The sequence below is a fragment of the Bubalus bubalis genome, chromosome 14, assembly GCF_019923935.1.
Source record: "Bubalus bubalis isolate 160015118507 breed Murrah chromosome 14, NDDB_SH_1, whole genome shotgun sequence".
Lineage (NCBI taxonomy): Eukaryota > Metazoa > Chordata > Mammalia > Artiodactyla > Bovidae > Bubalus > Bubalus bubalis.
In genome coordinates this window covers 52,827,127-52,939,546 of record NC_059170.1, presented here as the reverse complement: position 1 = coordinate 52,939,546, position 112,420 = coordinate 52,827,127, and the positions used below count along the sequence as shown (strand labels likewise).

The window sequence follows — 112,420 nt, the reverse complement described above, 5'->3', positions numbered from 1 at the left end:
TTATTTCCATTTGGCCATTAGCTCAACTTTATACTTCCCCTGGAGAAAAAGGAAGAATACATTATTTATTAGTGCTCACAGAGAATTAGAAATTATTTTGCTCAATTATCTCACTTTTTATATGAGGTACCTGAACTCTAGGTAGATGAAGGGACTCATGCAAGATTACAGAACACTTGGGAGTTTGGGCATCTAACCTCGACCTCCATTTCATATCTCCTCAAAAGAAAAAAGGACTTACCCTCTGCCATTCTCTTTTACCTTCTCTTTTCTTCAGGAATAATTCATCAAGATACTAAAAGCGAGACTGCATCTAAGTGACCACAAATTCTGATTTTCAGAAAAAAATACAATGATTTTTCTACACTTTGCTAATCCTTACCGTATGGAAATTGGTAGGACACAAAGCCCACTTGATACTATAGGAGCCCAAATATCAAATATTCACTTTCACCACTTCCCTTGCAGCCAAGCCTTGGTACACAGGCATCTTTAATCTGTCGATACCTAAACTCTTAACTTTGAATTGGGAGAAAATGTCTTACATCTTTGATTGTTGGTGGCAACAACATCTAATTTTCAGAAGTGGTAAGGGCTGATTTTTGTTGTTGTTGAGAATTTGCTGTTTTGTCTGACTCTTTGCAACCCCATGGACTGTAGCCTGCCAGGCTCCACTGTCCATGGGATTTCCCAGGCAAGAATACTGGAGTGGGTTGCCATTTCCTTCTCCGGGGATCTTCCCCACCCAGGAATCGAACCCACATCTCCTACACTGGCAGGCAGGTTCTTTACTACTGAGCCACCTGGGAAGCCCAATGGCAGATTAGCCCTACATACACACAAATAAAAGAGAAACATGAGTTAATATGGCAAAAATTTCCATGTTAGCTGTCAGCTGTCATGTACAACTATCTCAAGTTCCACATGAATTCATGAGTATCTTTAGGGCCACAAATGAGAACATGAAGCGCAGCAAGGAAAAGGACATTCAGCATTACTAAGAAATGTTATTTCCTGATGTAATGCTATATTTCCCTGATAGTATCTGAGAACTCTTGGACATGTTAATTTCACTATTCTTACACCTAAGTTCTTTGGCTTTTTTTTCAGAGCCCAATTGTCCCTGGGCTCTGAAGTAATGTCTCTCATGTTGGCAGGGACTCAACACACAAACTTTAACAGCCTTGGGAACAGGCACCTTTCGTTTCAAAGTAGAGAGCAAGAGATGTGAACAGGTACTTTCCCAGGGCCTAAAGAGTGTCAGATTCAAGAATGGATGTTTATGACTCCTACCCTGCCAGCCCTGAGCACCAGATCCCATATATCAGGGATGCCTGGACATTCTTTAACGTGTGTGTGTGTGTGTGGTTTGGGGTCGGGGGGAAGAAGTGGAGCCCTCTAAAGGGCAGGACCCAGGGCAGGGGTTGCTCTGTTGCTCCGGCTTGGATGTGAAGGCAGCCCTATTCACAACACTGTTGAGAGTATGGCAGCAGTTATATGAAAGGCCACTTGCCTGGGGCTTCCCTGGTGGCCCAGTGGTAAAGAACCCTCCTGCCAATGCAGGGGACAAGGGTTCAATTCCTGGTGCAGGAAGATCCCACACGCCATAGAGTCACTAAGCCTGTACACCACAACTATTAAGCCTGTGCTCTAGAGCCCGTGCTTCTCAACAAGAGAAGCCGCTGCAGTGAGAGGCCCGCGCACTAGAGAAGAGCCATCCTGCCCTGCAACTATGGCCTAAGAAGCAGCCGTGACTGTGATGCCCTTCCCAGACTGGCTCTGTGGTCCTGCTCACTGCTTAGTCCCCCTTTACCCTTTATTTATGGTCTTACACCCACCTTCCTTGTGGTTGGATATCCATTTCATAAACATGGAAACTTTCCTATGGGGTTAGCCAAAAGTTCATTCAGGTTTTTCGGCACAGCTTATAGAAAACCCACACGAACTTTCTGGCCAACCCAATACTGAAATCCACCAGGGTTTTGCACAGGTTTGATAAAATCCCAATATTTTTCAGATGCTAGATGTACTTTTGAATTTCTAGATCACAAGGTCCAAGCAACAGGATTACTTGTATTGCAAGTTAGATTAGCTAGAAAGTTTCTTTTTCCTCCTGGTAAATAGGGGAGAAAGAAGATTTCCCTGGAATTTTTCTTTGTTTCCACAGTCTTTCAAGGCTCTTCAGGGGATTTTGAAACATGGCCATTTGTCTAGTTAATTTCCCTCATCTGAAAGAGTACTAACTTCTCTTACCATCCCAGGTGGAACAAATAGTTACAACTCTAGTAGGTCCCCAGGCTAAGCCCAAGGTGTCTTGAAGACAGGTCCCTAGATTTTTGCATTTCAAAGAGAAATGGCCCTCAGAAGGCATTTGGAAAGATCCTCAACATCGCCAATTATTAGAAGAATCGAAAACAAAACTATAATGAGATACCACCTCATACCAGTTAGAATGGTCATCATTAAAAAGTCTACAAATAACAAATGCTGGAGAGGGTGTGGAGAAAAGGGAACCCTCCTATCCTATTGGTGGGAATGTAAGCTGGTGCAGCCACTATGGAGAACAGTATGAAGGTTCCTCAGAAAACTAAAAATAGAGCTACCATATGATCCAGCAATACCACTCCTAGATATATATATATATATACAGTTTCATATATCTGAATGAAACTATAACTCAAAAAATATGCAGGCACCTCTACATTCGGAGCAGCACTATTCACAATAGCCAAGACATGGAAGCAACCTAAATGTCCATCAACAGAAAACGAAAGTGAAAGTCACTCAGTCTTGTCCAACTCTTTGTGAACCCATGTTGTAGCCTGCCAGGCTCCTCTGTCCATGGAATCCTCCAGGCAAGAATACTGGAGTGAGTAGTTGTTCCCTTCTTGAGCAGATCTTCTCAACCCAGGGATCAAACCCAGCTCTCCTGCATTGCAGGCAGATTCTTTACCATCTGAACAGATGAATGGATATATAGATGTGGTACATATATATCACAAAAAGAACTGCCATAAAAAAGAATAAAATTATGCCATTTTCAGCAATATGGATGCAACCGGAGATTATCATACTAAGTGAAATAAGTCAGAAAGAGAATGACAATGATATCCCTTATATGTGGAATTTCAAATATGACACAAATGAACCTATCTATGAAACAGAAACAGAATCACAGACAAAGAGAACAGACTTGTGGTTACCAAGGGAGAGGGGGCCGGGTGAGGGCTGGAGTGGGAGGCTGGGCCTAGCCTATGAAAGCTTTTATAATATAGAACAGATAAACAAGGTCCTACTGTACAACAGAGAACTATGTTCAATATTTTGTGATAGGCCATAATGAAAAAGAATACACAAAAAAGAATGTATATATACTGAGTTACTTTGTTGTATAGCAGTAGTTAACACATCACTGTAAATCAACTATACTTCAATTAAAGAAAAAAGAGGAATGGCCTCCAGAACATAGAGAATTCTCAAGGTCACAAAAGCCAGGACACCTAGTCTCTCAGGTTTCTGGAGGAATTTAATAACATACAAAAGGATGGAGTAGGTAGAGGGGGGATGGAGGTGGAGTGGGACCAGGGATCTCTCATCACTCATCACATCCCCTCACAGATGAGACTGCAACAAGAAGGATGGATGAAGTTACTATTTACTATGAGGTATTTAATATGAAATTTCTCTCTGATTCAGAACACCCAATATGTTTATGCAGGATAAATTAGATAAGGATGAATATTAACAACCGAACTACGAGATCCAGGCAGGGTCTGTCACATGCCTTTTCAGACCCCCTACATCAAAATCACAAGGAGTAGGGGTGGTGGTGAAGGATAAGAGGAGTAGGAGTCATGATATTTAATTAGGAGCATTTTGAACCTTATCCCAAATCAATCAGAATTTCCTGGTAGGGGACCCTGAAATATGCATTTCAACTAATACTCACCTGCTTTCCCAGCAATTCCTTTGCCCCCCCCCTTCCCCCACAAAATGCTAAAGGGACAAGACTTTTAAGAAAAAGTTTATATGAAGACAGTGGTTCTCAGCCTGTGATCTAGGACACGTGGTGTTCTCTGGGTCTCTCTCTGCAAGTTCATGAAGTCAAAACTCTTCTGATAAAAATATTTCAATGCTATCTGCCTTTTCCTCTCTTATTCTCTTACAAGACAAAGTGGAGCTTTTCAGGGACCACCTGCTGTGTGATGACGTCGCTGCTCTGACATCTCACAGGAAATGTGTCAGGCATTCCTGTGTCCTAAAAAATCCCCAGTTTCAATTCTTAAGAATGAGACAAATAGCAACATTAATAAAGGCACGTTGGAGCCCTCAGTAAGGTTTAAGAATGTAAACGAGTCCAAGACAAATAAACGTTTAAGAACCACACTTCTAAGCTGTGTTGGACCTAGAGGTTCATCCTAGCCCGAAGGCGTTTGCACTCAGATTAGCTGAACACAGTGGGTTTTTAATTCGTAAATATACTGGGAAACACTTTGCAAATTAGAACTGTTTAATGCCAGTGGGGAACAGGCAGACCTCATTTTATTTCACTGCATACATATTACATTTTTTATAAATTCATGGGTTTTGAGAACCTTGCAAGTCTATCACTGTCATTTTTCCAACAGTATTACATTTTAATTAAGGTAAGAACATTTTTTTTTGGACATAATGCTATTGTATACTTAATAGACCACAGTACAGTGTAAACATCATAACTTCTTTATATACTAGGAAACCAGGAAATTCCTGTGACTTACTTGATTGCAATATTGACTTTATTATGACATTTTGGAATCAAACCCAAAATATTTTCAAGATCTGCCTATACTCTGTCACCTCTTCACTTTCTATTGTCAAACAAAAGGATTAAAAATTTCTACACTCCTTTTCTGAAAGGTCACTATTTGCCTGGATCTGAGTGAATGTTCACTAAAAATCACTGTGGTCAGTTTCAACGTGGTTGGTAATTTTTAACAATAAACCACTGATAACTTCTATGTGTGTAACTCCAGGTTAAGCAGGAAACCTTTATATTTCAATCCTTATTATTGGCCATCTTTCCAAAATGTAGCAGCTTCTTTTCTTAGAAGGTAAACAAAATATCCTTTAGTTCTTATTAATCCAAGTTCTGCCTGTGTTTCAGGACAAGTGTTTAGAACTCAGATCCCTCTCTTTTTTCTTTTTGGCTGTAGCATGTGGCTTGTGGGATCTTAGTTCCCTGATCAGGGATTGAAGCTATGCCCTGACAGTGAAAGCGAGGAGTCCTAACCATTACACCACAGGGAAGTCCCAGAACTCCAATTCTTAAGCTGGAACATGACTGTAGAAGACAAAGATGGGTTGGTGGTATGCTGGCATGGAGCTGTGGTTTTATTCTGCTAAGTTTTTCTAAATAGAATAGCTTTCTCTCTTATAATTTTCCCCTAAAAACAATTTGAATTAGACTAATAGTAGTGGTCATGTATGGATGTGAGAGTTGGACTGTGAAGAAAGCTGAGCACGGGAGAATTGATGCTTTTGAACTGTGGTGTTGGAGAAGACTCTTGAGAGTCCCTTGGACTGCAAGGAGATCCAACCAGTCCATTCTAAAGGAGATCAGTCCTGGGTGTTCTTTGGAAGGACTGATGCTAAAGCTGAAACTCCAATACTTTGGCCACCTCATGCGAAGAGCTGACTCATTGGAAAAGACAGAGGATGAGATGGCTGGATGGTATCACTGACTCGATGGACGTGAGTCTGAGTGAACTCTGGGAGTTGGTGATGGACAGGGAGGCCTGGCGTGCTGCGATTCATGGGGTCTCAAAGAGTCGGACACGACTGAGTGACTGAACTGAACTTGACCCACCTTGTATATTTCATATTCAAAATAATTTCACATTTCCTTCCCTAGTGGCTCAGACGGTAAAGCGTCTGCCTACAATGCAGGAGACCTGGGTTCAGTCCCTGAGTCAGGAAGATCTCCTGGAGAAGGAAATGGCAATCCACTCCAGTATTCTTGCTTGGAAAATCCCATGGCCAGAGGAGCCTGGTAGGCTACAGTCCATGGGGTCGCAAAGAGTCGGACACGACTGAGACTTCACTTTCACTTCTTTCTTTTTTCATATTCTTATAACCCATAAAACTTACTATATGCCTAGAATATATTCCCATCTGCACGCATGCTCAGTTGTGTCCGATTCTTTACAACCCCATGGACTGTAGCCCACAAGGCTCCTCTATCCATGGGATTCTCCAGGCAAGAATACTGGAGTGGGTTGCCATTTCCTCCTTCAGAGGACCTTCCTGAGCCAGGGATTGAACCCTCATCTCCTGCATTGGCAGATTTTTTGCCACTGAGTCACTTGGGAGGGTAAAGTGAGATTCAGTGGAGTTCATTAAAACTTTTAACTGGGTTCTATACATATTAAAATTTAATTTTAATTTATAAAAACTATGTTTTGAAAGTTAAGCTATTTCTCCAATCTACTTTTATTAGTAATATTTGAAATTTCTGAACAATATGTTTTTTTAAATCATGTTAAAGGCTGCTGCTGCTGCTAAGTCGCTTCAGTCGTGTCCGACTATGTGCGACCCGATAGATGACAGCCCACCAGGCTCCCCCGTCCCTGGGATTCTCCAGGCAAGAACACTGGAGTGGGTTGCCATTTCCTTCTCCAATGCATGAAAGTGAAAAGTGAAAGTCAAATTGCTCAGTCGTGTCCGACTCTTCACGATCCCATGGACTGCAGCCTACCAGGCTCCTCCGTCCATGGGATTTTCCAGGCGAGAGTACTGGAGTGGGGTGCCATTGCTAAAGGCTAAGGAAATACAAATAAATATACTTTTTCCATTGATTTAGGACAGCTACTAAGATTCTAACGTGTATCTCTTTCTCTAATTCTTGTTTGTTTTTCACTTGTTTTGGTTCTGGTTTGCTTTTGGAGGACAATATCTTCCCCCCCAAATTCTCAAGCAATGTTCAAAACAAGTACTGTTGGATGGTGAATGCCTTTCTTCAGTAAATTATTATAGGGTTATTCCATTTATAAGACAATGTATACTCACTTTTCAGTAGAAATGATACAGCCTATAGTAACTTAAAGCATTTGTGCTTCTGTTAATGTTTCTCTGTCCAACTTCTTTCCAACTTAACTTACAGAAGAATAAAATGACTGACACGACCTCAAGCAAGGTTCAGATTCACCAGGTGACACCAATCCCTTAGGTAAAGAGTTCCAGTGCATTCCAGACAGAGGGGGAATAAAAATGGGTCCTAGGTGACAAGTGGCTCTGTCCCTAATCTTCCAAAAAGCATGGAAGAGAGATGTGATTTCCTGTGCACAGCCTCCATCCTAACCCTAGATAATTAAAGAAACTGCTCCAACCAAAAGTAAGCCATTTCATACCCACACAGACTTGGACAGTTTAACTTTGAAATGCAACTCGATTTCTTGAGAAGCTATCACCCCACCACTTACACAGCTTCTCCAACAGACCCAATGCATTGCAAGGAAAATATATTACATACCTCAGTTTTCCATTTACAGCAATGATGGCTGGTTCTACAGAGTTTGATTGGGTGGGAGTTTTATGCTCAAAGCAAGGATTCTTGCTATCACAGATTCCTTTAACCAAATGAACAGAAACGGTCAGTGTTCAGCAGGGGGAGACTAGATGAAGCCTGTCTTTCTGGCTACACACTTGATCCATTCCATGTCTTGGATGAGCTGCTGCAGAGGGTTTTGAAGATCTGTGATGATATAAAGGACATGTGAATGATTCATTTGAATAGACTTAAACCAGAATTGGCCAGTTATTAAACTCAACTGGATAAGAAAACCAACTACTACCTATGTGTGGAGAAGACAGAAATTCACAGTGTGAGTTTAGAAATATCGAAAGATTCTAATTCCAAAACATTCATACAAGGTGCTGCTGTGGTATCTGAAATTTACACCATCAAATGAATCACTACTTTGGTTTAAGGAAGTGTATCTCTAAATGGGCTTCCCTGGTGGCTCAGACGGCAAAGAATCTGCCTGCAATGCAGGAGACCCAGGTTTGATCCCTGAGTCTAAGTGTGTTTTCCATGGAGCATTAAGAGGTGTTATAGTGAGGGAAAAAATGCACATAGACTTATATGTTCATTAATGTTCATAAGTGTAGGAAAAAAACCTCAGGTTTAAATACATAGCTCTTTACTATAGAACTTACCCATGCTGGGAGAAACAACAAACTTCTGAATCTCCAATGCTGCTAAGTCACTTCAGTCGTGTCCAACTCTGTGCGACCCCATAGACGGCCTCCTACCAGGTTCCTCTGTCCCTGGGATTCTCCAGGCAAGAACACTGGAGTGGGTTGCCATTTCCTTCTCCAATGCATGAAAGTGAAAAGTGAAAGGGAAGTCGCTCAGTCGTGTCCGACTCTTAGCGGCCTCATGGACTGCAGCCTACCAGGCTCCTCTGTCCATGGGATTTTCCAGGCAAGAATACTGGAGTGGGGTGCCATTGCCTTCTCCTGAATCTCCAATAATGGGACATAAATAATTAGTATTTTCCAACTCTACTGACCATGGGACACTTTTTTTTTTTTTTTACAATATATCTTTATTAGATTGCTTTTTTTCCCCCTTAGATTAGAAAATGCATCTTCCCTAGCTGACTGCTAATAGCATGCGAATGCCCTAACTAGATGGACAACGTATGAACCCATACTATTCATGAATATCTGAGCCTGGATTTTTTTCCCATTAAATTAATTAGTTGATCTGCTAATCCAGGCTCAAATATTCATGAATGTTATGAATTCATAAGTTGTCCATCTAGTTAGAACATTTGTTAATAGATATATGTAAAATCTAAAAAAATGGGACAGATGAATCTATTTGCAGGGCAGGAATAGAGATGCAGACATAGAGAATGGACTTGACACAGAGAGGCAGGGAAGAAGATGGTGGGATGAATTCAGATATTGGGACTGACATATATACACTACCATGTATAAAACAGCTACTGGGAACCTGTTGTATAGCACAGGGAGATCAGCTTGGGTCTCTGTGATGACCTAGAGAGGTGGGGGGAAGGCTCAAGAGGAAGGGGATGTATGTATACATATAGCTGATTCACACTGTTGTACAGCAGAAACTAACACAACATTGTAAAGCAACTATATCCCAATAAAATTAAAAAAAAAATAAGTGAGGATAATGTAAAACAATATTAATAATTGGATACAGAGAACAGTAACTTGCAGTAACAAGGAATTTACATTTTGAAGTGATTGAAAAAGCACAGGAAGCACCTAGAGGTGCTGGCGGCAGGGGAGGGGTCTTGCCGGGCAGGTAATCTCAGGTACAGTAAGAATTATTCCAAATCCCAGAGTGAGCAACAAAAGCATAATGAGTCCAGAGAGCATGAGCAAGAATCACCAAACGGACTAAAACAGAAGTGAACAGGGGAAACAGTGGGTGACATTAAAAGTGATTTTTGTTCAGGGAAATCTTTTGCCTAACTACCCTTATTAGGAAACAAACATGTCACTATTTCTGATTTCCAGAGGCAGCCAGCTATGTGAGGTCCCCCTGCCTATAAGCCCTCTGAATGTAATTCTTCCTGCCGTCATCGATCAATAATTATAATTACAGTGAGCAGAGGAGTGGAGGCCTTCAGGAATACAAAGTTAATGCCTATCAGTCAATATGCTGAGACTCTCCAAGGCTCTGAAGTTTAACATCACCTACATCTGAACGCCCCACTTCTACAGAAAATGGGTTAACTTACTATTTTAAAATCATTCCTCAAAACCACATAATTTTAAATTCTGTATTTAGAATTTTCTACTATCATGAGAGTTGAAGATTCACCTCATACCAGAAACATCTATCGTGGCTCCCAGTGAGATGTTAATTTCTACTGTAAAGTTCTGTTCAAGACTCTGAATTAACACGTGAACACCATTCTAATTTTAAAATTAAATTTCTCAAATATTTGAAATGATGAAGACTTTGCTTGTGCCTAAAAACTCTTCTATGTTGCCCCTCCTTACAACTGAAAATAGTTCAAAGGCCAGTCGTGATGGAGGTTTTATTTGGGGAAATGAGTATATCATGTTAGCCCCACATTCAATGAAGACATGATATCTGTTGGGACTGTTACTTTGAACTGCAGACTTTTCCTACTGAAGGAAAACTGTGTCTTGCCATAGCAAGTATTTTTCTTCCACCCACCTAATGTCATGTTTTCCATCTTAATACATTCAATGAAATATTTTTATGTGAGGTTTCTACTGCCTGTCAAAAGGTACAATCTGCCTGTTACATGATGGGCTAAGATATTTGTGTCTTATCAACTGTTAATTAGTGTGACAGCCTGCAACTTTTTTTTTTTAATTCAGTGCAGTTCTGGGGTGTCTAAGCTTAGGTTAAAAGAGCAGGCTGACATAACTGCTCTCCCTTTACACTTACTCTGTGTTCTCTGGAAACTGACAGAAATATTTTTTATACTGATAAGTCAGGCTGTCCTGTTATCTGAAAGAGGAAAGAAGGCAAGCAAAAATTTAGGGAAATGAACACTTCCATGATTTCACTCAGGCGAGAAGGAAAGTAATAATCTCATCTCTGAGAGGTCTAAGTGAAATCTCATTCCCATATGATTTATTTTATTTTATTTACTTTAAAATATTAAATTTGCCTGATGTTCTTTAAACAGTATGTTGTTTTCTTTTTTAATTTATTTTTAATTGGAGGATAATTGCTTTACATTGTTGTGTTGGTTTCTGCCACACAACAACATGCGTCAGTCATAAGTATACATATATCACCTTCCTCATGAGCCTCCCTCCCTCCCCACCCCCCACCCCACCCCTGTAGGGCATCACAGAGCACCAAGCTGAGCTCCCTGTGTTTTCTATTACTACAATAAATGATGTGATGAAGAGCAGCTCGCCTGGGTTTCCCTGATGGTCTAGTGGTTAAGCATCTGCCTGCCAATGCAGGAGATACAGGTTCGATCCCTAACCCAGGAAGATCCTACATGCCGCAGGGCAACTAAGCCCGAGCGCCACAACTACTGAGCCTATGCGCTAGAGTCCAGGAGCCACACTACTGAAGCTCACGCACCCTAGAGCCCTTGCTCCACAACAAAAGAAGCCACCCCAGAGAGAAACCAGCACACTGCAAAGCGGAGTAGCCCCTGCTAACACAGCTAGAGAAAGCCCATGCAGCAACAAAGACCTAGCACAGCCAAAAATAAAAGAGAGAGACAGAGAGTAGCTTGTCCTTTAAAGTAAGTCTCCAATTCCATCTTTTCCACTTTTTCCCTCTTTGCCTGTCTCTCTATCCGTCACTGATTAGAATAATCAAATAAGGCTGGTTTAGGATCATAAATCTCAGCAGAACCACAGGGCCGGTGCATCTGCTAGGTCACGTGTGATCAGTGAAGAGCCAGACTAGGTTCTCAAGCAATCTGCAGGCAAGAAACAACTGCAGAACAAAGCAAAGGAGTTCTATGCAACCTGCTGACCAGGCAGAGGAACAGCACATTCTCAGTAGCGCTAGGCTACTTTTATGCAAAGCATGACTTTAGGGCCAGTGCCTAGAAACCCTTGCATCTCCACTCTGAAAGCTTTGCCAGGTCATCACTGGAATATGATTTCCAGAGCACATGACTGAAATCACATAGAAATGTACAAATGTGTGCTACAAAATAAGATACAACCAACATTACCTTTTTACGCTTCCCTGGTGGCTCAATAGTAAAGAACCTGCTTGCCAATGCAGGAGACTCAGGTTAGATCCCTAGGTTGGGAAGATCCCCTGGAGAACGAAATGGCAGCCCACTCTAGTATTCTTGCCTGGCAAATCCTATGGACAGAGGAGCCTGGTGGGCTACAGTCCATGGGGTTGCAAAGAGTCAGACACAGTGCCTAAACAACAACATTACCTGTTAGAGCACTGATACCAAAATACTGCTCCAATCAAAATAATGAAACAAGCTCATCAACATTTTTGCCTTTTGTGTATGCGTGGTGACTTTATTTTAGAAAGTTCCTAGATACTGCCTTGTTTCCCAATCCTTTTTGTCCCTCTCATCACCTTTTTTTTGAACAAAATTCAAAGCCAGGAGCACTGTCTTACATGTCTTCTCACCTCTATTCCCACTCCATTCCTGACAAAGTCACAGCCTTCTCATCTCATATCATCATTGAGTCCAAATCTCTGGTTACAAATTCCTTTCTGTTGGATGACATAGTTTAGGACATTTAATCCAGACAGTCCAGGCAGCACGGAGATGGAGCACCTACCATCCGTGTTATTCCTCAGGTACCACAGAATTAACTGGAGTCCAACGTGACCTGTGGTGGATCTGAAGTCCTTCCTGGTTGCCCCTCCAGCCTCTCCAGAGCTGTCCCTGTCCTAATATCGGCAGAACTGCTCTTATCAACTTCTCATCCTCTCTGTCCAAATTCCCTGCCCCACACTGCACCTACAAAAAGGGAGTCTGTGAAAACAACCATGTACACATTCGCCAGGAAAAGCTTGGGACCTCTGATTTAAAAAGCAGAAAAGTAAGCCAGTATGTCTTCACCCTCACCCAAAATCTGCCAAATACAAAACAGTCCTTCTTGCAAATACCTATTTTGTGACTCTGTTAAGCCTCTGTACACACTTGCTCTGAACATTAGAGAATTTTGAGTGTTAAGGAGAAGAGGGAAACAGAGGATAAGATAGTTGGATGGCATCTCTGACTCAATGGATGTGAGTTCAGGCTTCCCTGGTGGCTCAGACAGTAAAGAATCTGCCTGCAATGCAGGAGACCCAGGTTCGATCTCTGGGTTGGGAGATCCCCTGTCAAAGGAAATGGCAACCCACTTCAGTATTCTTGCCTGGGAAATCCCAAGGATAGAGGAGCCTGGCAGGCTACAGTCCACGGGGTCGCAAAGAGTCAGACATAACTTTTTGACTGAACGACAACTATGTTAAAACAGTCTTCTCAATATGTAACTATTGTGGACATTATTTCTTGGGGAATTCTAATCCCCCTAAGACTGAGACCAAGTCAAGCTCATTAATGGGTAACAGAATTTGACTTGCAGACTGTGTGTTTAATTCTGCTGTTGGAGAGGATTTTTAAAGTCATTTCTGCCTGATTTTTTATGTCTGTGAGAAGCTAGTACCATTATTAACTAATTTTAGAAACAAGCTAAATTTGGGCAAAACTGTTAAGAAATGTGGCATTTGTTGTCACTTCACAACTCTGATTTTTAACAGTAATACTTTTCCTACTCTTTGGAATCCTATATCCAGGAAATAGTGATGGTGGAGGTGCCAGAAATGCTGGGCATCTCTGAGAATAGCAAGGGAGTAATTAACCTTAAATTCTGGAAAGTGGTTGTCCCTGGTTGGGGGTGGTGGGTAATAATACCAAAGAAAAGATTGCAAGGGACATCTATGGTATCAGTAATGCTGGATGGTAGGTCACAGATGTATATTTTATTACTATACTTTTTACTTTTTGTAATTTTTATTAAATATGTGAAGTGAAAGTTGCTTAGTCGTGTCTCTTTGTGAACCCTTACAGTCCACGGGATTCTCCAGCCAGAATACTGGAGCAGGTTGCCCTTTCTTCTTCAGGGGTCTTCCCATAGCAGGGATCAAACCCAGGTCTCCCGCATTGCAGGCAGATACTTTACCAGCTGAGCTACCAGGGAAGTCCTTATTATATTGTGTCAATTAAAAATGCTGTGTGCCTAATATTCAAATAAGACTAGTACGTTAAAGCTTCCACGCAACAATGTTGTTGTTCAGTCGCCCAGTTGTGTCCGACTTTTTGGGATCCCATGGACTGCAGCACGCCAAGCCTCCGTGTCCCTTACCATCTCCCGGAGTTTGCCCAAGTTCATGTTCATCACATTGGTGATGCCGTCCAGCCATCTCATCCTCTGATGTTCTCTTCTCCTTCTGCCCTCAATCTTTCCCAGTATCAGGGACTTTTCCAATGAGTCATCTGTTTGCATCAGATGACCAAAATATTGGAGCTTCAGCATCAGTCCTTCCAGTGAATATTCAGGGTTGATCTCCTGAATACTCCATGTAACTTTTGTTTAAAAACAGTTTTTTAATTTAAAATGACCACACCATCCTCATACCCTATTACCACCTAAACATCAGAATAATGAAATGCTTTCCTGATGACTCAGCAGGTAAAGAACTCACCTGCAATACAGGAGACAAGAGGAGATGCGGGTTCAATCCTTGGGTTAGGAGGATGCCCTGCTGCTGCTGCTGCTAAGTCGCTTCAGTTGTATCTGACTCTGTGCGACCCCATAGAAGGCGGCCCACCAGGCTCCCCCGTCCCTGGGATTCTCCAGGCAAGAACACTGGAGTGGGTTGCCATTTCCTTCTCCAATGCATGAAAGAGAAAAGTGAAAGTGAAGTCGCTCAGTTGTGTCCGACTCTTCGAGACCCCATGGTCTTCAGCCTACCAGGCTCCTCCGTCCATGGGATTTTCCAGGCAAGAATACTGGAGTGGGGTGCCATTGCCTTCTCCAGGAGGATGCCCTAGAGAAGGAAATGGCAACCCACTCCAGTATTCTTGCCTGAAAAATCCCTTGGAGAGAGGAGACTGGAGGACTCTAGTCCAAAGGGTCACAAAGAGTTGGACACGACTGAGCAATTAAGCCCAGCACAGCAAGAATAAAAATGCCAGCACCAAAAATAGAAGTTTTCTGATGACATCTGTTACTATTAACCCATATTCTAACATTAATCTCACACATATGCTGTGATTACAGAGTGCTTTCTGAATTGCTCTGCTTCTCTCAAGTTAAAACCTTCCTCTGGGACTTCAGATTCTTAGAGTTAAAGGCTCTTTTGAGTTTGCATCTTTCTCAGCAGTGGGTGATTAAAAAAAAAAATCCCACTGAATGTCCCTTGCCTCCTTCCAAAAGAGAGGGGTAGATACTAGGCTTTTAAAATTTTTTTTAATTTATTTTTTATTGAAGGATAATTGCTTTAGAGAATTTTGCTGTTTTCTGTCAAACCTCAACATGGATCAGCCATCTGTATATATATATCTCCTCCCTTTTTTCTCTGGCTCTAAACATCTCTGATTCTGGGACAACCAGGGGAAGCATTAGCTTTTCGTTTCCAGCTTCTCTGTTCTCGAAGAATCAGGTTTCTTTTCCCATATGACTGAAGAAAAACAAGAGTGCTTGGAATTGGGAAGTACTTTGCTCCCTGACTTCTCACTTCGTTACCTTCCATGTGATTTACCTACAGGATACCCTATAGGTTCTCCCACCTCCTCAGTGCTCTCTCCTACACACACGTGCACACACACACACACACACACACACACATGCAAACACACTGTATACAGGGCACCTAGGCTCACAGTCTCTCCAGCTCACATCTAATCCTGCTTCTACTGATCTGTGCCAGTCTATACTCATTTCCTTGTCTGAATGATAACAACTAACATTTATTGATCCCTTTGCTAAGCCCTGTGCTAAGGATCTGACTTGGATGACCAGGTAGTTAATTCTTAGCCTTTGGATTTTGGAGCCAGTGAGTCCTAGATTTGAATCTCAGCATAGCCCTTCAATAGTTATGAGACCTTGAGCAAAAAGACATCACATTTGTGAGCCTCAGTTTCCACATTTGTAAAATGGGGATTATGCAAATATAAAATCTTACAAGTGGTTACCAAGGGCTACCAGAATAGAGACTGGTACACCAACTGTCAATAAAAGATGGCTATTTTTGTAACTATTATTAGCTTTATTGCCAGGGCCACTGTTTCTATGTTCTTGCTCCTCAGCTTCTCACCCAAGGATCTGATGCTTGATTTTCCTGCCTTTAGCCTGGGTTCCAAATTCCCTCTCCTGACTCTGGTTCCTGAGCCTCTGTCTGATGCTCCTCACATGGTTGTTTCATAGAGGACTGTACCCTGAGGCCCCACCTACCCTCTTACCTGAAAACATACTATTAACTTCATTCTATTTACTGCTTTCCCCCCCCCTGCTTTTTCCACTTTTATTGAGGTATAACTGACATATAGCACGGAATACGTCTAAGGTGTACAGCATAATGATTTGACTTACATATATCATGATGATCACAAGAAGTTTAGTGAACATCTATCATCTCATACAGATACAAAATTAAAGAAACAGGAAAACATATTTTTCCTTGTGAAGAGAACTCAAGATTTACTTTTTTAACAACATTCATATATAACGTGGAGAAGGAAATGGCAAGCCATGGAGAATTCCATGGACAGAGGAGCCTGGCGGGCCACAGTCTATGGGGTCGAAAAGAGTTGGACACAACTGAGCGACTATCATTCACTCATTCATATATAACATACAACGATGTCCATTATGTTAATCATGTCATATATTCTACCCCTAGTACTTATTTATTTTATAACTGAAAGTTTGTACCTTTGACTGCCTTCATCTGATTCCTCCTCTCCCCAACCTCTTGCCCCTGGTAACTACAATTCTGACCTCTCTTTCTATGACTTTGCTTGTTCTTGAAGTATCATTGACCTACAACACTACTTCTCTATTCTTAAACCATAATTACCTCTCCTGTCTAGCAAACTTCCCAGTCTTGCTGTGAAGCCTCCAGAAAAGACAACTTCATACAGCGCAGCACTTAATTCACACAGCAACCTATGAAGACACGAGGTCTCTGCCATCCTCAACACAGAAAGTCTATCTCTAGTCTCAAGACAGCTTCTTCAATTTCCATTTTTTCCCAGTGGGAGGGGTCACAAATCAAATCTGCTAAGTCACATGGCCAAGCTTAACTGCAAAAGAGGCAGTTAACATCTTTAAAGATTTTAACTTTCATAAGTTACTTAAAAAGGTGTCCACGAACCCTGCTAAAATATTAGTGTGAAAGCAAAGGAGAAAGGATCTAAGGACAACCACCAGGCTGCCAGGGGGAGGTGATCATGTTTCCATTTCATATGAGGACAGCGTGGCTCAGGGATATGAAGAGGTCCCAGGAACTGAAGTCAGGTTTATCAGACTCCAGAGCTGCTTCTGAAGATACTAGTTGGTTCTACCTGGTTTTCTGTGTTCACGGAGGATAGAGCTGCCTCCAGCACACTCTGTCTAGAGATTCGTTCTAACAGAAGGCCTGACATCCCCCCGCCCCTCTGATTTTATCTAGAAATGAAAGCAAACTCCTCTCTTCAGTTATTTTTAGCTACAATATGATTTTTACATACCCCAGTATACCGTTACTTCTCTCAACAATATTTACTAAGTCAGACACAATTTTGCCAACTAATCATAGGAAAGAGTTCTTTAGCGTAAGGTTGCACAGGCTGTGTTCCTTACATAGCACAAAATATTTAAAACCAGTACTTAAACAAGGTTTCAGAAAAGCAATTTAAACTAAATCCATGGTAAAACACACACACACACACACACACACATTTTCAAGCTCCTGAAATGAAAACAAGAAATTATCCATATTACTTAAAAGGAAAAAAAAGTCAAGTTATTTGATTTATACATTCAAGTCATCCTTTTAATGTTTGCTTCGAATCCACATTGTTTTGTTTTTTAACACTGAGAAAACTACCATTTGGCATTCTTAACAGACACACATGCTAGTACTTACAGTTAACAAATAACTTCCTTGCAGAGTTGTTTGTTTTTTTTTTGGGGGGGGGGCGGTTCTTTAACATCATTCTGTTTCTCATTCTGTATATTTCAACACTGTATTTAATATTAGAGACCAATAATTATGTTATCATGTACTAACAGATGCCTCTAACACTTAAGTAATTTTCTCAAGAATTCAGAAGCCATCACAAAAGGCATTTTGTATTAGTTATTAACAACTGGCTAAAGAGGGTCATCTTCAATTTGCAAATGGAACTACCTCATTCTTCGACCAGGACAAATACTGTATTAATCAGGGTAGGCTCTCTGTGGTAACATATAATCCCATCTCAGTGGTTTAAGATATTAAAAATACATTTTCCACTCATTTTCTGGTAGTTAAGGTTGGTAGGAGGGCTTTCCTTCACATGGCCATTCAGACACAGCCTACTTCTCTCCTGTGGCTCCATGACCCACGTTTGAGGAATTGTCTCCCTCCTGTCAAAGAGTGGAGAAGAAGTGGAGGATGTTTGGGGGGTGGGGAGGCTTTTTGATAGGTCAGTTCACAAAGGCACTTCTTCCACATCCTATTGTCTGGCACTCAGGGGCAGGACCATATCTAACTGCAAAGGAGCTTGGGAAATGCAGTGTCTTTATGTGCCCAGAAGGAGGAAGAGAAGAACATAGGTTTAGTGAGCACCTAGGCTTCCCATGCGGCTAAGTGGTAAAGAATTCACTTGCCAATGCAAGAGACAAGAGACACGGGTTTGATGCTTAGGTCAGGTTGGGAAGATTCCATAGAGAAGGAAATGGCAACCCACTTAGTATTCTTGCCCGGGAAATCCATGGACAGAGGAGCCTGGCAGACTACAGTCCATGGAATCTTGAAAGTGTTGGACATGACTTAGTAATTAAATAAAAACAACAACAAACCACAAATACCATTGAGTCTCTGTTGCAAATACCAAAAGAAATTGCTAGGCCAGAAAAAAACAGAAACAAACAAACAAAACCCAACCACTCAAACAAAAAACAAAAAAAACCAGACAATTCACTTTAAAAGTTGTTTCAAGTTAATGATGATGTAATTAAAAATTATGACCTTTTACTTATACTAGCAAATCTAGTGTAATAGGTGTTCGAAATTCAAGTTAACCTTCATAAGTTATTTACAGTTACCTAAAGTCAAATAGGAGAAGGCAATGGCACCCCACTCCAGTACTTTTGCCTAGAGAATCCCATGGATGGAGGAGCCTGGTAGGCTGCAGTCCATGGGGTCACAAAGAGTCAGACACGACTGAGTGACTTCACTTTCACTTTTCACTTTCATGCGTTGGAGAAGGAAATGGCAACCCACTCCAGTGTTCTTGCCTGGAGAATCCCAGGGACAGGAAGCCTGGTGGGCTGCCGTCTATGGGGTCGCACAGAGTCGGAAACGACTAAAGCGATGCAACAGCAGCAGCAGCAAAGTCAAATAATTTTTATTGTGTTGAAATATTCAAAACATACAATTTATCATTTTAACTATTTTTAAGTGTCTAGTTCAGTGGCATAAAGTATGCTCACTATCCACCTTTATAATTTTTTCATCTTCTCCAAGTTGAAAGCCAGCACTCATTAAACACTAACTCTCCATCCTCCTAAACCCAGTCTCTATTCTACTTCCTGTCTTTATGAATTAGACTATTCCCAGGCATCTTATGTAAGTGAAATTATACAATATTTGTCATTTTGTGTGTCTGGCTTATTTCACTTAGCATAATGCCTTCACGGTTCATCCAAGCTGTAGCATTATCAGAATTTCGTTCCTTTTTAATGCTAAATAATATTCCATTGTATATACAGACTATATTTTGTTTATCCATCCATCCATCAATGAACATGTGGGTTGTTTCCACCTTTTGGCTATTGTGAATAACACTGCTATCAACATGGGCTACAAATATCTGTTTGGTTCTTTGCTTTCACTTCTTGGATTTACACCCAGTAGTGGAGTTGTTGGATCATTTGTTAACACTAGTTTTTGAGGAAATGCTCTACATCTCCAAAGTAGTTGTAAATCACAATAGTTTTTGAAGACAAATCTGTGACTGGCTTCTACAAATGGTTGTAATTGCTCCTTTGTAAAAGTATAGTCCCTATTAAAAAGTTTTCTGATGTAAGTTGGTGTAGCCCCTATGGAAAACAGTGTGGAGGTTCATCAGAAAACTAAAAATAGAATTACCATATGATCCAGCAATCCCAATACCACTCTTGGGCATATCTGAGATAATGTCACACCATGCTAAGTCGCTTTAGTTGTGTCTGACTCTGTGTGATCCCCAGGGACTGTAGCACACCAGGCTCCTCTGTCCAAGGGATTCTTCAGGCAAGAATACTGGAGAGGGTTGTCATTTCTCTAGGGGATCTTCCTGACCCAGGGATCAAATCTGCATCTTTTAAGTCTCCTGCATTGGCAGGTGGGTTCTTTACCAGTAGCACCACCTGGAAAGCTTCACTGAGATAATACTATGATTCAAATAGACACATGTACCCCTATGTTCAGAGTAGCACTATTCACAATAGCCAAGACATGGAAACAACCCAAATGTTCATCTATAGATGAATAGATAAAGAAGATGTGGTACATATACACAATGGAATACTACTCAGCCATAAAAAAGAACAAAACAATGTCATTGGCAGCAATATGGATTCAACTAGAGATTATCATACTACATGAAGTCAGAAAGACAAAAACCATACCATACCATTTTTATATGTAATCTAAAATATGACACAAATGAACCTAACTACAAAACAGAAACAGACTCACAGACATCAAGAACAAACTTGTAGTTGCCAACAGGGAGGGAAGGACTGGAGCTTTGGGATTAGCACACGTAAAGTATCATATATAGGATGGATAGACCCAAGGTCCTACTGTTTAGCACAGGGAACTATATTCAATGTCGTGTGGTAAACCATAATGGAAAAGAATATTTTTAAAAAATGTAAAAATAATTCCCTGGATGGGGATGAGGGTGGGGTTATGTTACTCTAGTTCTTTAGGAACTAGAATAGTTCTACTTTCACTTTTTCTTTGCCTCTAAATAATAAAATACATTGAATAGTTAGTTGTATTCTCTGAGAGGTAAAAAGAATAGGAGTTTGATGGAAAAATTGTGTGGAAAGCTCTGTCCTCTCTCTCTTGTGACACTGGCATCTAACAGATTTCCGAGAAATGATGGGACTAGTTTATCACCATGACCAAAAATTAAACTGAGAAAATTTTCTGTAGCAGTGTAAGTTTTAACTTCTAATTACCAATTAAAACCTGACAGCAACAGTCTTCAAGAATTGGTATCATTAACTGTGCTTTTTCCCTGCCACTCATATAATAATTATATGGATTACTTTATATTTTGTCTTCTCCAGATTTTTTTCCTATAGTCTATTTCTGCATAAATATTTAATATAGTTAACTAGGGTGATGAAAACCTGAGTGTCTTCTGGAAGTTGAACCCAAACAGCAAGGGGTACTGGATGTTTGGGTTGGATTTTATTCTCTTTGCCAATTTAGTGTTTCTGAGTATACGTACTGTCAAAATTCAAAGATACTACGAAAATAAAAAGCAGGTACTGTGGAAATGAGAGTGTATTTGAACTAAACCCTTAACAGAGATATTGATTTGGGAAGCTTTGGTTCCTTAAAAATATGATTTTTAACTCAACTATTTCATCACAGAGAGATGATAGTACAGTGATATTCTAGGTTTCAAAAAATATCTCCAAGTTAAGCTTTTCCAGGAAGAAAGGCTGGAAAAAATGACACTGGGTACAAGGCTTGATGGCAGATTACGATTTGTCACGGCAGGACATCAGAAAAAACCTCTTTCATCCATTCTTGCCTACCAGTCATCAGGGCTGGTAGATCTGGGCTCCAGTTCTGGAGCACGTTTATTTTCATTATTTTTAAATAGGACCACATTTGGTGTTTCACTAACAATAGTGCTTACATCACATGTGACATGAAATGGAATTAGAGTCTATAAACTCAAATGCTACACACTATCAAGGGTTTTCACTGCTGTACATTGAATTTGCATGATTTCGCTCCCCGTGTTCAAACACACGTGTTCACAATAGTTTGAGAAATTTCCTGAAATAAAACTCCTATCTATTAATTTGAAGTTTCTTTGAAGCTATTTCTTTCAAAACAAAGAGAAATAAAATCTAGAGCAATTTCTCTTTAACACTATCTTTTTAAGGTGTTAAGTCCTAGAAGGAAGAGCCTGCATGTGAAATCCATCACAAATCTTCCACCATGGGTGTAATGTGGGCAGTGGAGAATTTAGTAACTTCCATAAAGGAAAACTGGAGTCATTTTTTTAAACATGAATCTTGTGTATAATTTCATGTCTGGCAGTGTGGACTAGTGAAATACATAGCATTATAAATAATGGACTTTTAGGCCTCTCCTTAACAACCACAGTCAGGTACACATTTATAGGGCGTCATGGCTATGGTACAATCAGAGTGGTTGGCAGTACTGAAATCACTCCAGAAGCTTCCGCTGATCCATCTATTCATCATATAATCTTCATATTATATGATCCCCAGTCATTCCTGGTGACAGTCACCTCTCCAAGACTCACACCCCTGGAGTTCTTAACCTCAACATTTTCATTCTTTCTTCTGCCACCCCTGGGTGCTATTTTTACCCCCTTCTTGGTTCCTAGGATTTAAAAAGCCTGCTCTCCCAGTATTTTCTCTCTGCCTGTCCCTCACCAACCAACTTCTTATACTTTCTACCCTCTTGATAAAACAAAAACACCCCTTGCCAAAACCCTTATTTTTTTTCTCCTCTTTTTCTCATTATATATATTTTCAAAAAAATTTTTGGTTATTTATTTAGGATGCACCAGGTCTTAGTTGAAGAAGGCAGGACCTTCATTGATCATGCAGGCAGCATGTGTCAGATCCAGTTCCCTGACCAGGGATTGAACTTGGGCCCCCTGCATTGGGAGCATGGAGTCTTAGCCACTGAACCACCAGAGAAGTTCTTTCTCACTTAAATATATTAATGTATTTCCTAATGGTAACCCACTCCAGTACTCTTGCCGGGAAGGTCCCATGGATGGAGGAGCCTGGTAGGCTGCAGTCCACGGGATCGCTAGGAGTCGGACATGACTGAGAGACTTCACTTTCACTTTTCAGTTTCATGCTTTGGAGAAGGAAATGGCAACCCACTCCAGTGTTCTTGCCTGGAGAATCCCAGGGACGGGAGAGCCGGGTGGGCTGCCGTCTATGGGGTTGCACAGAGTCGAACATGACTGTAGCGACTTAGCAGCAGCAGCAGCATATTGAAGTTCTCGGTCCTCTACTACGAGGGCAGGTGCTAAGACATCACCAAACTGGGTTCTAGCCCTGATCTTGCACAAGGCACTTTTCTGTCTGCTTTCTTATCTATAATCGGAGGAGAAATTGATCCTATCATGTAGACTGTTCTAAAAGTTAAGATAACAGACGGTCCTTAGAGTAGCAGAAGTGGCCTCAGGAAACATCTATTACTATGAATATTATTATCATTATTAATGTTTGCCTTCATTTCAAATGACACCTGGAGGTTCTTCCCATCTGAGTACTCATCCTTTTTTTTTTTTTTCTCAGAATTCAGGATAAAGTTAAAGCAGTGCAAAGAGCAGTTACCACAGAATAATACTGAAACTCTATCCAGTGGTAACTACTCTCCGCACTGTTTCCTAGACTGACTCACAAGTATTCAGGAAGCCTGTTTGTCACATCAAGTGCCTGGCCAGAGCTCATGTGAGTCGTTCAGTTGTGTCCCGTTCTTTGCCACTCCATGGACAGTAGCCTGCCAGGCAATACTGTTCTCCAGGCGAGAATACTGGAGTGGGTTCTCTTTTCCTTTTCCAGGGAATCTTCCCCACCCAGGGATCGAACCCTGGTCTCCGGCACTGCAGGAAGATTCTTTTCCATCTGGGCCACCAGGGAAGCCTATCTGGTCACATCAAGTGCCTGGGCCAGTGCTCACAGCATCACTCTCATTTTAAAGATGAGGAGCCTCAGGCCCAAGAACATGAAACAATGAAGGAGTAAACTAATGTCAAACATCATGAATTTACTAAATGCCACCTAATTGTATGCTTTAAAGTAGTAAATGTTATGTATATTTTACCACAATTTAAAAAATCATTTGGGAGGGAAAAAGAAAAAAAGAAACTCAACGTTGTCCGTATTCAGGATGCTGATTCAAATTCTGTTCTTGCCATTAAACTGCCAGTGCACTCCCCCTGGCTTGCTGTCCTTGCAGGAAACTCAAAATAGCTTCTAGGGCCTCCACGTTCCAGACTTTGCCACGGAGAACTGGGATCTGGGGTAAATGCAACTGCTTCCTTTCTCCCTGAGGGCTCTAGTTCCTAATCCTTCAGACTCAGCCAAACTAGAAAGAGAAACCTCTCCTTCCAGAATATCTGGCGGGTACAACAGACTCGCGCAGAGGAAGTGGGTTCTTAGCTCAGCAGTTGAGCTGATTCTCAGGCTGTAAGTCTGCCTGCTCAGGGGAAGGCCCAGCGTCCAGAACTTGAGCTCAAATAGCCTGGAGGCGGGAGGGGCGGGGGCGGGGCCGAAGGCGGGAACCTTCGGGAGGCGGGGCAGGAACCTGCTGGGCGTGGCCGAGTCTGGAGCGCGGCCCAACAGGAGCCCATTGCGAGTAGTCTAAGGTAGAGGGCGGGGCCGACGGGCGCCCAGTGGGCGTGGCTGAGGGCAGGTGGGCGCGGTCAGGGCCGGAGGGCGGGGAGAAGACTAGACCGGAGGGTGAAGTGGGCGGGGATTGGGGACAAGTCAAAGACCCGGAAAGTTGGCCCTGCAGAGGGTCCCCAGGGAGAAGGCGGCGCGCAGCGAGTGGAGGGGAGGCGCCCAGGAACCTGAGCGGGCGCGGGAGCTGTGGGCCCGGTAGGAAGGGTATGGTCGCTGCACAGCTGGGCGCGTGAACTCCTGCAGGGACCTCGGCGAAGGTCCCGCCTGGGGAAGGAGTCCCTAAGGCTTTGACTTCTTGCTGCCTTTCTCCTATCGCTCTCGGGGAAGTTGCAAAGACAGGGATCTTGAGGCTGCGGGAGGCCTGGGAGACTGGTCTAGGCTTGCCGGTGGCTTGTTGCCCCGAAGTCTGGTGGTGGTGGTTTAGTCGCTAAGTCGTGTCCGACTCTTAATCCCATGGACTGTATATAGCCTGCCAGGCTTCTCTGTCCATCGGACTCTCCAGGCAAGAATACTGGAGTTTCCATTTCCTTCTTCAGTCCCGAAGTTTCAAGTCCTGCAGAGTCAAGCTTGAAACCCGAGATTCAGAGTCCTGCGCAGAACGAGGCCGAGGGCCCCTCGTGGCTCCAGCTCAGGGTTGGTGGGCAGAAGTGCTCTGGGGTCGTAGTTGGGCAGCTGTGCTGGCATCAGGGTCATCTATTCCACGCTTGTTCTCCTTTATAAGCTTTGAAATCATACCTCTAAGCCTTGGGCCTCAGCTTGCTGGTTTATTTTACTGTCGTGGTCCTTCCATTGTAAAGATACTCCAGATACACTTAGGTGCGGATATGATCATGGTATTTACAGCCGCGATGTGATATTTTGCACTCCTCAGGTGCAGGCACACCTGGGGTGGGGAGACGTATAGAGAACTTCCTCCATGTGTAGACACACGAGTCTATTCATCCTTAAATCACTTCTCCAGTGGAGAAAACTGACAAGCATTGACTCCTATCCTAAAGGATCTGTCACGTTCACTGTCATATAGAATGAATATCAGTAAGAAAAAAGCCCTAAGAAGTAGAACTCCTCCTTGGCCAGTTACATTTTATTTTACATTGGCAGAAGGAGTGTACAGCTCTTATCCTGAAGGCCTGATGTAATTCCAGAAATAACCAAGCCCCTTCGAAAAGAAATCTCAGTGCAAGAGGCAAAGAAAAAGAGATCAGACAGCTGACTGACTGCTGATAGCAACTTAATTTTGTAAAGGATAAGAGTTCTACTTTATGAAATGCTGTATTCATTTGTGGAGGCTAGATGCTGCTTTATTATTATAAAAGTGACTAAACTATATGTAATGTAGATTTTTTAAAGTAAATATTCTGTTGTTGTTCAGTCGCTAAGTTGTGTCCAACTCTGCGACCCCGTGGATTGCAGCATGCCAGGCTTCCCTGTCCTCCATTATCTCCTGGAGTTTGCTCAAATTCATGTCCATTGAGCTGGTGATGCTATCCAACCATCTCATCATCTGCTACCCTCTTCTTTTGCCTTCAGTCTTTCCCACCATCAGGGTCTTTTCCAGTGAGTTGGCTCTTTGCCTCAGATGGCCAAAGTACTAGAGCGTCCGCTTCAGCATCAGTCCTTCCAATGAATATTCAGGGTTGATTTCCTTTAGGATTGACTGGTTTGATCTCCTTATACACTTTGCAGTGCGCATAGTTAAATTTTGACCCAGATAGGAGCAAAGAACAACAGATCATTTACAGTCTTGAAAAGTCTATCCCTGTGTATTTAATGCCTTCTTAGTCTTGCGCTTGGCCCTAAGATCCCTGGTATTGTAGTAGGTAGTGGACCCCTATGTAAGGCTTGTAGAAGTTGTTCTCAGAAATAAGCCTGAAGACAAAATAATGAACTACAGAGAATGGGAGGAGCTTTCTGACCTTGGAAAATATCCATTCTTGTTACCATATGCTTTAAAGTGTTACTATATGAGGAATCTTTCTTCTACATATCTTAAATACCTGAGTGAACCAAACAGTAACACTGCTGAGAAGTCCTTAAGCTGTGTACTGCTATGAACATCACTGTTAATAGGAAAACCTGAGATGGTTGTTGAATACGTTTTTCATATACTGAACACAGCATCGTTCTGTTTCTCAGTGGTTCGTGTTTTTCTAAAAATGTTTCATTTAAAAAAAGCCTTCTCATTCATAGACTTTCCTCCCTCACTTAAAAAAAAAGGAAGATGAAAAATAAAATATCTGCTCCCACTTAGTCATCTGGCATAAACTGGCTCTGTGGTTCTGACGACCTGTTTCATGAAACCATTATCTCTCTGAGTACAACTGTCTCTGCCTCCTCAGCAGGGGAGTCCTAAGTGTTATCCATTTCTCTGTCCCCTTCCAATGAGGCATGGGCATGGAGTTGCTTTGGTTAATTAAATATAAGTGGAGTGACCTGTGTCGCTCCCAGGCGGAAGCTTTAAAAGCCAGTGAGAGGCATACCTCACTCTCTTTCCCTCTGCCAGAGTGACCACCGGTTTTCTAGACAGTGGCTGTTCTGTCAGCCTGGAACACAGAACGAAGACAACCAGCAGAGTCCCCATCACTCTGTGTTAGACACAGTGTGAGCCAGAAATCAGCTTCTGGTGGGTTTAGGCCCCAGGGTTTGGGGATTTGTTTGTTAAATCAGCATAACCTAGCCTATCCTGACTAATACACTCAGGTAAGGTCTGAGCCACATGCCTCCAGGGATTACTGGTTTCCAGCTTATCAGATATCTTGGGAGGCTAAAAGAGGGAAGGTTCTGTAAGAAGTGTGCTACTGTGACCAGTGTTCCTTTAACTATCAGATGAGATAGCAGGTAGACTTGTTTCCAGAACACTCAAGTCAACTTTGTGATTTTAATCAAAGATGACAAAGATGGCATTTAGATGTTTAATCACATTCTCTAAGGGCAGCAGGTGTTAAAGTGTAAAGTACATAAAGGTTCAATGTCCATAAAGGATAGGAATTAAGGCTGTCATTTTCATTTTGAAAAATGCAATTTATATATAAATATATTTATATCTATAGATACAGATATATTTATAAATACATAAAATATAAATATATTTTATATACTTAAAATATGTAATATAAAATATATATTTATAATATATAAATATATCTTACATACTTATAAAATATAAATGTATTTTTCTATATAAATACATTATTTAAAAATTCAGCATTCTTCCCAAGTTTTCTGATATAGAGGAAGGTTCACAGATTCATTGTTGAGAGACAACTCTTTCCAAATATAGTTGTATCAATAGATGCATTGCAGAAACTATTTTGTCACCAAGGGACACTTGAAATGAATCATCCATACTTACCATTGACTACTTTCTAATTTTTTTTAAAGCAGCCTCAAGCAATACTTTAACTATCATTTCCTTGCTTCCTTATTTCGGATCCAAGAGGATCAGACCTAGACTTTGCTCTCCCCATGCAGGAAGCAATGTGTTCCCTCTTTTCCTCTGGCTTAAACAGAAGTGAAGCAGGGAGCATTTTGCTTAGGGCAGAGCCATGCTGCCTTCTTAGGGATGTTGGCTATAAATCCAGTCTCCCTAGAGGTTAACAATCAAAGTTCTCCCCCTCTCTTACTCAGACGAATGATATGATGATGATAAATTGCTTGGACATGACTGCCCTGAGCACTGGTGTGATGAATTATGTTGTTCAGGGCATGACCAAAGATCCTCCACTGTCATTCGGCCACACTGAATATTGGCAGTTTTCATAAGTAGCTTTCTGCCAATTTTGTTCTCTGTTTTGCATATTAAATTCTCTGTTCTCACTGGTCATGGTTTTAAGTTCTTAATCATCTCTGTCTTCCTCTGAATTCACTTAGCTAATCAACCTTTTGCTTTTTCTGTTCCCTGTTCACTAAAAGGCTGGTCTGTGTCTCACAGTTGTGTTCAGTAAACACTGAGTCTTTCTTCACAGAAACTGTTAAAATAAAAATTATTAGTCCTTTCCACTAAATCCAGAGTAATGACAGCTTATCTCTCAATGGCTTAATTGGGTAATTATTTAGTGTTTGAAAAACACTTTGAAGACTCTATTGGTAAATATTATTATGAATTTAATGTTCTGTGTGCAATAGAAAGTCCACTGCAACCACAAAATCCTTAGTATTTTTGTGTACCAAAAAAGGTGTCTTTCTTAATATTGCTTACTATTTTCAAACTTGTATATTATTGATTTTTGAAATATTTAAAATATTTTCTTTCATACAATCTCAAAGTTATCATGTTTATTCTGTCACATTTCTAGGTCTCATCTACTACATTCCTTATGTCTCTGAAAAGTTAGATGTCATATTGTTGGTCTGTGAAAGTTTGTAGGAAATATGAAGTGGATTCCCTGGTTCAGGGGTATTTCACATTATACAGCTGCCACATCTGTTGTGTGTGGTATCTGCTTAACTTTTCAGCAAGCTTTTCTATTAAGCCCTGACAAATAACTGCAATAATGATTTATTTCCTCTCAGTCTATACACTGAGCTGTCACCTCATTGGCATCAACATTTGTCAAAAAGGATTAGATTATATTGCATATGCCTGGCCAGACTCTTGACAAATTTTCTACTCACTTGATAGACCCAGAGCCCCCTGGTGTAATTAAAGGCCACTTCCATGGCTTGGACTTCACGACCTCTATTACTGACTGTATTGGTTTGCTAGGGCTGCATAACAAAATATCACAGGCTGGGTGACTTAAACAAAAGAAATTGATTTTTTCATTTTTCTGGAGGCTAGAAGTCCGAGATCAAGGTTGTAGGTAGATTTGGTTTCTTTTGAAGTTTCTCTTTTTGGCTTTTTCATTACCCTCTCCTCCCTGTATCGTCACATGGTCTTCACTCTGTGTCTTAATCTTTTCTTCCAACTACACGAAATAGTCTGTTAGATTAGGACCTACTGTAACAAGCTCTTTTTAATATAGTTACCTTTTTTAAAGACCCTGTGTCCAAATACTGTCACATCCTGAGATAGTGGGGGTTAGGACTTGAACCTAAGAATGTTTAGAGGGGGTACAATTCAGCCCATCAGACTAGCCTACAGTAATAATGGTCTCTGTGTATGCATGTGTGAGTAGTCGCTCAGTTGTGTCCAACTCTTTGTGACCCCATGGACTGTAGCCTGTGAAGCTCCTCTGTCCATGGAATTTTCCAGGCAAGAATACTGGGGTGGGTAGCCATTCCCTTCTCCAAGGGGTCTTCTTGACCCAGGGATCAGACTTGGGTCTCCTGCATTGCAGGTGGATTCTTTACTGTCTGAGCCTCCAGGGAAACCCAGTGGTCTCCAGAAACTACCATTTTTGGAGGGCTTAAAAAAAATGATCAAATTTGAACAATCATGTGATAACTACAAATTTTTGGAGAGTCTACTCAGTTTAGGAACCTCTTAACATTACTTTGAGGAGAGCTTTATGTTTGTGACTTAAAAGATTGAACTGATGAAAATCAAAGCAGCATGATTAGATGAATTCTACATAGTGTATTAAGCTGTTAACCATAAAATGCATGTAAGCAAGTATGTCTTGCTGTCTGAACTATCACCATCCAGATATTTGTGATGAAAACTAGCACATATTTTTAACCTAAAATATCCTCTCTGAATCAAAAACATGCCTTGACTAGTCTGGCATCAAAAAGGGTAACAGGATATAAAATACACTTTGGTCCTATCGCACATCTTTTCCCTAGAGGGTGACATCTTGTGCTCCTGCTGTAAGATGTGTTCTGAATCTCTGCCTCCTTATTATCAGCTGAAAATGTCCATGAAAGCAGAAGAGTCTCTGAAGAAAGATGATGAACCAAGAGGAAGTTAGATAAGCTCTTATATTTGAAGAAATATTGGGAACGTGAAAACCTCAAAGACGTTGATGTGCCCTGTCTGCATCAACCATGCATACTAGAGTTGATACTGGAGAACTTCACCATGTTCAGCTTCAGAACAGAATTATAGATTTTTTTTTTAAAGCTCTTTTTAAACATGCCTTTTGCAGTAAACGGATAGCCAGAAATCCTTAGAGGATTGTTATGTGGGTTTATAAGAGTATGTTAGTAATATTTGGGATAATTGGTTGAATGGTTTTACATGAGCTGTGAAACATTATTTTTCCCTTCAAAAACTGTAGTTAGAATTACTGTTGAAGCTGCTACTGATGATACATAGGGGTTCATTACACTGCTCTTTCTACATTTGTAAACTTTTAAAATGTCCATATTAATAAGTTCAAATAAGAGAATTATATAATTATGTAATCACATAATATAATCATATGAATATATAATTCATTTCTTCTTTATAGATAATTATATATACATAGATATATATATCTCTCTCCTGTAATGCAAAATTTGATACCATCACATTTAGAGGGACAGATTAAATTTGAACGGTAAGGTATGCACGTTTACATAAGAGAATACACACATGGGTAGAATGTGGTTTTCACTACCCGTCGTTCCATAGAAAAGTATTGTTGAAACCTTTACCCAGGAAAGGCTACAAGGACGTCTTCACTAGTTTTAGCCTAGATTATTTGACACATGTTCTTATTTATCACTCCCTGGTCTATGGCACGTCTATCATTTCATGAGTCAGTGCTTTTCTACAAGTTATAGAGTTTCGCAGGCTGCAGTTTCTCCAAGTTCAGTTTTTAACTTCTGCGCCTTCATTTGCCTCTGCACAAATTCACATAACACAGGAATTTCAGAAGGGGCCACTGGCCTCCAGTGCAGATCTAAGGCCTAAAACTGATTCTGTTTGGCTTCTGTGTTCTTTTGAACTTGCCCCAGTATCAACCAGGAAAGAAGAGTTTCCAAGTATTCTTCTTTCTCCTGTGGAACTAAATATCTGGGAGCAGCTGAGTGCATAAGTAGTGAAGATTCTGCTGTTTTAAGTACAGACAAGACGGAGACTTTGACCTTACAGCTGCATCTGCCCTGCTACGTGTCCAGGGAGATAGAAGATTCCAGCAGATCCAGTCGCGGTGTTTCTTTCTGACCTTCTTCATTCCTCCCAGGTATTGCCTTTTTAACTTTTTGTCTATCAGAGTATTTCAGTGGAAAAATTAAAATATGTCAAGTGAAGAGATTCAAGTTTAAACAATCTCCATGCAGATTCTACATAGTGCTATATATTCTTGCCTACTGAATGTCATTGAATTGTTAGATTTAAAATATATACAAGAACATATACAGTTTCTAGCATTAGGGATATTTCATGGGTCTTTGCTAGTATGTATCTTGCCACAGTGAGGTCAAAATGATTAGTTTCTAAATTATTTTGCTTTTAAAATCAGAATTGCAATTTTTTTTTAATGTGGAGTTTTCATAAAGCATTATGTAAGGATACTGTGTTCTCTGATGAAGCTGTTTCCACTTACTTATTTTTATTTTTGTTTTTAGTAATACTTTGGCTAAAATAAGTTTTCGTTAAGAAAAGTGAAAGTGTTAGTCACTCAGTCATGTCTGACTCTTTGCTACCCCATGGACTGCAGCTTGTCAGGCTCCTCTGTTCATGGGATTCTCCAGGCAAGAACAGTGGAGTGGATATCCATTCCCTTCTCCAAGGGATATTCCCAACCCAGGGATCGAACCCAGGTCTCCCACACTGCAGGCAGATTCTTTACTGTCTGAGCCACCAGGGAAGCCCAAGTTTTCATGAATTATTCCCACATAATGTGATGATTTTACAACACTGTCACTAAAGGAGAGTTTATTTATATCTTGTCTCTCTAAAAACAGTGATGTATTAAAACTTTAGAGTCTTACTCTGTAAAAATTGGAAAACTTACTAAGTAGTTGTACTATGTCTGACCACAACATCTCGATCTATAGTTTTTTACACCGTATAATATCACATTTATATTTTTATATCCACAGCATTTAAAATAATGTCAATTACAGGATCAATGAAAAGGTCTGAGAATTAAAACTGGATAATAACTCTCTCTGACTAATTAGAAGTCAAGATTATATTTCTGATGTGTTGTGGGGAACTAACAGGAGTTAGTTCCTTAGTAGGCCAGAAAAATTAAATGTGTTACAAGACATTGCAGAGATGTTAAATGTCATTTTAAAAATTGATTCATTTTCAGTTGGAGGATAATTGCTTTACGGTATTGTGCTGGTCTCTACCATACATCAACAGGAATCAGCCATAGGTATACATATGTTCCCTCCCTCTAGAACCTCTCTTCCACCCCATCGCACATGTCTAGGTTATCACAGAGTACCTGATTTGAACTCTCTGTGTATAATGTTCGTCAGAGTGAATGAGTAAATTCATCATTCACTGGTATTCGTCAAATTTGATTCACTCTCATATCATCTTTAAGAGTGTTTGCCCAACAAGGACCTAATGTACAGCACAGGGAACTCTGCTTAATGTTATGTGGCAGCCTGGATGGGAGGGGGTTTGGGGGCGATGGATCCATGTATCTGTATGGCCAAAACCCTTCACTGTTCACCTGAAACTATCACAACACTGTATAAAATAAAAGGTTTAATTTAAAAAAGTTAAAAAAATAAGAATGTTTGCTATGCCTATATACTAGCTTCACTACTAATGACAATATTTTTCTTTAAACCAACCCATTGTTTTTCTTTGGCCTCATCCTAAGCAAAAATGTCTGAAATCACAGGCCTGCAGTGTTTATTACTTTCTCCCCTAACATATATTACATAAGTAAATACTTTTTTTAAACATTTTAAAATGTCCATATATCACCTAAAATCAATTTGAACACCAGTGACATATGTATCACTTTCTGAAAACAGTGACAAAAAACAAGCAAATTGACTGTTTATACTTACCTCACTGCCCACTAAAAAGTAAAATAATTCTTAGTTGAAAAGTTGGCACACAGTCATTTTCAGAATAGTTTCTGCACCTGTACTGTGATGATTAGAAACTCTGAAAACAATAGAAAATGTAATTACCTATGTATGCATATGTATCTGTGTACACATATACTTAGATAATGGATCATTTTAACTGGTACTTGGGAAAAAGCCAAAAGTTTTCAGTTGCTTAGACCAGTAGTCCCCAACCTTTTTGGCACCGGGGACTGGTTTCATGGAAGACAATTTATCCAAGACAATAGACCCAGGGTGGAGGTGGGGTGGGGTGAGGTGGGGGATGGTTTCAGGATGATTCACATACAGTAGGGCGCATGCTCCTATGAGAGTCTAACACTGTCCCTGATCTAACAGGAGGCAGAGCTCAGGAGGTAATGTGAGTGATGGGAAATGGCTATAAATACAGATGAAGCTTTGCTTGCTCACCTGCCTCTCACCTCCTGCTCTGCAGCCCAGTTCTTACCTGGGGGTCCCAGTTGAGATAGTCAGCATCATTTATCTGAGGGCTAATCACCACCATTATTTTATACTAGTGCCTCTATTTACTCTTAGTCATAAGCAGTATAAAGGGTGACCATAGAAAAGGAATCATCCAGGTAGCAAAATATTTTTCTTTCATTTGCTAGTAATAATCTGAAGTTAACAGTAAATACTGTAGTATAGTTTGTTATAGGATGGTTTGCCTTGGTGGGAAATCAGAAAAAGAACTAGAAAGATCAGTATTTTTTTACGTTCCTCGCATAGCAATGTTTTGCCTGATTTTCTACTACATGTATATCCCCATTTGTTTAACATCTTCGCAGTGAACTCTTGGAGGGGTGGCTACAAAACCAGTTTACAGGTCTTTGAATGTTACTTCACATAGAATCAGAGAAGTTGTATCTAAAAGGAATGTTAGAAATCACCTTGCTTATTCCTTTGTCTTATTAATGAGAAAACAGGCCCATGGACTAAGTGATTTACCCAAAGACACACTCTGAGCAGGTCAACTTTTTTTTTTTTTTTTTTTTTTTGGTAATATGGATGTAGTTGGTAAATTTCTAGCTTGTCTTTCTCTTTGGGAAATAGTGATATTTTCATAAAGTAGTATGCTGTCCCATCTGTGTGTATTCTTCCACTTTTGGAATACAGCACGTTAGCATTAACTTTTGAGGGCACTTAATATATTGTATAGCTTCTAGCTTTTTAAAAAATCAAAGTATAGTTGACTTACAATGTTGTGTTACTTTCTGCTGTACAGCCAAGTGAATCAGTCATACATGTATATAAATTCTTTCTCAAATTCTCTCCTATTATGGTTTATCCTAGGACATTGAATATAGTTTTCTGTGCTATACAGCAGGATCTTATTATCTGCCCATTCTATATGTAATAGTTTGCATGTTAATCCGAAAGTCCTAGTCCATCCACCTGCAACACCCCTCCCCCTTGGCTACCACAAGTCTGTTCTCTACGTCTGTGAGTCTGTTTCTGCTTCACAGGTATGTTCATATTTTAGATTCTACATGTAAGTGATATCATGGAGCTTCTAACTTTTGTTTGTATCAAAACATTAACCTATTGCACATTATCATGAATGATGTCTGTTGCCTTCAATACATTTGAACAAGAGAGGGAAACTGGTATTTTTTAAGCAGCATCAAGATTTCAATATATTTCCCGTGATAAATAAAATTTCTGTTCTTATGGTTAGTGCTCTTGGATTCAAATCTCCCTGAGTTCCTGATTTTTTAATCTCAGTATGTCTGATAATGAAATAATAGAAAACTGATAACCAAAGGTAATCAAAGTAATTTTCGATATGAATTCATAAGGAAAAGCATATGACATGAGTTACTCTGAGGAATAGCCTGAGAAGTGAGTTGAATGTCACGTGATGCCCATGCAAGAACTCAAGGAAGACTAGGTATCGAGGGCCATAGACTTTACCTATGAAATTAAAAATCACTTCTAAAGGAAGGATAACTAATTTCGTTTATGTAATAATATTGCTCCACAGCCTGTCAGTAAAAGCAGCTTTGAGCACTTAGAAAGCACATCTGTATCTCATTGCACTCTAATTTTAAAAGTGTCATTAGTTTTTTTGGGAAACTGAGCCATGGCGTAGTTCTGAGATTTCCCAGGCACATATAACTTTAGAAAGGCAAAATTAGCAACCATGAGCCCTCTGAATGCTGATATTTGCCATCACTAAGAAAATGGGAAATCTTTAATAAAGTAAGAGACACGGCCAGTTGGTAATTCCTCTGCCATTAATGTGACCGGAGAGTCTGTATTCCACATCTACCCCCTGCGTTTTCAGACTCACAGCAGCTCTGAAGCCTGCGTGTTCTCTCCAGCCACGATAATGAACTCCTCCATCCATCAGCATCTCTAGAACGCCTGCCACAGGCCTGTCACCATGCTCAATGCTGGCTGTGACCTGACTCTGACTGAACATTGAGCAGAGGGAAGGATTCCTTGAGAGTGAGGATAATCCGTTTGCAATTCCCCCACAGTGTCTCCAGAGAAGATCAGAGGCTCCTCCAGTGAACACAGTGCCCTGCCAGGCTCTGCATCACATGTCATTTGTCACTGACACACATGGGCAGTTTACTCTGTGGCTTCAAACCAAGGAGAGTGTCAGGGCCTGGGCGGTGCTTTTCTGAGCCTTGATGTGGTGCTTAGGGAGACCATCTCTGCTCATCCCTCTATTAGTGAGAAAGATCAAGGTCCAGCTTCCATGCTCTGCTCAGACCCCAGCAGAGGAGCGGTTTCATGCCCACAGCCTCTTTTTGCTTCATCCTTGGGTGGGGCTGTGGCTGTGAAACCCACTAGTGTCTCTGGTGGCCTTCCTTCTTCCTGAGGTTAACGGCTACAGAGATGCCAGCTGGACAGTAAGGAAGCTGATAACCTGGACTCCATTCCTGCCATACAGTTTTTGTCTGACCCTTTATTAATTGGCAAACCTTTTCCTTCCAGGAGCACCTTGTGTGATTGTTCTCATAGGTATGTAACACCAGTTACTTCAAAATTTAGCATACGGGGCCTTCCCTGACGGTTAAGACTTCACCTTCCAACGTAGGGGGTGTGTGTTAAGATCCCACACGCCTCATGGCCAAAAAAACCCAAAACATAAAACAGAAGCAATACTGTAACATTGGGTTTCCCTGGTGGCTCAGCTGGTAAAGAATATTGTAACAAATTCAATAAAGACTTTAAAATGGGCCACATTAAAAAAAATTCTTTTAAAAATTAGCATTAGAGTATTAATGCTGCATGTAATTGGTCATAAACCTGACTAAATTACCAAGTCCTTAAAGACAGGGACAACGTCTGCTTTTCCTTTCTGTACCACAGAGGGAACTGACCTCCTTTCTTACTGTTGTATGAATCCTGAACAAACACAAAGAAACAATGAAAACAAAAACCTCACCTCCTGTGAAAGGAAATTTCTTCAATTAAAGGTCTCAAGGCCAACCTTACTGTAAAATGCACTGACCTTTTGAGAAGTGAAATGCTTTACTGCTAAGCATCACTTTTTTAAAAAACGTTTTTTAAGCCTTCATATCACAACGACAGGGCTCCATCACAATTAATCTTATATGGCAATGTAGTGACAATGAGATGATTTCTCTGGAGAATCTATGCTAATACTATTAAAATGCTCTTACAATGTCAAAATGATTGCAGTGGAAGCATGTGGGGACTGTGCTTATGTGATTATGATATTCTAGTGATGGGTGATTACCATAGGAAACTAGTAATTCAACTCTGCAGGGACTTGCATTATGAAGCCATTATAACATGAGATTATAATGACACAATAACTTGGATGCACATTCGTGTTGTGAAAACGAAAAGCTAATTTGAATGCAAGTAGTGTTTCCATTAAGTTGTAATTAAACACTGAAAGCAATGCTTGTTTAAATTTAAGACGGAGACATACAAGCCAGAAATGAAAATGGTGGGAAGGAATGCATGCCAAGTAGAGGTTTAGGAATGGTTGGAACCATTTACAGTTCTGCCCTTTAGTACTTACTCAGGGAGAAAGCTCACCTTGACGTGGCCTCCCAAGACTTCCTCCCCCTCTGCTGGCACCCTAAAGTAACCAAGAACCACATCAGGACCCAAGAACCCTGGAGGCAACTCCCATTTCTGTCACCTGCCATCATTTAACACGTGAAGCCTTCTGGTTTTATTTTGAAGTGGGCATGAGAGTATCTTACCTCCCTCAACACAAGAAACTAAAGCAAATTTTTTTGCCATTAAAAGTAATCTTTTTAAAAATATGATACACTTAATCCACGTTCAAAATCCAACAAAACAGATAAGCACAAAAGAGAAAAAGAAAACAACAAAAAATTCTACCCTTATAAGCCGCTATATGCCAATACAAATTAAAAAAAAACAAAAAACAAAAAAAACACCTACTGTATAGCTCAGGGACCTCTATTCAATATTCTGTAATGACCTGTATGGGGATAGAATCTAAAAACAAGTGGATATATGTATGTGTATAACTGATTCACCTGGCTGTACACCTGGAACTAATACAACATTGTAAATCAACTATACTCCAATAGAGAGTTAACTAAAAAAATTCCACCTGTAGAGATAACCTCTATTAGTACCTCTGGGTATTTTCTTTCTTTCAGACTATTTCCTATGCATAGTATATGCAATTTATCCCTCAAAATATATTTGTTTTTTTTTTTTTTTCACAATACTGTAAAAACCTACTTATTCATTCTTCCCATCCCTCGAAGTTGCAAGATTTATTTCTTATCCAAGAGAATCTAGTTGATAAGTTTTTAAAGGTCAGCTCAAACTGGACGATTTTACATGTCACCCAGAAAATTATATTTTGCTATTAGAGAATAGTATTTGGCAGGGTTTATGCTCTGCATATATCAGTTACAGGAGAGTTCTCTAGTAAAATTTTCAGATTCTTGGCAACACTACAAATGCTTCATTAACATTTATCTCTGTTTAGTAATGAGTAGTGCATTTGATAAGTCACAGAGTTCTAATTTGTTCTTAATTGATAATTTCTATATGGCTTAGGTCAACATAAGGACAGATTATGAAAAACTAGGAAAATTCAGGAGCTGCTGAACTTGTTAGATAAAGCCCTGCATTAGCTTGTTCAGATGGCATAAGGACTTGCAACAGCTAATATATACTCCCTTCCTAGTGATGACTCAAAGAGGTTATTACTCCTTGGTTTAAATATAGTTGAGATTTTTGTTATTAAGTATTTTGTTTGCACCTAGAGATGCTGGATGCTTTATCATCATTTTTTATTACCACTACTTGCAACAACCAATTTAGGTAGATAGATGCAAATTACTCCAGTCCTTATTTTTATAACTTGCACTTAATGGCTTGCTTCATGCCATCTAGGCCACAGCTGAGTTGGGATTAGATTTTCTTCTTCCTGAGGCCAGTGAGTGATGTTCCCTCTGAATGGTATTTCCACATTAATGGACACCAGGATAACTTAATGTGGTGTTTACAGTAAATATCTACATGGTTGAATAAAGGCTGCTGCTGCTGCTGCTGCTGCTAAGTCGCTTCAGTCGTGTCCGACTCTGCAACCCCATAGACGGCAGCCCACCAGGCTCTGCCGTCCCTGGGGTTCTGAATAAAGGCAGCACCGGACTAATGAGTTAGGAGACTGGATTCTGGTCAAAGTTACCAGGAAAAAAAAAGATTCAGTTTTTACATCTGAAAATGAAGCCTTTGCTGGGACTTCCCTGGTGGTCCAGGGGCTAAGACCCAATGCTCCCAGTGCAGAGGGGCCTGGGTTCAATCCCTGGTCAGGGAACTAGATCCCACATGCCTCAACTAAGAGTTTACATATCACAACTAAAGAGCCTACATGCCACAATTTAGGCCCAGCACAGCCAAATAAATTAATAAATATTTAAAATACAATAAAAATAAAAATGAAGTCTTTGAATTAAGTAATCTCCGTAGTGCTTTAGAGCTCAAAAATTTCAAGACCAAATAGTATGTAACATTAATTGAAGCTTTCACATTTTAATTATAAATATTATGCATTTTAATATTTAATCTTAATGTTTATTTTACCTGCTTCAAAGCCATTCATCTAAATGCAAAGCCCTACCTTATTTAGATACAGCTAATAATTTGTCATGTTTTAGCAGACTTGTAATTTGAGTTCAAAAGTCTTTTCTATTTAGGAAATTGATGGAAATGATTAAAGTTGCAGATGTAAATCTAATGCAAAGAAGAGATTAAAATTATAGTGCTTTGGCATACACACACACTTGTTAAAGTACAGTTAGAACTCAATGAAAGGAAATAGTGTGTTGAATAATACTTAAAATATATTATTTTCTGTGAATTCTTAGAAAGCAAGTAACGGCAACGATTTGAGGTATGAAATTAAATTATAATACTAGAGAAACTTTCTAAATCTTTTAGGGTATCTTTTAGGAGGAAAATAAATAAATAATACATTTCCTTTATATTTAAATGCATATACATGACTAGGGATCAGTTAAGTTTGTTTTGGTTGTAGGTAATTTTCCTAATTTTGTGAGACATTATCTAGAGAATTTAGAATTCCATTAGAGCACTTTTTCTGCCATCTCAAAGATTGAGAAAGAGTGATTGTTGCTCTAAGACACATGTAATTATTACAGACTTGCCCTGGCTCCCATTGTAGTAAATCAGTTTTCAGGAGTAGAAATAAGCTGTTTGTTCCTTTATTTTTAGTACATCAAATACCAGTCTTTCCCCAAAAGAGGTTTCTGTGTCAGATGCCACCCTCTCTTAGGACCAAGCAAAATTCGTTATCTTGCCTTCTTTCCTAGACCCATCAGTGAAGCTTATCTCTAACACTATTTTTCTCAAACTTGAGGATCTACAGATTCTCAACAAAATTTTTTATGTTTTTCTTTCCATTTTTATGATAATCTAAATAACTGTAAGCATAGTCTGGATCATTATGGCATCTTACAACTGATCATTGCTGTAAGATTTCATTATTTGTATCCCCATTTGTTTTTTAGACTTCAGTGATAAATTATAACCTAAAACCACAGGCAGCATCTATCTTTTTTTCTGATTCCCTCTCCCACCCGCAAACTGTCTTTGTTTCCTTGGGAGCCATGACTGTGGTTTGTAGGATGTTCAGTTCAGTTCAGTTCAGTCTCTCAGACATGTCTGACTCTTTGCAACCCCATGGACTGCAGCATGCCAGGCATCCCTGTCCATCACCAACTCCTGGAGTTTACCCAAACCCATGTCCATTGAGTTGGTGATGCCATCCAACCATCTCACCCTCTGTCGTCCCCTTCTCCTCCTGCCCTCAATCTTTCCCAGCATCAGGGTCTTTTCAAATCAATCAGTTCTTCACATCAGGTGGCCAAAATATTGGAGTTTCAGCTTCAACATCAGTCCTTCCAATGAACACCCAGGACTGATCTCCTTTAGGATGGACTGGTTGGATCTCCTTGCAGTCCAAGGGACTTTCAAAAAGTCTTCTCCAACACCACAGTTCAAAAGCATCAATTCTTCGGTGCTCAGCTTTCTTTATAATCCAACTCTCACATCCACACATGACTACTGGAAAAACCAGTAGTTTGTTAGGAGGTGGTAAGATCGAAACAGTGTTGATATAGTCTGGTGAAGTGGTTTTGGCCCTTTAATTTCCTTCAAAAGAAGTGGATTTAGTTTATAAACTAGATAATATATGATAACTGCATGTCTATTTTTTAGAGTCTGACTTTAGAATCCATATCACTATCCTATGAGCAGAACCAAGAATCAAGACTTACTCAGTTTTCTAGTCTTCATTTTTCCTAGCTTTTGCTATTTGTAACTGTGTCTTTAACATAACCAACCTCCTTAAGACTGGTACCCAATCTCTGTGTTGCTAAGGGAAGGATGAGGATATGGGGAAGACAGCCAAGCTTCTGACAAGCCCACCAATCAAAGCTAAGAGATTGGATATCATGATACATTTGGATTCTTGTCCTGAGTTCTTTTGCAAGAAAAGGATGATGTCTGTTTTTTTGGTGCCCATTTTAAGTGTTCGTTAATAAGTGCAGGTTGATTATGTGAGAATCAAATCTAAGAGTAGCTGTATGTATATTGATAACTGACTCTGCTGTACAGCAGAAACTAATACAACATTGTAAATAAACTATACTACAATTTAAAAATAAATAAATAAAAAAAGAAAAAAAAGTACTGGTTGAATTGCAAAGAAGAAACCTGAGAGATTTCTCTTATACTATTTTTAAAGGCCTCCTAGGGGATGCTTCCAGGGACTAGAGCAGTACATTCTGCCTTCAGTGAAAATGGAAGATAGCCCATCATTCTTATCTGAATAAACCCCATTTCCTCCTTGGTGAGATGGGAATAATAATAATAAAAGTGGATTTCAGCTAAAAGTATGTCCAGTGGTCCAGTCTTCTTATCTTCTCGGTGGCTCACCTTCTGGTGATCCCTTGTTAATGTCACAAGGACATTTGGAGATTTAATTAAAGTGCAGAGAGAGTCCTGAGCTTTTCAGAGAAATGCATGACATTATTATTATAGATCATACTTTTGATATTTCATAATCTCTTGAAGGTAATGAAACCAGCAATATGGAAAGTTGGGACTGACGATAGTCACAGTTTTAGGGAAACACATTCATACCACGTGATATTCGTAGTGGTCATGGTCGTTTGAGAGTTCAGAGTTCAGTTACTGGGAATGTTCTAATTGCTCAAAGTATTTTGATTTCATTTTTCCCATCAGTAAGTTTGAGAGGTCAGTGAGTATTCAAGTCATGCTGTGTTCATTCAGTGTTTAAGACTCTCCAATCTGTTTTCAAACTATGACTGGGAAAGGTATTTTACGCGGCTAGCGTTGTAACACTTTTGCAAGTTAGTGGAGAAAAAAGGCCCATGTTCATCCAGAATTCCTTTCCTCTGAAATGTACTCCTGCTCTTAAAGTCTCTGAGGAAGGATGAAAATTCACTTTTGTTTCCTAACTCATCCTAGCCTTCAGGCTCCAGCATTCAGCCTATCCTTGCGCTGCCCATTTAATTACCATCCTAATACAAGTCTCATCCTCTGGGGCTAGCCCATGCTGTAGTGTCTTCTGCTACAGACCTGCTGTTCAATCCTTGTTTGAGCCTCTAAAGATTGCTTACAAACCCCTAAACATGCCTTTCATTGCTCATGCTACCCGAATGCCTTTTTGCTAAAATCTTTTTTGCAGGCTTGCCTAAATGCCACCTCCTCCAGGAAGCCCTCCCAGTCCCTCTAGCACTGGTGAACGTTGTCCAGACAGTACTCTCCAGGGCACTTGCTCTGTACCTCTTTTCTAACATTTACTGCACTCTGCTTTATACCATAGCTGTGCCACTAATACACAGAAAATAGCAATCTTGCACTGGAAGCTCGCCCTGTATCACACACTTATGTTGGAATGCCTCAGCTTCCTAAAGCACAAGTGCTCCTTTTTCATCTTTGTGTGCCATAGTATCCTCCTCCTTTGGACATGGTAGATCCTCAGCAAACACCTTCAGCAGACATCAAATTGAAATGTACGCAGGTGAAACTTGTGGATGCCTGGAAAGCAGGCTCCTTTATGCCACCTTTCAATGCTCTGAGAACTGAAGGCTCAAATTATCCCCTCAAACCTACACATCAAAGTTGCTTCTCTTACTATTTCAAGACAAATAACAATAGCTGATCACAAGCTGATAAAGAGGCCACAGTGCTGATGAGAGCATCAGATTATTTTTGGCTGAAATTATGGTCCATCAGTGTGGAACTGAAGGGTGGGTAGAGCTCAAACTGTTCACTGGTTGAACAGACACTTTATATATATATATATATTTTGGCCACACTATGGGGCCTATGGAATCTTAGTTTCCTGATCAGGGATTGAACCCATGCCCTCTGCATTGGAAGCATAGATTCCTAACCACTGGGCTGCCAGAGAAGTCCCTGTATAGACACTTTTTGGGCATCTGCTTCTTGCCTATAACTAATAGTGCTCAGAGGTGGTACCTACTTCTCCATGTGTGGGAATGGAATTAAAGTGGTTATCAAAGCCAAGGTAGTTATGTGTACAACACATCCCAGTATTCTTGCCTGGAAAATTCCATGGACAGAGGAACCTGGCAGCCTACAGTCCATGGGGTTGCAAAGAGTCAGCCATGACTGAGCACATCAGCACCTCTTCCTCAAGCATGGGTGACATGTCTCATACAGGTATCCAGGTAGACAACAGATAGTGTTTTTGAAGTTTCTAGAATAAGACAAGGGCTAGATTCAGGTGAAGAGTCCTCTGGCTCTCCTTGACCTTTTTCTGCAAGACTACTTTTTTTACACCAAACAGGCTAAGCCTGATGATCTAAAAGCACATACCTGGTACTGAGTCTTTAAGTCTGAACTAGCTAAGCAGGATAGTGAAACTCAAGACTCTTCTGTGTCTAAGACACAGAAACTAAGACAGTCTACTGTGTGGTCTTCAAAGTACATGGCCTGAGATGATTTTGTGGGCCATACCTTTTAGATAGATAGGTATTTGTGCAACAGAAAGACTTTCTGGGATTCCAGGAAAATTATTTTGAAGTTCAGCTGTCCTAAAGAGAAATTAGTGTGGATGGCCTATGTATTAAAAAAAAAATTAGTTGTAAGAGATGTTATCCAGTTTTACTCCTTATAAAGGAGTGGTTACTACTATGAATCACTCGTAGCAATTTTACTAAGTATTTTTAGTTGCCTGATTTATATTTGGTGTCTACAAATTCAGGCAGGAACATCCTTGAAGAAAAGCCACTTCATTTTTTTTTTTTTTGTATGTTCAAGACTCTTGCTTTTATTTCATAAGGGAAAGGTTTTTTTAAAAGTATATGTATTCCTATGTAGTATTGCATGGGGTGCAGAAGGATTAAGCTACAATGGCATATTTGCTATGTTCTGAGAACTTGGAAGGCACATATATAGGAAAGTTAGAAAAACAAGCAAGACATCAAAATTCATAGCTCCCAAACTTTGGGGAAAACATTTCCCATACTTTTAAATAAATTTCAGTGGTTTTAATTTAGGAAAATAATGTGATATGTCATAAAAGGGGCATGCTATGATCTCAGAATTACCTATATCACATATATATTTATAAATATTCCAGGAAGAAAATTTTTAGCCATTTTCTAACAACCACAAACCTGTTGTTCTCTTCTGGTCCTAATTCTACTTCTGCTTATTATTTCCTTGCCTTGGCTTTAGTATTTGTTTTATGTTATATGTCTTTTGTGTAAGTTACTTCAAATCCTTAATGGAAAAAGGCTGTATTAAAACCAGCAAGCATATAGTTATTAATTAAGTACCTCTGTGTGCCAGACACTGCCAGGGGCTGAAAACTGAGAGATAAGACATGGACTGTGTCCTCAAGAAGCTCAAAGTCTGGTGGAGAGACATTGAGACAAGAAGTGAGTTTCAAGGGTAACCTCAGACATGAGAGCACCTCAAGTGGGCATCTTACCCAGATTGCTTGAGCAACAAGGAGGAACATCAGGAAAAGCTTCCAGTTAGAAATGAGGTGAAAACTGCCCCCTGAAGGTCTTGTACAAGTTAGTCAGGAGAGGACACGGATTGAGGAGGTGGAGGTGGAGCAGGCTGGGTTTGTTACCTCAGAAAAAAAGAGGTGGACACACAATCAAAGGCTTTGAGATAGGGGCAAGCATGTTGAGGATTTCTCATAGGCTCTACCTGCCAAGCACCAGGTCTTACAGTTAAGGGATACACAATAAATATTAAAGGAATCTTTAATAAAGGCTTTTTTAAAGAATGGAGAAACTGGGTGTGAAAGGGTTAATTTGTGGAGGTTTCTGGAGAGAGGTGGACGATGGGAGAAGGTACCTGAAGTGCACTGTGGCGAGGAAGGGGTGAGGGGAATACACTCAGGGCCATTCTCAGGTGCCCTCAGGACCGCACAAACTTGAAAATAGAGAAGGCATCTAAGAAAATGACACTGGGTTGAGAATTATGTCACAAAACCAGGGAGGGAGAAAACGACACAAATCTTAGAGTCTGTAGGAAGATCTTGAGTTGAAGAGTTTGGCCTTTTTGAGTAACTGAAAGGCCACGGAGGAAACTCGTTATGGTGAATGGGTGGAGTAGAGTGAAATGATTGGAGAGGTAGACAGGAACTCGATCATACCATGTTTTACAGGTCATGCCAAGTATTTTGGATTTTATCCTAAGGGCAATGGGAAACTTTTAGGGGGTTTTTAAAGGAGGAAGAGACATGATCAAATCTGTTTTCCATTTGCAGTGACATGGATGGACCTAGAGATTGTCATACTGAGTGAAGTAAGTCGGAGAGGGACAAATATCATATGATATTGCTTATACGTGAAATCTAAAAAAAAAGGGAGGGTAAGATGAACTTAACAAGACAGATAAGCTTTTTATTTTCATAGCTTGAAAAAAGCATTAACTTGCAGCAAAGAAAAAATTTATCTTCACTATCTACTGCCCAAAGATACACAATACATTTTAGTATTTCTAGTTAAACTCTGCATATATGTGGCTATATACACTTGCCATAAATTTACAGTTTTGCATTTTTTTCACATGTTAAAAGAGCATTTTATTCTATCATTAAATATTGCTAGATTATAGGGAAACATTCCTATATTATTAGATATTTTGGGCACTCTTTAAAATAATGCCATAAAGGAACCTTTGGGCATAAATATTTTTTACAGGTATCTAAATATTTCCTGAAGACAGATCTCCAGGAACAGTGTAACATTTAAAAACCCTAGCTGCATATTGCTAAACTGCTTTTCAGAAAACTTGGGCAAATTTGCACTCTGCCAGGGTTACAGAAAGGAGGGCCATGTATCACCATGTTGACTATATTAGTCATTTTTCACAAACCATTTGGTTTGTTTTAACCATCTTTTTTTAAGCATCTTTGTTCTAACCATCTCCCAACTGATGCTTTCTGCTGGGTCCCCCAAAATGTGGCCACTTCTGCTAACTTTTAGGACTCAGTTGTCATTTATAGTGGAAAGCTTTTTCTTTTTTAATGTGATGCTAGATTTCTACGAAAATTTTCAAATGGTTATCTGTGTCTCCTGTGTTGCAGATGGAAGTTATGTTCCTTAAATGTGGTATATATTTTAAATACTTTTTAAAAACTATTTTTATTTAGCTATTTGTTGCATCGGGTCTTAGTTGTATCATGTGAGATCTTTCATTGCAGTGTGAGGACTCTCTAGTTGGGGCATGTGGGCTTGGTTGACCCGTGGCATTTGAGATCTTAGGTCACTGACTAGGGATCAAACCTGCGTCCCATGCATTGCAAGGTGAAACTAACCACTGAACCACTGAACCACCAGAAAAGTCCCTAACTACTTGTATTATTAAGCACTGTTTGCAAAAAATTGAAATCAAGCTCCCCTCTCTGCCACCACATTTTGGGGATTATCTGGCAGCAGTAATTTCAAATAAATATCGTAGCTATTTGATATTTGGACAGCTATTTCAAATTTGGACAGTTTTCTATTATGCTATATTTGCTGGAAACTATTTTTTTTAAATATATCATGCTTGAGGTTTAGTTTGCAGGCTTGAGAATTTTATGTATGTAGCCACTGCTCTCTTCATTTCTCACTAAGAAGGCGTAATTGAAACTAGACTGTCACATTTGTTTGTATATAAAAGAAAAGTAATTATTTGTGGGATAATCCATCGGGATTTGGGGTATAGTTCTACATATTATGTGCCCTTTCCTCTTGCAAACTAAAATGAAAAAAGTGGAGGAGGGGGGAATCTTATTGGAATCATAGAGTTAGACTAAATTTTCCTTTATTCATGAAACTTTTTCCTCTTTCACTCATTGTTTAATGCACAAATGACTTTCTCTCTATTCAGTTCAGACCACTTTCACAGGTGCCAATTACATCCTAGATACTATATAAGCCTAGGAGATAAAAGAGAGATTCCCTGTGCTATACAGCAGCTTCCCACTAACCATCCATTTTACACACGCTAGTGTGTATGTATGTCAACTGTACACTCTCAGTTCGTCCCACCCTCTCCTTCCCCCTGTGTCCACAAGTCTGATCTCTATGTCTGTGTCTCTATTCCTGCCCTGCAAATAGGTTCATGTGTACCATTTGTCTAGATTCCATGTGTGTGTGTGTGTGTGTGTGTTAATATGCGGTATTTGTTTTTCTGACTCATTTGTGTAGCACAGGGAGCTCAGCTCCATGCTCTGTGATGACCTAGAGGGGTGGGAAAGAGGCTAACAGGGAGGGGATATATGTATACATACATCTGATTCAGTTTGTTGTACAACAGAAACTAACACCACACTGTCAGGCAATTATACTCCAAAAAAAGGAAGACAGAAACAGATTTTTAGGGACGTTTACACTATGATGAAGCACAGGCTGAAATCAAGATTGCTGGGAGAAATATCAATAATCTCAGATATGCAGATGACACCACCCTTATGGCAGAAAGTGAAGCAGAACTAAAGAGCCTCTTGATGAAAGTGAAAAAGGAGAGTGAAAAAGTTGGCTTAAAGCTCAACATTCAGAAAACAAAGATCATGGCATGCGGTCCCTTCACTTCATGGTAAATAGATGGGGAAACAGTGGAAACAGTGACAGACTTTATTTTGGGGGGCTCCAAAATCACTGCAGATGGTGACTGCAGCCATGAAATTAAAAGACGCTTACTCCTTGGAAGGAAAGTTATGACCAACCTAGACAGCATATTCAAAAGCAGAGACATTACTTTGCCAACAAAGGTCCATCTAGTCAAGGCTATGGTTTTTCCAGTAGTCATGTGTGGATGTGAGATTTGGACTGTGAAGAAAGCTGAGCGCTGAAGAACTGATGCTTTTGACCTGTGGTGTTGGAGAAGACTCTTGAGAGTCCCTTGGACCGCAAGGAGATCCAACGAGTTCATCCTAAAGGAGATCAGTCCTGGGTGTTCATTGGAAGGACTGATGTTAAAGCTGAAACTCCAATACTTTGGCCACCTGATGCGAAGAGCTGACTCACTGGAAAAGACCCTGAAGGTGGGAGGAGAAGGGGATGACAGAGGATGAGACGGTTGGATGGCATCACCGATTCAATGGACATGAATTTGAGTAAACTCCGGGAGTTGGTGATGGACAGGAAGGCCTGGCGAGCTGCAGTCCATGGGGGTTGCAAAGAGTCAGACACCACTGAGCAACTGAACTGAACCGACACTATTAAGGAAAAGAGATTTCCTCCTTTCCCCTACTACTACTGCAGCTACTACACACACACACACACAAACACACACACACACACACACACACAGAGCACATACTCAAATAGAGACACATGTCTTCATAGGTCAATCCAGTGTAATGTGACATTTGCTGGGTTCTACTTTTGAATTTCATCCTGTGGTATATTCACTATGAGTACCCCTCCCCCTCCAACATTATCAGGTTTAGATAAACCAAATCTATACACTAATGAACTGACCATTCAAAACCTAGTTCCCATTTAAGCATGCCTATTTCCATCATCCCAATTTCTGTTCCTGCCTTGCATCTGATTATCTTTTTCTTCATCTCTGTGGATTGGCACAAATAGTCAAAAATATCAAGGGATAAGATGCAAATAGATTGCAAACTGAAATTGAAAGTTAAAAAAAGAGAGATGCCATTGTATCATGAAGTTGAGGAAAGTGATACTGCAGAAATCCTACGATATATACCCACACAAATCCTATGATATATACAAACCCACACAAATGAGGATGTGACAGAATTAGACCTTTAACAGTGTCAGGATCACTGCTTCAAAAGAGAATATGAAGCATAAAACTGGTTAATGGAGGACTGTGGTAAAAAAAGAAAGTGAAAACATCTTCAGAAATATTTTTTCAAAAATAACCTTTTTCACCACTGGGGTGCAAAAGTAAAGAATATCATCATATCCCCTTATGATTATACAGTGGAAGTGACAAATAGATTCCAGGGATTAGATCTGATGGACAGAGTGCCTAAAGAACTATGGACAGAGGTTCGTGACATTGCAGAGGAGGCAGTGATCAGGACCATCCCCAAGAAAAAGAAATGCAAAAAGGCAAAATGGTTGTCTGAGGAGGCCTTACAAATAGCTGTGAAAAGAAGAGAAGCAAAAGGCAAAGGAGAATAGGAAAGATACACCCATTTGAATGCAAAATTCCAAAGAATAGCAAGGAGAGAAAAGAAAGCCTTCCGAAAACAACAGAATGGGAAAGTCTAGAGATCTCTTCAAGAAAATTACAGATATACCAAGGGAACATTTAATGCAAAGATGGGCAAAATAAAGGACAGAAATGGTATGGAGAATGGCATAACAGAATGGTATAACAGAAGTAGAAGATATTAAGAAGAGGTGGCAAGAATAAACAGAAGAAGTATATGAAAAAGATCTTCATGACTCAGAAAACCATGATGGTGTGATCACTCACCTAGAGCCAGACATCCTGGAATGCAAAGTCAAGTGGGCCTTAGGAAGCATCACTATGAACAAAACTAGTGGAAGTGATGGAATGCCAGTTGAGCTATTTCAAATCCTAAAAGATGATGCTGTGAAAGTGCTGCATTCAATAATGCCAGCAAATTTGGAAAACTCAGCAGTGGCCACAGGACTGGAAAAGGTCAGCTTTCATTCCAATGCCAAAGAAATGTGATGCCAAAGAATGTTCAAACTCCCACACATTTGCACTCACCTCACAAGCTAGGAAAGTAATGATCAAAATTCTCCAAGCCAGGCTTCAACTGTACATGAACCATGAACTTCCAGATGTTCAAGCTGGATTTAGAAAAGGCAGAGGAACCAGAGATCAAATTGCCAACACCCTTTGGATCACTGAAAAAGCAAGAGAGTTCCAGAAAAATATCTACTTCTGCTTTATTGACTACGTCAAAGCCTTTGACTGTGTGGACCACAACAAACTGTGGGAAATTCTTAAAGAGATGAGAATACCAGACTACCTGTCCTGCCTCTTGAGAAATCTGTATGCAGGTCAAGAAGCAACAGTCAGAACTGGACATGGAACAACAGACTGGTTCCAAATCGGGAAAGTAGTACATCAAGCCTGTATATCGTCACCCTGCTTATTTAACTTACATGCAGAGTACATCATGAGAAATGCTGGGCTGGATGAAACACAGGCTGGAATCAAGATTGCCAGGAGAAACCTCAGTAACCTCAGATATGCAGATGATACCACACTTATGGCAGAAAGCAGAGAAGAACTAAAGAGTCTCTTGATGAAAGTGAAAAAGGAGAGTGAAAAAGTTGAGTTAAAGCTCAACATTCAGAAAACTAAGATCACAGCACCTGGTCCCATCACTTCATGGCAAATGGGTGGGGAAACAAGGGAAACCTTCACAGACTTTATTTTGGGGGGCTCCAAAATCACTGCAGATGGTGACTGTACCCAAGAAATTAAAAGACGCTTGCTCCTTGGAAGAAAAGGTATGACCAACCTAGACAGCATATTAAAAAGCAGAGACATTACTTTGCCAACAAAAGTCCGTCTAATGAAAGCTATGGTTTTTCCACTAGTCATGTATGGATGTGAGATTTGGACTATAAAGAAAGCTGAGCACCAAAGAATTGATGCTTTTGAACTGTGGTGTTGGAGAAGACTCTTGAGAGTCCCTTGGACCGCAAGGAGGTCCAACCAGTCCATCCTAAAGGAAATCAGTCCTGAATATTCATTGGAAATACTGATGCTGAAGCTGAAACTGCAATACTTTGGCCACCTGATGCGAAGAACTGATTGATTTGAAAAGACCCTGATGCTGGGAAAGATTGAAGGCAGGAGGAGAAGGGGACGACAGAGGATGAGATGGTTGGATGGCATCATTGACTCAAGGAACATGAGTTTGAGTTTCTCCAGGGGTTGTTGATGGACAGGAAGCCTGGCGTGCTACAGTTCATGGGGTCGCAGAGAGTCAGACACAACTGAGCGACTGAACTGAATTTCATCAAAAAAAAATTACATGCCTTCTTTCCCCAAATCCAACATTCGATTAATTTTTTCATCCTAAGAATTAGGACCTATCTATATTGACTTCTTTTTATAGTATTTTGTGTTTCTAATTTGAAATTTTAATCAAGTCCTTTAAATATGACCTATTATTCAATGTTGGTCTCTGTGTATTTTGATTACCTACTGCTGTGTAACAAACCATCCCCCCAAAACACAGGTTTTAAATAACAGCCTTTTGATTATCTCCCATAATCATAACTGTGTGGGTTAGCCAGACTGTTCTGGGTTGGCTGTAGCTGGGCCAGCAATCAGGTGGGATCTTAGCTGGGTTAGAAGTTCAAGACAACTCATTCATGTGGTACCTTCCAGAGACAGCCACAAGGCTGAGCTCAGTGGGATGATGGGGTGGGGATAAGCCTCTTGCACTATACATGTAGTCTTAGGGTCTCTCCTTCTCCACATGAGAGGGTAGCCAGACTTTTACATTGTAGCTCAAGATTTCCCAAATCATAAAAACAAGCTATTTCCGAAAATGTGAGTCCCTAACTGACACAGCATCATTACCACCGCATTCTGTTGGTTAAAGCTAGCTCAGGTTGAGCCTAGAAACAGGCTGCACAAGTGTATGAATATGAGAAAACACAGTTCACTGAAAGCCAGCTATGGAGACCAGCTAACACACAGTGTGAAGTGCCTTCATTTAAAGAGGCATTTCTAGGACCAGTTATCCGTGGATAATGAGGACCTCCTGTAGCTGTAATCACTTCAGTCAGTCATTTCCAAAAGCCCAGTGAGTTGTGATGTCAATTCCAACAGTCAATCTGCTTTTAACAATCATGGGCCTCAAGTGAAGGAATTCCTTTCTAAGCAAATTAGTCTCAGTTTGATTCATCAACTCCAATCTCTTATTGTTAGGGTTTTTTTTTTTAGAGAGCAAGTTTAGGTTCATTTGTCTAAGGATACTCAGCAACTATTTGGAAAAGATACAGTTGGGCAAATAATAATAATAATTCAGGACATTTGTCTGGTGCTTTATAATTTACATAATGCTTTTGGGTACCATCTTATTTGCTTTTCATTTCAAATATTAAGCAGTAGATCAGGCAAATCCACCACAGTTTTCAAGTGAGGAGACCAACATATTAGCTCATTGTAAGCTTTAAAATTTTTCACAATTACACAGGTAGGAAACACTGGAGCCAGAACTTCAAGTTTGGGGTCCTTTCAAATCATCCATCCCTCTCTTTTAAGCTGAACAGTAGCTGAAACGGAAATTAATTAATTAACTCTCTGTCTCTGACTCTCTCATGTATGTAAGTATTCACACGTATATAAAATGTACATTTTTTGGTTTTGGCAACAAGGTTTGTGGGATCTTACTTCCCCAACCAGGGACTGAACCCAGGCCCATGTCAGTGACAAGTCCTAACCTCTGGACTTCCAGGGAACTCCCTAAAATGTACATCTTAAAAATCATTCTTAAAGTACAGCCTTTATTCATAGTGAATGAATAGCACTGATATTTAATGAAGTTCATTCTTTCACTTTCTTATTATATGTATGCATGTATGCATATCTATCCATTCCAGTATTCTTGTCTGGAGAGTCCCATGGACAGGGGAGCCTGGCGGGCTACAGTCCATTGGGTAGTAAAGAGCTGGACATGGCTGAGTGGCTTAGCACATGCATATATATATAAAACATACATTTTTTAAAATGTTACAAAATGTTTAAAAAAGTACTATCTTCATGGATAATGATCTCTAGAAAGTCAGTAATATCCATTTCAAGTTCAAGGCTATCACCAAAACATGGATGTCATCTAGAAGTCATCTGGTCAACCCCTTCATTTCACAGACGGGAAAACAGACTCAAGAGTGTGAAGTTATCTAACCAAAGTCACACAGCTGTTTAGTGGCAGAGCCAAGAGCTTTGACACTAACCAAACTGTTCTTCCAATTAAACAAAGCCACCTCAAAAACAGCCTCCCAGATGAAATTGTGTGAGGAATAGAGATGTTTTGTGGTTAAGATATTAATTTAATTTGCCAGGAATTAACAGTAACACAAATTTTAAGACTCTTAATGACTAAATACAGTTAAGGACCAGCTGTGCAATTTGCTCAAAATATTGCTGTTTCCAAGAGACAACCTAGTGCTGGGAATCCACAGAAGAAAAAAAAATCCTCTATAATAAGCTGAGCACTAACTTCACCTCAGAGAGTTCGTTACAAAGAAAAAGAAGTTCTAACTATTACATCCAGTAGCTTGTCCTGTGTTTCATTTCTAAGAGTGTATGTTAGCAAAATCAAAAAGTTTACATCAAACATTCTCAGCACTGAATGTGGAAACTTCTTCTGAGAATGAGAAGGGCTAAGATGAGTTAAGATCTTAGTTTTTCAAATGAAGAAAAACACAAAGATCTGTTCAGTTCTGCAGACAGCATTTTGCCAACATTGCACAACCATTACTCATATTACAACAATAAGCAATAAGCAATATTATATTTTGGCCTCAGTCGAAATAATTTTTTCCTCTCTTCCACCCTCTTCCATACACCCCTCCTCTCTCCCTTTCTTTTATTATTATTGTTGTTCAGTTGCTAAGTCTGACTCTTTGCGACCCCATGGACTGCAGGACACCAGGCTTCCTTGTCCTTCACTATCTCCTGGAGTTTGCTCAAACTCATGTGCCTTGAGTTGGAGATAGCATCCAACTGTCTCATCCTCTGTTTCCCCCTTCTCCTGCTGCCTTCAATCCTTTCCAGCATCAGGGTCTTTTCTGGTTGAGGGGAATATATTTTCTGTTTGTTGCCTAAACAGGTAATAGATTCAAGAAGCCAATGGTATGATTTATCATAGCTATAGTGTGTGTGACTTGAAGTTGACCAGTTAGCACATGTCTGACTAAATTAGAATCAATGAAGCTACAGGCTCTATCTATCCCTTTACTCGAGAGCCCCGTGTAATTTCTGAGTTTAATAATCACATGAATGATTTATCAGTTCAGAGGAACTGTTCGCATTAAGGAGCACAGGATCGGGAAGGGCGGAGCTGACCTAGAGGAGGGTCCCTTTGCGAAGCACACCTGTCTGTGACCATATTTTTCTAGGAATGTCACACCTTGGGTACATCTCTGCTGCCATCTTCACATTTGTTGTTTGAGATTTAGAAATGTCCCCAGTTTGTCTCACTTTCTTAGTCAAATAGAAAAAAGAAATTGGGGGATCAGTTCAGTTCAGTTGCTCAGTCGTGTCCAACTCTGCGACCCCATGAATCGCAGCATGCCAGGCCTCCCTATCCATCACCAACTCCCGGAGTTCACTCAGACTCACATCCATCGAGTCCGTGATGCCATCCAGCCATCTCATCCTCTGTCGTCCCCTTCTCCTCCTGCCCCCAGTTCCTCCCAGCATCAGGGTCTTTTCCAATGAGTCAACTCTTCGCATGAGGTGGCCAAAGTACTGGACTTTCAGCTTTAGCATCATTCCTTCCAAAGAAATCCCAGGGCTGATCTCCTTCAGAATGGACTGGTTGGATCTCCTTGCAGTCCAAGGGACTCTCAAGAGTCTTCTCCAACACCACAGTTCAAAAGCATCAATTCTTCGGCACTCAGCCTTCTTCACAGTCCAACTCTCACATCCATACATGACCACAGGAAAAACCATAGTCAATTTCAGATATAAGTTGCTCATTTGTATCCCTGAGTGTTGTTTGGTTTTTTTTTTTTTTTTCATTTCTATTTTTTGGCCTCACTGCATAGCATGTGGCATTGAACCTGTGCCCCATGCAGTGAAAGCCCAGAGTCCCAACCTCTGGACCACCAAAGGAAGCCCATGGCTTTGTTTTATGTATGTCACAGTTTGAAGAGCTTGCTGGGTCCCATTACAGCTCTGTGTACTGAGGTTGTCAGATTTCTTTTTCTTTATTCAGGCATGGCTATTGATCTTTGGACAGCGTTTAATAGTAAAACTTATAAATCTGCACACAGTAGAGCCACTTAACCATAAATATTTGGGTAAGTGGACATGCAGTGACGTGTGTGAAGAGAGATTCCTTGTGTCAGTATTGTTCAGCCACCCGACCGATGCTGTCTGAAAGGAGGCATGTCAAAGGCTTGAACCTACGCATGATGGAAGTATTCCAACAAGCTTGAAAAAGTATTAGGTGGTGTTTAAAATATTTTAGTCACAAATCAAATGTCAGCTGTAAGTGCAGGTTTTATGGAGCACTGCTGCTCTGTATGATGTCACCCATAAAAAATAGAAGTGCCCACACATTTCCATCAGACACCACTTTTCTCTAAGGAGCCCATTTATTTGGGGGATTCTTTTATAGCATCAGCAAGGCCAGTGAGAAACTTCCATCTGCTGTACTTCTCTCTGCTTCTGCTGGCTCACCATCTCCACTGGCGTCCAACTCAGACAAAGCCACCACATCGTTTTGTCCAGATTCTACCCACACCCCGCTGGTCTCCGCAGGCCATTCTGCACACAATTGCCAGGTTATTCAGATCATATCTTCTTCACAAAACTCTGAAATGCTTTCCCATTTTTTTTTAATGTGTTAGGGTTTGATTAGGGAAAGGAAACAACTCTAAGCGAGATGGACCAAGAGATTTATTCAGTCAGTTCAGTTCAGTTGCTCAGTCATGTCTGACTCTTTGCGACCCCATAGACTGCAGCATGCCAGGCTTCCCTGTCCATCACCAATTCCTGGAGCTTGCTCAAACTCATGTCCATTGAGTCAGTGATGCCATCCAACCATTTCAACCTTTGTCGTCCCCTTTCCTCCTGCCTTCAATCTTCCCCAGCATCAGAGTCTTTTCTAATGAGTCAGTTCTTCGCATCAGGTGGCCAAATATTGGAGTTTCAGCTTCAGCATCAGTCCTTCCAATGAATATTCAGGACTGATTTCTTTAGGATGGACTGATTGGACCTCCTTGCAGTCCAAGGGACTCTCAAGAATCTTCTCTAACACCACAGTTCAAAAGCATCAATTCTTCTGTGCTCAGCTTTCTTTATAGTCCAACTCTCACATCCATACATGACTACTGGAAAAACCATAGCTTTGACTAGACAGACCTTTGTTGGCGAAGTAATGTCTTTGCTTTTTAATATGCTGTCTAAGTTGGTCATAGCTTTTCTTTCAAGGAGCATACATCTTTTAATTTCATGGCTGAAGACACCATCTGCAGTGATTTTGGAGCCCCCCAAAATAAAGTCTGCCACTGTTTCAATTGTTTCCTCATCTATTTGCCATGAAGTGATGGGACCAGATGCCATGATCTTTGGTTTCTGAATGTTGAGTTTTAAGCCAACTCTTTCACTCTCCTCTTTCACTTTCATCAAGAGGTTCTTTAGTTCTTCTTCACTTTCTGCCATAAGGGTGGTGTCATCTGCATATCTGAGGTTATTGATATTTCTCCCAGCAATCTTGATTCCAGCTTGTGCCTCATCCAGCCCAGAATTTCACATGATGTACTCTGCATATAAGTTAAATAAGCAGGGTGACAATATACAGCCTTGACATACTCCTTTCCTGATTTGAAACAAGTCTATTGTTCCATGTCCAGTTCTAACTGTTGCTTCTTGACCTGCATACAGATTTCTCAGGAGGCAGGTCAGGTAGTCTGGTATTCTCATCTCTTTAAGAATTTTCCACAGTTTGTTGTGGTCCACACAGTCAAAGGCTTTGACATAGTCAATAAAGCAGAAGTTTCTGGAACTCTCTTGCTTTTTCAGTGATCCAAAGGGTGTTGGCAATTTGATCTCTGGTTCCTCTGCCTTTTCTAAATCCAGCTTGAACATCTGGAAGTTCATGGTTCATGTACAGCTGAAGCCTGGCTTGGAGAATTTTGATCATTACTTTGCTAGCGTGTGAGATGAGTGCAATTGTGCGGTAGTTTGAACATTCTTTGGCATCACATTTCTTTGGGATTGGAATGAAAACTGACCTTTTCCAGTCCTGTGGCCACTGCTGAGTTTTCCAAATTTGCTGGCATATTGAGTGCAGCACTTTCACAGTATCATCTTTTGGGATTTGAATTAGCTCAACTGGCATTCCATCACTTCTTCTAGCTTTGTTCATAGTGATGCTTCCTAAGGCCCACTTGACTTTGCATTCCAGGATGTCTGGCTCTAGGTGAGTGATCACACCATAGTGATTTTCTGGGTCATGAAGATCTTTTTCCATAGTTCTGTGTATTCTTGCCACCTCTTAATATCTTCTGCTTCTGTTAGGTCCATACCATTTCTGTCTTTATTGTGCCCATCTTTGCATGAAATGTTCCCTTGGTATCTCTAATTTTCTTGAAGAGATCTCTAGTCTTTCCCATTCTGTTGTTTTCCTTTATTTCTTTGCATTGATCACTGAGGAAGGCACAGCTTAGAACTTAAAAAGTTGTTGAAGAAGTGAACTGAAAATCAATTCACCAAACATCAACTTGCCAATTTCACCATTGCTTCTAGAATTATAATTGTGTATCTCCAATCTAGTCTAGTACCTGGCACAGAAGACATAAGGGCAGAAAGAGGGCTTATGTCTGTGGAATAGGACAGTGCATTGCCATTAAAGAAATTCCATTCAGGCATATGTAAAATATTCAGAGTTCTAGAAGTCCTACTCTGAAATATGAAACATAACTGAAATGAATCTCACTCTAGGTAGACAGAAAAATCTTAAGCATAATGGCGAGGGGGAAAGCATGTGGCACAATTTCAATGAAACAAAACTAAATTGCTCCCAAACTACCCACTTACCTCCCAACTCTAATAATTAGGCTGATTTACTCTATATTTTATAAAAGTTCATTGACGCATATATTTTCAAAAAAGACTGAGTCTACATATTGTCTCTAGTTTCCAGCTCAATGGTATAGTGCCATTCTCCAAGTCTGTTCTTTTTTTTTTTTTTTTCTTTAATGTTCTATGCTCTTTTTATCTCTCTCTCGACTCCATATCCATTGGAATTGGTAGTGCTGTTTTCTCTGACTGGGCTCTAATAGTAATTGCAGACTTTCCTCCCTCAGTCTCTCTGACTGTTCAGATTTCATATGTGAAGTACAAAAATCTTGTGGCAATTGTGTTTATAGCTTTGGCTAACCCTTTCCCCTTCAGGAGAAGGAAATGGCAACCCATTTCAGTATTCTTGCCTGGAGAATTCCATGGACAGAGGAGCCTGGCAGGCTACAGTCCATGGGGTCGCAAGAGTCGGACACGACTTATCGACTAAACCACCACCACCACTTTCCCCAGTACCTTCTGGGCAGGTGTATGCAGCGCTGAAGTTTGCAAGTCTTCTGTAAAATGCCAGAAGCCTCCTTTTTGTGTTGGGGCTGGGGTTGGGGCCGGAGGGGTGTGGGGGGGTTGGGGGCGGGGAGATCACTCCTATTTGCACAGTTGTGCACTGCAGCTTTTATTGTGCACTTATTGTCCTCTGTGTTCTGTGCTCTCTCTCTATGGCAGAAGGCCATTAATAGCCCCATGCCTGCCGATTAAGAAGAGAACAAGTTCCAGGCTGAAAATAGACCCCAAAGGGCTGCCTCATAGAAACCCCATAGTTTCTGCACAGAAACTATGAAATCTACCTTCATACTTTAATCTCACTAAAACAGGGGTCCTCAACCCCACATTACCAGTTGAGCTCCACCTCCTGTCAGATCAACCTGTCAGCATTAGACTCTGGTAGGAGATCAAACCCTGCTGTGAACTGTGCATGCAAAGCATCTAGGCTGAGGGCTCCTTATGAGAATCTAAGGCCTGATGATCTGATTCTGTGTTATGGTGAGTTGTATAATTATTTCATTATGTATCACAATGTAATAGTAACAGAAATAAAGTGCCCAATAAATGTAATGTGCTTGAATCATCCCCAAACCATCCCTTCCATCACACCACCCCACCCCTTCATCCATGGAAAAATTGTCTTCCAAAAAACCAGTCCCTGGTGCCAACAAGGATGGAGATCACTGCGCTGAAAGACACATTCTAGCTTAGAGTGGTGTTGGGTCTAATTTCTTCTTTAATCTTTTCTTATCCTTTAAGTATGGGCTACATTGTATGTGATCATAGGAAGCACCAACTAGTTCTGCCTGAGAACGTTAGAGGAATTTCCTGGAGGAGATGACTTTTCTTAAGTGATATTTTTTCATGAAGACTCACAGCTTGTGAGCTTGAAACTTACCAACATTGCTCTTTCAAATCTATATCAATTAAATATGTGGTTTGGCACTTTTCTAGTAAAAGCAATAGTGTTTTGTCAATTTATCAAAGTTTCTGGCCCCTGGAGATACTCCAGGAACACATCTGTAAGATCACCAGCAGGAAGGAGGGAAAGAGCCAATGAACCCATATGGAACGTTGAGTCTATTGTTAAATGATACTTTGATTCCATAAACTGAAGGAATTAGCTACAGTCACAAGGAATAAAGCATTGAACAGTGGGTTCTTGGACATCATCAATGGAAAATATTGCCCTCTGTAGTGACTGGCAGCTACAGAGTGATTCTATAAATAGACAAACATCTTCTGTTATGACCACCATGTGAAATATTTAGCTGTTGGAAGCCTGAGTTGCAGAAGAGCACTCTCAAGCAAAAATTAATGGCCATGCTAGCCACAAGTCCTAAAGTTCTCTGTCAAACAGTCTAAATCAATCCTTTATGCATTGCACACCAATATATGTCAAACACTTGGATTCCAGATGATTGCAGTGGCTTGATATAAAGTGGCCCCATAACTCAGTATTCCTCTTTCTCTCTTTATTTTCACCTTGTCTTACATATGCACTGTACCCATTACAAATTTGTCCTATACCCACTGTGCCCCTAAATGATGACTTTTTTAATCAATCACTTCCTCTAAAAAGGAATAATGCAGAACATATATAAGAGTTTCCAAAGTCAGCGTAAGAAAGGTGTGTGCTGGGTGCCAGACACTTGGACAGGTCGTTTTACCTGTGCTATATAATTTAATTTCATTCTTATGACAGCCTATGAATGTGTACTGTTGCTCTGATTTACAGATGGGAAAACTGATGCTCAGAAAGTCACAAAGGACCATCCTCAAAGGGATGTGGTTCCCTGGCAAAGGGGGGAAATGGTTTCAGAATTTCATTTAAAGGAACAAAGTGAAAGAACAAATAATTAATGAAATATTTAAAAGAGTTAAACTCACTGGGACACAAAGTCAGTTAGTAGTTATCAGAGTCTTGAGAAAGAGAAAATGGGGGATTATTGCTTAATGTTTACAGAGGTTTTGTCTGGAGTGATGAAAAAGTTTTGGAAACAGATGCTAATGATGGTTGTAAAACATGGTGAATGTAATTAATGCCACTGAACTGTACATTTAAAAATTATGGTCCAATGGTTAAGAATCCACCTTCCAATGCTGGAGATGTGGGTTCAATCCCTGTTTGGGGAGCTAAGATTGCAACTGAAGAGCTACAACTAGAGAAGCTTGAGTGCACTGCAACAAGAGAAAAAGCCTACATGCTGTAACGAAGACTCCACATAGACAAATTTTTAAAAACCCACAAAACTGATAAAATGGCAAATTGTATGCTATATATATTATGTGCTTCCCAGGTGACTCAAATGGTAAAGAATCTGCCTGCAATGCAGGAGACCTGGGTTTGATCCCTGGGTTGGGAAGATCCCCTGAAGGAGGGCTTGGCAACCCACTCCAGTATTCTTGCCTGGAGAATCCCTGTGGACAGAGGAACCAGGCGAGCTACAGTCCATGGGGTCGCAAAGAGTCCGACATAACGGAACGACTAAGCACAGTAAAGGTGGCTCAGTGGTGAAGAATCGCCTGCCGATGTAGGAGACTGGAATTCAATCCCTGGGTTGGGAATATCCCCTGGAGAAGGAAATGGCAACCCACTCCAATATTCTTGCCTGGAGAATCCTAGGGACGGAGGAGCCTGGTGGGCTGTAGTCCATGTGATCGCAAAAGAGTCAGACATGACTTAGCAACTAAACAACAACATATATATTTTACTATAATAAAAAAAGATGGGAAAGGAGGAAAAAAAAAGCAACAATGTGAGAGCTTCAAAGGACACGCTGTTTTACTCAGTTCCCAGGAGATTTTTTCTGCCATCCCTTGGATGTGCCTGGTTGGTGCTCCAGCGGGACACTGTCTCTGGCCGTGGTTTTGTCCTTGACTGTGTACCTCCATCACTTTCAGGATATCCTTTCTTTTTTCCAAGTGAAACCCCTTCACTTATGAAATGAAAAGCTGTGGAATTGGGATCTTTGCTGTCACCGATAGAAACTTGGTGCAGACTTATTTGTGTTACAAATTAAAGTAAACAGAGGATAAACAGTGGCATTTGTTCTTTTTAGAGACAATAGATTTCCGTGTTAGAATGCACAGTCGCTTCCATTAAGCCTAAGAATTTTGTTTTTAAAAATTTTGAAGTGTATTTCTGACTGTGTGCTCTAGACAAAATAAAACACCTAGAATGGAGAGGTTTGTTTGTTTTTGTTTTTTCATTATTAGGCCTAGACATGCTCCTCCTAGCTGTTTTGGGGCAAATAATCTGTGAAACCGTCATAGTCAATTTTGTTGTATACCTTTTTATATCTCCAGTTTTGACACAGTCGACCTGGCTAGTAAATGAGTCATGGAATGATCAGTCATCACAGCATATTTAATTTAGCTGAAAAATGGCAAATGAAACGGTTCTGATATATGGCTACTTCGGATACAAGTTATTGATTATGAAGTTTTTTTAATGGACATTATTTTTGAATTATCCAAGGAAGCATAGCTCTGACTAATGAGATAAAATTAAGCAAAAGAAAAATGTGAACTGAATATCAAGAAATACTTTCAGTAGATGAGCTTGGGATTAAATCGGACGGAGAAGTCCCAGTGGAAGTGGCTGGTGGACATTTAACACCATGCATGTTACTTTGAGCTGCAGTGAACTCAAACAATTTACAAGCGACAGACTCTGACTTTGGCAGGATGATGAGTGGGATCATATCTCTAGTTTCATTTATTCTCTTACCCTGGTATACATTCACAGCCTCACATCCCCTATGGACAGAATTTATGTGTGTGTTAAATTTTCTGATTATCGTTTTCTTTTTTCCAGGAAACACTTTTTAGAGCATCGCCTGGTCCCATCAGAAATGTCTTCCTTAAGTGGGAAAGTTCAAACAGTCCTGGGCCTTGTGGAGCCTGGCACACTGGGTCGCACCCTGACCCACGAACATTTGACAATGACCTTCGACTGCTGTTACTACCCACCTCCTCCAAGCCACGAAGCTATCTCCAAGGAGCCTATTATAATGAAAAATTTATTTTGGATCCAGAAAAACCCTTATTCCCATAAAGAGAATCTGCAGCTGAATCAGGAGACGGAAGCCATCAAGGAAGAACTGTTGGATTTTAAAGCCAAAGGTGGAGGAGCTTTGGTGGAAAACACCACCACTGGGCTGAGCCGAGACGTGCGGACCTTGAAGTGGCTTGCGGAAGAGACTGGTGTCCGCATCATAGCAGGAGCTGGCTTTTATGTGGATGCAACTCACTCTTCAGAGACCAGAGCCATGTCAGTGGAGCAGGTATCAATAAAAGCCTTCATTTTTTGGACAATTGTTGTTGTTGTTCTTTAGTCTCTAAGTCATGTCCAACTCTTTTGCAACCCCATGGACTATAGCCCACCAGGCTCCTCTGTCCATGGGATTTCCCAGGCAAGGATAGTGGAGTGGGTTGCCATTTCCTCCTCCAGGGCATCTTCCCAATCCAGGGATTGAACCCTTGTCTCCTGCTTGGCAGGTGGATTCTTTACCACTGAGCCACCAGGGAAGCCCTTCTTGGACATTTGTGTGTAAATTCAGAACAGTCAGCCCTTCAGACCTTGGATTATCCCTACACGTCATCTACATTTGGAAATGTCATTGGCTCAGAGGCATGCTATGGAAATTTGCCAGCTAGCAAAGATATCTGTCACTGGGACCTAAATTAGGAGCATTTCATTTTACAAAGAAACAGTGTCCTGGAAGAAGATCTTAATGCATGGGTCACCGAAAAACCTGATATGTTCATACTTCGATTCACGTATATGATATCGGCTCAGTAGCGGTGGCACAGATTTCCGTAAATCTCAACTTTCCATTGTAAGCTTCAGTTATGCAACCTCAGTTTTCTTTCTGGATTTTATAATGTAACCAGCAATAAAAATTCACTCTAGGGTGAAACTTGGCAGGCAGAGACTTGGCACTTTTGCAAATATGTTTCCTTCTCCTTTTACAAAACAAGACGGGTAGAAGAAAATCCACTTTCCTGTTTTTGTTTAAATAGGATCTTAAGCAAGAATGGGCAAAGGAAAAGTAAATCTTTCAGGGATTAAAGAGAAAGAATAAGCCACAAAGCTTTTTCGCATGTGTATGTGTGCTCCTTCTATATATACACATAATACAAATGTATATGTATTTACATGTATATGTATATATTCATGTGTATCTTCCATTATCTGTTTCATAGGCATAGAATGTCAGCTGCAGCCTTTGCAAAGAAACAGTCTTTAAAATATTTTATATTTCAGATTTTTATCTGCATTTTTTCCAATCAGGCCGTTCTCTTTTTAATTGGTGTCTTATTTATTGATTGATTTTTGGCCACACCATGCAGCATGCAGGATCCTAGTTCCTTGACCAGGGATTGAATCCAGGCCCCCTGCATTGGGACACATGGACTCCCAGTCTGTGGGTGTGCTCAGTCATGTCCAACTCTTTGCCAACCCATGAACTATAGCCTGCCAGGCTCCTCTGTCCATGAGATTCTCCAGGCAAGGATACGGGAGTAGGTTGCCATTTTCTATTCCAGGGGATTTTCCCAGGAATCAAACCTGAGTCTCTGTGTCTCCTGCATTGGCAGATGGATTCTTTACCACTGAACCACCAAGGAAGCCCAGGGACGTACTCAAATATATATATATATTTTTTTTTTAATTGGTCCCTTTATATACATTGATATTATTTGAAGACTATCCTGATATCAGGGATTACACATTCTTCTAACCACACATAGCAGTAAACATAAATAGGAACTCCCCCAAAATGTCATCTTAGAATTGTATGCTGTGAATTTGCTTTGCTGCATAGTGTAGCTTCCCTGGTGGCTCAGATGGTAAAGAATCTGCCTGACCCAGGTTCGGTCACTGGGTCGGGAAGATTTCCTGAAGAAGGGAATGGCAATCCACTTCAGTATTCTTGCCTGGAGAACTCCATGAACAGAGGAACCTGGAGGACTATAGTCCATGGGGTTGCAAAGAGTTGGACATGACTGAGTGACTACACTTTCTTTTTCATAGTGTAAAGGGAACTTCCCAGGAGGCTCAGTGGTAAAGAATCCACTTGCCAATGCAGGAGACACGAGTTCAATCCCTGGGTCAGGAAGATCTCCTGGAGAAGGAAATGGCAATCCACTCCAGTATTTTCACCTGGGAAATCCCATGGATAGAGAAGCCTGACAGGCTACAGTCAATGGAGTCACAATGAGTCAGATACAACTTAGCAACTAAATAACAAAAAATAGTAAAGCAAAGGACAGAATAAATAATAGAGAATTAAAGAATTACTTGCTACGGTTGACACAGACTCAAAGACAGTCTTTTTACATTCTACATGCCCCTGAGATTAAATTATGGATTTTTATCTCAATGAATGAATGAATGTACAAGCTATTACTCTTCTTAAGACACTTTTCCCCATGTAGCTTCCTAAATCCATTAATTTCTTGTAAAATAATCACAGTAAGATACTATTAAATCTTTAATTTAGAGTAACTTGTGTTTTTTATGTATTTTTTTAAATAAAATTTTTTTTAAATTTTCTTTGGAGTATATTCAATTACCAATGTCGTGTTAGTTTCAGATGTCCAGCAAAGTGATTCAGTTATACATATACATGTATAACTTTTCAAATTCTTTCTTTTTTTTTTTTTGGCCACACTGTGCAGCATGTGTCATCTTAATTCTCCAACAAGGGACTGAACCCGGGCCCCCTGCATTGGGAGCACAGAGTCTTAACCACTGGACTACTCTAAAATTCTTTTAGAGTAACTTGTTGAATTTGAGATTTTGCCAGTAAAATGCCTTTCTCATTTGCCAATATTAACTGAACAAATGTTGAATATATTTATACATTTTTAAAAGAATGAATGACTCAATGAATAAATCCATTCATATACTGTATTGACTCTCTGTTGATAAAATCCAGTTTATAAATTTTCATTCTCACTCTTCCTTAGCTTACTGATGTCCTTGTTAATGAAATTCTCTGTGGAGCCGATGGAACCAGTATCAAGTGTGGTGTTATTGGGGAAATTGGTTGCTCCTGGCCTCTGACTGACAGTGAAAGAAAGGTTCTGCAGGCAACAGCTCACGCCCAGACTCAGCTTGGCTGTCCTGTTATTATTCATCCTGGAAGGAATCAAAGTGCACCATTTCAGATTATCCGAGTGTTGCAAGAAGCTGGAGCAGACATCTCCAAAACCGTTATGTCACACCTCGATAGGTAAGCAGAACATCTACCAATTAATGTCAACCATCTCATGATTCATGGATGATCAAATAAATAGAATCATCAGACCAATGAAACACTAGAGAAAACTACTAACTACACGTTAGATAGTATTTAGAAAGTTTTACCATAAACATTAATAAAAGTCACTGATGCCATTTTTGTGTCCCTACTCTGTTAGTACCCTAGGTATTTTGCATAAGTAATTTCTTTTAATTTAGTTAATCCTTCATAACCATTCATGGTATTCATGCTGCTGCTGCTGCTGCTAAGTCGCTTCAGTCGTGTCCGACTCTGTGCGACCCCATAGACGGCAGCCTACCAGGCTCCCCGTCCCTGGGATTCTCCAGGCAAGAACACTGGAGTGGGGTGCCATTTCCTTCTCCAACTCATGAAAGTGAAAAGTGAAAGTGAAGTCGCTCAGTCGTGTCGACTCTTCACGACCCCATGGACTGCACCCTACCAGGCTCCTCCGCCCATGGGATTTTCCAGCAAGAGTACTGGAGTGGGGTGCCATTGCCTTCTCCAATGGTATTCATAATCCTTCATAATACCTTCAAAGGTATCACTGCTTTGCCTCAAGGTATGATGTCACAGTTGGTGTCAATTCCAACTGCTCAGTATTTACCAGTAGTTAGAGTGCTAAATTTATCTGCAAATATAAAGGGAAGGCAAATTGGTTTCATTCTGAGAATAAAAACACGCATATAAATGTTGAGGTTTGCTATTGTGACTGATGGTTTGAATCATCTGAATTTTGGAAAATGCAATGCTAAAAAAGTAATAGTAATATATATATTATTTGTTTGGTGGTATTATATCTTAGTTTCCTATCGTTCTGTAACAAATTATAAGAAACTGGGAGGCTTCAAGCAGTCGAAATGTATTCTCTGACAGCTCTGGAGGCCAGCAGTCTGAAATTAAGGTGTTGGCAAGGCTGTGCTTCCTCCAAGGACCTACAAGGAGGAGCCTTCTTTGCTGTTTTCACCGTCTGGTGGTTCCAGGCTTTCTTTGGCTTGTAGCCGCCTAAATTCAATTTCTGCTCTGTCTTCAGATGGCCTCCTCAAGCCCGTCTGTGTCTCCTCTTTTGTTTCTTATGAGGACTCCCGTCATTAGATTTAGTGCCCACCCAGATCATCCAGAATGACCTCATCTCAAAATCGTCAACTTAATTACATCTGAAAAGACCCTCTTTCCAAATAGGGTCACTTTCAAAGATTCAGAGAGTTGAAACATGGACATGTCTTTTTGAGGTCCACCACTCAGCCTCCTCATATTATATTAGATGTGTAGGGTCAGTAAAATAACTGACTATATAAACAGACACTAGCTACAGTCATCAGAATGAAAAAGTCCAACAATGTTGCAAAGGCTAGACACTGGTCCTTACACTGAATTGATGAAGGAATTAACATAGTACCAATGAGAATAATAATACATTACAATTGCTTCTATCTTGCAAAGTGGAATAAAGTCATGTTAGCAGACTGATAAATCCTGATCATGAGACCTGACAGTCTGCTATTTAATAAATTAATGTTCCTATGGAATGTATTGGCAAAATGCTTCATCTTGATAAAAACACTGTAAAATCTTGTGCAGAAAAAATATTAAACATGTTACAGTTGCGGCAGAACAGAGAAGCGAGTGTTAATGGGAAAACTGAGGGACGTGGAGGTAAAGGCAGTTGTTCTGGCAGCTGGTATCCAGATCAATACTTGGCAATCTTCAGGAATCTTCCGGTTGTACTGATAAAATACAAGGATGCTTCTCGATAATGGTCACTGAGGTAGTACATCACAGTGTGAAGAATAGAATCTTTGGACCCAGAGACAACTTCTTTTAAATTTTGCCTCTACCATTTGCTCTGAGGTCTTGGGTAGCTTCATTTGAATGTAAAATAATGTATTTTTTATCATATTTTGTATGATATGGACTATATGTAGCACCTTTAGTCAATAAGATGATTTTTAATTCTTTTTAAACAGTGTGAAATATATCAGACATGCAAAAGTATATAAATAATATATATTTTTAAAATTTAAAAATATTTATTAGGTTTTTGACAACATTGTGTTCTGCTGTTACCATATAAATGCTCTCTATATATCCATTAGACTACAGTTGTTAATGGTGGTGTTCGAATATTCTATATTTCTACTGACTTTTTGATTTCTCAATCTATTGGTTACCATCAGAAGTATGTTAAAATCCATCATGGTGGATTTTTAGTTTCTGATTGTATGTATTTCAATTTTTGCATCATATATTGTGAAGCTATGTTATCACATGCATACAAATTATTATTTTTCCTGGTGAAATGAAATATATCAACATATATTGAGCTGCTCTACATTGTAATGTGAATACTGGGGAGGGGGTGGTTTTAAAAGCTGTTTTACCTGATGTTGATGTGCCTATACCAATCTTTACATGTTTGTCTTTATAGTTTATGTGTGTCTTATATAAAAAGCATATGGCTGGGTTTGGAGTTTTACCCAGCCATATTCTTTTTATATGGTAAACCCAATTTTTTACATTCACTGTGTCTACTGATTTTTTTGTCATAGTTACTGTTAAAATTTCTTGATTTATTTTTATTGTTTCATTTTCATCTCCATATTCTATTTTTCCCCTTCTTTGGAAGGTATGTATACTATTTATATTCTATTAGTGGTTACAGTAGAAAACTCAACCTGTATATTTAATGCATATAATTTTAAAAGTTTCAAATACAGTAAATATTTTTACCTTCCTTCCTTCCTAGTAATACAAGGACTTTAAAATCCTTCAGCTTCAGTTATAATCTAAGTTATATGCTAAATTTTTCAGGATGTGGGGTCTACTTGATTTTTTAAAACCCAGTGATTAGATATTATTTTGTTATTAAAAACATGGTCAGTGTATATTTAGATTAATGTTTTTGCTTTTTTCCTTTGCTTACCATTTTTTCCTCACATGTCAGATCTTTATCCTTAAAATATTACTTATTTCCTGAGATACATCATTTGATCTTCCTTTACTGAGGGTCTGTTTTGGTAATAAATACTTAGGTTTCATGTGTCTGAAAATGACTTTATTCCTTCATTCATAAGGAATAATTAATATAATAGATGATTTATAATAATGGATTAGAATGGATAATTCTATTTAAAAGTTATTCTCCCTAGGTCCTTTAAAGATATTCCATTTTCAACTGACATGTATTATTGCGGTTATATCAGCTTTAAGTAATTGTGTTTCCTTTTAAGTTATCTGTCCTTTTTTCAGATTACTTTTACCATCTTTGTCATCTGTTCTGTATTTTACCCTATGAGCTATCTCGGTGTGAATTTCTTTTTTATTTTGTTGCTTGGAATTCCTGGGTAGGAAGGTATTTTCCATTGTTTCTGAAAAACTTCAGCCATTGTCTCTTCAAATATTGCTTCCTATTTCCTTATTATATATAAGTTGATACATGTAGGATCTTAATACCTGTACTTCATTATCCATTTGTGTCTTTGAGCTGTAATTTCTTCAGTCTCATCTTCCTATTTACTACTTCTCTCTCCAGTGGAATCAATCTGTGGCTTAGTCCATCAGTTTGGTTTATAATATTAAGAACTATAGATTTTTTCTTCAATAAGTTTCATTTGGTTACTTTTCAGTTCTCCTTGGTTAATTTTGATCATTTATTTTTCCTTCATCATATTTTCAGCTTCATCTTTTAAAAATTATCAAAAATACAATCTTAACTTTGTAGTTAATAAACCTAATTTCCACTGTCTTTTTACTCTGACTTTATAGTTTGTTGGTTCTTCTGGCCCTCATTCATTATTTCCTTGTAAAATATTACTGTGATCTTAGATTGTTTGGAAATTATTATGAGTTCTATGTTGGAGGGTATTTTCCTATTTTTTTTGTTTTGTCTTGTTTGTTTCTTATAGGTAGTTAGGGGGCATTACTAACTTGAGACTACTTTAAACTAAATTTTTAAAAATTATAAACCAGTTTTTACTGTGGTAAAATACATACTGCTGAAGAATTGATGCTTTTGAAGTGTGGTGTTGGAGAAGGCTCTTGAGAGTCCCTTGGACTGCAAGGAGATCCAACCAGTCCATCCTAAAGGAGACCAGTCCTGAATATTCATTGGAAGGACTGATGCTGAAGCTGAAACTCCAGTACTTTGGCCACCTGATGTGAAAAACTGGCTCATTAGAAAAGACCCTGATGCTGGGAAAGATTGAAGGCAGGAGGAGAAGGGGACGACAGAGGATGAGATGGTTGGATGGCATCACCAACTCAGTGAACATGAGTTTGAGTAAACTCTGGAAGTTGGCAATGGACAGGGAGGCCTGGCATGCTGCAGTCCATGGGGTTGCAAACAGTCAGACAGGACTGAGTGACTGAACTGAACTGAAAATACATATAACATAAAATTTACCACCTCAATCATTTTGAAGTGTCAAGTTTGGTTGTTTTTGGTACATTCATATTGTTTGGCAACTAATATCTAGAACTCTCTTCATCTTGCACAACCGAAACTCTATGCCCATGAAACAACAATATCCCCTCTCCCCTCGATGCTCCCCACCCGCAGTCCATGGCAACCACCATTCTACTGTCTGTCTCTATGAATGTGACTACTGCAGGTATCTCATATATGTAGAATTTAACTGTATTTGTCTTTTTGTGACAGCTTAGATGTTTGAGGGTTTTAGAACCACACAGATGCTATGACTTTTGGCCCCTAAATTCAGTAAGTACAGGTTTGTGGTTATTGATTCTCATGGAAGACTCTTTTCCTGACTACCTCCATTCCACCAGAAGACAAGACTGAGGAAGAAATAAAATCTCTAAAAACTCCTTCTGTGGGCCAGGTTTTTACTGAGTCCACCCACATGGGTGTTTTTGGGGGGAGTGAAAGGAGTACTCCCTTTATGTGCTGGTGGAAGCTATATCTCTGATTTATCTCTGTTCAGCCCCAGCACTTTCTCACTTCACCCTTTAAAACCCTCCAGGTAACAGAAAACAGCAATCTGATTAAAAAATGGGCAGAAGATCTGAATATATATTTCTCCAAAGAAGATGTAGAGATGATGAACAGACACATGAAAAGATGCTCAATATCATTAATCATCAGGCAAATTAAACCACAGTGAGATATCATCTCACACCTGTCAGAATGGCCATCATCAAAAAGAACACAAATAACAAATGTTGGCAAGGATGTGGAGATAAGGAAACCTTTATATAGTGTTGGTGGGAGTGTAAGTTGGTACAGTCACATGAAAAACAGTATGGAGGTTTCTCAGAAAACTAAAGATAGAAGGAGTATGTGACCCAGAACCTTCACTCCTGGATATAAAGCCCCCAAAGCCAAAAACAATGATTCGAAAAGATATGTGCACCCGCAATGCTCACAGTAGCATCATCTGCAATTGCCAAGATATGGAAGTAACCTCAGTGACTGTCAACAGATGACTGGATAAAGAAGTGATATACAGTACTCCATTATATATAATGGAATGCTGCTGCTGCTGCTAAGTCACTTCAGTCGTGTCCGACTCTGTGCAACCCCAGAGATGGAAGCCCACCAGGCTCCCCCATCCCTGGGATTCTCCAGGCAAGAACACTGGAGTGGGTTGCCATTTCCTTCTCCAATGCATGAAAGTGAAAAGTGAAAGGGAAGTCACTCAGTCGTGTCCGACTCTTAGCGACCCCATGGACTGCAGCCTACCAGGCTCCTCCATCCATGGGATTTTCTAGGCAAGAGTACTGGAGTGGCTTGCCATTATACATCAATTACACTGCAATAAAAAAACCACGTGGGAAAACGGCAGCTCTGGGTCACCCCTACACCTCATTTCTCTGCTCTCTCTTTTGTTTCTGCATGCCCCTCCCCCCCGCCACCCCGAGCAAGTCCTTTGCTTTCCTACCAGCTTAGACAGGCATTTTAAAATATGATCTTTTGTCCCCTTTCATTTTATTCATTATTTTATATGTACTCTGCTTGGAAGTTTTCCTGTGGATGTTCAGCCTGCCCTACTGCTTAAACTGGCTCCAGCTTTCTTAAAGAATCTTTAAGATTCTTAAAGAATCTATCTGTTTATAGCTAGACATGTAAGCAAGTTAGAAAATGATGCCTGCTCAGTTGCTCAGTCATGCCCGACTCTTTGCAATGCCATGGAGACTATAGCCCACCAGGTTCTTCTGTCCATGGGACTGCTCAGGTAAGAAGAGTGGGTTGCCATTTCCTTCTCCAAGCCAGAAATTCAACTCATGTCTCCTGCATTGGCATACGGATTCTTTACCACTGAGCCAGCAGGGAAACCCTAGAAAATGATGCTTGGCCTTAATAGAACGTAACCTTTCACTGGAAATTGTGAGATAAACCTTAACTTCTAAAACAGTAGGACTTCTCTGTTCAGAAAATCAAACTATACCCTGATTAGGGAACTAAGACCCTACATGCCATGCAGCCAAAAAGTTTAAAAAATAATAAAATAAAATGGAGTCTTTAAAAATATTTTAATAAAAAATATATACATATATATATGCATACATATATATGTCTGTATATATATATCTGTTTATTTTTTGCTCATAAAATTAACATGTATAGGTACACATATATGTGTACACACACTTGTATATGTATTTTCTTTTGAACGATAAAGCTACACTATCTCAGTTTCATTGACTGCCATTTCATTGCCTCTTTTAAAAATGGCCTGAGATGGAAGGTAGAGCTTGACCTGACATCAGCCAAACTCAGAGCATCCTAGAAAATCCTGAGACCAATCCTAGAACAGTCACCCATTCTGTACCCATACAGGGATGATTCAGGGTTCCAGTGTCTAAAAAAACAGTACTGTACCTATAAGTATGAATATTTCAGAGCACAGGCAAATTAGGGGAAATGGCCTCACAAAAAGGAGTGCACTGGGAAAAACAAACCAAATAAAGTAACAGAAGAAAAAATTCAGGGGGGCAGAGGCGGGCAACGTGAGCTTTTTGATGTGAGTGTTCACAGCAAGACAGTTGCCAGGCTAACGTTTGACTAGGTCATCTTTTCACAGACTCTCTGAGGTCCACTGCTGCACACACAGTCTGATCTGTATTGAAAGGGCAAGGACTTCAGCTTCTATAATGGGGACACATCACAAAAGAACATGTATTTCGTGTAACAAAATGCACAGACAACACACACAAAAAGAAGAGCATCCTGAAAATAAGCCTTCCAGGAAAACAACAACAGAAATTTGGGGGCATAAAGGAGAAGGTTCTGAACCGACAGGCTGTTGTGGTTGCTGGTAGCAAGTTAAGATGCTGGCTCTGTCCTGTGACCCTTTTTTAGGACTCTGGGCTTTCTAGCTTTTAACAGGCTTTCAATCCCTGTAAAACTGTTCATTCTTCTCTTTAAAGGTAGGATTTCTATCATTTGAGAATACAAAATGCAATTACTTCAGAGTCAGAGTACTTAATGATAGGGAAATATAAGTAAATAAATGATATATGATAAAAAATAAAATACTTCAGGGTGTCCATAATCCTGGACACCTTTAATTTATTAAAGCAATAAATATTTTCGAAGATATGTAACTCTTCACTCACATTCAGACATAAGGCATTTTATCTTAAAATACGTGCACGTACACATAAAACAACAAAACTGTGATAGGCCTAGCCCAAAGAAGCAGATGGGACCCTGAGAGGGAAGGGTTAATGAACAGCCATCACCTTAGGACACTCTAAACCACATTGTTGTCACATGACCATTTGTGACCTGCTTCAGGTCATTTGCCTGGAGACAACAGCCTGACAAGATAAATCTGCTTCTGTGTCTAGTCCCCTCCCCTAACCATCTGTTCTCTTTAGGAAACGCAGGCCGGTGGAAGTGCCCAGGAATGCAGCGGGTGTAACCCTAGGGAACATCACAGGGGGGTGCCCTTGACAGTTACAGCCACCCAAAGTCAACATTTGTCAGAAAATAATACCAGCACTTCTGTGATGCTGTCTGGGTTTTTAATCCACAAAGGCTTTGTGCCTTTTAATCACTTACTAAAACTTGACTATCTGTTAAAACTCCAGCCACATTTTCAGGTGGCATGTCATCATAGCCCTGCCTTTGGGCCTGGTCTGATACAGGATATATGTGATGGAAGAAGACAACCCAGGGAGAATCTTGTTGCCACCTGCCTCCAAGGAAGTTTTATCTGCCATGGACTATAGAGTAGCTGTAGGTATTTTTATGACAACAAAATTCTTTCATTACCAAGGAAGGTGGGGTAGAGAGACATGGTTGGAAGGTATTTGGGCATTAGCTATTTACTGATCAAACTCCAAGCCCTTGGGAGGGCAACAGACAGGTGCTGTGCCTCAGTCTTTTTCTACTTAATTATGTATTTAACAAAATAGAGGGCTTTGATGGGAACCCAGGGCCTAGAGTTTGATTAGGGGCACAGTGATAATTAAGTGCAGGAACACGGCACATCTCTCTGAAAATTTCTCCCCATGGAAGGCAGAGGAATTTTACCTGAGGGTTTCTGAAAGAGAAGGCAGAGCACAGGGGATGGACTATCAACACATGTTATTCTCTTTAGCCCTGATTATTCATGCCAAATTTGCCCACCTCTTTAAAGGATGCAATTTTGATACATTTTTTTATGCTCTTAATTAGATGAAGTAATGGAGTGAAGAATAATTTCATTTATTCTTTCACTCACCAAATATTTGTTAAGTGTCTAAATATCATATATCAGACACTAAGATGTAGCAAGGAGCAAGACCCACTTTCTGGCTTCAACATGAGTATTCTATTACAATTATGGAGGCTTAACCTTAAGGGTCGGACACGACTGAGCGACTTCACTTTCACTTTTCACTTTCATGCGTTGGAGAAGGAAATGGCAACCCACTCCAGTGTTCTTGCCTGGAGGATCCCAGGGACGGGGGAGCCTGATGGGCTGCCGTCTATGGGGTCGCACAGAGTTGGCCACGACTGAAGCGACTTAGCAGCAGCAGCAGCAACCTTAAGGGTGTTTTTGTAAAGCCATCCCAAAATAATCATTTGGGATCCTTGGAACTGCATCCTTTTAATTCCTATGAATACTAGTGAATTAATGTGAAACCATTCAAAAACAATTCCAGGCAGAAATTTAGCAAACTTAAACTTGACCAAAATATTTTAATATATGTAAATAGAATGGAAATACTTAAAAAAAAAACGGAATGTTTTGCACGTGAAAATGGTTTATAACATTTAGAATTCTCTGCATACAGTGCTATATTTCTTAATAGTTTATTGTTAGGACTATGCTTATGCGTGCCTAATGTATGAAATGTATGTGAGGACAGAAATGAGTATGCATTGTAGAGTGTATACTTTATACACATTATATATAGTAAAGACAACTTATTTAGTCAAATTGGCTCAGATCTAACTACTGAGTGAGAAATGCAGGCACTTTCCTGTTATCCAGTGGTTAAGAATCCACCTTGCAATGCAGGGGACATAGGTTCAATATCTCTTCAGGGAACTGAGATCCCACATGCTGCAGGGCAACTAAGCCCATGCACCACAACTAGAGAATCCGTGCACCACAATGAAAGATCCCAAAGATGCAACAAAGATCCCATGTGCCCAAACTAAGACCCGATGCAGTCAAATAAATAAATATTTTTTAAAAACCAAAAACAAACAAGCAAAAAAAGAAATTAATCAGGAACAAAGTAAAGGCCTGATAAGCACATGAGAATTTTTAAAAGCAAATAATTACTAATGACACTGCTTCTTTCCCATTTCCTAATGTCCACTGACATTTCTTCTGTTACCACTATTGCAGATGATAGGAAAATATAAGAAAAAGTAGATGCTTTTAAACATGTCATCATAGCTACTGTATAAACTTAGTTTTTTCTGCAGTTAAATTTTACATAAGAATCTACATTGCAACCCTCAGAATGGGAGAAAATATTTGCAAATGAATCAAACAACAAGGGATTAATTTCCAAAATATACAAACAGCTAATGCAGATCAATTAAAAAAAAGAAACAATCAAAAATGGACAGAAGATCTAAATAGATACTTCTCCAAAAAGACTCATGGATGGCTAAGAGGCACATGAAAAGATGTTCAGCATCACTACTTATTAGAGAAACTCAAATCAAAACTGCAATGAGGTATCACCTCACACCAATCAGAAAGGCTATCATCAAGTGGGGTAGGACAACTAAGAAAGTAGAGGGTAGGAACAATTGAGAAAGTAGCATTACATATATACACTGTGCTGTGCTTATTCGCTCAGTCATGTTGGACTCTTTTCAACCCATGGACTGCAGCCCACCAGGCTCCTCTGTCCATAGGAATTCTCCAGGCAAGAATACTGGAGTGGGTTGCCATGCCCCTCTCCAGGGGATCTTCCCAACCCAGGAATTGAACCCAGGTCTCCCGCATTGCAGGCAGATTCTTTACCAGCTGAGCTACCTGGGAAGCCCCGTATATACACTATCATGTGTAAAATAGCTAGCTAGTAGGAACCTGCTATATAACACAGGGAGCTCAGCGTGGTGCTCTGTAATAACCTAGACGGGTGGGGTGGTGGTGGAGGCAAGGCTCAAGAGGGAGTGCATGTGTATATATATATATATATGGCTGATTTGCATTGTTGTACAGCAGAAACCAACACAACATTGTAAAGCAATTATCCTCCAATTAAAAAAGAAAAGGAAAAAAAATCTCTTCAAACAACAAATGCTGGAAAGGGTGTGGAGAAAAGGGAAACCTCCTACACTGTTGATGGGAATATAAATGGATACAACCATTATGGAGAAAAATATGGAGGTTCCTTAAAAGCTAAAAATAAAGCTACCATATGATCCAGAAATTCCAATTCTGGGCATATATATGAAAAAAAATCATAATTCAAAAAGATACATGTATCCCAGTGTTCATTACAGCACTATTTACAATAGCCAGGATATGAAAGCAACCTAGATACCATTGACAGAGGAATGGATAAAGAAGATGTGGTATATATTTACAATGGAATATTACTAAGCCATAAAAACAAACAAAATAATGCCATTTGCAGCCACATGGATGGACCTAGAGACCATCTCTGTCTCAGAGAAAGATAAATATCATATGATATCACTTATATGTGGAATCTTAAAGAAATGGTAAAAATGAACTTATTACAAAAATGGAAGTGGAGTCACAGACATATAAAGCAAATTTATGGTTATGAGGGGTGAAAGGAGGGAAGGGATAAATTGGGAGATTGGGATTGACATATACACACTACTATATAACTATATATAAAATAGATAACTAAAAAGAACCTAGTGTATAGTACAGGGAACGCTACTCAATACCATATAATGACCTATATGGGAAAAGAATCAAAAAACAGTGGATATTTTATATGTATAACTGATTCACTTTGCTGTACAGTAGAAACTAACACAATATTGTCAAATCAACTCTACCCCAATAAAATTTTTTAAGAAATCTACATTGATTTGTAGAGAGTACTCAGTGAGACAGAAACACACACAAAACATGAGCACATTTCAGTGTGATGTTGTGTAGTGACACCGGCCACAGCTATCCCTTGACGAATGCAGCGCATATTCGATGCATCTGGGACAATGGAGAATGAGAGGGTGCTGGGAACACAGCGTCTGATCCTACCTCTCACAACAGCACCTACTTTCTGAGTGACCTTGAGCAAGTCACTGAAGCCTCCAAGTCTTTTACTCATCTGTCAAAAGGGGTTAAGAAAAATTATTTTTTAACCCTTAAAGCGTTAGACAAATTTCCCCAAGTATTGCTTGTCATAGTTTTCCTTTTACTCTTTAGGAGAAGTAAAATAAAAGTAAAGTAAAAAGACCTATTTAACAAGAAATAGAAAATCCAGACAAATATTGGACAAACTGAAATGGAGCAAAACTACTTAGTATACCTAAAAGTGCTGAATAAAATGCAATTAATTAACTTATGCTGGTAATTGGTATGTGTTAATTATCCCAAATTGCACTCTTTAACGCAGACACTTGGGCGAATCAGCCCAATGTCAACAGCAAATGAAGACACTGGTCCTGTCTTCTCTCCAACACATTATAGCCACCAAAACCTCCCACAAGTAATTTTTTCTTCTAAAGCCATTTTTCATGCCTCTGACACCATTCCCAAGAAATGTGACATTTTAACAAATAGGATTGCCATGTCTATGAGATTTATCTTCACTCTCCTCAATACCATCATTCCGTGAACTATGTATCGCTTTACATGAAAAAAGCAACCTCTTTTGTGCTCTGTGGCAGCTGCAAAGTTCATATGGTGAAAAGCTCTTCCTAGGGTGGATAAACTGTGAAATGCATTTTAAAATGAAGTTTTAATTACATTTTGCAATTCAGAGCCAACTTCTGGTTTTAGTGTAATTTAAACAAGGGTTTTTCTCTCTTGCAGCCATCTGTTCCTTTTCCTTAAGCTTAGACTTATGTCATAATATTGAAAATGTGACGTCATTCTCTCCTATGACGTCATTAAACATCTCTGTAGGATAATGTGCCCAAGCAGACAACTGAATCATGTTTGTTCAAATATATAGATAATGCGGAATATGCAAAATAAACACATTGAAATCTAAATTATTTCTCTAGTGCTTTTTATTTCCAGTTACTCTCTACAGTTGAGAAGCATAAAAGTAATCCTTTATCACAAAAAGAATCCTCTAAAGAAAGACAAAAGAATCTTTAAAATACCTACATGTATGTGAATAAACTAGTATATTAATGTGAATGTACCATGTGAATTGATGGTTTTGAGTTTGTGTGAAACCAAAGTTCCCGGTAAATATTTACTTGACGTAATAAATTATACTTTCTGGCTATAGACAATGTTTAGGCATTGTTCAGGGAATAGTCTTAGATTTAAAACTTACACCATTCTATTCAGTTTCTGTTTTTGACATTAAAAATAAATTAATTGAAATTCATCAATTAAGAACTTTTCAGATTTTGTAATTCAGCTGTAACTTCCACTAGTAATATAGGAATATATGTGACTAATGTTTTAGAATTATAGTAACATTGAATTTATCAGATTATAGTAATTTATATATTAATTTCTTTTAGACATTATATTACAAATATTTTAAAAATTATTTTAGTTATTAAATCAATAGTTCTAGGTGAGTTTAATAATTCTTTTAAGTAGCTGTTGAAGAACTCTCATTAAATTGTAAAGAATCCCACATGATATGATCTACACAAATATTCATTGGTTTTATTATTATTTTTTTTTTATCTTTCAAGTTTATTTATTTCATCTTATTCTATTATCTTTTCTGGTTTTAAATTAAGAAATTCAGTGACAAGGGAGACAGAATTTTGGGGGGCGTTTCTTTCATGGTAAACAATTTTTATAATAACCAGTCATTGAAATTCAACATTGTTTTAAATAAATCAGTTGTCTATAAGCATCCCCTTATTACTATATTTTTAAATTAAAGAAAATTTTAATTACTTGGTCAAGTTCATAAGTTTCAGCACTGAATATATTCTGTGTTTCTGGATGTGTCAGGCTCTGAATTCAAGTCTCAAAATAGACCAACACATGATGCTTACCCTCCAGGCCCAGGAAGTCACAGGTTGGATGTCTGATGAATTCCAAAAAAGTCACTGCACAATATAATGGGAAGTGCACTAGCCTAGGAGCTAGAATTCCTGGATTCCTGATCAGTTAAGAGACCAAAGCTTTGGTTTCTTCATTTCTGCATTCATGTTAATACCCAGCATCTGTATTTCACCAGTTCATTATGAGTTTCAGAACCTGCGCTTTCCATGCTCTTGGTAGCATTTAATGATGCCAACATCTAATGAACTGCCCACAGCAGGCCCTGGTTTCTCCTTCTCCACTTCTGTCACGATGGGGACCAAGTCCCATCACTTGACTCTTCCTTCTTGCCCTGTTCTGGTCTATGACAGCATGATTCGCCCAGATGCTAACCTAAATTCCCCTGCCCTTTGCACCCCCACAAAATAATAACTGTCTACCCCACTAAGATCTCCAAATACAGCCCCCCCTATCCATTCTTCTGTTGTTAACTTAATTCAGATCCTCATTTGTCCCCTAAACCACTGTAATTATCTCCAAACAGGAAATCACTCTCTTAGTTTTGCTCCTTAATCTAGCCTCCATGTTGCTACTATTTGGATCTTTCCAAACACAAATCTGCTTTACATATCTCCATCCTGATTTACAACTCTTCAGAGGTTCCATGTCACCTGCAGCACAAAATCCAAACATCCTGGTCATTTGGTCCCTACCAATCTTTCCAGCTCATCTCCCGTCCCTTCTAGATGCACAGGCAGAAGCTGGGCTAAAGCCACACTGACCACGATTTTGAGTAACCTATGCTGAGTGTTCTACATGCTTCTCACATGACCTCATCCCTCTGATGTGAATACAGTATTCTCTGATCTACTAGGCAGAGCCTTTCTTCAATATACATCTCATCAGAGATGTTTTTCTCTATCAAGCCTTTCTTGAATGAGCCAAGCAGTGTTTGGTATCTCCTCTGTGTCATCCCAGATCCTAGGAGTACTTTCTTAGACTCGGCAAGGTCTGAAAAGCAATGATCTGTTTCCATGTCTATTTTTCCTACTGGACAGTGATCTTCTTGAAGGACGGGATTCCATATTATTTGTCTTTGTTTTCCCAGCTTGTACATCATAGTAAATAAATGATCAACAATTTCTTATTAGATGGATGAATGGATGGATAGATGGGTGCATCTCCCCTCATGCACGTTAGTGCTGATAAATTCAGCCTTATCTTCCAGAAACAATAAGCTCTTTTACCTCTCAATAGGTGTTCTTCTGGATTATCCATCCTTCATCTGACACTTGAACCCCACCAACCTACATCTGAATAGTTTTCTTCAGGACTCAACTCAAATGAGTTGCCTCTTTGATTATCCTTTCACGATATTTTGTATGTATTGTACTATAAAAAGCTTTCAATGACAATAACTGTAATTATTAATTTAAATATGTGTTTCCTTCCATGACTTTCAGTTCTTTGAGACTGCTGCTTAAATTTCTTATTCATAGGAGTATTCCCAACACAAAAGCTAGAACAGGGTAGGTAGCAGTACAAGACAGTAAATGTTTGCTGAATTAATTCATGAAGGTGTGCTTGAATGTATGAGATGAAATCATATATTTGCAAGTTCTTTGAAACCGGAAAAGCCCAAGACAAATGTTAGGTAATGTTATCATCTGGATCACACCCACGTATCATATCCTTTCCTCTGCTTCTTAGTTCTTTCTTCCCAGAGAGCTCACAGGCCCTTGTCTAAATTATCACTTCACACAGATTTCCTTGCTCCCACTCAGAGTGCATTTTGACATTAAACTAAACCCCTCAGCTCTTGGATAAAGATCTAGAATATAAAGAGGTTTGAAAAACAGAATCAATCGTCTCGCATTTCAGTACTGGCCTTAAAAACGTACGTACGTGATAACCATATTCTGAAAATAAAGACAGCCAGATGGTGTCAGAGAACTGTTTTCTTAGCTAATAGTGATATATTTGTCATCAATTTATGCCTGTTCCTTATAAAGAGAGAATCTGTTTACTGGTTGAGGAGCAAACAGAAGAAATGATATAATATAAATAACAAGAATAAATACTTGATACGAATATCTCATCTTCCTCTTGAGAAATTCCAGGATATTTTACAGATAACATTTGTGATCAACATGATTGACCTTGAAGAAAGGACTTTCTCCAGTGTGAAACACAGCAGCTCTTCTGCATCTCACAATCACCACACTATTTAGGGCAAGAGGTGAAAGATATTTACCTCAAAGGTTGGGGAAGACTGCAATAAGAAAGAATGTAATTATTCATGCAAATAGACTATACAGCAACCCACTCCAGTATTCTTGCCTGGAGAATCCCATGGACAAAGGAGCCTGGCGGGCTACAGTCCACGGGGTCGCAAAGAGTCGGACATGACTGAGTGACTAACGCACATAGAATATGGAATGAGGAAAACTGGCTTGAGGTTGACACCTTCGCTCTTGTAAGAAGTGCTCTGAGATCACTGATGACTGGGAGGGGCAGGACCTCTGTTTAAGCCTCATCTGAAAGACGTCAAGCAGAGTATATTTTTCCCTGGTACCATTTTGACATCTGGGGTCAATCCTTTCTCCAAGCGGAAAAAAAAAGTCACATGCATAAATGCAACTTCAGTAGCATCTTGACAGTCCCTGGAAGTCATCCAGCTGATTGTCAGTTGAGTGTAGTTAAGTCACCTTGTTAGACATTCTGTATGCTGGGTGAGATGCTGTTGTGATGGGGTGTATTTCTCCATAGGGAAGTGCTGTCGTAGGGAATGTGGTGGTGAAAGTGGGTGGATACTCTCATCACAAAAGGAGCAGTGGGGTGTAAGACCGGGACATCTGAAGATGAATACAAACTGCTCTTATTCACCAGCTGTTCATTTCAGAAGTTAAGGACTCCCAAACTTTTCTGAGACTTAGTTTCTTCATCTATAAAATGAGGACAATCACTGAGGGTGGGGCCCTCATGATGGGATTAATGCCCTTCTAAGAAGAGACACCAGAAAACTTGTGAGAATGTGGCTGCCTGCAAGCCAGAAAGATAGCTCTCACCAGACCTGACCATGCTGATACCCTGATCTTGGATTTCTGGCCTCCAAACTATAAAAAACAATATATGTCTATTGTGCAAGCCAAAAAAGAATAAAAATAAAATGGGATGCTCATACTTTTCTCATGTAGTTTTTGTAAGAATTAAATGATACGGGGCCATCTGAAATGCCTGAGGATTATTAAGTGTTTTATTTTCTTGCTTCACCTGCTTCTCCATCCTACCACATCATTAATATCTAATCCCAAACTCTTTTTTTTTTTTTGCAGGGCTCTCTTCTGAAAAGTATGTATGACCACTGACACTATTTTTTCCCATAGATTTTATACTGTGTTCCCTTCTTTAATAGGGAGAATTTAAGTCAACTCATTTCTTAGTTGCCTTCACACTAATGTTCAGTTATCTAGGCTGTTTCACATCACCAAATGTCACTAATAATAATATTAGGTTGGCCAAAAACTTTGTTTGACTTTTTTCCATAACATTTTATGGAACTAACTTTTTGGCCAACTCAATATATGCATGTATATGTGTGTCCAAGGCTTCTCTGGTGGCTCAGTGGCAAAAAAGACTCAGGTTAGATCCCTAGGTCGGGAAGATCCCCTGGAGGAGGAAATGGCAACCCACTCCAGTATTCTTGCCAGTCCAGGGTTTGCAAAAGAGTCGGACGCAACTTAGCGACTAGACTAAACTAGAGACATATGTGTGTGTGTGTATATATATATCTCCTGGCTTTTTAATGACAGCAAATTTGTCTGTCTCCTTTTTTAACTTCATTTACCCAATGTCTAAAACGTGAGCCTAATTGCTTCTTTTCTGAAGTCTTCTCCCCTATACATTACTGTGAAATTTTTAACAGTGTTTTACAGAAGGACCATTTCCCTCAAGTTGTACTCCTTTCTAATTCCCAGGGATTACATTTGACACTTACATGTGTAGATGAATCTTACTGAACATGTTCATCTTCCTATAGAAACTTACCATGCCATTTTTCAGATGACATTTACAATCCAGGCAGGATTTATATGTAACTGATGTCTGGAGGTCTGGATGCCTGCATTCCCCATCCCTCCCTGAGATAAAGCTTTTGGAAGACCACACACAGGAGAATCACGCAGGGTTTCATGGGCCACTGTAAGGCCTTGGCTCTTTCTTGAGGAAAATGAGGAGCTGTTGGTGGGTTGTGAGCAGGAGAGAGACCTGATTTGACTTAGTTGTGAAGACAGACTTTGGTGGTTGTAATTGAATAGACAGTAACAGAGCAAAGGAAGAGAAACAAGGAGAGTGAGCATCTATTGCAAGGATCCTGCAAAAGATGATGGACTTTTGGACCAGGAGGGCAGCAGGGAAGGTTGTGACTTATCTGGATTCTAGTCATATTTTGAAAGTCAAGCCATAAGTCTATTTGATGGGCTAGATGTAGAGGGTTTTACAGGAAGAAAGAGGAGAAAACCCCAAGGTTGTTGGTCTGAGCAGTGGATGGATGCAGTTGCTATCAACTTAGACAGGGGAGGGTGCTGCAGCAACTGGTTTGGGGTGGGACATGAGGGGCTTAGTTCAAGGCATATTAAACTTTTGTTGTCTATTAGACATCCAAGTAGAGATGGCAAGCAGGCAATTAGACATAAAAGTCTGAACTTTGGAAGAAAGGACCTCAGCATAGAAGACCCTTAATATGTGACCCTTAATATTTGTGAGAGGCTTAGAGAAACCTCAGGTTCTAAGCAACAGTCATGATTAATAGATCTTTTTCTCCTTCTCTGACCATATCACTGGAAATATCCAGAATGACATAATGGTCAAATCCTGTCTGTTATATGCAGTGATTGAAGACCTCCACAAAATAATCCTTTCTTATTTGGGGAGTAAATTTCTCATTTTTCAAGTGCAGTTTGAAGGTACAGTGGGGAGGGAATTACATTTTAAAATAAAAATTAAAAAACATGATGCACATACAAAGTCAATGCAATTCTGGGAAAATGTCCTTTGAGGATAAACTATTTAGCCCTAGGAGATGTCACACAGTAGGATGATTAAGGAAGTAGATTCTAGCCTTGAAATGAATTTACATTCCAGCACATCACCTTGCATATCTAATCTCTATGCCCCAGTTTCCTCATCTAAAGACCTGAGACCAGATGGGATTATAGAGAATATTAAGTGAGATAATAAATAAAAAGCACATAGCACAATGCCAGAAGCATAGTAAGTTCTTACACTTGTTGGCTATGATGATGATAAGCAAATCTATTTTTCAGTTGGAACTAAGACTGAAAGATTTTCTTACAGTTTTTCATTTACCATGGATATAGACTCACTATATCACTTAAATACTTATAAAACTGAGTCTCAAGGAATTTAGGCCTAAAGAAGTGAAGACATTGCAACCGGAAATAAGAGTCTGATCCAACCTGTTAGGGGCAACTCCATTGCTTTTCTTGACTCCCCACCCTGACCCATCCTGGTATTTTGCCCATATTGGTAATTAACAATTGGTAGTTAACAAACCAAATGAACTGCCTCAAAAGGAAAAAAAATACTAAACTTATCTCTTCCCCCTTATGTTAATTGTGTATATTTCATTTTTAAGCATGATTCTTTGGGGAAAACAGAATATGTTTACTATAGAAAAACACATATTCTTTTAGCTGAGTAATTTTGGAAGCAAAAATGGTCTCCATGGTAAGAAGAAAGAAAAGGAGTAGTATTAATAGAAGGTGGCACCGAGCTAATGTGCATTTTATAGTATAAAGGAAAGAGTTTTTTTAGCCTCCCTGCCTAAAACAACATCACGAACTAGAAGTTATGCTAAATTGGTGAAGAGAATAAAAAGGAACCAGCTACAGTATGATTGCTCAGAATCAGAGTCAAGAGCCAGCTACCAGGAAGTAGCCCGGGACAGCAGAATCCTCTCACTCATGGACAGAGGCTTAATTGGTCCTCCTAGGGTTTGGAAGAGAGTCTCTGAAAATACTTATGTCCTCTTAGAAGCAGATTTATAGACATATAATAGTGCTTTAATCCTGGCATCCTGATGTTGCCAAAGTAATAGAATATCTATTTTAATATCTAAAAAAGTCTAATAAGACAATGATTATCTGATGTTCCACGTCTCCAGGCCAGCTTTGGATCCTGAACAATCTCTTCTTTTCTCTTAACTCCCTTCACGCAATGTTTAACGAGGCTTATTTTCCCTTCTTATTTTTTTCCATATGCTCTCCTGGTAGGATCCTTCCTTTCTTCATCCTTCTTCCCTCCCTCCCTTCTTTCCTTCCTTCTTTTCTCTCTTTCTTTTTCTCTTTCTTTCTTCTTTCTGTTTTTGAATCTCTACAGTGATACTTTAGGGATTAACTTTCAGCTCAGTTCAGTCACTCACTTGTGTCCAACTCTTTGCGATCCTATGGACTGCAGCACCCCAGGCTTCCCTGTCCATCACCAATTCCCAGAGCTTACTCAAACCCATGTCCATTGAGTCAGTGATGCCATCCAACCATTTCAACCTTTGTCGTCCTCTTCTCCTCCCACCTTCAATCTTTCCCAGCATCAGGGTCTTTTCCAATGAGTCAGTTCTTTGCATCAGGTGGCCAAAGTACTGCAGTTTCAGCTTCAGCATCAGTCCTTCCAATGAATATTCAGGACTGATTTCCTTTAGGATGGACTGTTTGGATCTCCTTGCTGTCCAAGGGATTCTCAAGAGTCTTCTCCAACACCACAATTTAAAAGCATCAATTCTTCAGTGCTCAGCTTTCTTTACAGTCCAACTCTCACATCCATACATGACCACAGGAAAAACCATAGCTTTCATTAGACGGACCTTTGTCAGAAAAGTAATGTCTCTGCTTTTTAATATGCTGTTGAGGTTGGTCATAGCTTTTCTTCCAAGGAGCAAGCATCTTTTAATTTCATGGGTGCAGTCACCATCTGCAGTGATTTTGGAGCCCAAAAAGATAAAGTCTGTCACAGTTTCCATCATTTCCCCATCAATTTGCCATGAAGTGCTGGGACCAGATGCCATGATCTTAGTTTTCTGAATGTTGAATTTTAAGCCAACTTTTTCACTCTCCTCTTGTACTTTCATCAAGAGGCTCTTTAGTTCTTCTTTGCTTTCTGCCATAAGTGTGGTGACATCTGCATATCTGAGGTTGATATTTCTCCTGGCAATCTTGATTCCCGCTTGTGCTTCATCCAGCCTGGCTTTTTGCATGATGTACTCTGCATAGAAGTTAAATAAGCAGGGTGATAATATGCAGCCTTGACGTACTCCTTTCCCAATTTGAAACCTGTCTGTTGTTCCATGTCCAGTTCTAACTGTTGCTTCTTGACCTGCATACAGATTTCTCAGGAGGCAGGTCAGGTGGTCTGGTATCCCCATCTCTTGAAGAATTTTCCACAGTCTGTTGTGATCCACAGAGTCAAAGGTTTTGACATAGTCAATAAAGCAGAAGTAGATGTTTTTCTGGGACTCTCTTGCTTTTTTGATGATCCAAAGGATGTTGGCAATTTGATCTCTGGTTCCTCTGCCTTTTCTAAATCCATCTTGAACATATGAAAGTTCATGGTTCACGTACTGTTGAAGCCTAGCTTGGAGAATTTTGAGCATTACTTTGCTAGCGGGTGAGATGACTGCAATTGTGCAGTAGTTTGAACACTTTGGCATTGCCTTTCTTTGGGACTGGAATGAAAACTGACCTTTTCCAGTCCTGTGGCCACTGCTGAGTTTTCCAATGTGCTGGCATACTGAGTGCAGCACTTGCACAGCATCATCTTTCAGGATTTGAGAAAGCTCAACTGGAATTCTGTCACCTCCACTAGCTTTGTTCTTAGTGATGCTTCCTAAGGCCCACCTGACTTTGCATTCCAGGATGTCTGGCTCTAGGTGAGTGATCACACCTTCATGGTTATCTGGGTCATAAAGATCTTTTTTGTATAGTTCTTCTGTGTATTCTTGTCACCTCTTCTTAATATCTCTGCTTCTGTTAGGTCCATACCATTTCTGTCCTTTGTTGTGCCCATCTTTGCATGAAATGTTCCCTCGGCATCTCTAATTTTCTTGAAGAGCTCTCTAGTTTTTCCCATCCTATTGTTTTCCTCTATTTCTTTGCACTGATCACTAAGGAAGGCACTCTTTTCTCTCCTTGCTATTCTTTGGAATTCTGCGTTCAGATGGATATCTCTTTCCTTTTCTCCTTTGCCTTTAGCTTCTCTTCTTTTCTCAGCTATTTGTAAGGCCTCCTCAGACAACCACTTCACCTTTTTGCATTTCTTTTTCTTGGGCATCGTCTTGGTCACTGCCTCCTATGCAATGTCATGAAGTTTTCTGTCCACAGTTCTTCGGGCGCTCTGTCTATCAGATCTAATCTCTTCAATCTGTTTGTCACTTCCACTGTATAATCATAAGGGACTTTCTAAGGTCATACCTGAATGGTCTAGTGGTTTTCCTTTTCTTTCTTCAATTTAAGTCTGAATTTGTCAATAAGGAGTTCATGATTTGGGCCACAATCAGCTCCTGGTCTTGTTTTTGCTGACTGTATAGAGCTCCTCTTTCCTTGGCCATAAAGAATATAATCAATCTGATTTCAGTATTGACCATCTGGTGATGTCCATGTGTAGAGTCTTCTCTTGTGTTGTTGGAAGAGGGTGTTTGCTATGACCAGTGCATTCTCTTGGCAAAACTCTATTAGCCTTTGCCCTGCTTAATTTTGTACTGCAAGGCCAAATTTGCCTGTTACTCCAGGTATCCCTTGACTTCCTACTGTTGCATTCCAGGGGTTAACTTTATGTATCCTTTTTATCTGTTAGAGTTTAAATTTCTTGAGATAATCTACTCTTGTTCCAGACTTGACTTTTCTGTCTGAAGCCTGCACTTATCCTATATTTTTCTCCTTTTCCATTCATTTACATAGTCTTACAAAGAGTGATATTTTTGCTATGATCTCTACTGAAGTGAGAAGATACCCATAAAATTAGCATAAAATAATAAATTCTATTTAAAAAATAAACACACCAGAACATAAATATCTATAGGAGCATTTCCCCTTTTAAAAAATTGCACTGATATTCACATAGGCTTTGGGATTAATTTTAGAACCACTTTATGATTGTCACAAGAAAATCACCCTGTTGCCTTACCTTGGCTTCATGTTTTATCCAGATCAGTATTACTCACCTAATTCTCCAGTCCTGGCCAAATTTCCTTCTTGATAGTTTCCATAGTTCATATCGGGAGAAGGCAATGGCACCCCACTCCAGTACTCCTGCCTGGAAAATCCCATGGACGGAGGAGCCTGGTAGGCTGCAGTCCATGGGGTCGCTAAGAGTCAGGACACGACTGAGCGACTTCACTTTCACTTTCCACTTTCATGCATTGGAGAAGGAAATGGCAACCCACTCCAGTGTTCTTGCCTGGAGAATCCCATGGACGGAGAAGCCTGGTAGGCTGCAGTCCATGGGGTCACACAGAGTCGGACACGACTGAAGCGACTTAGTAGTAGTAGTAGTATAGTTCATATCGGTCCCACTAAGGATTTTCAAAAGAATATAGAGCCTACCCTGAAGACAATTCTGGAAAAGAATTACAACATTGTTTTTGAGATGGCAGCATAATTAAAATGTCTATAGTTTTGAAGTCCTTGAGATGAGAAAACTCCCTTTTGGATGAGAATGTTCCCTAATTTCTGAGCTTTCCTGGTGGCTCAGACAGTGGGGGGAAAAAAAAGAAAACTGCCTGCAATGCAGGAGACCTATATTCAATCCCTGGGTCAGGAAGATCCCCTGGAGAAGGGAATGGCAACTCACTCCAGCATTCTTGCCTGGAGAATTTCATCGACAGAGGAGCCTGGTGGTCACATTCCATCGGGTGGCAAAGGGTTGAACACAACTGAGTAACTAGCATTTTTACTTCACTTTTCCTAATTTCTAGTAACAATTGAACTTAATATTTTATAGTTACATCCTAAAAGCCAACTCCAAAATTCTTTTACTTGATTTCAACTATATTCCAGTACATAGTGTGCGTAACACTTTTAATCTGTATGTGTGGAAAACATGGTCTTGATAGTAACAATACGTCTGTCTTCTTGTCTCTAGGACTATCCTGGATAAGAAGGAACTACTGGAGTTTGCTCAGCTTGGCTGTTACTTGGAATATGATCTCTTTGGTACTGAACTTTTTCATTATCAGTTCAACCCAGATATTGACATGCCCAATGATAATAAAAGAATTAAAAGGTAAATATGATGAAATCTCTCACAGCATTTCCTTTTACCATTTCTTCCGGACTTTCATATCTGGGTAGGAATTAGTAAAGATTCAGGAAACAATAAGCAGGCGGAACCAGAGACTTGCAAGGGAAAATATATCAATGCTGTTTCAGGAAGGCAAATCTCTATATATTATTTCAAGGAGAAAATGAGTCAAGCTAAGTAGGTAAAAGCTTAGCAGAGCCTTAGAAGTTCAGTGCAGATGGGCAGCTGATAAGAAACACAGATAATACTCAATCTCTGCTCTGACAGTTAAAGAACAAAAGACATTTCCCTGTTTTTATTCTTAATGAAGTAAGCTGTTTCTTTCTCAGGTTGATCACACCAAAGTCCTAACCTCCTGCAATGAATTTTTGAAATGTTTATTAAAAATATTCACCATATGGCAAAACCAATACAATATTGTAAAGTAATTAGCCTCCAATTAAAATAAATAAATTTAAATTTAAAAAAAAAATAAATAAATAAATAATAAAATTCCTACAGAACCAGGATACTCGATTAAGAGTTGATGGAATTTGTTTGTGACAATGAGCCAAGTCTGTTCAGGTATTTATTAGAGATGAAACATGCTTTTCATTAAATGTGGGGACCTAATTGGTTATGGAAAAAACCTGCTTTCAGACTAAATAAAACCTTCTACAAATCCAAAAAAAAAAAAAAAATTCACTAAAGAGGTAATTGCAGCTGAAAGGCTATAAGGTCAAACATTATATAAAGTCCAACCTCTCAAAATTGTTCAATATTTGTGAGGGAAAACAAATAATTATACAAGTCATTCTCTGCATGCAAGTGGAAATTTTTGAGTCAAGACTAGATGGTAACCTGGTTTGCCTTGGTTACCTGGTGATATGAAGAATGAATGCACCAAGTTAGGGAACCTGGGAGGTGAAATAGATTTGGGATCGGCAGGATGACTTTAGTTTGGGAATATAGTGTTGCTACTCCATGAGGCCATGGGAAAAGGGTGTGAAGCTCAGGACAGAGACTTGGACATGCAGCTAGACACTGTTGGTTTGCATGTGACAGTCAGTAGCGTAGGAATGAATGCGATCACTCCAAGAAGCAAATGAGGATAGAACCCTGGTGACCACCCACATTTAAGGGATGAACTCAGAAACAGTCCCTCAAGGACAGGTTGAGAAATATTCAAAGCATTAAGAATATCCGGGAAATATCAGGGAAGTCAGCATTGTTATGGAAGTTGGTGGAGAAGGATACTTAAAGCAGAAGGACTTGAACCCTTGTACTAAGTGGCAGATACCAAGAGAGATAAAGAGGGAAAGGTATCCATTGGATTTCACCATCAGGAAATTTTCATTTCACAGTCAGTAAGTGCAGCCTTGGCAGAAAAGGCTTGAGGAAAGACTAGAAGGTGAGCAAGAGGACATAGAATATGGAGGCTACTCTTGAAGAAACTTGGTAGTAAGGTGAAGCAGGGTTGTACAGCTTGAGCTAGAAGACCAGACAGGGGATTCCCTAGTGGTCCAGCGTCTAAGACTGCATGCTGTCAATGCAGGGGGCCCAGTTCAATTCCTGGTCGGAGAACTAGATCCACATGTTGCAACTAAGAATTTGCATGAGACAACTAAGACCTGGCACAGTCCAATAGATAAGTAAATAAATATGAAAAAAAAAAAAAAGACCAGATAGGGCAAAGAAAGGGTTTGTTAGGAGACCGAGAGAATGAATCCAGAGACTTGGTGCTTATTCTATAGGGTTGTTATAGAATTTATATGAAATAAAGCATGCAGTTTTTAGCTGAGTGTCTGGCTCAGACGGTAAAGCATCTGCCTACAATGCGGGAGACCTGGGTTTGATCCTTGGGTCGGGAAGATCCTCTGGAGAAGGAAATGGCAACCCACTCCAGTACTCTTGCCTGGAAAATCCCATGGATGGAAGAGCCTGGTAGGCTACAGTTGGTAGGGTTGCAAAGAGTCGGAGACAACTGAGCGACTTCACCTTCACCTGGGGTATACTATGGAAGTGATCAGTCAGTGTTGACTTAAAAAAATCTGGACAGATAAGAGATATAGAGCAAGACTCCTGAGGAGACAAAGAGATGGAATTTGGGCAGCAAATAGAAGGTTGGTTAAATCAGCCACAGGCTGATTCATGTTGATGTATGGCAGAAACCAACACAACATTGTAAAGCAATTATCCTTCAATTAAAAATAAACCAATATTTTTAGAAAAGGAGGTATGCTATTTCCATAGAAATGAGAGGAGGTGAGGCAGGTAATGGAGTGAGTGCAGATCAATGTCTTGGTGAAAGGGACAGAACACTGAGGACAGATGGTCCCATTTGATCTCGAAAGCGCCTGTGAAAGAGACATGGTCATCTCCTGTGAAGGAAGGAATAGATTCAGGGCAAGACCCTGTATAGGAGGATGAAGGCTGGGAGTGGATGGGGAGTGACTGAGAGAGATACTGGCTCAGGACATGTTGTATGGAAGACCCAGTGGAGGCCAGAGATCATTACTGCATGACTGTCTATTAGCACCACGCTGCATAATTTGGTGGTTATTTTCCTAAAAAAATGTTTTGTGAGTAGAAGTAATAGATGTAAACAGAGAGAAGGCTGGGATTCTGTCTGAAGCATGTGCTTGATATCCAAAGGGGACAAGGGCAGGGTTGAGATGAGGGTCATGAGGTCCAAGCTGGAGGGAAGAAAGTATAGAGAGAGAGATGGAGAGATATCTAGCAGTAACATAGCAGGGGTAAATCCCTGGATGCTTTAATGAAGTAAGTGAATACAGAACATGGAAGAGGGTGAGCAAAAAAGTAGAAAGATGCAACTCGTGCTCAGGGTGGAAAACAGAAGGTTGAGCAGAGAAGTAGTTCTCCATGATGACAAAAGCAGAAGAGCGTTTTGAGTGTAGAAAACTCGTTGGAATTTAGTAAGCCAAATTGGAGTAAAGAAGTGATGTCAGAAAATGTGAGGCTTGAGCAGCACATGAACTACTATGACCACATGTACATATACACTGGGGTATGGGGAAGGTCCAGCAGCTTTAGGGTCTTTCCCCTGGGCAGTCGATCTTTACTTGTGTGTCTTCTGCTGTCCCGTGAACTGACATACCTCCTTGATGAGCTCATTAATTAAAATACCTTCCAGTTTAATATCATTAGAGAAAGATAGTTGAGCAATGTCACAGTAGTTACAAAAACATGAGACACTCACTCTACATCTTTAAACTGCCTTGAATGCCCTGACTAGTATCACTAGGTCTTTTTTTTTTCAACTACTCAAACCAATTCTTTGATTAACAGATTTATTGTTTGTTTGTTTTATAATTTAAATTTACTTGCCCAGAAGTACTATTCAGTATTGGCAAACTGTACTAGCTTGAACCATACTCAGACGTGAATATTCTCTGGAATTTAAGATAAGCCTGTGCGGTAGATCTTTCTCATCTTTCATGATCTCAAAATCATGACTTCCTCATGAATGCCCTAAACACATATTTTACAATTCATCTTGGAAATAGGAAGCTTGCTCCCAGGGTTGGCTTCCTTTCTCTAAGCCCCCTTGTGGCAGCGAGGTGTATCTGTTCTACCCCTATGCTTTGCATAAGGCTCCTAGACTTTCAGTAAAAGAGGGAGATCGATGGAGATATGAGCTTTCATTGTGCCAAATGGAAACATTCTAGATGTATGGAACTACATAAAAATTTTATGTATATATACACATCTGTGTTTGTGTATATCTATGTGTCTGTATATGTACATATCTTTAATCTTTTGTAAATTATAAGTCAAACAGAATGAAGTAAGTCAGAAAAACAAACATCATGTATTAACGCATACATGTGAAATCCAGAAAAATGGTATAGATAATCTTATTTGTAAAGCAGAAATAGAGACACAGATGTAGAGAACAAATGTATGAATTCCAAGGGGGGAAGGGAGGATGGCATGAAGTGGGAGATTGGGATTGACGTACATACACTACTATGCATAAAATAGATAAATAATGAGATCTTACTGTGTAGCACATGGAACTCTACCCAGTGCTCTGTGGTGACCTAAATGGGAAGGAAGTCCAAAAAAGAGGGGATAAATGTACAGGTATGGCTGATTTGCTTTGCTGTACAGTAGAAATTAATATGTTGTAAAGCAATTCTACACCACCAGAAATTAATTTTTTAAAAAGTCATGCATTGAGTCACTGGACTCCAGTACAGCTCATGGTGACTGTTAAATGACCTTTGGGGTTGTGTACGCCCTGGTTTATTCCCTTGTCCCCAGGTCTCAGGTGCTTGGTTTTCATCACTCATCAGCAGTCCTTCGAGCTTCAGGAATCATAAAGCTTTGCAGTGAACAGAGAAGCATGCTCCTGCCTACCTCTGGTTTTCAGCACCAGAAATTCTGTGTCTAACACCTGTTTTCAATCTTCTGCTCCATTTCTCAAATCTTATTATATCGCTGCCTTTTCACACTTTGTAGTCTCTCTCTAATATTTGTTTGCAAAACATTAACTCATTTGTATTTCTATAATTACTGTGATTTTTTGTCTTCTCATCTGTAGTGGTTCCTTCCTTCTGGCAGCCTCTAACTACTGTTCTACACAATGGCACAGCATGTGAGATGATCCCTTATTTTAGGAGCAACCAGGCAGCTTTCTTGATAGTCAAGATAAAATTATGTTTCTAGAACCAGAACATTCTCTTTCTCATGAGATAACTAGTCTTCGGTTTCTTGACTTACTGAGTTCTAACGGTTCCCATTTTCAAATGAGTATCTTTCCTTGCTACTGCGAAATTTAGTAACTTTGTGTTCCAGGATATGACTCAGGTCTCTTACAGGTATCTGTTTATCTATATAGTATGCCTCTGTAGTAATAAGATATCATTTTTTCACAGACAAGGAAAAGAGACAAAAATGTTGAGAAACGCTCAGAAAATACATGGGGGAAAGTATACCTTAAAATTTCCTGTAATGGGAAATTCCTTTTTAATTGTGGATCAGGGTTTGTCACCGTAAGTTTCAGCATTATGCATGCATCTGTGAAATATTTCTCTTTTTCATAAATCATGATATAGCTGTCTTAGATAATTCCCTTAAAGAGAGGCTGTCCCAAAAGCAACTTTAGATCAGAACTTTTGGACATTATACAAATTTTAAAGACCTCCCCTATATTGGGAGAGGTGAGGGTCCATGGAATACAGAGGTGGGGGATTAAGAGGTACAAATATTAACTATAAAATAAGCTACAAGGATATATTGTACAATGTAGGGAATATAGTCAATATTGTATAGTAACTGTACACAGAGTATAAACTTTAAAACTTGTGAATCACTGTAGTGTATGCCTGTAACTTACATAGCATCGTACATCAACTATCCTTCAATAAAAAATAAAGAAGCAAATAATGATGGCGGCACAGATAACCCTCCAAGTGTTTTTAGGACACACTTGGGGTGCATGTGGTAGGACTGAAGATTTCTGGACGAAACAGCCAGGTTGGCTCTTTTATAGCATCCCTTTAAGTGTAATTTGTTTTAAAATGTATGTTCTCCTATAGAATAGGTAACTAATGAGAACCTACAGTATAGCTCAGGGAACCACACTGAAAGCTCTGTGGTGACCTCAATGGGAAGGAAATCCAGAAAAGAGGGGATATATGTATACATGTGGCTGATTCACTGCTGAACAGCAGAAACTAACACAGCACTGTAAAGCTACTATACTCCAATAAAAATTCATAAGAATAAAATAAAATGCACATTCTCAGAAGGCAAAGCTTTGTGTTCAAGTGTGTTGTGGCGACCCACATTTTGCTTACTATTGTTGTTGTTTAGTTGTTAAGTCATGTCTGACTCTTGAGACCCAATGGACTCTAGCCTGCCAGGCTCCTGGCATGGAGCCATGGGATTTTCCAAGCAATAATACTAAAGTGGGTTGCTATCTCCTTCTCCAGGGGATCTTCTGAGACCAGGGATCAAACCCCCATCTCCTGTACTAGCAGGCAGATTCTTTACCACTGAGCCACCAGGGAAGCTCTTTGCTTACGGTAGCATTTATTACATATGACTCATGCACTAGAATGCCAAGAAGCACTATCGAAGCAAAAAGGATACCTTTCAAATAATTAGCCCTTGGAGGAAACTGCTGCCCATCTATCTAGATCCACTGGGGAATTTAGGGACCAACAAGATAATATAGAAAAGGTCAGAGAACAGCCAGGGTCTCCAAGCTGCATGTCCTGCCCTCAGAGATCCATGGAAGTCACCGCAGACACTGCCCAGCGTCCAGACATCCACAGATGGTGGCTGTCACAAGGGGACTGACTCACACTACGGATTACAGCACTTAACAAAGCTAACAGGATTAGATGTTTAGACAATAGGCAGAAAGCTGTTCTGCATAGTTCACTGACTATAAATTTAAAGGAACAGTTCATTATTTATAGCAATCTCATCGACATAGAAGGAAGACAGAGTAAATTTTTATTGGTCAATTTAATCCAACGCTCCCACACTACTACTAAGTCAAAAGACCCATCAGCTTCAAAAGGACTAACGCAGAGGGACTGAAACTGACCTTTTAAAAATGATGATTGATCTAAAATATGACACGAATGAACTATAGTTACAAAACAGAAACAGACTCCAGACATAGAGAACAGACTTAAGGTTGCCAAAGGAGGGGAGTGGGGGCCGGGGAGGACCGGCAGTTTGGGATTAGCAGATATGCAAACTTCTAGAAACAGGATGGATAAACAAGGTCTGCTGTGTAACACAGGGAACAATACTCAATATCCTGTGATAAACCATCATAGAAAAGAATGTGAAAAAGAACATATATTTATAATGGAGTCATTTTGCTATACAGCAGAAATGAACACAAACTGTAACCAAATTGTAAATCAACTCTACTTCAATAAAATTAATTTAGAAAAATGACAACCAAAGGATTTCCCTGGTCCAGTGGCTAAGGCTCTGTGCTCCCAACGCAGGAGGCCCAGGTTTGATCCCTGGTCAGGAAACTAGATCCCCCATGTCACAACTAAAGATCCTACATGCTACAATTAAATAAAATAAATAAATATTTTTAAAGACGTCTACTGCATCACATGCCCTTCATTTTAAAACCAAACAATTTTCGTTTCAGAACATTTTAGTTGTACGAAGATTCCTATCGTTTTGCTATTTTGATCCCAAATAGTCATTGATTTTACTTGCTAGAAAACAAAAATAGGAGAGACAGAGAGACTGAGATCTGAAGAATGGGTTCACTAAGTGAGGTATTTTAGAATGGAGAACTGGATACAAATTCAGGATACAGTTATTTCATGAAATGCTAAAGTGGCCATTTATTCAAACTGGCACATCTGATTAGAAGCTATCTTTAATGCAGGCTTGCCAGGCATCATCGTAAATATCACAGGCTAGGAATTTCTGTGTGCATGGAATAAAAATCCTCTTCCTAGTACGACAGGATATCTTTAGCATCACCGCGCAATATTTATTAAGGGTGTCTTCGCAATGGAAGATGGTATCTTTACGACCACACAATAGGTTTATGAGTAGGAAAAAGTTTAAAGCATTCTGAATGTCGTAAACGTGAAACCAGTGCCATATAATGAATTGCCATTTTTGCACAGGGTGCGACTTCTGGTGGATGAGGGCTACGAGGATCGAATCCTGATGGCACATGACATACACACGAAGAATCGGCTGACGAAGTATGGAGGTCACGGCTATTCCCATATCCTCACCAACATCGTTCCCAAAATGCTGCTGAGGGGCATAACTGAGGGCGCAATTGATAAGATACTGATCAAGAACCCCAAGCAATGGCTAACTTTCAAATAGGATGGTTGCTACGAATTCACACCTTGAGTGTAAAGCTTGCCAGGGAACAGAGAGTGATTTCAAACCCACTGTGAGATATTAATCAGATCCACAGAGGACTAATGACAGAATATTTCCTTTTTATGAGAAGCAGGAGACTTTTGCCTTCTCAGAAACTGGCTATTCCATCTGTACCTTTGGGAGTTGCCGAGCCTAATTAAGCCCTATTGTTTTTCCTTCACAAAATAAATACAAAAGTAGCCATTTCCAAATGATGATTTACAGTTTAGATCCCCTGAGTAGAGTTTTGCTTCCTTTTGTTTTGTTTTCTTAATCCATCAGCAGCACTCCTTGAGAAAATTTAAACTGTTTTTAGTTAAATTACCCCCGTCTGGAGCAATCTAATGTTTCTTGTAATATTGATGATTCTACTAATTATCCTGCTGTTCTTTAATTAATGCTTAATGAATAATATCCCACTTTAAAATAGCTTCTGCAGCAAAGGAAGCTAAATTTTGAGACATTTATTTTAAGGATACTGTAATACAATAACCAATTCACAACAGTAAAAATATTGTGGAAGGTTAATTATATCTGTTCACCTATCTTCATATACTTAAAATAAATCAGTTTTGTTGCCTGTGCCTTTCTGGTATCCAGTTTTCCTATATTTTCTTGTGATTTGAAAAATTTATATAAGGGGATATGAACACACAGCATAGTATTCTATTATAAAAATTCAATCATAAAAGTCAAAATATATTACATAATATAGTTTAATGAATCATTACATTTATAACAAAGGCCACAATTTAATTAATTAATAATATAGAATGCAAAAAAAGAGAAATGTTTGCCTTATATATATATTCCCTTTATTTTCTTTACCTTTCATTTGTCTTTCCTTGGGCCTGAACAGAAAATAATGCTTATTTATCTCAAGAAAAGGTCAGATCTATTAGAAATGACAGTCTGATTCTAGAGCCAAATTTTTAAAAGGTACCCAGACCTGATGTTTAGTGTAAATAAAACATTTTTTGAAACTCTTTTATTTGATGTATACCGCTGTTTATAAACTAATCTTTTGGTTGAATCCTTCATTATACTATTTGCTACCTAAAAAAGAAAAGTCTCCAAACCCTTACTGCTAATTCCTCTTCGATAAATACATATTGTTAAATGGAAATAAAATCCACTGCAACTCCTTTATAATTTATCTTACATATTAGAAAGGCCAAATAGAGTTAGTCATTAGTGTTGATAAAGGGGCTAAGTGTTGCTAATCATGTAAATCATGAGAGTTACTCAGACCAAGGCATTTAAACCAAGCAAACAGCACCTTCAGATGGGAACACCAGGCGTAACTCATTCAGAAAGTTGAGGTTCATGAAATAAAAGATATTTCTGTGGATCAAGGATGATCAAGCTTTCTGTGTATTAGAACAGAAAGCACCCAAGAGGAAGGAGCCAGGAGAACAAACTAATTCCTTTAAATGAAAAAATGCAAATGCCCTTCACCAGTAAGAGAGACAGATTTTGCAGTCTCTGTTTTTGAAATCTAGTTGTCAAAGAGTCTTCAAAGGCAACTGAGAGTGGAACAGATTTTTCATTGTAATAGTGGAAGTAGTCTGATAGTTAGGGTATATCAACATGCATTTCAAATCTTTTTCTTAGAATAGAGAGATGGCTTTTGGCAGTGTATTTTACACAGAGAGGAAGGATTTGCACTACTCTCAAAATCTACCTTACTGTCAGCTTCAGGCCACCTGAGAAAAAAGAAAAAAATTGATCATTCAAATGCATATGATTCATAAACATTGCAAAGGACAGCTACTTCATCTCTGCAGTCTTCACGGTAACAGTCACAGAATGCAGTCAACGTATTCATTGGCATATGGTAATAAAGAAGCCATAGGCTTAATTTACAGACATGTGATTTCTGGGGCATTTTAACCTGATAAAATTTAATTTTCTGGATCACTCTTAGAAGTCATCTGAATGATTTTGCTACTCCATATATTTTTGTCTTCCAAAATATATTTCAATCCAAAATAAGTCAAGTAATTTATGCACGTTTGTGTTTGTGCCTACATGTACATATTTTTAAATTAAATTTTTGGGTCTATACAGCCACTGTACCTATGGTCTGAAGCCATATATATATATTATATTTCATCTAACATATATATATACATACACATATATATATGTAGCAGGTATTTGTATAAAATATATACACTTTGTTGTCATATAGGTTATATGTGAAATGGTTTGTTTTGAAATAACCTCAAGCCATGACCTGTTGTAACCATCTGAAGGCCTTATTTAGTGTCCCCTCGGTGACGCATGCAGCAGTGCAAATTAAACTTATGTGCATTGGGTTATGAATAATCTTTTGTTTCAAAGAAGGCAAAAGCCTCTGTCTGATTTAACACCAAAGAATAAATTGCTCTGACTTGTCCAAGTAAACCTAAACACATTCTATAGACAAACCGGACACAGGGGATTTTTCTAAATACCATACATAATTACACGTTTACACACTTAGAGGGTAATCCTATGATACAAGTTCAATCTCTATTTTTAAGGACTATCACCCCAAAAGAAAAGAAGATTCCTAAGTCAAAGGAAATGTGGAAAATGACCCTAGGCTTGGGAATTCCCTCAAATCCAGAAAATTCCAGGTTAAGGCTTGAAGTTGAATCATTCCCAGGTCTAAGCTAAAGTTAACAAGAATACAAGGCAAACGATTTCTTTGGGGACAAAGCAGCATTGTGTCAATGAGACCCTCTCCTGCAGGGTAAAAGTCATTCTTCCCCACACTGTAAATGGACCCCGAGTTTCATAATTAGCAGATAAACTCACAGGAACCAAAGCTGACATATGGATAAAAGCAGCGAGATCACAGTACACCAAAGTATCATATATATCGAAGAAATAATTCAGTGTCTTAGATTTTTCTATAAAAATTTGTGATCTATATATAGGACTTCATTCACATGGACACTAACAATAAGGAGTATTTGCTTTGGCGGTAGTGGATCACACATCTGCTTATCTTGATTTTAATATATTTTTTTACATCATGTTCTGAGTACACAGATGTGAGTCAGGTAGCATTTGAATCCCCCACATCATATACACAGCTGAGGTGCCCCGCATCCGGCATCCCCCGGGGTCCTCGGTTCACTGACGTTAGCCACATGAATCCAAGGTCTGAACTCAGAGCAAGAAGCTCAGTTTTTGCACAATCAGTCAGCATAGATAATAAATCCAGAAAATGTGCTGTATTTGTTGTTGTTGCCTCCGTGGGCTTTCCCGCCATCTAACTTGATGTAGACTTCATCTCCTGGCTCCAGATGAAGAACCACACTGTTACTCGCATAGTCGTAATTCTGATCCGCATCTTGGGCAATTGCGCTGGCGCGCACCTGTGTGAAACAGACAAGAATTAGAATCTGCAAAAGAGATTTTCTTTTTTCTTTTTTTTTGCCATTCACACAGCACCATAAATAGACTGGCCGTCAGGGCCCTGAATTTAGCACAGCCAAGTCCACCTTGGCCTTGGGGCTTTATGAGGATATCTTTGCAACGGTTTCAACTATGCTATTGGAAAACAGAAAATAGCACTTTTCTGATGGTCATTGTAGCAGTCTTTTTTTTTTTTTTTTAACTATATGTGGTAAACAATGCATGCCAATCTCTTCTCTTCCTAAATCAGGACTTTTCTAATTCCTTGTATCTCTATGCCCAATCACTTCCTGAAATGGCCATTGTTTTCTGCATTTTAATTTAAACCAAGCAGCAGTATTCTAACCAGTTGTCTATGAGTACAGAAGTTCAAACCAAACTTCAGTTGGTCCCTATGATGATTAGAAAATTGAGATCCATGGTATGTACAGACTCAGAGAAATCTGACTCCTCTAACTCTACTATACAGAAAGAAAAAAAGAAGAAATCTTTTTGATTTGGGGCTTTCAAAATCTAATTCAAACCTGTACCTGAATCAAACATTATTGGTTTAAAAGTTTTCATAGCTCTTACTTCTATTTGTGCCTTTTTATCACTTACTTGTGTACACTTAAACTATTTAATTTCAGTACATCTAAAACTTATAGAAGTAACAACACTCCCATGATTTGATGTCTCTAAAATTTCTAGAATTTATGAATGATCTCATGGAATACCCTTTTATATTTAGGTGATTCTAAATGTGTGGTTTGCTCTGAGGATGGAGCTTTCCTTATAATCCACTCATATTGAGCCTGTGATCTCATTAGAGAGCTGACAGACACTTGCAAACAGTCCAATTCCCCATCATATCAAGTAATATGGACATTCTGTCACATTCTCAACTCCAATTAGGCTTCATATTCATTTAGTTGTATTCTGAGTCTACCTTGGAAAAAAATTTTTCAATAGGCAGACTTGTACTTGATTTATTTCAGTAAAACATCTACTTTGTGGCTTGTTTCTATTCCACTGTAATGATATTTCCCCAAATAACACAGCGAGTGATTTAGTGGCTTTGTAAACCTGTACTATGTAATAATGCATGACTTGGGGTGCAATATGTGGGATTTTATCACTTGGCAAAATGAGAGAAATGAGACATAAGTCAAGCATTTCCATTCCTTTCTTTCAAAATTTAAATGATAGGTTTTCAAATTAAATTTTCATGTGGTATGTTCTCACAGTAATGCTGAAATGTTAAAAAAGGAGAAGGCTCTTTGACACTGCTGAACTTGTAATTCGAGTAGTATTTTAAGCATTTCTTTCTGGATATCATATGGCAAAAGGAGAAAAGGGCTTAAAGATTTAGAATCATTTAACACTGTGCTAATTGACACTAATATAGTGAAAGCAATATATTTTTATGCTGAGAAGCACTGATTCAAATGTATACACCACTTTAGTGAAGTGATCTGTTTTGAACATTAATAAAAATACAACTTAATGTCATAATATTTCTTAGGAATTAATCCATTAGATTATAGGAGTTGGATGCTTTGATTCACTAATTTCATCTAGTCATTACATTCCCAGGAGAAAATAATCTACAAGGAGGACAGCATTCTTAGGACTTGATTTTTTTTTAATGTGTAGATTTTTAATGAGTGAGAAAAATTAAAATACAAAATAATAGCTAGCCATATTAGTAATATATGAATTATCAATCTATAATAGGTTTCTCACCTAATAATCAGCCACACATTTTTATTTAGCGCTTTAGGTATTTAGTATGAAATTCTATAGGTATTATGCTTTAACACTGTTTTCTTCAGGAAGGCATTTGAGAACTGGGATTATCAAAATCAGTTGATTTAGAGATAACAGTCTTAAACACATATATAATGCAATTTTTATTCTATTGCATTATGGGGTCTAACCACAAACCCATGTAAATGTTACCATTTTTATTCAGTAGGTGTTACCATGAAAATCTGCAAATGCATTAGGGTGATCCCACAGACTGGAAGGTTACCCTTATAGTTTTCACTTCCTTTGTTGGATAAAGCCAGTGTGATTGCTTTTTAATGAAAGTGATTCTCTGAGATTTTAACCTGTACTGTACCATAATACTCTCCCAATTAAATACGTGCCATATTCTAGTGTACTTTGCCTGATTTTTGTATGCCTGCTCACCTGATCATACTATAAAGGTATAATGGAACTTGAAATTTCAAGCTCTAGTATCCAGCCCAGTAACTTCCAACAATTCTTCCTTTAAGCCATCAAACTATTGAGGAAAGCAATGTATCCACCCTGGAGACTATTTTCAGGTTCCAAAATGTATACTGATTTCAGCATTTTCTCTGAGAGGTTGATGCATTCTTTTCTTTGCCCCATATACCCATTTCTACCTAAATGTACTCTAATATCTTTTCATCTTATAAGTTAACTATTTGGATTCTGCTGATCTTTAGTGCATGTTTCACAGCCCCTAAAAAGATAATTAATTTGACATTTCATGAATCTTGCTAATAAATTAATACCAGCCCACAAACTGTCCATTATTTCCAATATATCTCATATTTACTGGTGCCATGACTAATAAATTCTTAGAGTAAAAATGGATCTTTAATTATTTTATAGCTCTAATCTTAAGCCAGTTTTATTTTTTATTACAGTAGCTTATTATTTTTTTTTCCAGAAAATTAGAGTAGCTTATTATAGTGGTATTATAGTGACTGGATTCAAATAGCTATATTTTTTATTCAGGTTTCCTGCTAAAAGTATACAAACTTAAAAAAAAAAAATTCCCGTCTCTGTTAAAGCTATTTGAGTCCAACTTTTGCCTTTAATATGCACTGTCATGGGCTTTTAACACATGGTAAGATTAAATTTAGGTTGATGGTTTCATGGGGAATATGAGAATGATAGTCCTTTTAGTTCTCTGTTTGTGAGGATATAATAGGTTATGTTGCCTTAGCATTATCTTATTAGTGAGGGTTTATCATTAGAGACAATATTTATGGTAACATTTGCTAATTTAATTAATTGCTACTGATGCTCTCATAATTTCATTTTCATTGTACTTCTGTGGAATCATAAACAAAAGGTTAAGTGGTGTATCAGGTTAATTTACTGGCCTTTGATGTTTCCATCTGTGATTCTGCATTCAAACACAAAGCATAAATAAAATGGTTCTCATATGGTTACGGTCCAGAGGCATTCCTCTATCCTAGAGTGAACTGCTTTTTTAGTTTAATTTTTTGTGCTTCTCAAATCTACTTAATCCATAGAACATTACACTGACATGGATCTCTTGAGTTTCTGTTTTATGAAAACAAATTAGGTCAGCTCAGAAGAGGGAACTGCTGTCTAAGAAGTGATCAGACAAGAGTAAAATTGAAAATCAAGGATCAACTCTTTCTTTAATATTAATTAAAAAAAGATTTTGTAAGATTTGTCATTTGTAATGCCTGCAGACCAGACTTTACAAAATAGCTCTATTCTGGAGATAGAATTTCTTAACACTAATATTGTAATAACCATTTTGCAAAACAGTCCTTGCTGAACTCGAAAATATATTGCTTGCTACGGTATTTGTTTTTCTGAATAACTTGTTGCTCACCTTTTATAGAAGCAGCAGCTTAACAATGCCAATGAAAAGCATTATACATTATCAGGTCAGCTGTTTTGCCTTTTTTTTTTTTCCCTGATCCTCACAGAATGCATATCCTAGGATGATACAAAGAAGCCTTCTACACTTCAAACAATGAAATAATCAAAAAAACCAAACTGCACACGGAACACATATATGGCATGGTTTTCCTGGAATCTAAATCTGGCCTCAGCGTCAGCATTTAAACTAATTTAAATGTACTGCTCCCCAGCTTTTCATGCAATTGCAATTCCCAGAGACTTAAAGATGTGTGTTTTTATACTCTGGCTGAAACAACTTGAATCATTTTTTTTTATTTGAATTAATATCTCTAAAAACAATCTCTTCAGCCTGACAGTATTTGCTAGACTTAATCTTTGAGTCAGAAGGCAGCCAAATTGTAAATAAATGGGTGCCTCATCACTGCCTCCTGAGGGGCTGTTCACAAATCATTTTGTTAGGGTGACATAATAGCTCTATTTTGGTACAATGAGTCATGCCCTTTTTAGCCATTTACCTATAATGAAGCCACTGCTCTGTGAATAATTTTTATTTATCTTAATATTATTTTCATGCATAATAACTATAATAAACAACCCTGTCAGTGCCTCCTGGTGGCCATTTTTCCTCTTTTTTGTTCTATCCGACCTTAGGGTCCCTTAAGCCATTTACTTCTGAATTCCTTTAGAAGTGAGGGGTAATAGGAAAGAGAACGGACAGGATATTTCGCCCTTTCTCTTATTTATTTAGAGCGTTTGTGTTTCACTTTGGAAGAATTCTGACACTGTGAATTGTGTGTTTGGAATAAATTCTGCTTTAATGTGGCTTAATAGAAACCAGGGTTATAGCTAGAAAGGTCTCAATTCAAGGGACAAGCGACCTGAAGCCTGAGAATCCTTGTTACATCACAGTTGGCCCTCGCTGGGTCATGGGGAGCAGGGTGGAGGGGGGACTCTGTGCCACCTGAGAAGCAAAGTTAAACCCAAGAACTCAGCCCAGACTGCAGGCTGCAAGGCCTCCCTCAGCGGCTGATTTACCGTGTGCAGAGGGTCTGATTACACTTTGAGGTAGATACAAATATGATTTTCCTCCCCTGACTAAGAGATCAGACACACTATGGTTTTGCAATGACCGCGAATTTCTCAAGGCAACGGGAAAGTGGCCCCAGCCTAACACCGCAGACCGGTGGCCCTTGGAGCAGCGCGCAACGACTTGGCTCAGGGGAGCAAGTCGTCTGGCCGAGGGCTAACCTGAGGCTATTTCACAGTCCAGGCCAAGGCCACCGATGCTTGTGAGGGAAAGGTTGGGTTGGAGAGACCCTCACGAAGGCGCCCTGGGGCTCGCTGGCAGGGAGGCTCATCGCCCCGGGGTTGGGTTGGCCCACCAGCTTCCTGACCACCCACCCGCCTGTGCGTCCTCCGGCTCCAGCCAGTGGAGTTTGGGCTCTGTGTCTGGGAGCGTGTTTTATGGCACAAACCCAGAATTCTCAACTTTTCCTTTTGTTAGCAGCACTTATTGCCTCTCCCCCTTCTTCAGCTGAAATCTAAACCAGAGTTTTGCATCTCGAATTTGACTACTTGTGAGTTTATCCGGACCTGGCGATGTGGTCCTGCCTTGGCCCCGGGTGCGACCTCCGCTCCGACTCACTCCTCCGCACCCCTTCTATTTTTTCCTTTGGGCCCAGGTCTTTCTCCCTCGGGTTTGTCACGCTGGCACGCCCACTTCTGGCTCCCCCAGCCCTCCCAATTCCTGGCAAAACCTGACAGTGACCCCACGCTGGTGAGCATCCCATAGCCGAGGGGTCGCTTTCTCCTCCAGGACTGCCCGAGGTGCACGAATTGTCCCGGGACGGAATCCTGCTTCCCGCTTCTTAGGGTCGCACGCACGGAGCGCAGGTGCCCGGGCTTCGGAAGCCACCCTCGCCAGGCCTCCGGGCGCTCTTTGGCGTACGACCCCCCCGCCTCCCCAGGGTGGGGACAGCATTCTCCCTCGCTCGCAGCTCCCTGGAGCGGGAGCTGCCGCGCCCATCCTCCGCGGGCTCCCACCCCCCATTTCCGGGGTCTCCTCCCTCTCGCCTGCACCTTCCCGCGCGCCCTCCCCGCCCTCCGCCTGCTCTCACCTGGTTGTTTTTGCAGAGATCAGCCCACATGCTGGTGCCATCCCCTCCTCGCATCAGAACGTGGTAGGTGAAGAAGTAGATACCCGGGATGGAGCAGGTGAACTTGCCCGTGGTAGGATCGTAGTGGTTCCCCAGATTGGTGACCACGTCGTCGAACTTGAGCACCTCGTAGCCTTCGTGCTGCCGCTTGAGGCCGGCGTAGAAGGCAATCTTGGGCACCGTGCTGTAAGTGGCGGCGCTGATGGCCCCGGCCGCGTTCAGGCCCGGCGCCCCCGGCGGGCCCGGCAGGCCTTGGCGGCCGGGCTCGCCCTTCTCGCCCGGGGGGCCCACGGGGCCCGGCGGCCCGGGCTCACCCGGCGGCCCCCGCGGGCCCGCCTTCCCCGGCCTGCCGGCCTCGCCTTTGGGGCCCTGGATGAAGGTGGGCAGGGACTGCATGAGGCCGCGGTCGGGCGTGGCGGCCGTGCTGGGCGCCTTGGTGCCCCCATAGGGGTCGCAGACCATGCGGCAGGTGCCCAGCATCTCGTAGTGCGCCGACGTGCCGGCCGAGCTCACCAGCACCGGGATGAGGATCACCAGCAGCAGCACCATCACCACCCCCAGCGCCCCGGCTGCAATCAGGCGCCTCCTGCTGCCCACCAGCCGGCTCAGCGCGGGGCGATCCTCTTGTCTGCTTTTGGACAAAATTTTGAAGGTTGGGCGGGGACCTCCTCAGAGCCGAAAACAACCCCCTGCGAACCCCAAGTCCCCTGGGCAGGCGCGCGCCGGCCGCTCCTCGCGGGCTCTGGCTCTCCCCCCAGCTGAGGCTGCGGCTGGGGAGGGAGCTCGGACGCCAAGTGACTTAAGCTGAAGTCCCGAGCTGGGGGTGCGGGTGGGGGTGGGGGCAGGGGGAGGGGTGCGCAGGGCGCCCTCTCTCCTCCCGCGAGCCCCTCGCACCTGTGGCTGCCGGGGCGCCGGCGCGGCCGCCCTGAGTGCAGAGCAGCCGCCGCCTCTCGCGCTCTCCCGGGCCGCTCACACTTTTATGCCTCCGCCTGCGATCGACTTTTCCTTTTTTGCCGACTGCGCCAGTTCGCACCAACTTTCCGTCTGAAGTTGCCTTTTTCTGCCTCCTTCTCTTCTTTCGCTCGCTGGGATCGCCCTTCTCCTGCCTTTTCTCTTTCTTTTTTTTTTCCCCCTCCTCGGCAACCACCAGAACTCTAATAGATGCGCATCCCCAAAACCCCGCGCACCGGCTAGGGCCCGGCGCCCCCCGGGTGAGTGGAGCGGCGGTGCTGAGCACCAGTGGCGGCTCGGAGAGGCTCCGGGCTGGATCGGAGGAGCTGGCGAGCAGTGACGAGCGCCTCACGGCCGGGAGCGGAGCGAGAGAGAGACTGAACGCAGAATTCTGCCTGGGTACCACCTGCCAGGAGAAGAGGAGGCTGACAAACGCGCGCCGGAGCAATTTATAGGCACCCAAGGCGCAGAGGAAGGGGAGCCGCTTTGGCATCTCATTGCGGCATCTGCTCTGCTCATCCCACTCAAAGAGAGTTTGGCATTACTCTGACAATGTGGGATTTTTTCCCCCCCTCGGCCTCTCTCTCTCTCTCTTTTTTTCCCTTCTCTGCACATGGATGAACAGTGAGATCCTGAATACTCCCTTGCTGAACTCAGGCGATGGCAGCGCTCTCCCTGGACATATGGGGTTGGGGGGTGGGGGGGGAGGTGAGACAGATGTACAGGAGGAGCCTTCAGAACTCAAGGGTCACACCTAAGTCCTCTATTTCCCCACTGCCTGCAGCCCCAGTTGGAGGGTGCAGTTGAAGGTTGAATGGAGGGTGGCTGGGTTGACAGTATTTCTCTAATGGCTCACCCACAATCGGCGCTTCAGGTGTTTTTTTTTTTTTTTCTTTCTCAAAATGCCACTTTTAACATAAGGAGGGCCCTTTAGAATTTTCCAGATGGTAGATGTGATTTTTTTTTTTTAACCTTATGATTTTCCTCACCAGCCTTCCAAAGTGAAATAAGATGTTACCCAAAAAACAGTAAGGTGTGTTGAAAAGCCAAAGGACCTTTCTCAAGGATTTTAAATGAACATGCCCACCACATAAAAGGTGGGGGCGGGGGACTCTTTTGACAAATGCTGCAAATGGTGAGAGCACAGATAGGTACTCTGATTATAGGCTTACAATTCTAGCAACCTTTCAGGAGATTCAGCCATGGACCTAAGTTGCATTTACTTAAAGAGTAAATGCATGAGAAATAATCACTCGTCAGTATGCCTTCAGAAGTCTTGAGAGAGAGCAGGCAGCGTTCACAAAAGTACTGGACAAGATCTTTTCCTAAGACGCAGAAAGAGCCCTGCAAGTCAAGCACTTTTCCTGCATGTGTCTTGGGGGAGGGGGAAAATGGGCAAAATATGAGAAAGTAGAGCTCCCATTTGTGATGGCGAGCAGAAGGAACAACCTGAATTTATAATATTAATGGAAAGCCCCTCCGCAGTAGATATTAGGCAAGTTATCCCACCGACAAATACATAAGACACACAAGAACGACTTTACATAAACAAGTAGAATTGATTCGTAAATCATACTTCTGCATTCAGGAGCAGCGGATGTCAATCAAACCCGGGTGACATTTGCTTGTCAATACGGGGATGATGGCTGGGAAGACGGTGACTTATTACATCGGGGCGAGAATTGAAATGAGAAGCAGAAACAAGTAAGATTGCACAACCAGCAAACAACAGCATCCCGGGTGCCCATCAGGGGCCTGTGATCTGGTCTGTGGATTCCACAGCATGGATGGACATCCTCTCCTCTCTGCTTTTTGCCTATCCCCATCCCACCCCACCAGTTCAGTTCTTTCTCTCCTCCTCCTCTATTTCAGAACAAAATAAGGTCAAATGAGGAGGCAGAAGGAAACAAAGATTCATTGATTCTTCTAAGAGAAATGTCAGCAGCTCATCCTGGGAGAATCAACATTAAGGCATTATGTTGGGCAGTGGGGGGCATCCTAGCCCAGGTCTCCCTACTCCCCAGGATCACGCCTTCTGGCTGCTGACATGGCCCCTCCTCCTGCTAGTGGGACACAGTCCTTCTCACTTCTCAAACCTTTCATTTTTATTTGAAGGGGTTGGTTTTATAAACATCTGTCTTTACATTGGACATAGTTACATATACATTTCACACTGTTTTTGTTCACATGAGCTGCCTTATTTTTTCATATGTTTAAGCAACAAACACAAAGTTCTCTCCAGGCAACAGTATCTATTTTCCTAACACCTCTTCTGGGTTGCTTCTCAAAGTTACCTTTCTTTGTGGGGGTCGGGGGGGAAGCGAGGGACAAAATGTGTCAGCAGTAGCAGGTAATGTATTAATGAAATACGTTCTTCCCTGATACACCAAATTATCAGATGTCATCCGAGTTCTTCATTGTGAAGAAGAGTAGGGGAATAAAAGCAAAGTTTTTTTTTTTTAAAGGGAGAATTGTATAAATAAATTCTCATCAAAAACCTGAAGATTTTGGGTTTGGTCAAAAAGTTTGTGTGGGTTTTTCTGTAACACCTTATGGACCGCAATGAACTTTTTGGCCAACCCAATACATGGATGAATATTCATCCCATAGAGGAACTTATCAAGGATGAAACAGAAGAGTTGAAAGGGACCCTGGAAAGCTGTTTTCTACTTGCTCACTTGGCAGATGGTGAGACGGACCCACAGACATCCACCCTGTGTTTGCTGGTACACTTTCCTCTGCATGGTAGTATGGATACATTCTAGCCCAGCCCAAGACCTGCAGTACTGTTCCTAGTAATTCAGGCTTTCCTCCTACTTTCTCTAATGCCAAGGCAGAGCTTGATTTTTGCAAATGAGGGCTTTAATATCTCAAAGTTCTGCTGAGATGTGGACTGGTGCTCAATTGTCATGTCATCCTTCATAAGAAGTACACCTTCTCTGAGTTCTCACGGCTGACCCTAGTCTTTCCCTTGAGTGCATACACCTGGGCAGTACATGGACATTTGCTTTTTAATGAAGGAAGTTTAAATGCTCCTTCTCTTTCCTTTCCTTTATAAATCATATATCAATACTTCAATTCAGTTCAGTTCAGTCGCTCAGTTTTGTCCGACTCTTTGCAACCCCATGAATCGCAGCATGCCAGGCCTCCCTGTCCATCACCAACTCCCGGAGTTCACCCAGACTCACGTCCATCGAGTCAGTGATGCCTCAAGATTTTCAGGGACACCTGTGTGGTAGATGAACTCATGGCTGATTTCTGCCACTTACCACTGCTTGAATTTTTCAGAAGGTTCTCTGGAAAGTTATTCACGCGTCAGCCCTTATTCTGACAGTTTGAATAAACCATCTGATATGGCATATTACTCATCATCTTTATATGTTTATAATAATAGAAAATGTGTCAATTGAAAAAAAATATTTGCTTTTTTTCAGTCCTCATCAGAGAATCAAGTTGTATCTCATAATCGATACTAGTTTTGGAAGCAGGCCCTAGAATCTCATTTTCACAGGACTTCCCAGTCATTTCTCAAGAACACACTAGGCTCCATCTTCCCATTCCTTCTGCACCTGGGCCTTTGGAGCCATTAAATAATAAAGTCAAATGCCTATGATCCGGACTGGTGATAATCTGTGATTTTCACCTTTCCCACATCATTTCTGTCTTTTTCGAAGAACTGAGCAGATCCTCAACCCACGACTCCCACATGGATGTGTGTGGCCATCCATTAATCTTTGTTGAGCACTCATTGCCAGCATAGCCCTGCACCAGGCTCATCTGAGGCAGATAAATATTTAGTCATGAGAATAATTTTCAAATCCAGCAGCACTTCAGCAGAAATAGCATTTCTGTAACAGTGGAAAAAAAATAATGAATTCACAAACCCAAGGGCTAGCTAAAGAAATAGATATTAAAAATGTAAAAAAAATAATAATAATAATTGGGGCTGGATCAGCTATTGATCTTTAATTTCTGGGTCTTCATATTGTATTTCAGGACATACACTCCTCTGATTGAAGAACTGGAGGTTTCCAACCAGATAGAGTCTGCTTCAAGTTATACAGGGAAGCTCTGGAAACAGAAGGGTCTTAACTTGACTCTTATGCTGTGCTCAGTCACTTCAGTCATGTCCCACTCTTTGCAACCCTGTGGACTGTAGCCCATCAGGCTCTTTTGTCCATGGAATTTTCCAGGTAAGAATACTGGAGCAGGCTGCCATTTCTTACTCCAGGGGATCTTCCCGACCCAGGGATCAAACCCATGTCTTCTGCACTGGCAGGCAGATTCTTTACCACTGAGCCACCTGGGAAGCCCAATTTGAATCTTAGCTTCCTCATTTAGTAGCTAGGGAAGTTACTTGTAATCTTCCTGAGGCTTAATTTCCTTTTCTATGAAATACCTAAATCAGGATTGTGGTGAAGATAGAGTTAATGTATCTAATTACAGTGATACTCAATACCCAGTGAGAAGCCAGTAAATGTCAATTTTTATCTTAGTACTGGATTGGCCAGAACGTTCATCTGGGTTTTTCTGTTTCATCTTAGGGAAAAACCCAGATGAACATTTTGGTCAACCCAATATATTGTAGGTCTACTGAGGACTGTGTGTATGTCTATGAATTGGACGTAGAATACAAGGCTCTCAAGGGAGTTAAAGCTAAAGAACCAGACTT

The 112,420-nt window shown here is 40.1% G+C and overlaps 2 protein-coding genes and 1 long non-coding RNA gene across 8 annotated transcripts in view; 1 reads left to right on the top strand and 2 right to left on the bottom strand.

Moving 5' to 3' along the window:
* LOC112578831 overlaps positions 1-14,253 on the bottom strand; it is a 14,780-nt gene extending 527 nt beyond the window's left edge. The window contains exons 1-3 of one of the 2 annotated variants that reach the window (XR_006639991.1): positions 14,195-14,253; positions 7,511-7,732; positions 1-39 (exon numbers count right to left, since the gene is read on the bottom strand). The exon at positions 1-39 is cut by the window's left edge and continues 527 nt beyond it. This is a non-coding gene — a long non-coding RNA (uncharacterized LOC112578831). Of the gene's footprint in view, positions 40-7,510; positions 7,733-8,196; positions 8,336-14,194 lie in introns of those variants that run through there. The other variant, XR_006544617.2, reaches the window with a different exon arrangement.
* A 10,178-nt stretch (positions 14,254-24,431) lies between these two features.
* Positions 24,432-98,175, top strand: PTER (phosphotriesterase related). 5 transcript variants are annotated; one of them, XM_044928094.2, is made up of 7 exons: positions 24,440-24,570; positions 31,192-31,418; positions 45,554-45,591; positions 62,372-62,840; positions 65,530-65,795; positions 89,558-89,698; positions 97,342-98,175. In XM_044928094.2, the coding sequence occupies exons 4-7, from the start codon at positions 62,409-62,411 to the stop codon at positions 97,550-97,552; spliced, it is 1,050 nt and encodes a 349-aa protein (XP_044784029.1). In that variant the 5' UTR covers positions 24,440-24,570; positions 31,192-31,418; positions 45,554-45,591; positions 62,372-62,408; the 3' UTR covers positions 97,553-98,175. The 5 variants fall into 5 exon arrangements, with proteins under 5 accessions (XP_006052432.1, XP_044784029.1, XP_025120136.1 ...); XM_006052370.4 differs by lacking the exon at positions 45,554-45,591 and having other exon boundaries at positions 24,432-24,561; XM_025264351.3 differs by lacking the exon at positions 45,554-45,591.
* Positions 98,176-98,289: 114 nt separating this feature from the next.
* Positions 98,290-107,356, bottom strand: C1QL3 (complement C1q like 3). Its single transcript, XM_025264354.3, has 2 exons — positions 106,759-107,356; positions 98,290-100,962 (listed from the first exon to the last, which is right to left on the bottom strand). The coding sequence occupies exons 1-2, from the start codon at positions 107,344-107,346 to the stop codon at positions 100,783-100,785; spliced, it is 768 nt and encodes a 255-aa protein (XP_025120139.1). The 5' UTR covers positions 107,347-107,356; the 3' UTR covers positions 98,290-100,782.
* Positions 107,357-112,420: the final 5,064 nt, after the last annotated feature.

Coding starts and splice junctions, on each gene's coding strand:
- C1QL3 (XM_025264354.3), bottom strand. CDS start 107,346: ATGGTGCTGCTGCTGGTGATCCTCATCCCGGTGCTGGTGAGCTCGGCC. Junction 100,963..106,758: donor ATCTCTGCAAAAACAACCAG/GTGAGAGCAGGC, acceptor TGTTTCACACAG/GTGCGCGCCAGCGCAATTGC.
- PTER (XM_006052370.4), top strand. CDS start 62,409: ATGTCTTCCTTAAGTGGGAAAGTTCAAACAGTCCTGGGCCTTGTGGAG. Junction 65,796..89,557: donor GTTATGTCACACCTCGATAG/GTAAGCAGAACA, acceptor TCTTGTCTCTAG/GACTATCCTGGATAAGAAGG. Junction 89,699..97,341: donor GATAATAAAAGAATTAAAAG/GTAAATATGATG, acceptor ATTTTTGCACAG/GGTGCGACTTCTGGTGGATG.